This window comes from Marmota monax, unplaced genomic scaffold (genome assembly GCF_021218885.2).
Source record: "Marmota monax isolate L192 unplaced genomic scaffold, Marmota_monax_Labrador192_F-V1.1 WCK01_AAM20220418_F8-fsc00077, whole genome shotgun sequence".
In the NCBI taxonomy this organism is placed as follows: domain Eukaryota; kingdom Metazoa; phylum Chordata; class Mammalia; order Rodentia; family Sciuridae; genus Marmota; species Marmota monax.
In genome coordinates, this window is record NW_026694610.1 from 2,791,660 (window position 1) to 2,927,500 (window position 135,841).

At 38.8% G+C, this 135,841-nt stretch overlaps 2 protein-coding genes, 1 non-coding gene and 1 pseudogene across 8 annotated transcripts; 1 reads left to right on the top strand and 3 right to left on the bottom strand.

Annotated features, from left to right (window-relative positions):
* The first annotated feature begins 21,287 nt into the window (after nucleotides 1-21,287).
* Capsl (calcyphosine like) lies at nucleotides 21,288-48,436 on the top strand. 5 transcript variants are annotated; one of them, XM_058572074.1, is made up of 7 exons: nucleotides 21,354-21,372; nucleotides 32,153-32,401; nucleotides 38,348-38,484; nucleotides 42,305-42,482; nucleotides 42,756-42,965; nucleotides 46,539-46,782; nucleotides 48,214-48,436. In XM_058572074.1, the coding sequence occupies exons 3-6, from the start codon at nucleotides 38,348-38,350 to the stop codon at nucleotides 46,638-46,640; spliced, it is 627 nt and encodes a 208-aa protein (XP_058428057.1). In that variant the 5' UTR covers nucleotides 21,354-21,372; nucleotides 32,153-32,401; the 3' UTR covers nucleotides 46,641-46,782; nucleotides 48,214-48,436. The 5 variants fall into 5 exon arrangements, with proteins under 5 accessions (XP_058428058.1, XP_058428060.1, XP_058428061.1 ...); XM_058572075.1 differs by lacking the exon at nucleotides 32,153-32,401 and having other exon boundaries at nucleotides 21,288-21,372; XM_058572077.1 differs by lacking the exons at nucleotides 46,539-46,782; nucleotides 48,214-48,436 and adding an exon at nucleotides 46,107-46,519 and having other exon boundaries at nucleotides 21,320-21,372.
* A 23,635-nt stretch (nucleotides 48,437-72,071) lies between these two features.
* Nucleotides 72,072-96,560, bottom strand: Il7r (interleukin 7 receptor). 2 transcript variants are annotated; one of them, XM_046422316.2, is made up of 8 exons: nucleotides 96,364-96,554; nucleotides 92,261-92,411; nucleotides 83,961-84,118; nucleotides 79,882-80,039; nucleotides 78,008-78,176; nucleotides 77,066-77,159; nucleotides 75,946-76,021; nucleotides 72,072-75,573 (listed from the first exon to the last, which is right to left on the bottom strand). In XM_046422316.2, exons 1-8 carry the CDS (start codon nucleotides 96,443-96,445, stop codon nucleotides 75,070-75,072), a joined length of 1,392 nt encoding a protein of 463 aa, XP_046278272.1. In that variant the 5' UTR covers nucleotides 96,446-96,554; the 3' UTR covers nucleotides 72,072-75,069. The 2 variants fall into 2 exon arrangements, with proteins under 2 accessions (XP_046278272.1, XP_058428062.1); XM_058572079.1 differs by lacking the exons at nucleotides 72,072-75,573; nucleotides 77,066-77,159 and having other exon boundaries at nucleotides 75,942-76,021; nucleotides 96,364-96,560.
* Nucleotides 76,608-76,680, bottom strand: Trnaa-agc (transfer RNA alanine (anticodon AGC)). Its single transcript has one exon. It is a non-coding gene; the product is annotated as a tRNA-Ala (tRNA).
* Nucleotides 96,561-104,303: 7,743 nt separating the features above from the next.
* Nucleotides 104,304-120,110, bottom strand: LOC124077772 (interleukin-7 receptor subunit alpha-like; annotated as a pseudogene).
* Between the last annotated feature and the right edge of the window lie 15,731 nt (nucleotides 120,111-135,841).

Consider the following 135,841-nt stretch of genomic DNA (forward strand, 5'->3'; position numbering starts at 1 on the left):
TGTTCTTTGTGGACTGTGTGAAGAAAAGGAGAAGAAGGCTATTTCAGCTCCTGTAGATGTCATATAACACCAGCAACAACAAAAACAACAAAAAATTCAGGACATACAAGCTTACTTGATGACACGGAAAAATAAACAAAAGCAAGCAAAGCTCTACTATGTCCCTGGAAGAAGAGGAAGTTATTCAGTAAGAATTCTTGTGAACTATTCCAATTCCCAATTTTGTTCAAAAATAATCAAGTTTGTTTACATCCAGAAAGTTCCATGCTAACCTGAGAGGAATACAGAAAATGACAACCAAAAATTTTAAACTAATGGAAATTTTCCTGCACAACCCAATCATGGTTTGAAAGAAAATTATGAAAACATTCTAAACTGAATTAAAATGCCTAAGAACAAAGGGGCAGATATAAAAAACAAACAGAACTAAAAATTAAAAACTAAATAAAATTTTAAAAAATAAAATGAAAGTTGGTTTAAGTTAAGAAAGAAACAGAAGGAAAAGGAACATAAGTCTCAACAAGAAAGAGCACATTGCAAGATATGTAAGAGAAAATAAGATCCAACAATTTTTTTAGAAAATAACACCAGAAGAGGTAAAAACCATGCCCCCCCAAATACAATAAGACAAAGTAGTTTATATAGAAGGTAGGAAAACTTACAGATGATGCTTGCACATGCATAAAGCCCTGAGTTTGATCCCCAGCATTGAAAACAAAACAGCTTACGATGACATAAGGTCAAGTAAGAAGATATGACACTGGGAACCTTATAAAAAGGTGGTAAATTTAAAATAAAATACAGTAATAAGCAATAAAACAAATAATACTGCATCACTGAAGAAAAACAATAATTCTAATATGAAAAAGCTGAAAGCAAAAGATCAGTCATAAATAAATGTGAATGGGCTTAACCTGACTATTGGAATTAAAGAATTTTCAAAAAGCAAAATGCCTCTTTAACTTTTATGCAAGAGATAGGCGTCAAACAAGGAAATTCAGATAGATCAAAATAAATGGAAGGAGAAAGACAGGATATGCAAATGGAACAAAAAGAAAGAGGGTTTGGATTTAAACCCTAAACCCTTATATATGACTAGGAAATATACATTTATTGCTGAAAGCCACAGTTTACAATGGATATGTGATACCAAGTAGTAGTGTATCAAACAACAAAACAACCATCCTCGTGAATAGAAACCAATGATATAAGATACGGAGAGAAAAAGAGAATTAAAAGAAACATACTAGTAATCGAGGACATTAATAAATCATCTTTAGTATAAGAGAGGCCAAGAGAACAATAAAATAAGTAAAATGTAGATCCTCTTGTTGTGGTTTGGTTATGAAATGTTTCCCCAAAGCTCCTGTTCATGTGGGAATATTCAGGGGTAAAATGGTTGGATGGAGAGCGCTGACTATGCAGTCCAAGCTCATCTGCACAGACTGACTGGGGGGTGACTGTAAGCCGGTGGCATGACTGGAGCAGGTGGCTGACTGGAAGTGTGCTCTGGAAGGGAGCATCTTTCTGGTGTCCTTCCCCATCTCCTATGCTTCCTTGCTGCCACGAAAGAAACAGTTTCCCTCTGCCACACCCTTCTGCCATGATGTGCTGCCTCACCTTGGGCCCTGAGCAATGGAGTCAGCCATTTATATACTGAGACCTCTGAAACCATGAGCCAAAATGATTTTTTTTCTCCTCTAAGTTGTTCTTGTCAGCCATTTTGCTCACAGTGATGTCACTAAAGCACCTATATGTGATAGTCCACAGGACAGAGTTTATGAACACATATTAAATTATACAACCTGATACTGGAGAGTACATCTGTGATGATACCTTTAATGCACTGAAAGACTAAAACTGGCAACTAAGATGATGAAGACCAAGACGACTGATGGCAAAGCTGTTTCCTCCGACGTCACAGACAGACTTTCCCAGACAAACAAAAGCTGAGGGAGATTGTCACACTAGATCTGACTTACAAGAGATACTAAAAGAGTTCATCAAGCTGAAGTCAAAGAATGAAAACATACGAGAGTATAAATCTTATTGGTAGAAGTAAATACACAGATAAATTCATATTACTTTAATGCTGTGATGCAGAAATGATTTATATCTTTAGTATGAAAGTTAAAATGTAAAAATATGAAAATAATATTTGTTAAGGGACTCTTAATACCATAAGACATAAATCAAGAAACCAAAAACACCCAAAATGAAGGGAGTGGCTAAAAGTGTAGTTTCTTTTGTTTGTTCGTTCGTTCTGTCTTTCAGTGAATCAAGTTGTCACCAGCTTAAGAGAGCTTGTTATACGATGTTTTCTTCAATCCTATAGAGTATACAAAAAAATAAAAAGTAACTAATCAACATTTAACTGGAGAAAGGCACCTAGTCACAGAGGAAGTTATCAAGAGAGGAAGAAAGGAACAAAGAACCTACAAAACAATCAGAAAACAATTAACAAAATGGCAGTAGTAAGTCCTTAATCATGAAGGGATAGTCACTTTTGATCTATGGGGATATTCCATGCAAATGCAAACAAAGAGAGCAACAAAGAGAGCAACTTATATCAAATAAAAGAAATTTTAAGTCAAAAGTTATTCAACGAAATAAACAAGGTCATTATATAATGATAAAATAATTTCATCACTGAAAAGGTTTACGAAGCGTTTAAAGAACTAATCCTAGTCCTTCTCCAACTTTTCAAAAAAAAATTGAAGAGAAAATACTAAACCCATTTTTATAAGACCAGTATTGCACTGATACTAAAGCCAGAGAAGAATCCTACAAGACAAGGAAGATGGAGGCTAATATCCCTGACAAACAGAGGTGCCAAAACCCTTAATATAATACTAGCAAACCAAGTTCAATAATATAGTAGAAGGATCATTCAACATGATCAACTAGAATTTATTCCTGGAATACATGGTGGTTTGATGCAAGCACATCCGTAAATGTGATATATTTCATTGACAGAGTGAAGGACAAAACTACATGATCATTTCAGCATATGCAAGAGAATAACTTGAAAAAACTCAACATCCTTTTATAAATTAAAAAGCTCTCAATAAATTAGACACAAAAGAAACTACCTCAACATAAGGCCATATATGGCAATCCTACAGGTACCATTTTACTCAGTGGTGAAAAGTTCAACACTAAGAGTAGGAACCTCTAAGAGCAGGAACAAAACAAAGACACCCTCTTTCTATGTTTCAACAAACTGTGCACACCAAAATGTACAAATAATTCTGTGCATTCATGGAACTGTTCTGTCTTTGGATCCAAGTATTGATATTCCAGAGTTTCTTTCAATCTTCTCTGACTGGTGGACATTTCTGAGGTTGCAACAGAATATTCTTTCTTTTCTTCTGCAGTGGAACTTGGATAGAAGTCTGAAGTAGGGAAAACACATGATTGGGTTATTTTTTGCTGACCTGATACCCAATACAGTGCATTGAAATATTCAAAAGTTTGAACTACTTGTTTGGTTCACTTCCCTATATCAATAAATTATTTACAATTTAATAAATAAACGACTTCAGGGATACTGAAGGAACAAATATTTTTAGTGCTCACCGGCTATATTTTCCAATCTATAAATGAAAATTGCAAGTATAAGATAGTGTCCAGGGCAGTAAAATGTATGGCATCTTCCTCTGCTGCACAAGGTAAGCCAATTCCATTTGGTGGGTGGGGGGGGGTTATAGAACTTAATAAAATACAATTAATTTTCTTCCAAATATCAGAACCCACAGAGAGTCACAGGAGTCAAAAAGATAATGATCAAACTGTCAGTCACTTTTTTCAAGCCAATTGGAAAACTTATCTTGAGATATATTTAAATATTAAGAGTTGAATCAAAAAGGTAAAGGTGACCAGGTATGATGGTGCACAACTGTAATCCCAGTGTGTCGGAAGGCTGAGACAGAAGGATTGCAAGTTCAAAGCCAGCCTCAGCAACTTAGGGAGGCCCTAAGCAACTTAGCGAGGCCCTGTCTCAAAATGAATGAATGAATGAATGAAGGGCTGGGAATGTGGCTCAGTGGTTGAACACCCCTGGGTTCAATCCCTAATTAAAAAAAAAAAAAAAAGTCTTACACAGAGGCAATGCATGACCTCAAGGTATTGTTTAACCTGGTCATTTCTGGTGGTCACTGGGGAGCGTGCTAACATGTGGACTGATCAGTTCCCAGGAAGACTCTGACTGCAGGCTTTCTCCCATGTAGCACTCTCCTTTTTGACATTCTATTTTGTGAGCTGTAGCTGCCTTCATCTACCTGAAATCTGGATTCAGTCTCCTCTTCTCAGGAAGAATGCCTGACCAGATGTGAATACCTCCTCAGTGAGCTTTATTCTGAAAACTTTCTCCAGCCAGTAATAAATGGTGCTCAGTGATGTGCAAGGTCTAAAAGTATTTTTTCATAGATCAGAAATGGATTTAGACAAAGCAAACAGATATATGACAGGTCTTCAAATGATAGTGTGGCCCTTCCATGTCAGATATCATGTATAAAAGAGAACACTTATTGGTTATCTTGCTGGTAAACTTACGTAAACTTTCATTTTATAAACTTTTACATAACACTTAGATAAGGCTTATAGAGGGATGCAGTTCTCATATATATATATATATATATATATATATATATATATATATATATGTGTGTGTGTGTGTGTGTTTGTGTGTGTGTGTGTGGGTGTGTGTGTGTGTCAAGTCACGTATCTTTAGGGTGTCAACTATATTGTTATAACTTAAAATGGGTTGTTTATTTAACCAGTTACAAAATAATCACTTAAGACTTTAAAGCAGGTACAAACCCTAATCCATTTAAGACTTATTTTCCCTAAATAATAAAACCTAAAAAATAAAATAAAATTATCTTGATAGATAAGAGCATATCAGTGTTTCAGACTTTGCTTTATATCAGTACATTAAAGTTCAAATAGTTTTGACTGGCTGTGCCAATTATAGCCAAATTAATCACAAACACAAAATTTATATGAGATTTAGGTTCTGAAAACCTTCTGTGACTTACTTAAGACATTCGCAACTTGTTATGTCCTTAATTTTGTCCTCATTTTCATCTTGGACTTTAGCACAAGAATATTACTTTACCAAACTACTTTCTCATCCAGAAACATTTCTTTTACCTTCTAATTTTCCATACTAAAATATATTTCCATACTTATAACTTCCCTTTATTTATTTTTTAGTTTTAGATCCTTTCTTAAATTTAAATTCTAAAATAGTACTTATGAATGCTATGGGTTCTAAATTGTACTTAAAAGTTAAACTTAGTTAAATGTAAAGCTTAGGAGAGTACCCTACCAAGCTGGTGTTCTCTGTACTAAAATTATCTTTAGCAATAGTCTTGGATTTGTATAGAAATAACAAATTTGGTTGGTATTAATTCATGTAATTTGATGTTTTATATCTAGATAAAGTAATTTGTTATCAATAAGCTATATATAAAATTTTATGTTATTTTTCCAATCTATAAATGAAATCTGGAATAAGAATTTAAATGTATTTTTGGAAGGTAATAAGGAGAGTATGATCTGTTTAAAGGTGGTTGTAAAATATGAAAACATTTTGCCACTTTATCCACAAAAAGAAAGTTAAAATCCCTCTTGGCCTTTGTTTGATTCATGTTTTAGATGCTATGTTTTATTGTGTTATTTGTCAAGAGCCTCAACTTACCTAAGATAAGGCTCTGCCTCCCACCTTACTCCATGTTAGAATGGCTACAAAATAGTTATACTTGAGCTCATTTAGAGTTGTGTTCAAATGATTGAATTTTGTTGTAAACATTACTGTGATCTCAAACAGGGTATAAAACATAACTAAGCAAAGGTTTAAGTTTATAAAAATAATTTTACTTGGCTATAGCTGTTACAGAAACTGAATGTTTTGCTCTATTAATTTCATTTTGTATTTTCCTTTTAAACTTTGTAACTGTTGGCTATTAATGTTTTGCAGAGGTATTGCTTCTCATTAAAAAAAAAAACAAACCCTGAGTTAATTTGAGATAATAAATCATCACCTAATGGACAAATAGGATATAATGTTGACTTACAGTACTAATAGTGACCCCAGTTAAATGAAAGAGGTATCTGAAAATTATAGATATTGAGTTACAACCTGTTACTCCCACTTTAATATTGGTGAAACTGGCCTGCTTGTTGTTTAAAACCAAAAACTTTAACGCCAAAGTCAAGGAAGTAAAATGGCCAAGTAAAATGCAGCCAATATTTTGGCCCTTGCCCTCTAAGGTCAGCCAGGACCCAGAGAGTGATAGAACCACCCTTTGGGCCTTGCAACTCTGGTGAGTCACCCAATCTGCCAGTCAGAGAGATAGAGAGGACCCTAGAGAACAGAAAGCCAACCAGTGCACTTTCTGCAAAGAGGAGGGTCATTGGAGATGTAAATATTTCTGATGCTTCCAAGAGAAGTCATGTATAGTCTGTGAGACTGACCCATTCTGGCAGATGGCACAACTGTTAGAGGAAAGCTAAAAAAGCCAAGAGGTTTTACATATGTCCCCAAGAGTGAGCTCTGAGGAATCTCAGCTGACTCTTTTTTTAATTCTAATTTCTTATACACAACAGCAGAACACATTACAATTCATACTACATAAATAGTGCACAATTTTTCATATCTCTGGTTTTACACAAAGTAGAACCACATCATCTGTGTCTTCATACGTGTACTTAGGATAAGTCTTTTCTACTTCCATTTTCCCTCATTTCCCCTCCCACCCCTTTGCCCTATCTAGTGTTTGTCTAATCCTCCAATGCCTCCCCTCAAACCCCATCATGAATCAACATCCTTATATCAGAGAAACATTTGGCATTTGTTTTTTGGGGATTGGCTGATTTCACATAGCATTATATTCTCCAACTCCATCCATTTACCTGCAAATGCCATGATTTTATTCTTTTTTAATGCTGAGCAATATTCCACTGTGTATATATACCACATTTTCTTTATCCATTCATCTACTGAAGGGCATCTAGGTTAGTTCCACAGTTTAGCTATTGTGAATTATGCTGCTGCAAACATTGATGTGGCTGTGTCCCTGTAATATGCTATTTGAAAGTCCTTTGACTATAGACCAAGAAGTGGGATAGTTAGGTCAAATGATGGTTCCATTCTAAGTTTTCCAAGGATTCTCCATACTGCTTTCCGTATTGGCTGCACCAGTTTACAGTCCCCCGCAGTGTATGAGTGTACCTTTTTCCCCGCATCCGCTCCAACACTTGTTGTTGTTTTTATTCTTAATAGTTGCTATTCTGATAGGAGTGAAATGAAATCTTAGAATAGTTTTGATTTGAATTTCTCTACTTATGGAGATGTGTAACATGACAGCAGAACATATTACAATTGAACACTTTTTCATATATTTGTTAATTGATTATATACCATCTTCTGAGAAGTGTCTGTGCAGTTCCTTGGCCCATTTATTGATTAGTTATTTGTTTTTTTGGTATTAAGATTTCTGAGTTCTTTATTTATCCTAGACATTAGTACTCTATCTGATGTGCATGCAGTAAAAATTTTCTCCCAAAATGTAGGCTCTATATTCACCAAACCAATTGTTTCTTTTGCTGAGAAGAAGCTTTTTAGTTTGAATCCATCTCATTTATTGGTTTGTGATTTTAATTCTTGTGCTATATAGGAGTCTTATTAAGAAAGTTGGGCCTAATCTGACATGATGGAGATTTGGGCCTACTTTTTTTTCTATTAGATGCAGGGTCTCTGGTTTAATTCCTAGGTTTTTGATCCACTTTGAGTTGAGTTTGTGCATGGTGATAGATAGGGGTTAAATACAGGAAATAAGAGATTACTTCAATAGGGACTTAGAGGTTCTAAAAAAACCCAAACAAACAGAAATTCTTGAAATGAAAGAAACAATAAACCAAATTAAAAGTTCAATGGAAAGCAACACTGACAGATTAGACCACTTGGAAGACAGGACCTCAGACAATGAAGACAAAATATATAATCTTGAAAAGAATGTAGACCACATAGTGAAGATGGTAAGAAACCATGTGCAGAACTTTCAAGAAATATGGGAAAGCATAAAAAGATCAAATTTAAGAGTTATTGGGATCGAGGAAGGCATAGAGTTCCAAACCAAAGGAATGAACAATCTATTCAACAAAATAATATCAGAAAATTTCCCAAATATGAAGAATGAATTAGAAAACCAATACAAGAGGCTTACAAGACACCAAATGTACAAAATCACAACAGATTTCCACCAAGGCACATTATAATGAAAAAGCCTAGCATATAGAATAATGAAAGAATTTTAAAAGCCACAAGAGAGAGGAATCAGATTATATATGGGGGAAACTAATTAGGTTATGTGAGGAGATTTTTCAACCCAGACCCTGAAAACTAGAAGATCCTGGAACACCACAAACCAAGCTCTGAAAGAAAATGGATGCCAACCAAGAATCTTATATCCAGAAAAATTAAGCTTTAGATTTGATGATGAAATAAAAACCTTCCATGATAAACAAAATTAAAAGAATTTACAACTAGAAAGCCCTCACTACAGAACATTCTCAGCAAAATATTCCATGAAGAGGAAATGAAAAACAACAATGAAAATCAGCAGAGGGAGGTATTACACTAAAGAAAAAAACTAATCAAAGGAGAAACTAAGTCAAGTTAGATACCCAAAATAAACAAAAATGACTGGGAATACAAATTATGTCTCAATAATAACCCTGAATGTTAATGGCCTAAACTCACCAACCAAAAGACATAAACTAGCAGATTGGATAAAAAAACAACAGCCACAACAACAACAACAATAAAACCAACAATATGCTGCCTCCAAGAGACTCATCTCATAGGAAAAGACATCAACAGACTGAAAGTTACAGGTTGGAAAAAATCATGTCACTCACATGGACTGCAGAAGCAAGCAGGGGTTTCCATCCTCATATCAAATAAAGTAGACTTCAAGCTACAGTTAATCAAAATGGATAAAGAAGGTCATTTCATACTGTTCAACTAACTGTTACGAGTAGACAGGAACAAGGTAGCTTTTGACCAACTTGGTCTTAAATACCTGCAGGAAAGTATAGCCTAAGCACAGTCCTACCTGGACATTTAAAAGGAAAAACAATTTTTTTAAAACTGTAACTTAAAATGTACACTTGCATAAGTCCTACCAAAAGTAAGCAAAGCTGGAGACTATCAAGAAGGGTTGTTCTGTGGGAGTGCCCAGTAATCATGATCACAAAGGACTCTACAGTTATAAGTTTGTCCTAAGTTAATTTAGCCTGATCTCCTAGACCAACAAATCTTCCTAACGTCCAACATTGATAAACTCAATCTGTTTTTCACTGATATTATTATGAGTTACCATGTTCATAGTTGTCAGAGAGTGGCTGAAATACTAATTGCTTTTGTGATAATTGTTCACAAAAAGTAATGTTTTATATTGTTTATTGTTGTCTTAGCATAACCCCTGCCCTATGTATGCCTTGTCCAGGCACGTGCCATCTGCCACTGTGGACCTCTGGACTTTTCTGATACTGAATAATAGTAACTGTGCAAAAAGACAAAAAAAGAGTAGGGATAATAACCAAAGAATAATATGATAGATGATCTATAAGACTAGGGTGTGAGGGATAGAGATGTGAGTGACTGGTCTATGGTTTGTTTTTGCATGGTTTGAGTTTTGAAGATATATTAAAGTTGTATGTGACATCTATATGATTAAGTAAACAATCTTGGAAGAGAAACCATAAACTGGAATAGAGTTGAAGACTTATGACCTCCATTTTGTTCAAATGAAAATGTAACCACATGAACACAGTGCTGTGGCTATGTAGAGTTAATCTAAACACAAAAAGAACTCAAAATCAATATTGTAGTCTATTGAATAGGATTGTTCACAGTTGGCAGATTTGAATATTTTAACCTAATTTCTGTGCATAGTGTGATTGAACAAGTGAATAAATACATTGATAGTATTGAGAGTCAGGTTTCTTTTCTTTTTCTCCTTCTCTTCTCCTTTCCCCACCCCCCTTTCCCTTCTTCTTCTTCTTCTTCTTTTTTTTTTTTTGGTACCGGGGATTGAACTCAGGGGCACATGACCACTGAGCCACATCTCCAGCCCTATTTTGCATTTTATTTAGAGATATGGTCTTGCTGAGTTGCTTAGCATCTCGCTTTTGCTGAGGTTGGCTTTGAACTTGCAATCCTCCTGCCTCAGCTGCCTCAGCTGCTGGGATTATAGGCGTGAGCCATGGCGCCTTTCTTCTTTTTGTTCTGGGGATTGAACCTAGGGACACTTTACCACTGAGCTACATCCCCAGTTCTTTCCTTTTATGTTGTTTTTTATTTTGACACAGGGTCTTGATGATTTGCTGAGGATCTCCCTAAGGTCCTAAGGCTGACTTGAACTTGCAGTCTTACTGCCTAAGCCTCCCATGTTGCTGGGATTATAGGCATGCACCACCACCCTTGACTGAAGTTGAGTCAGTATTTTTATTTTTGGAAAAGAGAATTAGAAATATGGAAAATGAGAAGATTAGAATAACCCTTATGGCTTCATATTAAAATTAAATTTATCAGCAGTTATTCATAATTTTCTATAAAATAAATATAAATGCAGCTATACAATGAGAAACAGATATGTATTCTTTATATCCACATCCACCTATATATTTCCAAGCTCTGTTCTCTGAAGATATTACAAATGATGACCCTTCATTAGAAATGAACATTATGACAACTGTATCCTGATTTCTAAATACCATTCCTCACTAACAGTGTTCCTTGAGTAATTTTGTATTTTACAATAGGAACAGGAAGAGTACAAAATGAGCCTAGAATGTAATGTGAAAGGAAGAAAGAAAAAATTCCAGAATAAAGGGGCTTCCACAAGAGCAAAACCACAAATAATGGTCAACACAGATTCTGTGGGTTGTAGCTCAGTGGTAGAGCACTTGCCTAGCATGTGTGAGGCACTGGGTTTGATTCTCAATACCACATATAAATAAATAAAATAGAGGTCCAACAACAACCAAAAAAATTTTTAAAAAATTCTGTCTCACTGAGTAAGAATCCAGGCGTTAATGTTGACAATAAATAAATAGACATGACAAATAGGTAAGTTCATAGGGAGATGTGAAAATAGAATGTCATATGAAATGTAGGAAGAATATTAGAGTTAAAAATTAGAAATTTGTCTCCATCACAGTAATAATTGATTCAGACAAGAATCATAGATGTTGATAAGATGTGAGTAGAAGCTTGATAAGGAATAGGATACTTACACAGTTTCAAAATATCTCCACACCAATTATTTACTAATTATAGAGGAAATCTATCAACTTTAGAGTTGAGAATCATGGTGGATACAACTCTTGACCAACAGATCAAATTTAATATCACTAATAATGAGACAATCTTACATCATGTGTCTTCTATGTCATGATTCACTGACATAGAAATGACACCACTTTCATGATATTCCTGACACAACTCCACAAGTATAATGAAGAAAACAAATCCAAATTGACAAATTCACATCAAGAGCAATTCCATAAATTAAATGGACTGTGTACTTCAATCTCCAGCTGTTATGGTTTAGATGTGGTGTCCCCCAAAAGTTCACGTGTGAGACAATGCAAGAAGGTTTGGAGGAGAAACGATTGGATCATATCCTTAACCTGATCACTGAATTAATCCCTGATGGGATGAACTGGGTGGTGAGTGGAGGCAGGTGGGTGTGGCTGGAGGAAGTGGTTCATTGTGGGAGGGGCTACAGGGCATATATTTTGTATCTGGAGAATGGAGTCTCTCTCTCTCTCTGCTTGTTTGTTGATCATCAAATGAACTACTTCCCAATGCCACACTCTTCCACCATGATGTCCTGCCTCACCTCAAGCCCCAAGGAATGGAGCCCCAAGGAATGGAGCCTGCTGTCTATGGATAGAGACCTCTGAAACTATCAGCCCTCAAGTAAACGTTTCCTCCTCTGTAATTGTTCTGGTCGGGTCTTTAAGTCACAGCAGTGAAAAAACTGACTAAAACACCAGCCATTTCCCCCTCTTCTGAATGCTAGTAGTAATGAAGCAAAAGAGCTTCCTTATCTCATAAAAATAGACTGTTCCTCTGTCTCAGACTCTTAGAAGGAGCTGGTGTGGTTGCTGACGCGGTGGAATGCATCTGGCTCACCAAGACCCATTGTGCGTGCATGAGTGTGTGTGGCTGCCCCTTTCCCACCTACATAGGTAAAATGTGAGCCAGAGCAGGCAATCTAAAGTATAGAAAAAGGCTCACTTTTATATCCCTTGTTATCTCAGACCACACCAGAATGCGTGGTAAAAAAGTCACTCCCATAGATAGCCTCACCCTAAATCTAATTATTATCATAATTTCATTTTATAAATAACACCTCCTTCTAATTTTTGGTGATTGCCATCCCTTCTCTCCTGATCTGCCTTTCTGGTGCTGAGACTCTTAGATTTAAGAAAATGCCCCATGTTGGAATGCGGTTAAGGACAAGATGTTGGCCTTGTACCTATCCTGAGATCCAAGCTTCTCTTGCCCTTAGGGTACCAAGAATTTTCTAGGATGTGTGCTGTTCCAGTCTCTCAAGCAATTGGGATCCTACAGCCCACCTCCTCCATGTTGTCCCGAAAGTCTCAATTTAATCTTGTACAAGATTCAAGACTCTATTGAGGGCTTCTCAAAATCCTCTCTTCTAGATTTTGAAATATTGTTATCTATAACCACCCCATTGTGCTATAGCACACCAAACATTCTTTCTTCTATGTAACCATAATTTGGTACCCACTATTCCACATTTCCCCATCTCTCCTGCCTTCTTTTCTCCTCTGCTTTTAGTAACTACTAGTTAGTAATTCTAGTTCTAGTTCGAGTAGTTCTAGTCTCTATTTGTATGAGATTAACTTTTTTTTTTTCAGTTCCAGATATGAGTGAGATCATGCAGTACTTGTATTTCTGTGCCTGGCTTATTTCACTTGACAAAATTATATCCGGTTTCATCCTGTTGTTGGAAATGGCAGAATTTCATTCTTTTTATGGTTGAATAGTATACAATGGAATATGTGCGCATTTCCCTTATCCAGTCGTCAGTTGGTGGATGCTTAGATTGTTTCCACTGTTTGGCTGCTGGGAATAGTGCTGCCATGAACATGGGGGCATGTCTCTTCAACATCTGAGTTCATTTCCTTTGGATATATAGCCATAATGGGATGGATGGATCATGTGGTAATTTTACTTTAATTTTTTTTTTTTGAGGAAACTCTGCACTGTTTTCTATAATAGCGGTCCTAATTTACACATTCCCACCCACAACATGCAAGGGCTCCCTTTCCTCCACATCCTTGCCAGAACTTGGTAACCTCAGTCTTTTTGATAATAGCCATTCTTACTGGGGTGAGGCGATATCTCATGCCTTTGATTTGTGTTTCCCTGATGATTAGTGATTGGCATTTTTTTTTTTTTTGTATTCCTTTGCACCTTTTGTCTTTTTTCTTTTGAGAAATTTTCACTGTTGTGTTTTGGTTTTGGAATGTTTCCTGAAGGCTCATGTGTTAAAGCTTTGGTCTCCAATGTTCCCAGGTGGGGGTTTTGGGAGAAGTGATCATGAGGGCTCTGATCTCCTGGGTCAGTCCATTGCTGGATTCAAAATCTGATATGATTGGGAATGATGGAAACTGCAGGAGGTGGGCACTTGCTGAAGGGAGTGGGTCCTTGGGAGTGTGCCCTTGGGGATTTTATCTAATTCCTGGTTTCTCTGTCTCTCCCTTTCTTCCCAGGCTTCCTCGAGGTGAACAACATTGCTCTCCCATGCTTTTCCTCCACACTATTTCTTAACGGAGAGAGCTGACCATGGACTGAAACCTCTTAAACCATGAGCCAGAATAAACCTTCCTCCTGTAAGTCATTTTTCTCAGGAATTTTGTCACAGAAATGAAAAACTGGCTAACATCTATTTAGGCCTATAGAACATTTTAATTGTTTTTTTTTTCTATTGATTCTTTGGAGTTGATTATATATTTTTGAACTCAATCCTTGTTCAGATGTATAGTTTGCAAATATTCTTCCGTTCTGTATGTCATTTCTTCACTCTGTTGCTTCCTTTGCTGTGAAAAAGCTTTTTAGTTTGATGTAACCCCATTTACCTAGTTTTCTTATGCTTCCTGTGTGTTTTCCTGTGTATTACAACTTCCTGAAGTGTGTTTTCTATGTTTCCTTTCAGTAGTTTCATAGTATAAAGTCTTACTTTTTATTGTTTAATCCATTGTGAGTTAATTTTTTTGAAACTGGTGAGAGATAAAGGTTTAGTTTCATTCTTCTGCATGTGGATATCCGAATTCACCAGCACTACTTACCAAAGAATTTTTTCTCTCCATGTGTGTTCTTAGAACCTTTGTAGACAACCAGTTGGCTATAGATGCATGGGCTAGGAGGAATGTTTTGAATCTTGGGTATTATTTTTTTTGTTTACTAATTATTGAATTTTTCTATTCATACAAAGAATACTGTTTTGTATGACATTCATTATTGAACTTTTTTAAAGATCTAATTTATTGAAAGAATGATAAAAGTGTGTGTTAGTGTATGTGTTTGTGTGCGTGTGTGTTTATTGTATCTTTTATGGCATGGCTATAGGGGAGTGTTATGGTTTGGATGTGAGGTATCTCCCAAAAGCTCACATGTGAGACAATACCAGAGGGTTCAGAGAAGAAATGATTGGGCTGTGAGATTTTTAACCCAATCAGTGAATTAATCCCCTGATAGGGATTAACTAAGTGGTAACTGAAGTGATAGGGGGTGGTTGGAGGAGGTGGGAATTGGGGTGTGGCTTTGGGTATATATTTGTATCTGGCGAGTGGAGTCTCTCTGCTTCTTGATCACCATGATGTGAGCTGTTTTTCTCCACCACACACTTGGCCACGATGTTTAGCCTCATCTTGAGCCCTGAGAAATGGAGTCAGTCTTCTGTGGACTGAGACCTCTGAAACTGTGAGCCCTCAAATAAACCTTTCTCCTTTACAATTGTGCTGGTTGGGTCCTTTATGTCACAGCAGCGAGAAAGCTCACTAAAAGGAGATAAAAAAAGTCTCAGGAAAACATTTTATTAGAGTTGCAGGTCTGAGAGACAGAAAGTTTGCCATTCATGGCCACCATGGAATGTCACCAGAGTGATCCCAAGGCAGAACACAGGACTCAGGGAAAAGCATTAAATTAGAACCTTTATTGGTGTTCCTAAGGGAAAGGCAAGGTTGGGTGAGCAGTCCAGGATTGGCTGGTTTGAATACTTCAAGTGGACTTTGGGTTCTAGGGGAGGTCTCTGTCTGGTACCTGGCCCTGGGATGAGTAAAGCAAAGATATGTAGCTTTGGGGGGCACATGAACTAGAAAGAGGAGGCACACTTCTGGATTGTTCAGTGTGCATAGCCAAAAGTATGCTACCAACTGGGCCATTTGTCATTTATAAGAAGGAGGTATTCTGAATGGAGACAGTCTTTCTTCAGCCAGAAAGGCTGATGTCAAGATATTATAATGGAGAAAAAGATTTTTTAAAAATATACAAGATTGATTCTAGCGGCTTAGGAGGCTGAGGCAAGAGGATTGCGAGTTCAAAGCCAGCCTCAGCAAAAGCGAGGTGCTAAGCAACTCAGTGAGACCCTGTCTCTAAGTAAAATACAAAATAGGGCTGGGGATGTGACTCAGTGGTTGAGTGCCCCTAAGTTTAATCCCCAGTACCCCAACCCCTCAAAAAAACTACACAATTGTGTGGGCTTATGTGAACTGCTAAGTTCAGTAGACTCAGCTTCCACATGTCACACTGCCACCATATTTGACTCCCTTATCTAGTGTTACTCCATTCCAGGCAACATTCACCGTGTTATTATTGATTATTTGGAGAAACACTACTCTCTGTGTGGCTTAATTTTGTGTTGGACTGAAGCATCCATCCATATTTAAGACTTCTATTGTGACCTATGTATAGCTACTTCTCATATCTTGTAGGATCCTCCCTCATTTGGTTATGAGAGTTGGAAATTAAGGAAGATTTCCCAAGGAGCCCTGAACTTACGTACTAAGAATAGGATCCATAATTAAGATTGCCTCACATTCTTGAAAAATCAGTGGCTGCCCATCAGTTGTGTTTAGTGACTTCAGAAGTTCTCAACTGAGTCACTAGATTTTAAGAAATTTAGCTAAAATGGAGCTAATGAATTTTACAAATTTTCTTCAGACACAAGGGTTAAGAGGACAAGAGAACTTAAATTATATATTTTTTAATGAATGGATCTGAGACTTTAAGGTCTACATTGCTAAATCTAACATTTATTTACCAGTCTTGGCATGAACATATTTTGCATTTTAATCCAGCCACTCTCAGGATGGGACTCCAGGCTCGATTTTCTGAGACCGCATTCTTGTAATTACAGGAAATAAGTCCATTCTTTAGAGAAGACATAGAAGCTTTTAAATCATTTATATGGAGCTTATGCTTGAAATTTGTCCAGCACAATAAGGAGCAACCAGCCATTCTGAAACCTTTGGTTTGACTAAAATACTTAAAGACACCATGTTCACCCACTACCTGATCTTTTGTAGACATTTGATCAGGACTCCAGTGGTGATGCTTTTCATACTTATGTTACCTCATCACACTATGAACTGTAAGTCCTTTTTACCAGTGGAAGTAATCAATAATGACTGAAAATATAATCAATCATATCAGAAAACAAATACCAGAAACCCAGGTCCGGTCTTCTATATCGGATTTGGTAGAGAATTATCTGTGTGTGTGTGTAAACCTGCTCAGAATTAAATCAGCTGCTCATAACAAGTAAAAGCATGGCTTAACACTCCAGAGCTCTGGTTTTCTTGGGCAACGCTGGAGGCGACCATAGAAGGTGTTTTGGGTACTTCATCATGTTGTCCACAGCTTCTCTCCCTTGATTTTCTGTTTTGTGTCTATTGTTTTTACTTTTGATCTCCTTTCCTAAATTACTACACCAAACTGCCTATTTGGTAGGTGGTTTCCATGAAATATCGCACATTCAAATCATTGTACCCTTATGTTTGCTTTGGCATTCTTACAAGTAATTAAATTCCTTCTTAACAATTTCAAATGCAAGGTGTCTGATGGATTAAGCCATTGAAAAGAAAACATTAGAGACATGGGATCACCCTGAAAAAACTACAGTTTCCAATTGCTTAATTTTGGAGCTGTAAAACATAACTTGAAGCACATCTTTAAACAATACAAATGAAAATGTGAATATATATATCTGGACATCTGAAGACCTGGGTGCAAAATATCTACCCATTTCTGTGGGTTCTCATGCTACAAGGATGAAGCACACGGCTAGGATCGTGTCACATACAAAAGTGTGTGTGTGTGTGTGTGTGTGTGTGTGTGTGTGATAAAAGGTTTTATTTAAGCTGTTTTTATGCACCTTCTTGAAATAGTTTTGGCAATCATCCCTGAGGGATAGATGAGAAGCCCTCTTTGCAGAAGAAGAAGCTCATGTTTCATTCCCCTCATGATCTGGGATCCAGAGATGAGGGAACTTGAGGAGCTTGGCCAATAACTCCCTTTCTCCCACTCACAGGATTTTGTCCTCTACTGACACCTGGTGCATCTCTGTGCCAGCTGCATCCCAATCCCTGAAATCTGATCAGTATCAGCCGATGAGCCATGCAGATACCTCCAAGCCTTCTCCACGGGGCTGTGAGCATGATCTTGACCACCTGATTCTATCATTCTCCTGCTGAAATCCATTAGTGACTCCCACTGATTGCATGGAATACAAACCAGACACAAAAGAGTATGTCATAGATGATTCCATTTATGTGGAATTTGAAAAAATTTAAACTAATCTATGGTGATAAAAAGCAGACTAGTCCGGTATGGTGGTGCATGACTTTGATCCGGGTGACTCAGGAGGCTGAGACACGAGGATCACAAGTTCAAGGCCACATGGACAACTTAGACCTTGTCTCAAAATAAAAACAATTTTAAAAAAGAACTGGGAGTGTAGTTCAGTGGTAAAGCACCTCTGGGTTAAATCCCCAGCAACATACACATGTACACACACACACACACACACACACACACAGAGAGAGAGAGAGAGAGAGAGAGAGAGAGAGAAGTAGACTAACTGTTGCATGGGCTGTGGGTTGCTGGAAGGTGGTCTATAAATGGCATAATGTAAGTGTAATGTGTCTTGATTTTGATAGTGTTTTCATAAATGTACACATCTATCAAAACTCATATTGCATACTTTAAATGGATGTGGTTTGTTGTATACAAAATATACTTTAAAATTTATTTAAATATCTATAATGGGTGAGATGTGTTTGTTAATGTCTTTCTAGGTTGATATCTAAAGTTTAGTATTTGTGAGTTATTGTTGCATTTGAATATAACTGAAAATGTAAATGCATTTTAATAGTGTCCAAAATAGAGTTGGTGCAATTTGGAAGTGAGAAAAGGTACTTGTGTGTAAGAAAAAGAGCTATTTCCTGGGCACCAGAGGACACATGGGTAATAGGCTAAAATTAGGGACTAAGTTCATATACTGTATTAGTCAGCTTTTTGTCACTGTGACCAAAATGACTGACAAGAACAACTTAGAGGAGGAAAAGTTTACTTTGGTTAATTACTTCAGAGACTTAGCGCACGGTAGGCCAACTCCTTTGCTTTGGGTTCAAGATGAGGCATCATGGTGGAAGAGGGTGGTGAGGGAGCGCTGCTCCATTCCTGGTGGCCCAGAAGCTGAGAGAAGGCAAAGGGGTCACATGGAAGGTGAGCCCCTGGAGGATACTCCCCAGTGACCACCTCCTCCTGCCATGCCCCATCTGTCTATAGTTACCACCCAGTCTGCCCATCCAAACTAGGTTACAGCTCTCATGTCAACCCAGTCATTTCACCTCCAAACATTCCTGCACTGGGGACCTCTGACGGGTACCTCATCCAAACTATAACATATATTCAGACCTGATCTAAGTTTTTGTGAGTGAGACCTGGGGTCTTTCCATAACCACAAAAAATACATTTTGCTTTTGACTGATAAATTCTAAGTGAAGGTAAAATATTTAATTTGTTGGGTTTTAAATGGGTGCTTATGAAACATGACACAAATTTACATGTAAAAAAATAGATATGCTCTTCAGCATACAGTGGAGTTATGTCTTAACTAATCATAAATAGAAAACATTGTAAGTAAAGCATGCATTTAATAACCTGACCTTCCAAACGTGATGACTTAGCAGCACAGCCACTGTAGAGTATTTGTTGTTTTCCCTTGGGTTGGCTGATGGGGAGAGGCATGATGTTAGTTGTTTCTGAGTATCGTACTACATATCTCTAGCCTGGGAAGTGAACAAAATTCAAAACTTGAAGTGTGGTGTTTGTGGAATGCATATCACTTTTGCACCATTATAAAGTCAAAGAAATAATGTCCAACCATTGTAAGCTGTGGACCATCTATATTAAGTGGTATATTTTAAGATCCCCAAATGAAGTTCAAATACGTTATTTGTGTTTCCTTATGTATTTTTGCATCAAAACCACATAAGGGTTCTTTGTGTGCCCATCTGCATTAAATGTTCTGTGGATGGATTTCCCTCCATGTCAGTCTTTTTTTCTTTTGTCTCATTTATCACATCCTAGGTATAGCCTATTGTGAGATGGTTACATTTTTATTTGTCATCAACTGATCATGCAAAAGGATAACCTGAAGTCTTATAAAAAACTACTGGTTTTTATACCAATTAGTACCAAAAAGTGGACCTTTTATTGTCAAAGTCCTTAATAGGAATGCATTTTACTCAGTTCAACAATTTGATTCAACCAATGTTTATTGATTTCAAGGTTGTGCAAGATCCTGTGATGGGCACTTAGAAAGATGTCTTTCTTCCTCCTAGAGTATAAGTAAGCCCTCACTTGACTTTCGCTATCTTACTGGTTAATTAGGAAGCAGATTTATCTGTTGTCGATGGGCTTCCTAAATGGTTGCTCCTTAATAGCTAATTAGTTCAGCTTCATAATTTCACTTAGTGAAAGTGAAATGACACAGCTCAATACCACTAGGTGAGCTTTAGCGAGGAGGGGGACTTTTGGATAAAATGGCTCATGGTGTGTGAAGAAGACACTCAGAATACCCTGGGGTGGAGGTGGGAGACACATAGAATCTCTGCAGTGTCCACATCTTCTCATTGCTTTATATCATGTGCCAAAGGTAGGGGTTTCTGAAAATAGCATCCGACTTTTAAAGAGAGACAAAGAAGATAGTTTTACAAGTAGATTTTTCTTGCCCTCATATCATAACTCTGTCAGAAATACCCTCAACCAATGCCAGTGTGTTATCTCACCCCTTTGACCCCTAGGGCAATTCTGAGAAGTTGACAAGAAGATGTACTATTAATTTTAGAGATCTTAGAAATCAATTACCATGGTTCTGAGAATATGCATCAGGTAAGATGTAGAACAGGAAGTGGGATGCAGGTCTCCATATTCTGGTCCTGAATTCTTTGCATCACCCCACCATGGAAAGGAGCATAGGGGTGTGAAGGATGGGGGGCATGCATAGCAGAGATAGCTAGCAAAAGAGACTATTATTTAGATAATTTCCCCTACCCAAGACAATTAGGTGACATTTTGTCTGGCAAATGTATTGCCAAGGAACAGAGGTAAAGAGAGAAGAGAAGAGAAAACCAAATAACAGAGAGAAAAGAGAAGAAACCAAGAATGGAAACAGCAGAAAAGTCTTCTTATCAGTGCATAAATGTGGAGGAAAAAGGGAGGGCTCTTCATCACCTGTGATTACACCTGCCTGCTCCTGAGAGTTGTGGTTTAATGTTTTGTCTGGTAGTAGCCTAGCAGCGAGCCTCTGGAGACCACAGAAGGCTAGGAAGCGACTGCCTGGAAGAAGTAAGACAGCTTGCTGAACATTATCTTGTAAAACGTGGGAGGCAAGTTTTGATGCTGTTCTGGAAACCAAACAATTGCTAGCAAAACTTCCTGCTGGCTTCTCTCCCAGAGCAAAGCTTGGTTTTTCATAGTCATAGGGATTTCCCAGGCAACAGGAGTGTAAACTTGAGAAAAGGTAGGACCAGAATAGAGATTGACAATGAGCTAAGCCAATCAGGCTATGAGTCTGTAGCAGGGCTCCTAGGCCATCCAATTAGCACTAAGAGGCAGGACTGACACCTCGGAGGAAGACAGGTAAGAGGGAGGAGGCAAAGGGGATTGGGAGGGGACCAGATTTCCCAAATGGGGGAGACTGCATCCATAGTTTCAGTTGGAAGGAAGCAACTGGTGGCAACACTTTAACATTTAAGGTAACAATGTTTCACTTGTTCCATTGGTTTGGTAACTTTTGTTTCATTTAAACTAGGAACAGAAAATAGTAGAAAAGGTTTTCCTTTTAGAGAGTAAAAAGTTGATGTGAGTTCTTAGTCATTGTTAGGCTGTCAGTCCATGGAGGTTACAACTTGGCACTGGGAGAGCTTTGATACAATCATTGCAAAGAGATGCTCAAGTAAAAATGTACAAAAATACATTTCATGCAGAAAAGGGAAGGAAATAAATATGGAGTCATTCTGTACTGGGTGCCCAAGTGTGTGGTGTTTGGGTGGTTTATTATAACTATGGCCATTTATTACACTGAATTGTGGGAGAGGGAAGTTTCTACATTCCTAAATCTCAAAGCATTGCCAAGATTGTGCTTTCACAAACCTTATTTCATCTGATAAGTTTGTACTACTTCATCCATACCTTTCTGAATTGATGACAGAATCAGAATAAGAATCAGAATTCTCATTAAAGGCTACTGATATGACCTGTTTGGAATTTATATTAGAGAGTTGACTTGATTAATCATTATTTGGGAAGGATCTTGACAAATGGGGCGTCATTTGCTCAGGTGCACATTCCTTTTGCCTGCAGTCTGGAGCATAAGTAAACCATAAGTGAAAGTGAAATGCTTTCCTGTTTTAAAAGTTCTTATTTTTTTCCCCCCTCAAAATCCTACAACTGCAAAAGTTTCCTTATTTGGTTATTATAAATTTTATGAGATTTAAATTGCAGGCATTCATTTGTATTTGTATTCTGATGAAAATTATCTGATAACAATAGCAATGATCAATTCTAATACTCTTCTAAGAGCACCATGTGAAGTGCTGATGACAGGAAATGCAAATGACACAGCCCTTGCTCTTGGGGTCCTGAGAGTCTAGCAGGGCAGGAGGTTCTAAAAAATAAAGAATTACATTATGGTTCAGTTTGTGGATGCTATTTTTGGGTTTTGCACAAGGATACACAAAGATATTTCTGTCTGGGGAGTGATTGTGCCTTCACCACAGTGATTATCCAAAGATGGGCAGGACTTCTCCAAGGTGACAGCATGCCTATGTGCATAAAGACACAGAAATCTCAAATACTTTGATATTTTGGGGAATGTGAGGAAGTAGAGATTCAGGACCAATTTTGAAAGGGGTGAAAATTACTAGAAAGAAGGAATAAAACACCCAGAAGTTTGGGAGGCAGAGACAAGAGGATTGCGAGTTCAAAGCCAGCCTCAGCAATGGTGAAGCACTAAGCAACTCAGTGAGACCCTGTCTCTAAATAAAATACAAAATAGGCCTGGGGATGTGGCTCAGTAGTCGAGTGTTCCTGAGTTCAATCCCTGTACCAATTTAATCAATCAATCAATCAATCAAATAAAAAAAGAAAAAAGGTGGGATAAGACACAGGATTGTCCAATGCATGAATCCAGTGCTAAAATTTTTCACTTTACTTGTACATTATTTAGTCACCCAAGGGTTTTATATTTTTCTTTTTTAAAAACATTTCTCTTTTATTATTTTTATTTGTTCTAATTAGTTATACATGACAGTAAGAATGCATTTTGACACACTGTATACAAATGGATCACAACTTCTAATTCCTCTGGCTATACAAGGTGCAGTTACCCCAGTAGTGTAATCATAACATGTAATAGGGTAATAATGTCTGTCACATTCTACCATCTTTCCCATCCCCACAACTCCACCCCTTCCCTCACACCCCTCTACACAAACCAAAGTTCCTTTGTTCTTCTCTGTCCCCCTACCCTACTATGATCAGCATCCACTAATCAGAGAAAACATTCAGCTCTTTGTTTTTTGGGATTGGCTTTTTTCACTTAGCATGATATTTTTTTTGTTCTATCCATTTACCTGCAAAAGCTATAATTTCTTCTTTAAGGCTAAGTAATATTCCATCATGTACATATACCTCATTTCCTTTATCCATCATTTGTTGAAATGCGTCTAGTTTGGTTCCTGTGCTGCTATAAACATCGATGTGGCTGTGTCACTGTAGTATGCTGATTTTAAGTCTTTTGGGTATAAACTGAGGAGTGGGATAGCTGGGTCAAATGGTGGTTCCATTCCAAGTTTTCTGAGGTATCTCTATACTGCTTTCCATAGTGGTGGCATCAATTTGCAGTCCCACCAGCACAATATGAGTGTACCTTTTCCCCCACATCCTTGCCAACAATTATTATTGCTTGTATTCTTGATAATTGCCATTCTGACTAGAACCAAAGTGTTTTAAATAAGAGTGTGAAGCTCAGGCTTTCGAAGATTCCTCTGATAGTTGTCTGAAGGATGAATTGGAGGGGGCAAGGCTAGAGGCGGGAAGTCAGCTAGGAGACAGTTGCTTGCGAGATACCCAGGTCCAGGAGAGAGCAATGAGGGTGAGGGAACAGAGAGGTGGGCCGTGTCAAGGTAGTGAAGCAGGACTCAGCTGCTGAGTGGATGTAGAGGGTGAGGTGGAGTCTGAGACGACATTCAGTTAATGGTCTAGGTAAATGGTGTTGCTGTTCCTGAGGCAATGAGTAAAGAGAAGGTAGTTATTCTTTTGCTTACGTATTTTTGCATCACAACCACATAGGGTGAATTTCATTCTGGAACGTTGAAACCTGAAGTCTCTGTGAGTCATGCAAGTGCACACATTTTGTGGGGGAAATTAGAAATCTGTATCTCTGCAGCTCAGGAGGGTTAGGGTTAGAGTAAAGACTGAGGAGTCATTGTTGCCTCAGTGGCTCTGGCTGAGATTGCTACAGATAAGGGAGAAGGAGAAGAGCATACATAATTGAAGGCTGAGAAGCAAGAGTATTTAAGAAGCAGGCAGAAGAGAGGGAAGAAATGTAAAAGGATCCACTCAAGAGGACGGAGGAGAGACAGAGGAAGTTAGATTCATGGATATTGAGAAAAAAAGTTTCAAAATGCAAGAATGATTGATAGAGTCAACTGTTGGAAGAAGAGAAGTGGAGACTGAAAATGACGACTGAAGTTGGTGAGCAGACTTACTGAGGACCTGACTTACTGAGGACATGTTCACTGGAGTGACAGTGGGGACCACTCTGCAGTAGACTGTGGTATGGATGGGGCGTGAGGAAGTGGGGAAACGGGAGACTTTTTCAAGTCATTGGGTTTGAAGGATGATGGCCCAAGGAGATCCAGGACTGAGGGACCACATGGATTCATGGACTAAGACTCATGGTAGAAGGAGGGAAAGGGCATGACTCATGGAGGAGGGTCCAGGAGGGGCTGGGGTCTCTATTGAGGTGGGGAGGTAATCCTCAGGTGGAAGGTCAGCACTCCACCACGGGGAGGAGGAGTGCGGTCAGGGTGGTCTCAGGAATCTGAACTTTTATAGACTGGAAGAGAGCGCGAGTTTCCCTTCTGATGACATCATTTTTTTTTTCCCTGTCACTTTCAAGGCAAGTGTGCAGGAAAGCGGCAGAGATTTGAATTAGCCTCTGAGGAGAGTGGAGGAACAATGACCAGCATCATATAAACTCGGGGTCATTCATGAGCTTGTCCCTATTTTTACATAAGAACACACTATAGTGACTAGGGGCTCCTCATTTACAGAATGGATATTTTCTGAAATGTTGTGGGTGATTTACAAATGACCCTGTTCAGAATCTTGGTTTGCTACTTAGTTATGAACTGGCACAACACCTAAATCTCTCTGTAGCCCATTTTCCTATTTTGAAACAAAGGTTTAACCATGTTCCCATGCCAAAAAAAAAAAAAAAAAGTACATTGTAAACTATAACTGTTATTATTAAGACTTACTTTATATATATATATATATATATATATATATATATATATATATATATATATATATATATATTTAGTTGTAGATGGATACAATTTATTTTGTTTATTTTTATGTGGTGCTAGAATTGAACCCAGGGCCTCACACATGCTGGACAAGTGCTCTACCACTGAGCTATAACCCCAGCCTCACTTACCTTATGATAGTAGAATGAATCAGGCATTACTTTCTTATGTTCACATATAAATACGTGACCAAAGTAATTCCACATCATATATAATTAGAAGAATCAGAAGTTGAACTCCTTATGTGTATAATATGTCAAAATACATTTTTAAAAACTTACTTTACACCAGAGAGATATTCCATTCTAAACAAACCAATTGTGAAGAGTCTTCAAAACACAGGCCAGGATCCCAACTCAGAGTACATATTCAATAATGTTGCTATTGTTCTTATCTTTTTCATAGTTTCAGGGTTGGAAATTGTCCTGATATGCTGCCAGATGATAAATATTTTAGGTTTTGTGAGCTAGAAGGTCTTTGATGCAACCATTCAACTTTGCAGCGGTTGTATGAAAAAGTCCATTAGACAAAACATGAACAAATGTGGTTGTTTTTCAATAAAACATTATTTATGAAACTTTATTTATGGAGGGTCAAATGTGGCCCATTCGTTTGTTCGATGCTTCAAGTCTACATCATTTTAGGTAACGTTTTCCTGAACTCAGGGCCTCCTTCATACCCACGGGTGGAAAGTTGAACCTTATTTGCTTTGGAGGAACAGAGGTTGAGAAGTGAGAAGTCATTGATGGGCTAACTTCTGCTCCTTGGTCTTCCCCACCAGGGTGATCTGGCTGCTGTGTGTCAGCTCCAGGTAGAGACCTGGGTTAAGCTGTTGGGGGTGTGCTCAGATTCCTGCTTTTGGAAATGGCTCTTCTTTCTGCCAATCAGGGTGGAAACTGCAAGTTGCTAATTCAATAGCCAGTTTCCTCTTCTTTATAATAAGAACTTGGTGGGTGCAGGGTGCAAAGTACCTAGCCCCAAATTAGGATTCCCAGCCTCCTTTACAGGAGTGGCAAAAATGATATTTAAATCATTGAATGAAGTTTTTGGGAACCACTGAGTAGGGGGCGGATTGAAGTGGGAAGTGTATCCTTCCTGCTTTTTGTACCTTTTTCTCTTTTGCTATTTGGAGTGCAGATGTAATGGTTGGAGCTGCTTTGAGTATTATGTACCTTCAGGCAACTTTAAAGATAAAAATCATGGTAGGCACAGATACTAGCATCTTGGGACACTGATGACTACTTGGATAAGCAATTTAGTGACTCCCTTTCTCAAAATAAAAAAAAAATAAAAAGGGCTGAGGATGTGGCTCAGTGATTAAGTGCCCTGGGTTCAATCCATGTCTCCACCCCTGATTAATAAGTTTAATAAAAAATAAACAAATAAATTTAACAAAGCCCAGCTCAATAGTGCACATCTATAATTCCAGAGATTCAGGAGTGGACTGCCTCCAGATTTTTACAGGAGAGAAGATAAATATCACTTTCAGAGATGATGGTCTGTTTCTGTTGTGAGTGGCTGGTGTGCCAATGCTTCATAACTGGTATGGCAGACTACATTAGTGTTGGTACTATAACATTGCATTTCTATACACTTGCACTTCTTAGAGTCTTCTGGAAATACTGGTTAAGAGTACTTAGAATGCAAATAATCATCTGGGTTTCTAAGTGGCTATAAAATAGTCTATTTTATAAAATAGACATTAAATAGACAGATGACCCAAATGAAACATTCTAAGCGATGGCACAATAGTTACTAAGTAAGGGATTTTGGTGCTAACGGCTGCATTAGGGAAACTGTTGGCCAGAGATATGGCCTTGACCTTGTAAGGACAGGGTTTGGAATCACTGTCTGACTAAATCAAGTAAGGCACCCGAAAAACAGAAAATTTGGAAGTTACTTGGTTATTTCTACAAGCATAGTCATTGAAGCCAGGGACTTTGGAATTAAGTTTTATTTATCTTTTGTCTTGGTTTAATTAGTTAATTTATCTGGTGTTTTATACATAAATCCAGCCAAACCTTTGCTTACCTTTTGTGTAGTTGAGATATCTTTTTACTCTGTCTCTTTAAGATCTCTCATCTGGCAGGCTGACCTGACTCAGAATAGATTGCAAGTCATTTTCTGGTAAAAACCCCAGAGATTCAAGAGACAGCCCAGGGGAGAGTAAGTCAGAGAAGGAGCAAACAAGGAGAGGCTATCAAGACAACCTCTGCATGGCACAGTTCCAGTGGATGCTCATCATACAAGGACCCTGTAACCTTGGAGCCTCTGTGTTTTATTAAACCTAGATTTTCACCATATTGTGCTAGTTATATGAGCCCATGAGTATCATGCATACTAAGCACTTTCCTCATTTGATTTCATAGTCAAAAGCGGTAGGGAAGCTGATAATTCACAATAAAATCCTCTTGAAAGGAAAGGTATTAATGAAGATAATGCCTTTCTGTCTCCTGATTCATGGGAGAAGCCGAGTTTCTCCTCATATCATATTGCTAGCTATTTTTTCCAGGTAAGAGTCAATATTATGTTCAATCCAATTAAGATTACTGCAGGAATAAGCTTTTTTTTTTTTTTTTTTTTTAGCTCTATCAGTTAGGAATAGTTTTGGCTGCAAGTATCAGAAACCAGACTGACAACAGATTAAACCAATAATACAAAGGGATTACGTTTCTCACATGACAGGAGTGTGATCAGGCAGTTACTGGCATTGGTTTGGCTTCTCCTTGATGATGCTAGAGCTTTCATTGGATATGGTTGTGATTCTCTTGTCCCTTGCCTCATGGTGCAGAAAGTCTGTCACAGCTCCATACATCACATCCTATCTCAAATCAGGAGGAACAAATTAGGCAACAGAGATAGAAGAGCTGTTCCAGAGTTCTCAGCACTTGCATTTGATTCTTTTGGCCAGAACTTCTTCTCATAGCTAACCAGCTAAAGTGGAATACAGCAGAGAAAAAGGGAAGTGGAATGACCTTTGAATCAGTTTTCATTTTCTAAAAAATCAGCTACAGGGGCTAGGGTTGTGGCTAAGTGGTAGCACACTTGCCTGGCATGCATGAGGCACTGTTTTTGAATCTTGGCACCACATACAAATAAATAAAATAAAGGTAAAAAAATCAGCTACAATTCAAATTCAACACAGTTAAAACCATTGCTAAGAATGGAAATTTCTGAGAGTTGGAATATAGGTTGTCTTATCCATTTATATTATGTAACACATAGAAAGTGTTCAACAAACATGTTGAAGGTAGACCAAGACTAGGGTGAGGCTAGGTATGTGCTTAAGTACAAAGTTGAAGGAGATATTCATTCTCAGACATGGGCAAGGGTAGGGTTGACGTTTGCATGTCCTGAGATTGAGTACTTCCTTAAACATTGTATCCTAGGACCTAGTGCCCCTTAAACACTGCTTCCTTAGTAGTGGTCCCAACCCCTGTTTAAACGAATTAAAGGAAATGTCAAAAAAGATTAAGCTATGAAGCAAGCACTTGATAGCAATAACACTTACGAAATATTATTTTTAAAATGTGCCACTTTATATATATTAAGCTGAGGATTCAATTCACATCCTAATAATCATCAAAAAGAATAAAAGATTGTGATTTAGCAGAAGTGGATTCAAAGGAAACCTGCTTATTGACAGTACCTGCAACATGAATTCCAAAAATTTGAGAAAATGCATTGTGGAACAGAGAGAATTTGGTGCCAGGCTTAAATGATGTTTAATTTCCACAGTGTGAGGATGTCAGCCACTGAAGTGCAGATTGAATACTGCTGTTCTTTGAGCAGTACCCGAGAGTTGGTAATCCAAACAGAAAATGGATATTTCATGTATTCATGCATTGCAGAAATAATTTTAAAAGGAAGTTGTGGAAAAATAGTAAATGGTAAAGAGCATAGAAGATAATGCAGTGTAAAAAAATTCATGCATAACTTAAAAAAATGGTGCAAGAGGAAGAGACTCAGTAATATGGCTCACCTCAATCCTAAGTTTATATATAGCCTTAAAGTTTTGAAAGGCCAAGCCTGGACCTGATGTGTGTGGGGAGGAACCCATGCCTAGCTGCCCCCCACTCTCTGCTGGGGTGAAATGCTGTCACTGCTCCAAGGCAATCTGTTCCCTGAAGCTTGTCCTTCATCTTATTTCAAGGATCTACACTGAATTCCCAAAGCAATTCATCAGCATCTTGGCATAGCTGTTTTAGTCCTGGCTGCCACTCCCTAATGACACATTCTCAGGCAAGTGAACTGCATTTCTGGTCTCTGTTGACTTCCTGTAACGGGGGCAGTAATGTTTCATAGGACCCGTGACATTGGTAATGTGCTGATTGTAATGCACTTAGTCAAGGGCTAGGCCCATGTGCACTTGTAATTGTTATTGCTACCATTTCTCTTTATGTATTTTATCTTGCCCTGGGTTGTGTTTTAGCCTTTCCTCATAAGATCTTCTCCCTTTTACTAGAAGGCGACTTTGGATCTCCTATAGCTTGGGTTTTGAACTTAGGTATGCATTAAACCCATCTGAAAACATTAAGTATCTACATCTAGAGAGTCTAATTGACTGTGTTTGGTGAGGGGTGTGGGTGTGTTCGTTTTTTATCCTCACCCTGGGTATTTCCTGGCTTTCCCTATAGCAGAGCTTTTTAACTTCAGTGCTCTTGGGTTTTGGGACTAGACAATTAGAGTAGCATTCATCACTCAACCCACCAGCTGCCCATAACACTCTCTTCCACCTCCACTTAACACCCCCAAATATCTCCAAACATCTTTGAATATCTCCTAGGGGTAAAATCACAGTAGGGGGTGTGGGGAGCCACTGCACTATAACATCACCTGAAGAATTAGCAGTGTTTTGCATAACTAGTGGTGGCATTCAGGGCATGTTTAATTGCATCGAGCTCCAATGGGTTTGGAGAAGTGATTCTCACCCTATCAACCGCACTGACACACAGCTTTGCTGGGGTTTCTGAGTTGGGTCTTTAATTTTTTTCATAGTAATTATTCACTTCCTAGCTACTGGCTAGGCTGTTCTCAACATCTGGTGCTATGAATGTCTGTGTCCCTCCAAAATTCATGTGGAGACTTAATCCCTAATGAAACAGATTTAAGAAATGGAGCCTTTACAAGGTGATCAGATAGGTGATGAGGGCTCTTCCCTCAAGAATGAGATTAGGGCACCTATGACAGGGGCATCAACAGGGTTCAGCCCTTGTTGACCTTATGTCTCTCCCATTGCATGAGGACACATGGTCACATGAGGACACAGTATTTGTCCCTTTTGGAGGACACGACCTTCAAACACCATCCTGGCAGCAGAGAGAGAAGCTTTCAGACAGAAAATCTCCTAGTGCCTTGGTCTTGGATTTCCAGCCTCCGGCATGAGAGAAACAAGTTTCTCCTCTTTACAAGTTACCCAGAGTGTGTTATTTTGTTCTAGCAGCATGAATAGAATCCAATATGTGTTCTAGAGGGATACTTCCTAAAGGGACACTACTGGAGGAGCCACAGGTTTTTGCCACTTACTAAGTGTCAACAGCTAGCTTATTAATTAGACACGAGTTAGTGCAGAGTTTAATTTTTTTTTTTTTCTAGTCACTGCCTTCAAAAATGGTCTGTTGTATCTTTCTCCCATCTGTGGATGACATTTCCCTACAGTTTTACGTTCAGTTCCCGGAAACAGAAATAGTTAAAACCACATTATGTTCCTGCTTTAAGAGCCAAGTTTGGGTCTTTGTACCAGACCATGCAGGCCACTCTGCTCCAGTAGGAGATGAAGGGCGTCTGGACGTGGGTGTGCACAGCGTGCCTTTCATGGAATGCGTCCTTTACCTGGTGGATGGCCTGATGCCTGGTCGTCTGACGCACGACCAGGGGCTCTCTCACGTGGGAAACGTGTTTATAGTGGCAGATGTCCTTGGGTTCCTGTCTGACCTGTGTCCTGTTTATGTCTGCCTGGCCACCACTCTGCATTCTGGGAAAAGTCAAGCCTGGGTCAGAGCAGCCCCTGGTTCTTCACAGGGATGGAAGGTACCGACTCAACACATCACCACCACAGTAGGGAACGGGTTCAGCAGTCTATTTACAGATCCTGGGCAAGGAAGCATATGAGCCAGGAGAGCAATCTCCAGAGGGTCGTAAGAAGGAGAAATGAAGAATCAGGGAGCCGAGAGAGAGGCTGGGGTGGGGGAATAGAGCAAGTTGGCAATATATACAAGGCACTAAGGGAATAAGTGTGGGTCACCTTAAGTCTAACAGGCAGATGGCCCCCTTAAAGGAAGCAGCAGTGGAAGTGCAGTCTTCTAGAGGGACGATGCCTGCAAGTTCTTAACTCTGGGCACTGCTTGAGTCATTTGAGTGTGATATACAGCTGGACACCGTGTCAGGGGTGACCTAGCCTTAATTCTAGTATGAGAAAGTTAAACTTGCATTCTGAATAGGGGCTGAGGTAACGTCAAATGCTAAGAGTTCGTTGTCTTCCTCCATCCCCTTGGGGGTAGCCACAGTGCTCACCATCCAGCCTGAGCTAGCACAGATACGACTTGGAGGGGAAAGTGTTTTTTATCTCCTCAGAACTAGCTTGAAGCCCTCCTAGTTTCATCTACAGCTTCCTTCTATCCACACTGTCTTTCTCTTTTCTTCTTCTTCTTCTTTTTTTAACAGCAGAGTGTTTTAAAACCATAAGGGGCCATTATAACAACCCCTAGTTGTTGAAAGTGGCTACTGTCATGTCACAGGTATTATTAGCATTACAGATATGCCTGAAAATGTTCTGAAGGCAAAAATCATTGCACTTTCTGGCTCCAGGGAAAATGAAATGGGCTTGATGGCCTCAGGAGGTGGGATGGGCTTTTGGAAAAATCGCAGGGCTCTGCAGGTACTTGCAGTGCTCCTGGGGCAGGGCTTGGGTGGCTTTCTGAATAAGATTGTTTCTTCACAGTACATGCTGTTCCTGGGTCTCAGCAGCCCAAGCAGAGGGGGTGCAAAGACAAATGCAAAAACATGGACAGACAACCCCTGAACCTGGTCCAGCAAAGCTGTGTGTCAGTGCGGTTGATAGGGTGAGAATCACTTCTCCAGCTGGCCATGTTGCCCTCCTCCCTCAGCACAGCCCCCTCTGACCCCCACATGGCCTCTGCATCGCCTCCTGTTTGGCTGGTTCTGTCCTTCCTTCTCCACCTCATCTCAGGTGAGTTCTTTTCTCTGAAGTTTGTCTGAGTGGACTAAACTTGCTTTAGTTCCCTCAACTCTTTCAAGCGACTGTCCTTTTCCTGAAAGAGGAAAATCAGTCGTATAACCTCAGAGAAACCAAAGGGGCAGGGTTTTGAGACAAGGGGTGGGGGAAAAAATTCCTTAGAATTTTTCAATAAAGAGGATGTGGAAGATTTTGGTACTTCGGGGTATGTGGATCAGTGATTCCTAGGTGGCCTCTGTGGCAACAAGATTCACTTTTGTGTTCATAGGTTGTTGGCTGTAGAGTCTTACATGAGAAAGGGAGGGAGAAGAAGAGAGAGAAAGGGAGAGAAAGAGAGATAGAGATAGAGATAGATAAAAAGAGAAGAGAGTAGGGGGGTGTAATTCAACAGAGATGTAATTCATTTTTCTGCCATCAGGGGGCACCAAAGACAACCCAATAAAGTGCAGGCTGGGCTGACCAGTTCCCTTTTCTTCTCCTAAGGGTTTAAAAAAAAATCTGTCTCAGAACCCTCATGAGAACCATGAAGAGACAGACCTCCATAGATTTTCAGCTTGCTTCACATCCCCTTCCCCAAGGACACTTGAAATCCAGACAGAGAGCTTTGACAGTGGCAGTCAGCCGAGCACCAGGACCCTGGAAGGTCTGTCTCCTTTGCCTGTGCCGCTGGTGGCTCCACTCAGCCTCTGCCCCAAACCTCCAGGCCTCTGCGTTTTGTTGCTGCATGAATGTCACCCCCCACGTGCTATTGTGGGTGGGGATGGGGAGTCACAAGCAAGAGCCCAAGGTGCCAGCCCTCTCAGTGCACACCGTCCAGGCAGCATATTTGATACATCAGTTGTCTCCTAGCCAGCTGAGGGGGCTCTTACAATGCAAGCCATTCCTGTTTTTTAGAACCCTTTGTGCACCCAGCACCCCCACTCCACCCCCGCCCCACTCTGGTGATCTGGTTCCTGCTTCCTTGTTCACTTTCATCCTCCCCCACATTTCCCTGCCAACAGCCCCTCCCAGCCTCCACAACTCTCGTCTCCCTCCCCCACGACCCTCTTTCCAAACCATACTAAACCACATTTCTCAAGTTACACTATTTTCTCCTTCACTCTGACCTAAGCACGTGGTGTTCCTGCTGTGGTACCTGAGATACCCATATTAACCCTCACAGCTCCCATAACCATCCCCTCCCATAATGCTTAGGCATTATCCACTTTGAAATGTCTTCATAAAGCCCTGCTCCAAAGCTGGGTTAGCCACCTTCTTGTGATTTGTTATAGCTTAGATATGGAGTTGCACTGTGTATTCCCTTTTGCCCCCACATAGTGCACACAGTAGACATTTGTTGAAATAGACGGAAATCTGCTTCTGGTAGGGGAACTGCGCAGACCATGAGCCAACACGTGGTGGCGCTGTGGCTACGTGTACCTCCTTCTCCACTTTGCTGGGGCCTGGCTGGGGAACTCACCATGTGAGTCAGAAAGAGCCTCCTGGAGTCAGGAACACTTTGAGCAGCACTGTGAAATCAGGGACATCTTGATATTATGTTCGAGGACAGATTTTTGCCCTGTCACCTGGTGCGTTCATGCAAACTTTGAAAGTTGTTGAGTGTTGCCCAGGACCTTACCCGATCCTGCCTTCCTCTAAAGATCCACTTCTTACAAACTTTTTTTTTTTTTTTCTGTGTAAATATAAGGACTTCAGAATTCCAACTTATTAAGATTCCAAGCTATTTTGGAGCTTTGAGTAATTCCTTACCTCTTACCTTCTGGCCCCGTACTGTGCCTTGAAGAGAGTACACAATAAATATTAGCTGTTTGTTGATGGACTGGGTGGCTAAGTGATTAACCGGGATAGCTGATGTGGGTAGTTCAAGTACCATCAAGTACCAACGCAGTTTTTTCCCTGAGCTTGGCCAAATGGGATTCCAGAGGTGAAAGCTGTGTCATCACCGGGTAGGATCAGCCTCAGATGACAGGACAGTTTGGACTCTGAGAGGCTTGTGATCTTGGATGTTCTTGCTTTCCTCTGAGAGAGGGCCATCTGCTTGTACTCTGACCCTCATATATATTATTTCACAAACTTGGGGCAGTAGAAAGAGCACTGCTTGAGAATCAAGCTCTGTATTTTGATGTTGGCCAGGACTTTGGGGCAAGTCAATTTACCAATCCAATTCTTGGTTCCAATGTGGTTCCAACCTTGGTTTCAATGTGTCCCCCCAAATTCATATGTTGTTAATGGAATTTGCAGATGGGGCTGTTGATATATAAGATTAGATGAGGTCGTGGGGCGGGACCTCCATGATGGCAAGTGTGGCTTTATAAGAAGAGGAACTTGCTCTGTGGCTGCTCCTGATGCCCTCAGCTGATACAGCAGGAGGGCCCTCACTAGATGTCAGCAGTGCAGTCCCCTGAAATTCCCAGCCTCAGAACTGTGAGCCAAATAAACCTCAATTTTTTTTTTTTAAATAAATGATCTGGTTTCAGGTCTTTTGGAAAAGCAACAGAAAATGGTCTAACATACCTTCCAACTTTGTAAAATAAGGAGGTGGCCGTAGATAATCTGTAAAGTCTTACAATCCTGCCACTATATGATTCACTGTGATCCATAGTGCTGTCTGCCCTGGGCAAGTGCCTGATTTCTCTGGACCCCTATTTATTTGTGAAATACAAAAAATAGTACTAACTACTTCATTCCCCCCCCCCCCTTAGCTAACTCTTTTGCCAAGATGTGTATATACCAGGCACACTTTTTTATTTACTTACTTCTAAATTGACGGATGCAGCTGTATGTGTTTACCAGGTACAGCATCATGTATTGAAGTATGTATAGATTGTGAAATGACTAAATCTAGCTAATTAACAAATGATCATGGGTTTTTAAAGTTGATATGAAATTCACTTAACATAAAGTTAGCCATCTTAAAATATTCAGCACCATCCTAGTGTTGTGTAATCACCTACCTATATGAAGTTCCCAAACATTTGCTTCACCCCAAAGGAAATCCCATGCTTATTAAGGAGGCACTTCCCATTGCCTTCCCGGTATCAGCTCCTGGTAATCACTAATTTGCTTTCTGTCTTCTGAATTTGCCTTTTCTGGATATTTCACAAAAGTGGAATCATATAATATGTGACTCTTTTTTTGTACAGCTTTTTTCAGTTGGTGTAATGTAGTCAAGATTCATACACATTGTGGTATATATCAGGACCTCATTCCTTTTTAATGGCTGAATGATATTCCATTGTGTGGATATTCCACAGTTTGTCCATCCATAGGTGGACATTTGGGTTGTTTTTTCCTTCTGGCTCTTGTGAATAATGTTGCCATAGACTTGGGTATCCCTGTTTTCAGGTCAGTTCATGGGTTTTGTGTGAGGAATGAATACAGGCTTACCATCTAGTGGAGGCACAAGAACTGTTAGAATTTGATGCTTTTAATATTTTCCCAAAGGTTTGCAAGGAGCACTCCACTCTTAAAATCCCTTAAACATCAGATCTTCCAGTCTCCCCACTGTGGGCTTTTAGTTTAGGTCTCTCTTTGTTCCTGGCTTGCTGTCATGGACGGTGTGGAAGTAGGAAAGCAAGGAGAGTGGAGAAGGCGGAGGAGAGGTTGGAGGACAGGAGGATGGGAGTAGGGGGTGGGGCAGCCCGTGGGACAAGGTGAAGGGGCAGCAGGTGCTCCTGGAAGGAGCAAGCCTCTGAGGGGGTTCAGAGGATGAAGAGGGCGTGCTGCCCACCCACCGCAGGTCCTGCCTCTGCAGCCTGGAAGTTGGGAAGGCTGGAACAAGCTCCACGGACAGAATATGGCCAGGGCGAGGACATGGCGTCTGGAGGGTGGGTGGGGAGCAGGAAGCAGCGAGATGAGTGGGGGTGGGTCTTGCAGGGGAACCAGAATCTGGTGGTGGATGAGGAATTCTGTGGGCGTGGAGTTAGGATGGGAAGCCGGGGACAAGCTCTAGGGATGTCAGTCCGAGGTCAGGTGAAAAAATGGTGCGAGACAAAGCCAGCGTTGAGAAGGTTCATGCCACCAGTGGGGCGACTGCGAGGGCAGCAGATGTCCAGGTGGGACAGGAACGTTCACCTGCCGTGGATGGAGATGGGGTCTGTAGGGGCAGTGGGCGCCACCATCTGGAATTCCAGGGAATCTCTGCTTCGGTGCGGGACAAAGCAAAGGGAGACCCTGCATAGCTTTAGCCGAACAATTTCTTACAAATATGGAGTAAAGCAGCTGGAACTCCTGTGGGCTGGCCCAGAGTCCAAGAAAACTGAGTGAAGCACTCCCATCTTTAGCGACATGATGGAAATCAGGAGGGAGGGCAAGAAGAAGGGATCCTGTTCATTAGCTGGAAGGAGGCTACTGGACATGGGGTGAGTTCAGTGTGTGCTCCTCTGTATTGTCTAGTCGAGCCTCAGTTTTCGGTTTGAGATTCCCTTTCCTGAAAGTTAGATACCGACTACTTTATAGGGAGACCTTTCAGGTTGTGATAGGAAAACAGTTAGTACAGGGGAGGGCACAATTCCAAGGGCGGTCATCTTTGATAAAAACAATTCTGTCCTTATGCGGTCCTCAAGGGAAGTGCCAGAATTTGGACAGCGAGGGAGCCATTAAGTCAAGGGTAGAACCATTAGAGCACCATTTATTTTCTTGTGTGCACTGAATGCCATTCTTCCTACCCTCTTGATCCTTTTATTTGGAGCTCAAAGTAAAGTAGCTTCTAGAATCTTCCATCCACTGGATGAGTGGACTCATGGAGATTACTGGTTTTTGGAGCTGGAATGAAATTTAAAGATCATCTAAGCCAACTGAGAAGGAGACAGTGGAAGCTTTGAGATCGGCTCTGATGTCATGGGGTGGGTTGGGATGGCAGTGAAGAGGTGGGACTGGAACCTGAGTCCCCAGGCTCCCAGTGCCCAGTGCTCTTTCCACCACTGTGGAAGTTCTGAGAACTGAAAGGAGGAATCAGTTCACCCCACCATCCTCCTCTCCTGTTCTGAAAACTTAAATCACAAAAGCCAAGCTGGAGAGAACGATATCTTATTGTATGTGTGTCAGCTGAGAGATAGTAAATATAGATTTTTTTTTGTTGATAAACCTTTATTTATTTATTTATATGTGGTGCTGAGAATTGAACCCAGTGCCTCACACACGCCAGGCAAGTGCGCTACCACTGAGCCCCAGCCCCAGCCCCTGTTTAAAATTTTTCTGTCTTAAGAACCCTGTTGCTGGGTGTGGTGGTGCATGCCCATAATCCCAGCAGCTTGGGAGGCTGAGACAGGACGATCATGAGTTCAAAGTCACACTCAACAAAAGCAAGGTGCTAAGCAACTTAGTGAGACCCTGTCTCTAAATAAAATACAACATAGGGCTGGGGATGTGGCCCCGAGTTTACTCCCTGGGACCCCCTCCCCCCAAAAAAAGAACCTTGTTAATGGACACATACCTGCTAATCAAGGAGAACACACTGATTGCTGGTAAGAATCATCAGGGCCCTAGTGTTGAGAATCTCAATGAAGACAGAAGCAATGAAAACCAGCGTTTAGACCAAAGAGGAGACTCTTAATTAAACGTGGAGTGAGGGAATATGGAGAAGTCTAAATAAAATGACATAGGATACATCATTATTGTTTCTAAAAGAGGGTGTGGAGAACTTGGACTTTTTATGGAGGGAGGAGGGCTTCAGAATAAGAAAATGGCTTTGTATTCATTGTTGAGCTGGGGAAAGCAGATGGCCTCAGGACAAGGTCAGTAAGTAATAAATATGCCAGGCACACAGTCAGCTTGGTTAAAAATTGGAAATTCTGGGAGGAGGTTTGAGACTATTCCTGGGAGATCCGATGGCAAAGTGAGCTGTAAATTTCCTTCTCAGCAAGGCTGCTATCTCCTGTTCAGCCAGAGGCAGGTGGTGCGGCCAGAGCTCTGCTAATGTGCTGTGAACTCTCCTCTCAGATGGCAGGGACAGCACGCCATGACCGAGAGATGGCCATCCAGTCCAAGAAGAAACTCACCACGGCCACGGATCCCATTGAGAGACTCCGACTGCAGTGCCTGGCCAGGGGCTCTGCAGGTATCAAAGGACTTGGCAGGTAGGATGCAGGAGTAGAGAGGCTGGTGGTGGTGGGGTCCAGGTGAGGCTAGAAGTGGCTTCGTGATCTTGGGCCGAGTCATTCCCTTACTTGTGAAATGCAGAGTTTGGAAGAGTTGATCTCTCAGGTCTCTTGTGACCATTTTCAGTTCTTAATCCCAGATTCAGCAAGGCCCAGGTGTGGCTGAAAGAGGGCAGGGCTCCCGAGGTAAGGGGAGAGGCACAGCCAGGTAGCACAGACTCCTAGCAGGACAATGAGACAGGAGCTCCCAGAAGCTGAGATAGTACAGGCTGGGTCGGAAGAGGGAGAAAAGAATAGTGGTTTGGCAGTGATTATAGAATTTGGGGTTCTGTTCTCAGGCAGTCTTGTCTTTCTCATCTCTAGTGGCACTGGGATTGCCTGTGGGATAACTGACAGGTCACTGCCATGGGTGTCTCTGTCTTGATAGAGCCAATCCTCACACCCTCTGGTAGTGTGCCACCCTCAGGGCTGAGAAACCCAAGGGCAAAAGGAGACTGTGAGCCCCTAAGGGCAGACCCTGTGCATTATAACAAACGACACTGAGAGTCTGCTGTGGGCCAGACATTGAGCACACCTTGGAGGATTCCCAGAGAACTAGGCTTCTCCAGCTCCCATGGAGGGATGAGACTTTGAAGAGCGAGAGTCATGTAAATGGGGCCCTTGGTGGTAGGAGCAGTTGTGTGTTGGAGAAGTACAGAAAGTCAGTGGGAGAGACACCCGACTCTGCATCCAGAGGTTGTGGAAGGCTTTAGGTCCATCTGATATCACCTTAAACCATCCCAGGTATCAGACTTGGAGCTCTGTCAGAGGCTCAGGCTGCAGGTGTGTGAAGCCTGGTGACCACATGGTCACAGTCCAAAGGCAAGTCCTCTTCCTTCAGTACCATCTCTTCAACCTCTTCCTCTTTCAGCTGGCGTCTCCCTCTTTCTCAGAGCAGTCTCCTTAGGAACCCTGCTTTTCCCTCCACTTCCTGGTCCATTCAGTCCACTCCTTCCTGCTGATGGCGCCCTCTCCACTTGTTGGTGCCATTACACCCTGCACTTTCTTCAGCCCTTCACTGTGAATAGATGTTACCTCATCCCTGGCCTCTCTTACTGGCCTCTGCCTTCTCTAAGTCTCTCCTCAACTCAGTGGAGGCAGCTCCTTCCCTCCACCCTGCACTAGGGTCTATTGACAGGTAGACACTCTCCTTCACTCTGATCCCAGATCCCAGGAAATATTCCCTCCCTTGGCTCATTCCCCCCCTTACCCCCCCCCCCCCCGCCAGCCTGCCTTCAAGGGCACTCCCCTTGTCTTCTAAGACCAGAATGAGTCTGTCATGACTTCAGCACCTTTGCTTTTTTGACATCAAAGTCTGATGGTTTCCAACAGTTTTCCTTCTCAGTCATTCCCAATTATGGCACAAATGCAGACATTTCCCAAGATTCTTCTGCCAACATCTTTAATTCACTATACATCTCACCCACTCCGGAGTTGAGCTCATCTTTACTCTGGCTCTTTCCACACTCTCAGCATCAAGTCTTCTTCTGGGCTCCAAACTCATCACGTAATTTATATCTCCCCCCCCTTTCTTCTTCTTCAGGAACGATACCTGGTAACTTGTTAACTAGCCAGTTACCTAGTGAGTATCTTTGAAAGTTGTCTTACTGTCCAAAATAAAATAGAATTAATCATCCCTTCTTGCAAACAGAGCTTCCCCTGCAGCCCGGACCCTTTCAAGGCACTCTAACAGTTTCTTGGGTTGGAAACTCAGGAAGTACCTTCATTGACCACCACATTAATGACTCTACTTCTACAACATCTTGTGATCTCTTTTCTTATCTTTATCTCAATTGCTTATGTGCAGGCACTAAGCATCTTTCCTAAGATTTCCTTAATGGCTTTCTTTGCTCTCAGGCTTTTGTCTTCCAATCATTCAATCGCTATTGTTAGAGCTCTCTTAACTTTTATTTTTATGATGTCACTTCTCATGAAAACTACTGAATAATGACTGTTCTTCTGGTTTTTCTCTCTCTCAATAAGCTCCTTAAAAAGACAGAGATGGAGTCTCATTACCTTTGTATTCCTCCTCACAGGGCTTAGTGCAAAGTTTGGCACCTTATAAGTACCTAATCAATATTAAATTTTATTGAATAACATAAGATGCTTAAATGACAAATTATTTATTTTGAATTTACATATATTTTATAAATTTACATATATTTTACAAAGAAAATCCATTTCCTGTATCAGTGTGATTTGTTTGTAAATTTATCATTTGTTCATCCAGAAAGTGAATTTTGATAGAATGACCATAACATTGTAAACATGTAACAGCAAAACAAACAAACAAACAAACAAACAAATAAATAAAAATAGTCAGGTCTCCTCCCTCTGGAATCTATGTGATGCTCTCATGCAAAGTGTTCTTTTTGATTTTTACATAAAGTGTGAAATTCAGAGGAGTAAGAATCTATATTATTGTTACAAATAACTAACAGGCAAAAGCGTAAGTTGTGACTTGAAAATTGTACATTATTTTAGCATTCATGTGGAACCAAAGATTAACTGACAGTCTTTTACAGTAAAGTGAGACCCAGAAAAGTTACAACTTATGCCTGAAGTCACAAAGCCAGTTACCAGTAGAACTGAAAATTAAGCTCAGGTTTTTGAGATCCTAACGGAGAACTCTCTCTACCTGTCAGAATACTAGCAAGACAGAAAATGCCCAGAGCTGTTCTGAAGGTAGTGGCAGATGATAGAGGAGAAAGGGAATGTGTGAAGGAGGAAGATCATGTAATAGGGTGTGATGAGATGGATGGAAGAACCTGAAGCATCACAATTAAACAAAATTAGAAGCTATGTTATTTCTTTCATGAGAAGGACATGAGTACCTTGTGGGTGGAGGTGATCCAACATAGCTGGATATAATGAGGCATGTTTCTAAGTGCAGTCTTTCTGTAACTAACACAGTATTTATATGTTTTATATGGTCAGTGGATTATGTTAAAAAAATGAAAACCAACATTTATACTCTATGATAGGTTCTGGGGATCTTATCAAGAAACATAGCTTAAAATAGGATTTTTGATGTACTTATATTTTTTTTGCTTTCCTTTAATTAAAAGATGGAAAGGGTTTGGGTCTTTCTGAGTCAATAAGCAAAGTTTGGATGCCTAAAAAAATTTGTATATGGTATGAGTTCTCCATTACTGTAACAAAATACCTGGGAGAAACAAGTTACCAGGAAGGAAAGGTTTATCTTGGCTCATGATTTCCATGACCACTCTGTTGCTTTTGGGCCTATGGTGAGGTGTCACATCCTGGTGAGGAGTGCATGGTGGAGCAAAGCTAGTCACCTCATGGCAGCTGGGAAGCAAAGAGGGAAAAAAAAAAACTGGAAGAGGCTGTGGTCCCAATGTCCCCTTCAAGGGCACTCCCCTGATGAGCTAACTTCCTTCCAATGGGACATACCTCCTAGAAGTTCCTCCATCTCCCAATAGTTCCATAGGCTCTTGACCAAGCCTTTAACGTGGGCCTTTCCGGCACATGTCATATAATTAGAATCCCACAATGCAATTGTGTGTGTGTGTGTGTGAGAATGTGCATGTGTGTGGTTTAGGGTTTATTTTTCTTTTTGAGAGGCTGAGAAGAGGCTTTCCAATTTTGGCAGGGCACAGAGAAGAATCTCAGACTTCTGTATTTCACTTTGAAAAACCTTGAGTCATTTTCTTTCTTAAATCTTTACACTTATACCTTGTTCTTTGTGGGGATTTTTTGCTTTTGTTTTTTACTTTGTGTGTGCGTGTGTTTTCTTCAGAGTGTTTCGAATTATGGATGACAATAACAACCGAACCCTTGATTTCAAAGAATTTGTAAAGGGGTTAAATGATTATGCTGTGGTCATGGAAAAGGAAGAGGCTGAAGAGCTTTTCCGGAGATTTGATAAAGATGGAAATGGAACAATAGACTTCAATGAATTTCTTCTCACTTTAAGAGTAAGTAGGCTGTGAATCAGGGTGATCTGCCAGGTTTGGCTTTTACGTGGTTTGGTTCGGCTACTTTGAGGTTTGGTTTTCGCAAGTTGTTTGTACACTGTGGGCAGGAGACTGCAAATGGGCTGAGAGCCTGTTGTGGGCAATCATAGTCCCATCCCATGTAGTGGTACACAAGCTGGTCCACGTTACGGAGGGTGTAAGATATTTCATCATGTGTAATACAGGAAAGGCTCATTGGCATATGTGTGTATGTGTATGTGTCTGTTCATCTAGCCTCCCATGTCCAGAGCCAGAAAAGAGGTAATTATGCAAGCTTTCAGAAAGTTAGACAAGACTGGAGATGGTGTCATCACAATCGAAGATCTTCGCGAGTTGTACAATGCAAAACACCATCCAAAGTACCAAAATGGAGAGTGGACAGAGGAACAGGTCTTCCGGAAATTTCTGGATAACTTTGACTCACCCTATGACAAAGACGGACTGGTAAGTAAAAAAGGTTTGATCTAAATGAAATTTCTCCTATTTGGTTTGAAAGTTTTTAATAGGAAATAGGTCCAAAGCCTTAGAAATTTTAACACATTGGTACTGTATGTATAGAGGTCATCTAGAAAGTTGAAAAACAAAGTAATAAAATAGATCTCTCTCTCTCTCTCTCTCTCTCTCTCTCTCTCTCTCTCTCACACACACACACACACACACACACACACACACACACACCAGTAGGGGATCCTGCTGTACTCTTCATATGCAGCTAGACACATTCCTATGAGATAGACTTCAATAAAACATATATAACTTCAAAATGAGACCACGATTCAGTTTTCTGCAACAAATTCACAAGGCTTTTCATGATGTTTTGGTGGCTTTTGCATTTATCCGTATGGGCATCGTTAGTCATCATCCTTTGCTACGTGGAAATGGCTTATCAAAAAGCAACTTTTGATAAAGGGAATTTCAGATAAGAGAATTTCCCCTGGTTCTTCTCTTTAGCATGCTTTGAGATTTACTTGCATTTCTAAGTTAAAATGAACTTGAAAACAAAGCAACCACCTCGTCTCCATTAGCTGTTATCTTCAAGTTATAAAAGCACAGAATACTAGGGTAAGGAATTATATTCCCATCATTGTATCTAAGATGAGAGGAAGATGTCATCTGTGTTTTATCAATAGCCATAAATAGATTGATTATTTATTTATCTATTTGCACTGGGGATTGAACCCAGAATGCTTAACCACTGAGCCACATCCCCAGCCCTTTTGTACTTTTTATTTAGTGACAGGGTCTCACTAAGTTGCTTAGGGCCTCGCTGAGTTGATGAGGTTGGCTTTGAACTTGTGGTCCTTCTGCCTCAGCCTCCTTAGCTGCAGGACTACAGGTGTGTGCCCAGCAAATGAATTTGAAAGCAACAACAATGGTAAAACCCAAAGCCAGTTTTCTTGGGTGACCTAAGGGTCATGGTTGTGGAAAGGGGATTCTCTCATCGGCCTCAGTCAACAGCGGTAGAACCTAAGGCATGTTGCCTCTTAACCCCTTGCAACACCAGAAAAGGTAAGTGGGGCACTGGACAGGAAGAAGAGGTGGTGTTTACGGGAGGAAAGAAATAAGCCTTGCCCTCTGAAGGGAATTTCCCCAAGCTTTTCCCATGAAACTTTATTGTGAGTTGTAGTGTCAAGGGGTGGGGGACAGGAAATACTGATGTTTTCTTGTCAAGGATAGAGAAGTTCCCTCTATTCTAGGTCAAGGGATTGTAGAGGTACATAAAAAAAAAAGGGGTCTAGATTTTGTAGAGCAGCCCGATGCTTAGGACAGAAACAACGGAACCGTGCATTTTCTTCCAGTACGACTGGCTTTTGATCTCGGAGATGTCAGTGGAAAAATAGCCAACTGCCATTTCCCCTCATTGGCCCAACTCCGGGCAGACCCCGGGTGTCTCTTGCCTCCTTCTGCAGGTGGTTCCTCCTCACTGCCAAGGGAAACCTCAGCTGCCCTTTTCTCTAACTCACACAGAAGAGCCAGTTGTTGTGATTCAGATGATTTAAAGTCCTTCCTCCTGCCCCTTTTGACATTTATCTTAATCAGCCACATTAATCTCTCAAATACTCTCAAAGGTTATTGGTTTTTTTTTTTTTTTTTGCAGTTACAGCATTTGATGCCACCTGAATATCACAGACTTTGTAGTCATACCCAACCCAGAGTTCACGATCATCACTGGGGGATGTTTTATTAAGAATGAATGTTGCTGGCTGCCCTGCAGAACAACAGAGCCCAACTTTTTTCTTTTTTTTTGGTGAAGCCCTAGGATTTACATATTTAATAAATGTGCCAGTTGTCTCCTATGTACATTCAAATTTGAGATCCTTAGCTCTCACAAATCAGACATTCCTGGTTTTAATTAGTAAATGCCCATCAATATGCACATGAACCTCAGTTAGCATAATGATAACTCTGGGCAACATTTATTGAGCACTTGTTAACTGGGCATTATGCTTACAGGGGCTTAACCCCTGAAGGGCTTACAGGGGTTTCTCATTTAATAGGCATGATAAAAATGTTCAGGAGAAATGATTCAAACTTTTGTACTTTGAATCATATTTTAAATGCATAGGAATTGTTGATACAGAGAAACTTTATAGTAAATTTTTTTAAGAAAGAAAATAAGTTGCTTTTGTGCATATACTACTTATTTGTATTTGTAGACCACAGTTCCACTATTGGCTCAGCTAAAGGCCTTTCGTCCTAAGCCCTTTTTTTTTGTTTTTGTGGGATTAGGGGTGAGGGTAGAGGGTAAGACAAGGAAGAAAAACTGTGGGTTCTGTGACTTTTTTTTTTCTTTTCTGTTTACTTAGAATTTTGGCAAAAAAAGGAAAAAAAAAGGCAAGTGGGTCAATGAACTCCTATGACCCTTGGAAGAGATAGACATGCTACCAAAAATGTGGTGTGGGAAGAGCGTGCTGTTATGGACAGAGGTTTTGGTTCTTTATGGATTTCCCTCTTTGTGATGTTTTCAGTTCCTAATGAGTGCTGAAAATTGTGGGTTAATTAGAGAACAATGAATTTCCCAATCAGCCATCAATATTGTGCCTGCATCTGGCATATATGAAGATCTGTGTTTTGGGATAAATGAGCACCTTCGAGGTCCAGCAGGACACGTCTTTCCTGACTCAGCACATCATATCAGCCAACACAGTTGGAGTGCACACATTACCCACTCCCATGAGCACAAAACACTGACAGGTGTTTTTCCTTCTTTCCAAAAGGAAAGTACTATAAAATCCTAGTATGGAGAAATACACTATGACATTATCTTAATCAGCCACATTAATCTCTCAAATACTCTCAAAGGTTATTGGTTTTTTTTTTTTTTTTTTTTTTGCAGTTTCAGCATTTGATGCCACCTGAATATCACAGACCTTGTAGTCATACCCAACCCAGAGTTCACAATCATCACTGGGGGATTCCAGAGAGACAGTCCTAGGCTTAGAATGGAGAGAGAACCTGGTAGGGTGGGAGGTGGGGACAGGAAGCAATGGTCTTGCTCACTCTGTGCCTTGGATGAGTAGTTTTTATCTTGGAAATGCATGAAAGCCAGGCCAGTTGACTAGATATCTGTTTCTTTACCCACAGGACGACTCTAGGTTCTGAAAGATGAAACTTGCCTTATCTTGACACAGGACCTGGCATGTTTTGGATGGGCCACAGGAAGACAGTATTAAAGACCACTTGTTTCTTATTCGGAATTTCAGTCTTATGTATTCGGACCCCTGGGCTGCTGCTCATAAAGAAAAGATGACGCCATGTCTTACTTTCCACTTAGGCTGATCTGGACATTTTCTAGACTTCCTTCCTCACCTGCCCTGAGCCTCTCTTGCGGCCACCCCCAGCTTGGCTTTGCCTTCGCTTTTGCTTTAGATCTGTTACTTGGTGGTGATCACACACACACACAACACACAGCCTCCTTGACTGAAGTTTTCCTTCTTTTTGCAGGGACGGAAGATGGATTTCCATTAAAAGGGACTGAAACAAAGTTTGTTTTGGTGTTTAACTTTTTCACTACAGGTGACCCCAGAGGAGTTCATGAATTATTATGCAGGTGTGAGCGCATCCATTGACACTGATGTGTACTTCATCGTCATGATGAGAACCGCCTGGAAGCTCTAAATGCATGATTTGGGGACCAGGCCTTGGGGACAGCCATGTGACTCTAAATGATTAAACCTCAGCTCAAAAATCTGGATCATATTTGACTTCATGTTCATTCCAGTGTTTCTTCCTTGTCAACATACTGCATTTTTTTCTAGGGGTAAGAAAAGGGCAGAAATAAAGACTCTCAGTAGTTAACTGTGAGCTTGCCTCCTCTGAATCTGTTAGCTCTAAAATAGGGATCGAATAGAATCACAACTGTGTAGTTCCTAGTGCTACAGCCAACGTGTGCAAATAATTAACATTGCTTTTCTTCCTTGGCTATTAATGAAAGTTTGAAGACTTTAACTATAACCACACCTCCTACCCACTCTCTTTCTTCACCTCCTTTTAGATGGTCCACTTCTAGGTGGGGAAATACTTCTATTTTTATGACCTGTAAATCTTTAGTGCTTCAGTCTCAATTGGGGACCAGAAAGAGACCACATGTTAGCCTCAAGTTCTGCAACTGAATCTTGAGTTTCCTACTCAGGGCTTAGAGGAGACTTGGTTTGTCAAATAGATTGAAACAGCTTTTTTCCCCATCATTTTAAAGACTTTTGTGAGAGCAGAGAGGCCATTTCTTTGAGCAATAGGCCCACAATGACTGTTCAACATACTCTTGTGGTTGTTTTTCTTTTTTCTTTTTTTTTTTTTTTTGTAATCAGGGTTTAAACCCAGGGGTGCTTAACCACTGGACCACATCTCCAGTCCTTTTTTATTTTTTATATTGAACTTGCTAAATTGCTGAGGCTGGCTTTGAACTTGTTATCCTCCTGCCTCAGCCTCCCAAATTACTGGGACTACAGGTGTGCGTGAGTGCATCCGGCTCTATGATTGTTTTAAGGCTGGGCTGTGCTCTCAGATTTTATGTGGAACATCTTGCCTTGATATACCAGTTGACCTTCACCTGGTGGAATCTTTATCTTTCCCCTCCCTGCTCTTGGCCCTTAGTGTTGAAGCTCCCATAAACACTAAGAGGTTGGGTGTGGCATGGTCCGGGATCATTGGCATAATCCAGAGCAGATTTTTCATCACGGCACTTCTTTGCTCAGAGCCTCCTCCTCCCAGCTCTGAGCTTTAGTTTCATAGTGTGGATGTGTGAGATCTCCCCATGAAGGGCAGTGCCAGCTGCTGGAAAATACAATGGAAATCACAGCTCTTTCTCTGCATGTTCTGTGTCTGGGGATAAAACAGCAAGTGACCTCAGGTCATGGTCCTGGAGGTAATGACCCCTTACCTTTTTTTTGCTCAGGAGAGCCTCTCAACTTGCCACCTCTGTGCCTGGCTGTACTCATCTCCTGGTCTGGGGACATAGATTGGGTTAATGGTCTCTTTTAAGATCTTATATATTTTCGAGCTAGGGATATAGCTCAGTGGCAGAGTGCTTGCCTCGCATATGTGAGGCACTGGGTTGGATCCTCAGCACCACGTAATAAATAAATAAAATAAAATAAAATAAAATAAAGATTTTATGTATTTTAGTGGCTCTGGGTTGAGGGTCTGGACACTTTCCATGTTCTAATTCATATATTTACTTTTTATTTCACAGACTTGGAAGCTGAGCTCAGGATACACATTGATTTGAGAATTGTGAAAACAAGTGCTGCTAGATGAGAACCATAGCAGTCATTTAATAGGGCACCTTTGTTTCTTGTTGGAAAGCTCAACTTTGTTCTATTGGCAGACCAGAAGAAGAACCTTTGTGTTGAGGTTGGGTAAAATGTCTCCTTATTGTAGGAAGCTATCTTTATTAATTAAATACACAAGTCTGACTTTTCGATGGATTTATTTATCTAGATTTATTTAGAGGTAGGTGGCCAAAAGATACCAAGTGTTATGAAGAGATATGTAGAAATCATGTAGAAATCCAAAAGAAATTGTGAAGACATGTACAGAAAAAATATATCCATGTTTTTTGTAGCCTGTACCTGCAGATGTGGCTAAGGAGAGGTCCCCTGTTTCCTGGGCATGATGGGTTTCAAGTCTACTGCTCTAGATAGATTTGTGTTTTGATTCTGGGTATGAGTCACATCAGGTTTAACTGGGGCTCTGGAGTGAGCAGGGCTTGGGTCGTAGTATCAGCTTCGTCTCCAACAGTGGTATTTTGCTTCCTGTCTAATGGGGGCACAGGACATAGCTATCTGATTTCAGATAACCTGTGCCTCACAGTGTATTTGGTCATATTCAGTTGCCTTTCTTCTAGTCATTTGGATTCTGGGGCCACCAAGTCTCTCTTTCCCTCTGGAAGCAACATCTCCTAAGAACCTGACGGCCAGTGATCACTCCATTCTGTGATTTCCGGCATAGGCAGGGATAGTGCATTATTTACCTGTACTCATTCCAGTAGCCCCTACTCTATTCCATTCATGGACTAGAGAAGAGTTATTTAAAAAATATTTATTAACATTTTTTCTGAATATATTTTCTGTTTAACTTCCACATTTGAAAACTTCTTTCATTTGCAATTGAAAAGTAACTGCTTGAGTGAGAAGATTAAACACCATAAAATGTCTCTAAAACATCCCTCAGAAGCACCTCACTTTTTGGGCCAGGACCCCCTCATAGGAAATTAAACAAATAAGCAAAGACTAGAAGATGGGGTAAGCAGATTTTTATGACACAGGATTGAGATATGTAATCATTCTTCAAATCTGGATTTCTCAGAATAAGCCACCCAGCATAAAACCGCATCTGGGAATTCAACTTCTCCAGAGGCTGATCTATGTAAGCAGAGCAAGAGGCCCAGCCCTTCACAAGAGTTGGGGTACATTATATCAAGTGTAGATGAGAAACCCAAGATGTGTTGAATTTCAGACTGAGGCAGGACTCTGGGGGGCTGGTTTTCACCACCATCTTAACTTTGACAGGGTCTTCCAGGCCTGATGGCACTCTACAGGATGATGTGCTTGCTGTGTGTGGTTTTGAAGAGGCATGGAGTCATATTTCATACCCTAAGAGTTGGGTGCTTTCCACGTAGGTTGCAGATTGACTTGGCATGTATCCTGATTTAAGGGCGGAAATATATTCCATCAATAAATATTTTATGGTACCACATGATCATTCCTAGGTTGTGAGAACAGAGCAGTGGACTACAGTAAACACAAGCAAAACCAATGGTTCCAAACCAAACCAACAACCTACTGTTGCTAAGAGATTAAAGAAAGGAGAGAGAAGATGAAACATGGGCCCTGAAGTGCACCAGCCTCTAAAACCAGGAAAGTTGGGGCTCTTCACATGGTACTGGGTTGGGGAACTAAGTAGTAAGTTTGATGAGCATAGTTTATCAAGATGATGCAGGCATAAACCCCTCCTATTCTTGGAGGCAGATAATTGTCTAATCCCCTTAATTCTCTTGGCCAATATAGATTGCCTCACAGAACCAAGACAGTACAGGTAAGCAGGAGTTCCACGCTCACGAAGCTGCCCTACAGAGGCAGTTTGATATGCTGATTTTTAATCAAGTGGGGAGTTTAATCAAATGTATTCTTGGATGGTGTTTATGAGTGCCCTTCTACTCCTGCTTTATGAAATTCTGCTAATCCTCTGAGTAGTATACATTCTGGATTCATATATATTGCTTTGGGTGTAGAATGCAAAATCTTACATCTTCCAATTTTCCAGATTGGTCAATAAACTTGTTGATTGTTATTTTGAATTAAGAACTGGTTGAATGAAGCAACAAAATTTTAAATCTTAGAAATGCTTGACTCAAAGTAGAAACAAAGTTGTCAAGGGTCAGAGAGATTGTCACATCATGTGATTGATTTTCATATAATTGATTCTTTAGACAGTCAATGTTTCTCAGCCTGGTTTTACTCCTCCAACTTACTTATATGAAAACTACATACTCTTGATAGAAATAGTTATTTTATTCTAATAGAAAAAAGCCCACTATTAAGGTCTAAAAGTATTTCTTCTAAAACTGATGATGGGTAAAATCTGTTAGAAGAAATATAAACAAATGATTGATAGTGCTTCTGAGAATACTGCTGTGTGAAAAGAATTCTTTTTGCTGTCTCGGTTGGTGTGGTGAGGCTGTGGTAAAACAGCCGTTCCTCTCTGAGAATAGCATGACCTTCTTGTTCAATTCTCACACCTACTTCACCAAAGTCAGGTTTGTTTATATTTTTTCCCCCATTTATAAAAGGTAGTGGAAGATGTTCCTTAGGAGTGAGACCCACAAAAAATACAAGTCACTGACCTCTAGCTGGGGTTTTCCTAGGAACCTTGCAACTCTCAGAAAGGTATAGGGTATCAGGGGAAAATTTCTGAAAAATGTAATGGCCCTTTTTCTTTTGTATTAGATTCTTTTCCTGATTCTTCATAATGGAATTCACTGCCTTAATGTTTGGCACTCTGAGACTGGTATTGATTTAGGAACATCTTGATCTTGGCTGGAAAGTTTTCAGACTCCTGGTCTCCTGGAAATGCTCAGGCCATGTGTGGAAAGGAAGACAATCAGCACCCCGAGAGAGTCTTATAATAGAATGGGGACATGAAATAAAGAAAATGACAGAGGGTAGAGTGACATTCTCCTGCCGGGGCTCTGAGTCTCAGTGCTTCCCCTTGGTGGGCAATGATGCTCCACGAACACAGGGCATTATCAAATGCCAAGCATTACCCTATTAAACTCAGATCATACCTCTCACTTCCCAGGGAACTGGGAAATAAGGTCCAGTCCACAAGTTTCATCCTTAGTCATGTCTAAAATCTCATTTAGCATTAGTGTTCAAAGTTTGTTTACTTAATATTATTATTGAAGCAGCAGAGTGTGTAATAACTCACCAAAAATTCAAGCTCCACTCATTGAAGTAATTTAGAAATGGGTTGAGTGAAAATGTGCTTTTATTTCATCTAAATTAAAAACAAAAAGGAAGATTGTTAAGTAAGTCAATAATGTAAAGATGATTAAAAAGACTGTTCCTGTCTATATTTGTATAATATGTGTTTTACAGATCCTGGGAGACCTGTATGCTATTTGCATATAAATGTAATTAGTATGCCAGCTCCCCCAAAATTCATGCATATCTTTTGAAACAGTCTCAGGTCAATAGTCAACCATACTTTATTGTATAACATTGCTTAAGCTGAACTATTTTCTACAAAGAGAGGTGTTCCTATATGTAAATCCTATATTGATAGTGTGTGTGTGTGTGTGTGTGTGTGTGTATTTTTTGGCACCAGGGATTGAACTCAGGGGCACTTGCTCACTGAGCCACATCCCCAGCCCTATTTTGTATTTTATTTAGAGACGGAGTCTCACTGAGTTGCTTAGTGCCTTGCTTTTGTGAGGCTGCTTTGAACTCACAATCCTCCTGCCTCAGCTTCCCGAGTCACTGGGATTACAGGTGTGCTCCACTGTACCTGGCTCTTGATAGTATTTTAAAATAGAAATTGAAGAGAAATCAATTTCTAAATAACATTCTGCTTGATAAAAAACAATCTCCACAATAGATATGATCTCAAAGTTAGTATTTTATTTCAAAAGTTATCTGTATGTCTAGTGGTAGCTATGGAGGCATGGAAAGCAAGAACTTGTCTTAATGGAAGAGTTGGGGCATCATTTTTAGGAATCAGAAACTGAGAAGTTTTGGAGCCATCAAATTAGATATGGTTTAACTTATAACACCAACCTTGTCATTTTGTCACATTCTCAGACTGTGCTTTGCCATCAGCATGGTTCTGGTTTAATAGAATTTCTTCAATTTAAGGTTCCAAAGAGCAACTCTTATAATAAAAGAGTATATATAGCTTTTGCATTTCTTTTTATTAACTATCATGTTACAGATCTTGCTTCTTTGAAAGTTTCCTTCCCTAGTGGTGCTTTTGGATCATCTAAAAATGTTATTGGTGTGATGTTTCAGTTATAGGTGGAGAATTTCTACTTTGAAAATGATAAAGCCCTGTTCACATTGCTCACATACTTTCAAACGGACACAGTATAATTACTATTATTTTGATAGCTAAGAACAAGAGCTTGAAAATGTGATACTAATATTCCTTTTCCTGCAGGGATGAACTACCTCCACCTACCAGGTCAGCCAAGATTCCAGTGTGCCGATCTCCAAATGGTGTTTCTAGGACCACGGGGAGGGGGGTAGTATAACTAATGTTGCTGACATTAAGAATTAGGGGAGTTTAATAGGGAGGAGAGAGAAACCTAGGGGCTGATGATTCCTGCTCTTTGCATCTTTGCTCTTGACTTCATTGCTTAGCACAGCAAGCTTAGGTCTAACCATGATATAGTACCCCCACCACCCCACGTGGCTAGAATCTCTACACTCTGCCATTGAATATCAGGCATCATGTATTCCTAGAAAGCTAAGGATCCTGGGAAGTGTTCCCTTCTCTAGTTCTATCTCTACCTTTGGGTTTGATCTGGGCTCTTTTTACCTAAAGTTCTGTTCATTTATGCTATGATTTCTTTACTCTGAAGTATAGTTCTCCCTTTTTATCCACAGAGGATTGGTTCGAGGATGCCAAAGAAAATTCATGAAATTCTCTAATTCTCAAGTCCTTTGTATAAAGTGGCATAGTTTTTGTGTATAATCTATGCATATCCTCCCATATATTTTAATCATCTCTAGAATACATATAGTACTTGAAAAATGTAAAGGCTGTGTAAATACTTTTTATTCTATATTATTTAGGGAATAATGACAAGAGAATCATCTGTGCATGTTCATTACACACAGTTTTGTTTTTCTGAATATCTTTGATTGGAGGTTAGATGCACAGATGCGGAAACCATGGATACAGAAGGATGGCTGAATTAGTAGCCTCAGGGTGTTATACAGTGTAAGCTCTAGGGAATTGCTGTCCAGAAGAACTTGCTGTGATGATGGAAATGTTCTCTATCTGTGCTTTCCAGAATGGCAGCAACTAGCCCCAGGTGGCTAATGAGCAGTTACAGTTAGTACAAACAAGGAAAAATTTTTTTATTATACTTAATTTTAATTAGTATTAATTTAAATCTAAGGGCTACTTGATTGGATAGTATTGTAGGGATCTAGAGGTCCTAGTTTACCACAAAAAATGATGGCTATGGGGAACCATAGCTGGGCTGGGTGTAAGTGAGCCTCTGGCTGCCCTTGTAAATGCTTCAGTTCAGATAAACCACCTCAGAGGGGAAGGCAAGCCAAGCCCTGCTGGCCCCCATTCTGCCTGGTGACTAGTGGCAAGTCACACACAGTAGGAAGAATGTGACATGCTCTACTGTAGCTTGTGTGTTTCGATACAATTTCCTTCCTTTTCCACCTTGCATTCTTCTCCCTTCAGGTTTCAAAAGAAGAATTTCTGAACTATTATGCAGGGGTTAGTGCTTCTATTGACACTGATGCCTATTTCATTTTGATGATGACAAAATCCTGGAGATTATGACTTTGCTCTACTAACTCTTTTGGAAACCTGGGACTTTCATAGAGAGGATTGAGTTTGAAAGAAGTCCAAATCTATGGATTTTGATGGGATGCAAACTAAGTCTGAAAGATCTGAGATTTTAGAGGCAATAAATCTTCAGTAATCTTAATTACCTGGAATGTGTTCATTTCCATAAATACATGAGGATATATATGATTAAATTAGAAACAAAGGAAGGAAGGAAGGAGGGAGGGAAAGAAGGAGACCACAAACCGAGATGGGGAAGTGGTTCCTAGATAAAAACGATGTATTTTTTATAGTTGTTCCTCCTGTAAGGAAAATTGTGGACATTTCTCCAGACCTTCACTTCATTTCCTTTCTTGGGACTCTGTAGCAGAGGGGCATAATAAAAGAATAGGAGGAACATATAAGTGTGTAACATTTCCTGAACTTATTTTGATGTTTCTCTTCATAAAGACAAATAAAAGAAAATTCACTTTTTTTTCTGAAATGTGTGATTTTATTTTCTCTTTTCAGATTTCAACACAGGGATGTAAACTCAGCAAACTCCCACACTTGCATGAGCAGGGGACATAAGTTCTTCTGGTGAGGACAAGAAGGCGGCCTCACTGGGTTGAAGGCTGGGCTTTCGGGGAGAGAGCTACTTATTGGGTCAGCCTATTAGGGTGAAGGAGAGGGCAAGGGAGAGAGGAAATGAGGATTGTTAGCCATGGAGGCTTTCTGGAGCTTTGGGGTGAACTGGAGACATAGGTTTTGGACCTAGTAGTAAGGGATTTTTTGAAGGTACTTTCAAGCTCCTTTATATTACATGTGCTGTCAGATTCCTGAGTGATTTCTCTTTCTCTAATAACTGCTGATATCAGACCTCTAGAACAGCTGTAAGTCGATTGCACATATCCCTAGGCACTTCACCTTGGAGAAGAGGTATAAGTGAAGGTGGGAGAGGAGATAGAAGACTGCAGCTGGCTTCTCAAACTTTACTGAGCACACAGGTCACCTGGGGACGCAGTTAACATACTCGTTCTGATCTAGATGTCAACGATGGAGATAGTTTTAGTCAGATTTTTCACTGTTGTGACTAAAGATCTGACCAGAACAATCATAGAGGAAGAAAAGTTTATTTGAGGGATTATAGTTGCAGAGTCTTGGTCCACAGAAGGCTGGCTCCATTCCTCAGGGCTCAAGGGGAGGCAGAACATCATGGTGGAAGAGTGTGTCAGAGGAAAGCAACTCACATGATGATAGGAATGTAGAGAGAGAAGTCTCCACCTGCCAGATACAAATATATACCCCAAAGTCGTGTCCCCAAATTTCCATCTCCTCCAGTCACACCCTACCATTCAATTACCACCCATTTAATCCCTATCAGGGAATTAATTCACCAATTGGGTTAAGACCCAATCATTTCTTCTCCAAGCCTTCTTGCATTGTCTCACGTGAGCTTTTGGGAGACACCTCAGACCCAAACCATAACATTCTGCCCCTGGCCCTCAAAGCTCACACAATGCAAAATACACTTAGTCCATTCCCTAAAGTCCCCATAGTCTCAACAGTTTTGAGATTGCTCAGAGTTCAACTCCAAAGTCTTCTCTGAAGCTCAAGGCAATCTCGCATTGTGAGATCTTGTAAAATTAAAAGCAATTTACAAGTATCCAATATATAATGGTACAGAGTAAGTATTTCCATTCACAAAGCTAGAGGCATAGAAAGACCAAAGCAAGACTGAAGTCCAGCTGGGCAAACAAGTCCTGGAGCTCTATGTCTGGTGTCTGGGGCCCATGGCATCATGATGTTCTCACCAAAGGGCTTGTGTCACTGTTTCCCTGTGGCGTTGTTGGGTGTAGCCCAAGTGGCCTTCCTGTTGGCTTGATTCTGCTCCATTGCTGCAGCTTCCCTAGGATGCTGTCCCAGGTTACTGGAATTTCTTAATCTTAGAGGTCTCCACTGCAACTTCAACTTCCTCCTCAAATTTCCACACTTTGCCTTCTCAGGGGGTGACAGCAGGGACTCTGACCCCGCTGCACATTGCCTGGCCTCAAAGGCCTTCATCTCGGTGGAAGTCTCCATAAGCCCCCTCACTTCAGCATCCTGCATTCCTGTAAAACCAGCAGCATGTGGTTGATGCTGAGGTCTGCTGCCATCTTGAACAGTAGCCAAGCCTCCAGGGACCTTGGGTTGCAGCACCCTCTGAGTGCTTGGGTAGTTGACCATGTAGAAAAACTTCCCAGGCCCCCTTGTGCAAGAAGGGTGCCCCACTGGTCTCCTCTCAAGAGAATTTTCATTTTTACTCCCTTGAGCTTGAGATGGGTGTGGTCTTGCCAGCTCCTAAGATGCTCTCAAGTCATCTTTCTTATTATCTCTTGGCAAAGTCTTTAATATGTCTTTAGTGGAGATAATGTCTTTAACAACTGCAACTTTCTTAGTCCAGTTTTACTCCCAACTTTCAAGTCCAAGCTTTTCAAATCTTTCTGCTCTGCTTTCTACTCCTTATTATCACAATAAATCTGTCTAAAAGTCACAAAAATATCCATGCCACTACCTGAATGCTATGCCGCCTAGACATTTCTTTCATCAGATTAAGAAGTCCATTGCTTTTAAAGTTAGCCTCACAGAAAGTCTCAGGACACGGGCAGAATGCAGACAACATCTCAGCCAGAACATAATCTGAATGGGCTCCACTCCAAATTCCAATACAGTCCTCCTTTTCTGAACCCTCTTGAGCCCCTTTTTGATCGTCCACAGTCCTATTGGCATTCTGGTCTTCTGAGCTCCCACCAGAATCTGCCATTAATCTCTGCTTACAACAATCTAAAGCACTTCCAGCCTGCCCTGTTGTATATCTCAAAATTCCTCCAACCAATCCCAAAAGCTCCAAAAATATTCTGAACCCCATGGTCAAATTAGTTATAGCAATGACCCCACTGCTCAATACCAACTTCTGTTTTAGTTAGCTTTTGCGCTGCTGTGACTAAAAGATCTGACCAGAACAATTGTAGAAGAAGAAAAGTTTATTTGAAGGCTCACAGTTTCAGAGGTCTTGGTCCATAGAAAGCTGGCTCCATCCCTTGGGGCTCAAGGTAAGGCAGAACATCATGGTGGAAGAGTGTGTCAGAGGAAAGCAACTCACCTAGTGATCAGAAGGGAGAGAGAGAGAGAGAGAGAGAGAGAGAGAGAGAGAGAGAGAGAGAGAGAGAGAGAGAGAGGTCTCTACTTGCCTGATACAAATATATACCCTAAAGCCACACTCCCAGTTCCTATCTCCCATACCCTACCACTTCAGTTACTACTCTTAATCCCTATCAGGAAATTAATTCTCTAATTGGGTTAAGACTATAACCTAATTAGTGAATTTGATTTTTCCACAAACTTCGCTATGATGTTGATGTCTCTGGTTTTCAGTTAAAACTTTGTGTATTGAAGGATAAAAGATTCCAGCTGTGGATTTCCAGTATGTTTGGCTTATTATTGGGTTGGTCATAACAGTTTGTGAATTTTGACTGCTTGTCTTCAAAGTCATAAAAGTATGAAGTTAATATTGTACATATATTATATATAAATATTATATATGTATATATCTATATCTGTATCTATATATATCTTCCAGGCATGCGTAGGAGAGAAATAACTTTCTAGCTGGAGAATTTCTCATAGTCTAGAACTTAGTCCTGCAGACTCCTAGTCTCAAAGATGTCAATCTGTTAGCCCACTGGGTCGATTTCTCAAAAGAGACTTATGAGCAATCTCAAAGAAAGTGATGCTAAAACTAGAATGTCAATACACTGATCTACTGTGATATATACAATTCTTGTGTTTCCTCACCTGAGGAAAGAACCACACCTAAGAGTGAGGAATTGAGAGAAAAGCATGAATGCCTTTAATAATTTACTCTCAATACTAAACTGTACGAAGGATATACACATGGTATATTAGGGTAATGTCAGTTGTTAGAATAAGTTAACACAGAAATTTATAAAAGTACAAACAAAATATTATATATATATATATATATATATATATATATATATATATATATATACTGTCCATTCATGAAACAGACTATGTGTGTGTGTATGTGTGTGAATGTTTGTGTGTGTGTGTATATATATATATCATATATTCATGGTCAGTGAACACCTTTCCTTTATGTAGTGATCTTTGGTCCTACACTGTTTTTATTTTGTGGCTCTGTGTTTCTCTAGGATGTCATAGTCAGTGATATCTGTGAGAAAGAGAGTATTGACAAGGATGAAAAGCTCTCTGAAAAGGTCTGGAAGTGACATATGCCTCTTATGTTTGAGTTCCATTTGGTGATAACTAGTCATATGAGTATATCTAAATGCAAGGGAGGCTCAGGAAGGTAGTTTTTTCAGGAAAGTTTCTTGTCAGTGAAAATCTATTCCATGGGGGAAAAGTACAATTTTGGTGGACAACTAGTTGTCCCTGCTTCTTGAACTCCGGGTCTCCATTGGCTTCCACTTTATTATGCAAACATGCTTGGTGGTCTCAGTAGCCCACCCAGAGTGAGATATCTGCCAGATTGAAGAAGTGTAGATCTGAGGTCTCTATCCTTAGCAACCAAGAAAAGAACTTAAACCATCAGAGAGCATAATGATTTTTCCACTCAACAAGCCTTCACCTAGGACTCATGACATTATTCTAGGCCTTGGAATGTGTGCTACAATGATGTGGGGGCAACTCATCCTTTATCTGTGCTTTTGACAGAAGCTAGGAAATTCTCATCCATAAATGCTTAGGGCTTTTATGTGGAAGCAATGTCTTATCACTGCTTCTTCATACTGGAACCATGTTATTTATTCATGTTGGAATATAAGAAAAATTTTTCTCTTGAAGGCAGATCTCTCAATGAAGACTAATTATAATTATGAAGTTATTTGGTCCCTTGAATTGAAATTAAAGGTCATGAAGATTAAAACACTGAGTGAAATTAGGCTGACAGTTTAATGTATTTTTTTTTTTTGCCAGTGAGATCAAAATACTCATTTGCAAAGTCTCTAGAGGGTACTAACACAGATATCCTTTCTGATCTTTGTTTTCCAGTATTTAATAGTTGAATGACTACCTGTTTGGCATGGGGAACACAGTCTTCACTTTAGGTTTGTTCATTATACATGCTAATTAAATCACTTAGGATCTGGTCTTGTCTCCCTGGGCTGGGGGTCTGTTTGCCTCTTTAAGGTGCCATAGAAATGGGCCCACCAGAGTTTGTTCTTTGCCTCCTTGGGTCACACAGCAAGATGAGGCAACTAGGAAACAGACCCTTGATCTGGCCTGAGAAAAACAGATTAAACTGTCAGCCTAATTTAATCGTCAAGATGACCCAGTACTTTGATCTTGGATTCCATTCTCCAGAACTGTAATACATTTGTGTTATTTATAAGTTACTCCAGTCTATGATATTTTGTTATAGAAGGCTGAATGGACTAAGATGCCTCTATTTTAACATTGTGTAAAAATTATCACAGCAACTTTTTCTGAACTTTGTCTTATTTCCATGTCATTTGTAATGACTCAGTGTAGCCCCAATGAGCTGACTACAGAAATAGGATGCTTTTTCATTGTTATGTTAGAGGGAAAACTCAATCAAAAGAGAATAATTTTATCTGGAGATTATTAATTGGAATAACTAATCAAGAGGATTTAATCAGTCATGAAAAGGAGACTTATGGGTTTGCAAACCTAGTAAACTGAAATTAAAGTTGAATATGAATAAAGAGGGAAATTGTAGAGGGAAATTTAGAAAAATCATATCATCATTAAGATATTAGATCTTAGACATATTGTCAATTACTAACAAAGGTGGGATGGAGGATCTTACTTTCTTTGGTGATAAGAGCCCAGATCTTAGACATCTGTATATGTCGCCTATTTTTATTTCAACATCAGCACATCCAAAATAGAATTCACTGTTCCTTCCCTGCCCTTTGCTGACCCTTCCCAATCTTCCACTTATACCAAATGTGCATCTAGGTCTCTGTCCTCTGTCCTATTCTTCCAACTGCCTGGACTAGAAACCCAAGGATTAGAAACCTAAGGATCTTTGTTCTCTCTAGTGCTCTATCTGACATGCATGTGGCAAAACTTTGCTCCAAAAATGTAGGCTCTTTCTTCACCTCATTGTTTTGCTGAGAAGAAGTTTTTTTAGTTTGAATCTATCCCATTTATTGATTCTTAATTTTATTTCTTGTGCTTTAGGAGTCTTTTTAAGAAAGTCAGGTCCTAAGCCAACATGATGAAGATTTGGGCCTGCTTTTTCTTCTATTAGGCACAGGGTCTCTGGTTTAATTCCTAAGTCCTGATCCACTTTGAGTTGAGTTTTGTGTAGGGTGAGAGATAGGGGTTTAATTTCATTTTGTTGCATATGGATTTACAGTTTTCCCAGCATCATTTGTTGAAGAGGCTATCTTTTCTCCAATGTATGTTTTTGGTGACTTTGTCTAGTATAAGATAACTGTAATTATGTGGGTTTGTCTCTGTGTCCTCTATTCTGTACCATTGGTCTACATGTCTATTTTTGTGCCAATACCATGCCAGATTTGTTACTATTGCTCTGTAGTGTAGTTTAAGCTATGGTATCTTGATGCCTCCTCTCTTACTCTTGCTAAGGATTTTTTTGGGTCTCTTATTTTTCCAAATGAATTTCATGATTGCTTTTTCTATAAGGAATGATGTTGGGATTTTAATTGGAATCACATTGAATCTGAATAGCACTTTGGGTAGCATGACCATTTTGACAATATTAATTCTGCCTATCCATGAGCATGGGAGATCTTTCCATCTTCTAAGGTCTTATTCATTTCTTTCTTTAGTGTTCTGTAGTTTTCACTGTAGAGGTCTTCACTCTTTTGTTAAATTGATTCCTGAATATTTTATTTTTGGGGGCTATTGTGAATGGGGTAGTTTTCTTAATTTCTCTTTCAGAAGATTCATCACTGATGTACAGAAATGCATTTGATTTATGGGTATTGATTTTATATCCTGATACTTTTCTGAATTCATTTATTAATTCTAGAACATTTTCTGGTGTAATATTTTTGATCCTGTAAGTATATAATCATATTCTGGGCAAATAATGATAGTTTGAGTTTTTCTTTTCTTACTTGTATCCCTTTAATTTCTTTCATCTGTCTAACTGCTCTGGCTAGAGTTTCAAGAATATCACCTCTATTTTGACCAGGTACCTATCTCTCATCCCAGAGTAAGTCATTTCAAGCTCATCAGTACATGACATTATCCTGGTGCATGCTTCAGTTGGATCAGTCATGTTAAAGAGAGAAAAAAAAATCTACTTCATGATTAGGAGAGGAGTAGCTGGGTTTTTAACTTCAGGGTTTCTATAATAAATGATTTATACTTTTACTATTAAAGACTCATGAATATTAAAATCCTTCCATAGCTCAACTATTATTTTTTTCCATCACAAGTAGAGGAAAAAGTCATCCCATTAAGTAATGTAAAGAAGGTGGTTTGGTCTGCGGTAGTGTGGATGAGACAGGAATGAGCTTCCTCTAATAGGGGCAGTGCTTGTGTTCTCCTGTAAACCTGGCCTAAGCTGTTCTTTAGTCTTCCTGTAGGTGGTTGCATAATGGCTCAACTCTTCCCCCTTCCCCTATCCACCTGCCTTGCCAGTGATTCAGAATGTCCTCACAAGAGGGAGTACATTTGTTTTTCATCCCTTAATTCTAACTTGGTCTATATGACTTGCTTGGCCAAGAAAATGAGGTAGAAATGATGGGTAAGCCACTCTTGTGTTTTTCTTCTTGCCTTCTTGTGCCTTTGCTATGAAAAAAAAACTCCTAAGTCAAATAGGCCTGATATTTTCAGAAGAAAGAAAACTCATGCAGCAGAAGCATTCCCAGCTGAACCCACATGAGCTCAGCTGACTTTCCTACAGTTGGAGATACCTGGTCATCTTAGCAGATGACCACCTAGTAGAGACCAAACTAGATCATTCAACTCTCATGCAACAATTTATGAGAATAAATGTTTCTTAAAGCTACTGGATTTTGATTCATTATTGAACATCAGTGTAGCCATAACTAATGGATACACTGCCCATTCTGGTATTTTCTCTTCATGAAAATGATAGAGACGGAGTAATAAAGAGATACTTTGGAAACTTTCATTTTAGTAGAAGCTTTAAAAAATGGCACAGACACTTTTCTTTATAAGTATATATTGTATGTAAATACCAAAGCTCTTTTAATGGTTTGTTAGTATTGCATAGTATGGTTATACTACAATCTATTTAGAATTTACATTTTTTTTAATGTAAGTGTGTTAGTCAGATTTACATCTCTGTGACAACATACCTGAGAGAATCAATTTAAAAGGAGGAAAAATGTATTTTTGCTTATAGTTTCAGTCCATGGTTGACTGACCCCATTGCTTCTAGGCCTGTGGTGAGGCAGAACATCATGGCAGGGAGTGCATAGTAGAGCAAAACTTCTTGACTCATGGTTGCCAGAAAGCAAAGAGAAAGACTGAGAGGGATGAACTGGAATCCTAATAACTCCTCCAAGGGCATGTCTCCAATGACACAACCTTCTTCCACTGAGCCCCACCTCCTAATGTTTAAAACACTTCTTCATTGCATTACCAAGCTGGTAGCCAAGCTTTTTACACATGAGATTTTGGGAGAACTACAAATCTGAATGATGACAATAAACAATGCTATATAAATATTTTTATGCATATATATTTTATTAGATTGTTTCTATGCAAAAATTCTTAAAAATAGAATTTTTGGGTGTACACGTTTAAACTTTTATGGTATATTTTCAAATTACCCTTTTATAAATTTTATTAATTTATACTTTTACTAGTATATATGAGAAATTCTACTTTCTCATACCCTTCCCAGCGCTGAAGTTTACTCTTGTTTTTAATCTTCACAATTTGAAAGGCAAAACTGTTATCCCATTTATGTCTTTTGCATTTTGTTATTTTGAATGAGATTGATGGTATTTTTGTATTTTTATAGCCAGTTTTAATTTTTCCTGTAAGAAAAATGCTTTTATCAGTTTCCTCTTGGACTCTTCATCTTTTAAGACTCTTTGAGTTTTAAAAATATTAGCATTTTATTTTCTATTATAACTTTACTATATTTTTCAGTTTATTTTAATCTCTTCCTTTTTGTTATGTGTTATAAAAACTTAAGAAACTACCAGCACTCTAAACTTTGTAAAATATTAATCTTTTTCTCTATGACTTCTGTGTTTCATGTCTTATTTAGAAATGCTTTACACATCCTAAAAGTACGATTTGCTCACATCTTCTAGTATATTTGTTTCTGTTTTAAAAATTATTTCCATCTTTGATCCATGTGGAATTTATTTTGTAACAAGAAGTCATATATTTTATTCTTTATTTTGTGAATGGCTAGTGTATTGTTCCACTCTTATTGGTTAAATAGTCTACTCCTCCCTGTGATAATCAGAAATAGGTGAATTTTTTGTAGTTGCTTGAATCTGGATTCATAGATTCTCTATTCTATGCCATTGCTATTTTATCAAATTTTCAAACCATTTGTATAGTTACTTTTTTCTGTATTCTTTTTACCTCTGAAATTATACAGAGTATTCTTGAACATTTATTTTTCCAAATTATATTTAGGATAACAATATATGTATAGAAAAGCATCTGGAAGATTAGATATCAATTATTAAATATGATTATTTCTGAGGAGTGAAATTAGAGACATCTTGTACTTGCTACAGTATACATACCTATGTTTCTTGAAATTGGGGTACAATCAAATATTAGTTTAATATTAAAAATATAGTAAGGACTTAAATAAATAAACAACTATAACTACTGTGATCAAAGACCGTAATGAAATCTTTCATTTATTTTTTAATTTGATCCCCCTGATTTTTTCAATTTACAATAATTTAATCTGCCAAAAATGATAATTTGGTTTTCTTTTCTCAATATTTATGCTTTTACTTTGTCTTCTAATCTAATTGTATTTTCCAGCATTTCTAGAACAATATTAGCTGTTGTTTTAAAATTTATTTTGTCTTAAACTTAATGGAGTATTTTTTCCCACTTTTTTTTTATTGGTGAATTATAGTTGTACATATTAATGGAGTTTGTTACATATCTGTGCATGCATGCGTGCAGTATGCAATATAACAATATAATTTGACCAATATCACTCTCTAGCACCTCCCTCTTCCATCCTTACCTCCCACCCCTTTTTCCCTTTCTTCTACTGATCTCCCTGTGATTTTCAGGAGATCCACGCCCGCCTTTTTCCTTTTTTTCTGTCTAGCTTCTGCATGTGAGCGACAACACATGAACATTAAGCTATCTTGCTTAACATAATGGTCTCTAGTTCCATCCTCAATGGAGTACTTTTAACAGTACCCCATTGAACACAATGGTGGCTACATTCCATTATTATTTTACCAAGGTTTATGCTTAAAAAATAAAATCATTCAAATCTACATTGATTACTGTTGAATTCATGAAAGTTTATTATTGTATAAAAATGGATTTTATAAAATGTTTATCAGTTTCATGCTATAAGGTTTTGATATTAGATTTTTGTGTAACTAAGCTGATAATTCCTTAAGCTCTAAAAGTCACATTTGGTTCTATCAGTGGATAAACTTAACATTAAAATGCTTTTTGATTATTCTGTATTTTTTTCAACCTAATGCTTACTGCAGTTAACACTTTGCAGGACAAAAAGCATAAAATGTCCTTGTTAGCCCCTAAGAATTCTTCTGCTCTTCTTGATGAGGAATCTTTACCTAGAATAGAAGAAAATTAGCTCAAATAATTTATAGTTGAGGAGTCCTCTAGATCAATTCAAGGGTTTCAGCAGAATCCAGCATTTAAACTTTATTTTTCAATATATTAGACTGTATTTTCCAGGGGCTTTGCTTCTTGTTGACTTTCCATTTGGTTTTTAACAGTGTCTTAAGGAGTTTTGATGTGTTCCCTGGACCCACCAAGTCTAACACAATACACTTTCTTGGTATGAACAGCTGTGCCATTTCAAGCTATACACAATGCCCATACAAATGCCACTTGTCATTAAAATTCAGAAGTTGAGGTGGACTTCAATGTGGACCTAACATAAACTAAATATATGAACAAACAAAATTTTAAATACAGATATTCATCAGAGAAAAGAAGCTTTGGAAAATTCTCACCTGACCCACCCCACTCTATAATTTCCCCACTTTTGTGGTTACGGTGGTTGAGAATGCAGCTGGGGAGGGAACTGTGGATAGGGAAGGCAACCGACTCCTTGCACGTGGCTGCCCAGATGTGCTACTCTCTCAGGGATGTGGTGCCTGCCACCGTCTGATCAGCTTCGCTTGGTTTTGTTCTCTCTTGCAAGGTAATGAAGAAACAATTTGGCTATTAAGTATTATTTGATAGTGTGTTTATTCATTTTAAAAATTTATTCCATGTTATGATTGAATGCCTACTAGATTTTAGGTACTGTGTTTAGCAAGAGACCCAGCAATCATAGTCCTCTATGCCAGAATTCTTAAGAGTCCATAGAGGAGTCAGATGAATTAAGTAATTACTAATCAGTGTGGTGACTTAGAGGTAGGTGCAAGGTACTGTAGGAATACACAGCTGAGCCATCCTGGCTTGTCAAGGGATGCCTTTCCAGAAGAGGCAATGTCTGTGAGTAGTCTTGAGAGATATACCATGCTGGAAATGGGAATAATAAGTGTCAAGGTCAGTGACTGAGAGAGACCTGAGCTAAATGTAAACATGGCAAGAGGTGAAGGAAGAAGTGTAGGTAGGAACTAGATTGGGTAGGGTGGACAATGCCCCCTCCCAAGAAGTTTATGCCCTAATCTAGGAAACATATACATATGCTACTTTACATGGCCAAAGGGACTTTGCAGATAGGATATGGTAAGGGTTTCAATATAGAGAGACTATCCTTGATTATTAGGGTGAACCCCCAAAAATGTAATCACAAGAGTAATGCAATAGGGTTTCAGTTAGACACGTCACTGTGATGATGACAGTTATTCATTTTGAAGATGGGGGAAGGGGCCATGAGCTAGGGAATACAGGTGGCTTCTAGTAATGAACAAAACCAAGAAATGCATTCTCCCCGGAGCCTCCAGGACTAATACAGTCCTGTTGACATTTGAGTTTTAACTCCCTAAAACTCATTTGGAACATTTGGCTCCCTGATCTGTGGAGAATACATTTGTGTTGTTTTAAGCCATTAAGTTGGTGATAATTTGTAACAACAGCCATAAGAAATTAATATGCAAGGTTGCCCAGAGGCTTCATTGCCATTTTGGGAAGCCACTGGAAGGTTTTCGCTAGGGGAGTGACTTTATCAGATTTCTTCTTTAGAATGACTCCACGCTTCCCCGTGGACAGGAGTGTAGATTTCAGGAGAGTTAGGAACTTTTGCAAACTCTCTACCCACTTTTTGGATGAGACAATCAAGTCCAAGGTGAGCCTAAGACCAAGACAAAGTAAGTCCTTGTGTCAACTTTCTCTTGTCAGAGAAGGAATTCCTTTGCTTTCTTGCTTCCATCTACTCATATTTACTAAACACCCATTTTATTCTAAGAATAAAAGATGGCAGAGCTTGCCTAGAACTTGGAGTTTATATATGAAGAAAGTCAATGACAACAATCAACAAAAAATAAGGTAATTAATATCGTGAAAGAGGTTTTAGAAGTAATAAACAGGGTCTCATGGTAGAGAATAACAGGAGGAGGGTCTTGTTTTTGACAGGATGACCCCTTCTGTGAGAAGGTCACATGGAAGCAAGGACCTGGAGGATAAGGAGGAGGCAGTCATTGTACAGTGAATGCAGAAGCCTTGTGTTTGGAAACCCTCTTTTTTTAAAAAAAATATTTATTTTTCAGTTGTAGTTGGACACAATACCTTTATTTCACTTATGTATGTATGTATGTATGTATGTATGTATGTATGTATGTATTTACTTATTTATTTATTTTATGTGGTGCTGAGGATTGAACCCAGGTCTTGCACTTGCAAGGCGATCCCTCTACCGTTGAGCCACAATGCCAGTCCTGGAAACCCTCTTAATATTTGAAGAATAGGAGGTGGACTTTTATGTGGGCCAGAGTTCTGGCAGTCATTAATTTAGACATTATCATTTTTTGTTAGTGAAATGAAAATGCTGGTACTAGTTTTAATATTTTGTCAATTGATGAATCATGAATTGTGCATGATGTAGGTTCTGTGTTTATTTTCCATTAATATTCAACATCTGAATGAAGAACTATGTTCCAGGTATCACCACAAACTTGATGGCTGCCACTAAAATTTCAGATATATGCTCAAATTGCAGGAAATTCCCAGTCTTTGTAAAAGTGGTTTTCTGGTTTGGTTGCATATTTGAATCACTTGGAGGACTTTTGAAATTAATATGGGCACCCGCTATTCACACCAGATGAATTAAATCTCACCCTTAGGCATGATGCCCTGAGATCTCCTTAAGAAAAAAAAGTAGGGAGGGCATTAAGGAAGGGCAGGTGGCCAAGAAACATATGGTGGAGTCTATTGGACAATCCTTCTAATATACATACACATACACATACCAACATACCACACCACACATACATGTCCAACTAGTGTTTAATTTTAGGAACAAAAATTGTACTGATGGCCAATTAGTATTAGAGAAGCAATGACAATCAGTAAACTAAATAAATACATTGTTTAGTCTTCTAATTCCTAGTCCAGGAGGATCTAGACCAAACAAGGGGGAAGAGGAAAAGGAGGAGAATGAGAGAGAAGAGAAAGAGAAGGAAGGAGGGAGGGAGGAGGAAAAGGCTTCAATTTAAGGAGAAACTTCTCAATGAGCATTGGCCATGGGATAAGGCAGCAATGGTCAAGGAATGGACTTGGGTATTCTCAGAGATTAATGGATACCCCTAAGTGACGCAAGGAGTAGTCAAATCCTTCCATGCTTCAAGGGGTAGAGATGATTGGAGGATTAAAAAAGGCCTTGTGGACAACACATGGAGACACATTAATAGTGTGCAGATCATGCAAGTCAGAAGGACAATATGTCTCCTCATACTTCATTCAGCATTAGGTGCAATAAAAATGACAATATCCAAAGACAAGGAATCCAGAGCTTGGGGGAGCCCAGAGATATCACGTGACTACAGATGCCTCTCCCTCAGTACTACTTATATTTGTTTTCTAAGGCTCTATTAACAAATTGGATGGTTTCAGCAAGACAAATTTACTGTTGCACAGTTCTGAAGGCTGAAAGCTTGAGATGGAGGTGCTGGTGGGTTTGGCTTCTCTGAGAGGTATGAAAAAGAGCCTATTTCATTCCTCTTTCTTAGCCACGGGTGATTTACTGGCAATCTTTATCATTCTTGGTCTTGCAGAAATGTCACCCCTGATCTTTGCCTTCATCTTCACATAGTTTTATCCTTTTATGCATATGTGTCCCCGGAATCTTTCTTTTTTATAAGGACATCAATCATATTGGACTAGGGCCCACCTTATTACACTCATTTTCACTGGATTACCTCTGTAAAGAACCAATCTCCAAATAAGGCCACATTCTGAGTTATTGGGTGTTAGGATTTCAACACGTGAATTTCGGGGGCGTCAAAATCCAACCCATAACACTGTATATATAAAGCCCTCAGGAGAATGGGAGGAGAAGGAATCTGAATTTGACTGAAAAGTTAACAAAGAGGCTGGGTGAAAAATGGCATGATGAGTTGCCTGTGTCTTAATAGTCTTCACAGTGGCTCCCATGTCTCCCAATTTCTGGTAAACATGCACCGGGGAACGTTGTGAGAACTTTGACTTAGTTTCATCCACTAGAATATGGAAAGGTGATGGGATGCCTTTCCTGTGATTGCATTGCTTGTCTAAGGCTTCGTCTTGCTAGTAGACTCACCCTATCTTGCTGGCTTTGAAGAAGCTAGCAGCCATGTGGTAAGAGAACTTGTGGAGACCCACATGGTAAGGATCTTTAGGAGCTGAGAGTGACAGCCAGCAAGAGTCCAGCAAGGAGTTCTCAGTTTTACAACCACAAGGAAATGAATTCTGCCAATAACCTGAGTAAGCTCGGAAGTGAACCTTTCACCAGTGGAGCCTCCAGAAGAGAATCAACCCTTGAGCAACATCTTACTTGTGGACTCATCTAAACCACGTAAGACTCACAGAGACTGTGAGATAAGAAATGTGTGGTATTTTAAGATGCTAAAAAAAATTTAAGGAGGAGGAGGTTCCAAAGGGGAAGCAGAGGAAGGAAGAAAAAAAAGGTGGAGGAAAAGGGTGAGGAGTGGAGAAACAGAAGCTATTTTCTCGCTTTCTTTCTAAGTCTCTCTTATCATAAGCCTATGATAGAGATGTGTATGAAACTGACATAAATGTGAGACTACATTGTCAAATAAAATTGAATTAGGATTTGGTCAATGAAAGTAATCTCATTCAGAAAGGAGGATTCAATAGAACACCTTTGAGAAGAGTGACTAGGGAGACATCAAACCTGTTTCATGTTTATATTTACTGAATCTAAGATTTCTCCATAAACATGATTCCCCCATAAAATCTGATATTCACATGACATTTATTATGCCACACTCCTGATTAAACTTCTTCCAAGTACTCCCAGGCTCTTCCAACTAAATAACAGTTTCTTAGATTGTCACAACTTACATATAATTGTGGGCCCCAACTCGGCCAAGCCTTATCTCCAGCCACAACTCTGCAGACTCTCTGGATTAGGAATGTTGAGTTGGGTAGAGACCCATGGAATATTTCACTGAACCATCTGATGAATTGGCACTGTTCATTGTCTGTTTAAATATTTTAACACTTGCCTTGAGACTCGGCTGCCAGCACACTGTCCTTAAATGTACCCCTGCCCCCACCAACTGAAATGTGAACTCACCAACTCAGTGATGTCTGTCCCCAAATTTGTTTGAGTCATTAGAACTTGTTTTGTGATTGTATTATACAAGTTGATGAAATATGATTATGCAAGGAAAGACAGCTATTGATTTATGAGAACTACTTTGAAAGATTTGAAAAGACTTGATAATGGCATATTGAAAGAATATTGCTGACAAATATGTGGAAAAATGATAATAGATGATCTAGAGGTAGATAATCTTTAAAAACATAGGTGTCTGGCTTTGTGAGTTCCTAAAATTCTTTCCAATTTTAAAGAAGGGCAAACTAGAAATAGTAGATGATGTGTTATTGGTTCGTGTTACCTAAGAAAGGTAAAGGGGAAATGTAATCAATGACCTTGTAATATGTTATGGCCTAATATTTGTGTTCCCTCAGAATTAATATTTAGAAATTCCAGCTCCTGAGTTGTTGGTATTAAGAGGTGGGACCTCATGAAATAAGCCAAGGAAACTTACCCTTCCACTCTTCCCACGACTTAAGGACTCCGTGAGAAGTTAGTAGTCTGCAATCTGAATGAGAGTCCTCTTCAGAACCAGACCATGCTGACACCCTGATCTTGGACTCCCAGCCTCTAAAATTTCTATGGGAAATAAATTTCTGTTTGTAAGTTACTCAGACTGTGGTATGTTGGGACAGCAGCCTAAGTGGATTAAGACAGAACAAGTAAATGGTTAATGAATATACAAGCATATGTTTTAAATTAGAGTGAAAGTTCAAGTTGAATATCCATTTTTTTAATTGAAAGCACTCTTTTTTTTGACATTCTAGAGAATCCACCAATGAGACAGCTAAGGAGGAATCAGCTGCTGTGCTTGTAATTCCCAAATGTTCCTTTCTCACAGCTCCATGAGGCTGAACCTCTGTCAGGAAAGACCCCCCTGCTCACCCCAGCTTATCCTTGCACAGCAGGCTGCCTGGCATCTGGCTTCTCCTACAACATCATGTCAGTGTGACCTCTCCTGTGTTGTCCCTTCTTGGCACTTCTTCCCTAAAGCATCCTTCACCTGTTTGTGTCCTCCCCCCACCCCCTCACCCAGAGCACAACCTCCTTTGTATATTTAGGGAATGTCCATCTCCAAAGAAGTGCTTGCCTCCTCCTGTAGAAGTTACAAATGCCAGTGGCTCTCTTCTCTGCTCCCATTGCTAGGGCCCAGCACAGGGGCGAGGCTTTGTTGAGGTCCACACAGGCCCCAGCTCTGCCTTCACCCCCCAGACAGTGGTGTAAAACTGCTGGATGCTGCGACACTCAGAGGTGGGGCGGCAGCCGCAGAAGTGGCTCTTTTCAGTTTCTGGAGGTTCTAGTGTCAGAGATGCAGGGTGTCTGTGTGGCTTCCAAGACTGGCTTTTAGATATTTCATAAGCTCTCTAATAACCCTTAAAAATAACTTCTTTTTTTCCCCTCAAAATTAGCCCAGATTGGTTTCTATTGCTGAAAGCTAAGAATTCTGACAGATATTTTGTGTTAAAGCAGTGGTATGACATTGTAACCAGTCCTATGTATCTTTTGTTCCCTGTAATTGTGAGAGATGAAGTGGGACACAATTGCATTTACATATAAAAATATCAGATGTAATTGTAAATTTGCATGTAGATGTAATTGTGTCCCATTTCATCTCTCTAACCTCAGGATCCAGCAGTATGTAGAACAGTCCAGTGTGAGTCCTCAACAAATTGCTATTAATTGTGAGTTGACAATTAATTGGTGTAAAAAATATTTCTCTGGAAATCCAAACCTGTAAAATGACAGTAAATGACAGGATGTTTCCAGTGTCTTTGAGACCTGTGGTCCTTTCTGCGCAGTCCGGCTGCAGCAAAATAACCGGAGGGTGACAAACAACTTGTGTAGATTGATACAGCAGGAGTGGGAGTTATTGTAGGACCGGAGGGGTATATATACATTCCACACAGCTTATCTTAATTAACATAAACTAGATACAGCAGTCAACCAATAAGGAATTTCCACACTTAATGGCTCGCTGGCGTTATTTCACAAACCACTCCCTCTGCAAAATGCCAGGCACCATTCTTGACTTGTTTACAGACTCTAACATTCCTCTATCTACAGTCTTCACAGAACACAGTACAGTCAGGAAGAGTTCCATAGCATTTAATTAAATATGAGATGGTAACACACATCTTACATCATCTTACATTTATAGACGTAGCAGTTCTACAAAATGTTAGTAATGCCTGTGAAAATAAACTGTCTAATCAGAGACCTTTGCTGTAGTGAATAATGGATATTTTTAATAACCCTAAAGAAACACCACTAAGCTGATAAAAATGCCATCTCACGGGTATCATTTCCAGGCTCCCCATTATATATTCTCACCATTTTCTTGACTAGTTCCAAGTCTTGCATCACTTTCAGAAGAGCTAAGAAAACACAAGTACACACAACACATCTGAAATAGCCCATACTTGGATTTTTCTGAAGCCAATTCCCATGGAAACTATACTGAACAGAGAGAAACAAAAGCTAGAAAATAGATTGAACAATCCAGGGCATCCTGGATCTGTGCTTGATCAAATCAGTTGGCTATTTCCCAATTGTCTTTTCCTTTTATGCTATATGGAACTGGCAGTTGACTTTCTGATTTATACATTGTCTCTGACTTGCTTTTCTTTCTTAATGAAAGACGGCATTAGGGAAAACCAATCAGCAATCTAGCATTATATAGTCCTGAATATATAATCAAGCATTAGCAGCAGTTGTGATTATATCATACGTGGATTTTCAATACCTTCAATTACAGAGAGGCACATTAAATGCAAGTTATAACAAAATACCAAACAACATGGAAACAGAGGGTTTTAAAGCTGGAGAAGGACTTTGATGATTTTCTACAGTTATCTTTTCCTTTCTGAAAAAGACTGTCTATTTACATCAGGGATACAAGATTATGATTCCTAGTCCTAGCTCATCATGCAAGTTTGAGAGATTTACCAGTCCTCTCTGTCTTGTGTCCCAATTTTCTCATAAGCCAAAGATAATAATAAATCCTTCAAAGAACCTTTGTGGATATTAGAGATCAAGGTTGGCATAACTTTGTGTGACCTCCTCTTTGAGGCTCAGCTTCCATGTTTACAAAATGTACATATCACCCGTCCACCTGTTGTAAACGTCTTTTGCTATTTATATACCAGGCAGATTCTACTTTTCCTCTATGCAAATTTATGTCATTTTGGTAGCATTTTTCCCTGTCTTCAAAAGAGTGCTTCCAACCTGCCTCTGTTCTAGAATTTTGCAAATAAGCATTTGCTTACAAGCTGTAACCTTTGTTAAATTTTGCATCCTAGGAGGCAGGGACCCATTCTTATGTGTCCTCAGAGCTCCTGTTCCTAACACTCTGGTTAGCACATAGAAGGCTTTCTATAAATGCTTGTCAAGGAGATGAAAGTGAATGATTGTAGAAGTATTTTTAACATCACAGAAACACTGCACAAAATTAAATGGTCATGGTATTTATGATACTGTAGTCATTCCTACTAATGTGGAGGAAAGAAGGGAAAAACAGTTATCAGAAGAATAAAATGGTTTGATATATTAGTAGGCCAATAGTCAGGCCAGTTAATGAGCCAATAGATAGGATTCATTAGTCCACAACTTAAAACCCCCTTCACAGACAGCATGGAACAAACACAAAAATTAAAAAAAAAATAACTCTTAGTTTTCCTAAACAAAATACAAACAGAACAAAAAAGAAAATTCAAAACACAAACAACTATAAACCCTAAACAAAACCCTGAACCCATGTCCTTCACTTCCCTGGGCCACCTCTGCCTTGTGTGATTCCATAGACAGGGTCAGGGGCATGTGGGAGAGGGGTTTGCTGACGTTGTTCAGCTTCCTTGATTTGGTTTGATCTGGTTGTGAGAAATTTATCCAGACCAAGAAAGGAAATGGAACGGATGTCAAATGTTCACATTCTATTCTTCTCCATCCTCAGCGGGGGGCCTCGTCTCCCTAAAGTTCTTGGCAACATCCAGAGCTGTAGAACTGGGAACAATCTGGGCAGGGTCTACACACAGAGAAGGGGGCCATTCCCCAACTCATTGGTAAAATGTCCTACTGTCCAGGGCCAGCAATAGGTTCTTCTGCCATCCTGGATAGTTGGAGTTGGGTGGGGCGGAAAGAGGCTCATGGTCTTGACAATGAACAATAGAAATTCTGGGTTTCAAGTCTATTCCTTCCTGAGCTCATTTTCAGGAAAACAAAATCCAATGGGCGTGGCAGCTTTTTTTCTTGCCTTCTTCCCCTTGTTTTGACAGGAATGACAGCCATGATAGTTCACATTGTTCCCCACTCTCTTCCTCAGAGCCATTTACATGAAGGTGATCATGGGTCTAAGTTTGTCTGGATGGTCCCAGTTTATGCTTATTGTTCTGGAGTGATTATTTAATAATTTCCCCTTTCCCTTTCGAAAGTGACCCATGTTGGATAATAAATCATTTAACCCCCCAGTTATTAGTGAGGTTTGCACTCAAGAACAGGGTAATCCCTAGTTAAGAGAAAGGATTGTGGCTCAGGGAGATCGCATCAGACCTTGGCTCCCTCCCCCGACCAAGTGGGCAACTTAGACAAGTTACTTAAACCCTTCATTCTCAATTGTACCATTTATAAAAAAGAGGATAATAAAAAAAATAATTGTACCCACCTCAGGATTATTGTGAGGATGAAGTGAGACAAGATGTGCAGGGCACATAGTGCAGCATTGGATATATAGTAGCATAATAATCAACAATAATATAATATCCTTCCCTTCCTTCCTTCATGCCTCCTTCCCTTCTCCATCCTTTCCTTCATTCTTATTTTTTTCTTTCCTGTTTTTTTCCCCTTAAATAGTTAATTCATTGGGTCATTGAAAACCTAATGTCCAAATCAACATGTTAGAAGAAGAATGTTGTTGCCTCATGTTGAATGTTATGAATCATCTGGTCAAAGTGATGTCTCAAAATTCTGTGGATGATGTAGTGGGGTTAAATTAACTTTGTTCTCTCTGTGCTATGAGGAGGAGTAGAAACTCTTGACTCTCCCTCCGAGAAACCATTGTTAGGTGTAATGGGACAGACTTGGAGTTTTTACTCTTCATTGGTTTCGGTAAAAACTGGACATGGTGACATAGGCTTCTTCTTGATTTGGTCCTAGGGAAGTGAGGATGTGCTGCGCCTGAGCAATTGGGTTCAATGTCAGAATTTCTGATTGGAGAGGAAACGGTGGAGGCAGGGTGCTGTTTGTAGTTCCAGGGCTAAGAAGCAAGCCCTGGTATACAGGAGGCTCATTCTTGCCACCCTCCCTGCAGTCTGGGGACCTGGAGGAGGGGAGTAATGGGGTGGCACATGCACCGACATTCCCAGCCAGGCATCTGAGGGATGAATCTCCTCTGAAAGTTTCTGGGGTAATGGCTGCAATCCTGGAGGGCTGGTTGGGACCATGCACATCCCCACCAAGGTCCTGCTGCTCAGACTCCTCTAGCTGTGGAGGAAGAGTATTCTGCAGAAAGCCTTCCACTTCATCTCTAGATTGAATTCCATCCACTTCGTGAATCTGACAATCCAAAAAGTTTTCGGGATTGAAACTCACATTCAAATTCTGCACAGAAAAAGAGAGAGGCATTAGAATGGCACAGAGCGATGTGCCACCAAATGATTGGTTCAGAGAAATAAATGTCTAAAGGACTTTTTGAAGAGTTTGCCAAATGTTCTTCAGTTGATCCTTTTATTCTGGAGATGCTGGGACACTTCAGGAATTGAAGTGACCACTTGTGGTGCCCCCTAGCTTGAGAACCTTACAAATTCTGAGACATGTAGTTCATTTTGGTTTTCTACCTCCTGGGAGATACACCTAGGATCTTAGAAGGAATCTTATGGGATGTGTTAAAGACCAAAAGTAGAGGTTCAGATATTATTTTCCCTAGAAAATCATTCTTGACAGAGTGCTTCTTTGAGCACCAAAAGCACTTACCTTTTTTGGTTTCTTACACAGTTGTTCCAGAGTCTTCTTATGATCAGGGAGAGTGGGCCATACAATAGGCTTAATCCTGCAATCAGAGGACACTGATATATGAAATGAATGGCAGAGGGAGAAGACACAATAGGCCTTTCTACTTATTCTGAGCCAGGAATCAGAAGAGTAGTTTTATAATTATGCTGTACTTATTGAGTACCATGGACAGAGTATTAAACTCTGTGAACAGGACATGACCATGAAAGACCTCTGGAAAAGAGCCCTAGAAGGGAGGAATCATGAGGCTAACAATGAGGTGGTAGTTTCAATGTAGTTATAGGAATGAAATTTGACCTGATCATTTATTCCCAATATAGATGTTGCCATCTTATTCCATTTCTTTACTAGCAGTAATTTCTTTTCCCTAAATTTTGTGGAAGTGGGGATATATTCTCAGTTACTTTGGGAAATTGCTTTAAAGTACTGCTTTTCAAATCAGAATATTTGTAATGCCAGGATATGTGCTCCTAAATTGAAAATGTCTTCCTAGAACATTAAGTAAGAACTCAAGCATATTTTAAAAAATCATTTTTATGAAGAAACAACCATGGCTCTTTCTTTTTTTAAAATATTTTTTTTAGTTGTAGATGGACACAATATATTTATTTATTTTTGTTTTTATGTGGTGCTGGGGATTGAACCCAGTGCCTCCCGCATGCTAGGCAAGCGCTCTACCACTGAGCCACAACCCCAGCCCCCATACCATGACTCTTTCATAGGGTAGAATATAAAAATCTCGTGAATTTGAGTGTGGAAAGTAAGGGCCACAAATATTCTGCATTGCCAGGGTTGATGGCTTCAATGCTCCTTAGGAAACCTTGGAGGAAAAGGTTGGGAAACACTGGTTAAAGAATTCTTATTGGGAAGAGAGTTTGCCTTATGATTATTTATGTATTTTTGCCTTTTAGGAAATCAACTGGAAATTTACTATCACCTATAGATGGGAGAGGATACTGGGTGTTATGGTTTCTGAAGTTTCTGCTTCCCCTCTGCTGTTTTCTCAATAATAAGTGGCACTCAAGCTCTGATTGTTTAGGATCCCACATAATCACCCTCTTGATTAGTTAAAGAAAGTTACCTTTTCTCCCATAACACACAGGCTAAGATGACCAACAGAACCACCGAGATAAAACTGACAATGCTGATAATCAGTAAAACAGGATTCATTTCCCCTGAAACACAAGGATAGACAAGGGTTAGTATTCAGTAAGCATACATTGGGATAGATTTTTCAGGATGGTTTGAGTTTATTTAGTAGTGCAGGATTATTTATTATTTTTTGGTAAGTGGTTCTTTAGTAAATAAATTGATGTGCCAGGTTTATGTGGCACAGACTTGGATGACCAGGGCAAGAACATGAGTCACTCGAAATATAAAAGTGATTGAGCATCAAAGATACCACCACTCTTTGCCTGATGCCCACCATCAAGAGGAAGAAGACAAAGCAGAGAGTGATAAGATGAATGTTCATCCTGCAGGTGCAACAAGTTCCAGAGTGAGGATGAGGGCTGGTTTAGTAGAATACCTCCCCTAACCTCCTAAATGGAAGGTCTATGTTGGTGCTTCAAGCACCTTCCTGAGTCATGTTCTCTGGTTCTTCTGGTCATTATTATCTCCTACATGCCAAGGACATTCTGAAAAGGAGAAGTGAGACAGCTTAACTATCCTGCCTACCTGCCTTAGAGAAAGTTTTCCCTAGAGGGATCTTAGAGACCAGCCATTGGAATCCTAGCCAAAAGTGATAAATGGGAGGTGCTAAGTAGGGATTTTGTTGAGAAATATCAGGAGCTCTCACAAACACCTGAGGCAGTAGCATCAACACAAGCTGTCTCAGTTCTGAGCTACTAAAGACACAGTTCCCCTGTTCCCTTATTCTTCATAGAAGGGGCAAAAAAGGGGAAGGACACCCTCCAGGGGGAGTCCTAAGGTGTTATGTGCAGCAAGTCCATCTCACTTTCTCTCCCACACTTTGACACACAAAGCATTGTAGGGGACAAGGACTTCCTATAGCCATCCTCACCTGCATGGTTGACTTCTGGAGTTCTGAAGTGGGAACTTGGACTCCATTCACTCCAGAAGCCTTCATAATATTCACCATACGGGATGGATCGGACTTTAATCTCATACATTGCATCAGGTTGCAGTTTTCTCTGCAGGAGAGTCAGCTTTGTGTTGGATAAATTCACGTGCTAAGGAGAAAAATGTGCCAATATATTTTTAGGATAGAAAATGAAGTGTTGCCTAGATCTTTCAAATTACTTCAAGTTCAACTCCTTGAGTCACACAGGCACCCTCTTGAAGTTCTCTCATATTTTTCAGACTAAGGAGCTTAAATACATAGAGGGCTCAGCAGCAGAATTAGGGACAGAGATTGTGAGCTCATAAATGATGCATGAGCAGCCAAAGAGAACAGTGATAGAATGGGTCTTTATACAGGTGGTGATGTCTCCAAGCTTGGGAAGAGGTAGGTCTGTCCCAGGCTCCCAGTTCCTCCTCACAATTCAGTATCTTCTTTTTCTTTCTTTCCCCTTTCATGTGGCAAGGGGAGAGTGAGCAAGACAATATCCTTCCAGAAAGATGATTTTACATCTTGAATAGCAAAACAGAGGCAATTGTCTCCCCAAACACTGTGTATTATCCTTAAGCAAGGAAAAATAAAGGAAAGGAAAAATTTGATTGAAAATCTTATTTCATTGTTATTTACATTTACATATGTTGGATTAGTTTTTGTATATTTACTAAATTTACATATTTCTTATATAGGGAATTTTTTCAAATTTTTTATTCATTGTTCTATGGTGATATTTGTCTCTTAATGATTTATAAGAGCTCTTTATATAGATTTTAGTGATCCATCAGCTGTAGATGTGGCAATATAATCCTAAGTTTTAAATTGCCTTGTAATTTTTATTATTGTGTGTTTACATAGATAAGTGTATGATGGAGGGTAGACTTCTGATTTATTTTTTTTTCCCCAGACAGCAAACTGATAGTCTTGGAAGCATTATTCAAAATTCTTCCTTTCCCCCAATATTTGTTTTCCATTTGTACGATTTTTAGATGAATAATGGAAAACAGTAGGATTAATGTCATTCAGTCTCTCTCCATGTGTGTATGGGGTGAATAAAAGAAGGGAGCCAGTGTTTGGGGCAGGGAGTATGTTTGTGCAATGTTATTTGCATACTGCAAACAAACAAGGGTGATCCTGGCCTGAGCAAGGAGGGCAGTGGCAGTAAGTAGGCATTCTTTCAGTCCCCAGAAAGGGAAGGCATCCTTAGGTAGTGCTTTAAGATGAACCTAATACCTGGAATCTTCTACACTTCTTCCACTTCCTTACAATACACCCAGATAGTCCAACCTCAGAAAACCATGAAGAAAGAGGCTAAATAACCATCCAGATAATAAAGAATGAATACTAAGTTCAATGACTAAGACCTCAGACTTGAAAATAAAAAGAAAACAGAGATGAATCTGCCCTTCTTCTCCTTACCTCATCATGCTCCCCCAAATTCTCAAATCAAATGGTGGTCACATCTTCTTGCTAACTATTCAAAGAGTGTTTTGCTTAAGAGTGTGGTACTAGGCATGGCACTTTTTGAGGCCTTTGCATTGTGAGGATCCGTTTGGTCTCCATTTATGTGACTATCTAACTGAATTAGAAACATTATAAAGACAAAAATAGAGTAAGGGGGAAAATCAGAGCAAGACAAGGACAGGCTAGGAAAGGTGCATGCATATGGGGCCCAAAGCTGACCCAATATTGGGAGCTTCTTTTGGTAAAGGGTATATTCTGAAAAGAAAATTATTAAGACTTTCTGGAGCAAATGTACTTCTACGACAATAACTTATATAACATTTAAAATTTTTACTATGAAACATGATTGATCTACATACCATCCAATCCTTTTTATCTTTTTCCTGGCGGTAGGCTATGTCATGCATTAATTGCTTTACATACTTCTTTTTCAAGTGTGATGTATGAAAAGTCACCACAAAGTCATTGGCTTCCTCACGATAGATGACTTTTATGTCAAAAGGAGCCTCAGGTTTAACTGAGTAGGGAAAAAGAAATGAAGTTTGTCTATAAAGTCATCAAGGAAAGAAGGATTTTATATATATATATATATATATATATATATATATATATATATATATATATATATATATATATATATAATGTATGTATATAAAACCAGGGATTGATCCCAGGAGAACTATACCATGGAGCCACATCCCCAGCAATTTTTATTTTTTATTTTGAGACAGAGTCTCACTAAGTTGCTTAGGGCCTCTTTGTGTTGCTGAGACTGGCCTTGAACTTCCATCAACCTGCCTTAGCCTCCTCAGATGCTGTTTTTCAAGTGTGCACCATCACATCCAGCCATGATCGTATGAAATATCCACCTACACTGAAAATCATTCTGACCATATGTGGCTCAGTAAGCAGTTAACAAATTAAAGCCATCACTTCTTTTTCCTGGGCTCAAGTCCAGAATCTATCTCCCAGCTACCCTTGTAGCAGGGAGTGACCTGAATGATGAGTGAAAGTGACTGCACCAGCTCCAACCCTGGTAAAGAAACACTCTCACCCTCCCCTGTGTGATTCCTGAGTGCACTCCTGTTCCTTCATTTGCATGTGTATATTCAATGATGTAGCTACAGGATGTGGGAAGCCCTAATTATTGCTTAAAGGAACACTCTTCACAAGTTAGGAATATAATTTTGCCTTTGATGTGAGTAAGCAATAGACTTAGGGTGTCAAATATCATAAGTTTAGGGTCTTATTTGTTACATCTAGTGCAAATTTCATAACAAAATGTATTCTCTTTACCTTTGGAATATCGGAGAAGGTGTTACTAAATATCCTCAAGCAAGAAGTCTCAAAACTCTGGGTTTTCATTCTTCCAGTAAGACTAGGAGATGGCTGGGACCTTGCACCTCATCTTGGCTACACAGAGTGAAGTATCTGCTTGCTGGGCCTTGCTGGTAACTTCAGAGTGGCCTCAAAGCTCTTCTTTGTCAACCTCAGCTGCATTAACTCTGAGCTCCTCTTGGGCCTCTTCCTTTGGCCTGCCTGCCTCACACAGTTGTTCTTAAGATCAAATGTGCTATGTAAGTGTAGCTGCTGGAGGCCGCTAGGGATGATTTCAGGCAGAACAGGTCCAGAGAAAAGTATTGGTTTCCCAGGAAAGCATCAGCATTGGACCTCCTCCTCATCTTTGATGTGAGACTGCTGTGTCTTGGTTTCTCCTTTATTAGAGTCAGGGAATTCAGCTTTCTGAGGATGGGGCCACTACTCCTGCATGAATGACCTGATCCTCTTGTTAATGAGAGGGTGTGTGGACCACTGTGGAGCTCTCTGAGCCAGTCTTGATAAGCCAGGCTCCTGGGCCAATCAAGTAAACACTTGTGGTGGAGTTTGCCCAGATATTCTATTAACTTGTGGTACTGGGGTGACATTGCCTTAGAGGGACTGAAAAACAGATGGCTTCTTCTTTACCCTGGGACTTTGTAGAAGGGGTACTTTATATTTAACCCTCATCTACACTGTGTAAAGCAAAGACGACCTAGAGAGGTTCAGGAGGAAAGAAAGTGTGTGCAGAGAAAAGCCCCACAGAGGATCCCTGTGACCCCCTTACACCTGCCTTCATTCACATTCTCAGCAAATGCTTCTGAGACTAAGGCCCTGCTGGTCACTGTCCCCCAAGGACTCTCCAGACAGCTTTGCCTTTAGCCAAAATGGATCTATGGCCAAAGGAGGAAAAGGTGTTCATTCCCGAAGCAATATCTAAAAAATTAAGTTATTCTTATACAACCTGAACATGTCAATCTATGCTGCCAAGCACAGCGGGAGGCAGAATGCTGTCACTTATTCAGTGTGGGACACCTAAAGGGAAGGATGTAAGAGAGGCAGCTGGTGGTTACAGAGGTGCTTTGGCTCTGGGGCATAATTAGGAGCATTCATTTTAAATTCAGTTAAACTGAAATGTCACAGTAGGAGCTAGGAGAAGATGTAAGTCTTCACCATTTTTCCCTCCTGCTTGCCCAGGAGCACTTTCCAAAGCCCCAAGAAAGACACATCACCCCTTTCTCAGGATCCTGTGTTATCAGCTGTGTACCCACCATACTTCCCATTCCTCCTCAGATGAGAATTGTCAGGTGTGCAGTCTGCTGTTGGGGCTGTGCTAAATGTGGCACTCTTTGGCATTGAGCACATGAGATTTGGATCTGAATGTGGGTGTGCTGTGAGCCTTTATGTGCATGCAGGGACTTGGGTGCTGACATGGCTTTGTATAAGAATGAGCTCTCCCCTGGTGTTGAGCCCTGTGTTAGAAGACCAAGAATCTCTGTCTTTTCTGTCTTTCAAAGATGGCAATTCACATTTGGGATGTAAATGGTGAGCCTTTAAATATGGCGCCATTGTGCACTGCACCAAGTGAATATCCATCCATTTGAGTCTGGTCTCCAAATGACCAAAACCCAGCTGGCTTATGCCTAACTCAGAGATATCCTCTTGGTATCCTCACCTTAGAGAGTGCTCTCACTGATGTGGCCAATGTTACTGTCTGGACAACGGCACAACCATCTACTAATGTTTCCTTTTCACTATATTTACTCCCACCCCCAAGATAATTGCTCACACATGGAACTTCTGCTTTTAATCTTTATTTTTCCACCTGACTGAAACAAATCTGAGCTAGGCTTGTCACTCTTTCTTATCTCTAATGAGCACTGCTTTCTTACCATTGATTTGCCTTTTGCTGGTGAAAGGTGTCTGAGGAGAGGGAAATAAAGACCTATAGCATTTAAATTCTCTTTCTCTTCAATAATTTTAAACATTTTTATCCATATACATGTTTTTAGCCAATATAAATGTGTGTGTATCTATATATATATATAGATACACACACATTTTTGTGTGTATATATATATATATATACACACACACATTTATATATATATCAGTTAATTTTCCACTGTACCAATTCAAATTGCAACTTTACTCAAATCATTCATTTTTAGCAAAATGTAATATATATATTCTATGTCAAATCAGATTTCCCTTGCTTCCCTCCTCATTAAGTCTTTTATGAAGTTGTGGTATTTCTCACATCACTTTGGCTAGGTGATCAAATACCAAGTAAAACTGTCTTTTAAAAGACCTGATTTGAGTGATGCAGCTTACCTTCCATAATGTGATAGGGATCATTCAATCAGTAGAAGGCCTTAAGAACAAACAACGAGGTTTCTTGAAAAAGGAGCAAGTTTGTTTCAAGAAAACAATATAGAAGAAAATCTGCTTGAGTTTTATGCCCTGTAGAATTTTTACTCAATTCTGTAATATCTGCCCTTTATGTGATTTCCCAGTCTTCTGGTTTAGCCTTCAGATTTTCAAACTTATCACCTTCCACAATCACATACGCCTACTTCTTAAAATTAATCTGTCTCCTATCATCCAATCCTCTACTATCTATCTATCAATCCATCCATCTATTTATCTATCTCCTTATTTATTCTCTTCCACTGGAGAACTATACTAATATTTAATATATATTTACTTTTAAAAATACATGTATAATTAACAAAACACACTAAGAATATGAAGTGAATATAGGGATAATAAGAGAAGGAAGTCAGGAGAAAAGAAGATGAAGAAGGGAAGGACATATGTGGATGAAAAACAGGAGGCTCAGCTACAGTTAGATGCAACATATTGATTTACTCTTCCCTCAGTCTTCGGGAGTTAAACACCATTTCATGGCTCAGCTTGAAGATCCACAGAATTCTCAAATAGAAGTAATTTGTATAAGTGTCAAATTTTTCATTTATTTAAAAAATTGTCTTAAATAATTTGCTATTGTCTATTATAAATTGTCTCCACAATTACCCTACTTTAAACACACAGGAAGATCAAACCAGTCTCTACAGGTATCCCACAAAGGACAACCATATTCCCTTATACAGCTGCTTACCTATTTTGACTATATTCACTTCTTGGCAAGTTAAATTCTTCCCTCCAAGCTTCACACATATACTGCTGTTTCCGATAAGTAAAAACTTTTTTGTCTTGATAAAGTATATGTCTTGTAGTTTATTCAAATTGAGGCACTTTATCCCCAGAAGAGAATCACTGTGGAAACAAAAAGGCAATCTGTGTTAATTTAGCTAGGAATTGTGTATCAAAGAGAATAATATTATAGGTATGTTTCAGCTTCCCTCTTCATAGAGATGTGGGTGGGTGAGTGCACACTCAAGAGAGAAAAAGAATAAACTAAATTGAAGTGGATTTCCTGCAGCCCTTATTCTCAATGCTTTACTTAGACATTAGATGAGGATGTACCTGAAATACTTCAATCAGGCTCATGGAAGGTAAAGGAAATTCCTATATTTTTTGAAAAACACATACTTTGTTGAGGCAGGAATGAAAATACTTTTTTTTTTGATGTCCTCCAAAAATAATAGAAGTAATGGCTGAGAAACTTTTGACCAAGTGAGCAAACACAGGGGAAGTTAAAGGAAATGCTACAACAGCCTCAAGAGTTATATACGTAAAACCACATACACTTAATGGTTAACTGAAGTGATTTTTGTATGTAATTTTGGTTGATAAACCCCTAAACAAAACAGATCAAGAACAAAAAACAAAGGTATAAATGACCAATATCTGGAATGAACCTGAACTATCACAACAGGCTATGAATTATAAAAAGGAAATTTTAAAATTTATGTCAATACCTGTAATAACTTTGGCATAGTAAAAATTCTTATAAATCCAAGCTAGCAAAACTGATCCACATAGAAACTAATCTGAATGGTTCTAGTTTTTAAATAAATTATGCTCATTATCAATAAACTTCCCTACTAAAAAAACCGCCTATGCTTTGTTTGTAGACAGATCAAGTATATGAGAAAGAAATAGTGCCAGTGTTTCAAATATTTTTCCAGGAAATAGAGATGTTCTTCTTGTCTGTTAAAAGTAGGCAAATTGTGGAAACAATTTACAACAGACAATAGAAAATTGTCTAAGGCAATTTTAAAAAATTCTTTTTTTTAGTTGCCAATGGACCTTTATTTAATTAATTTATTTATAGGTAATTTATTTATAGGTATGTTTCAGCTTCAGTTTATAGGTATATCATGCTGAGAATCAAACTCAGGGCCTCACACATGCTAAGTGCTCTACCACTGAGCTACAACCCCAGTCGTGTTTAAGGCAATTTTTTAAAAAAAACAACTTATTTTATAAAGATAGCTTAACCATGGTATCAAAACCTGTCAAAAATATTAAACAAAAAAAGAAATCTATAGAGAAATATACCTTAAAAATGTATATGCAAAATTCCTCAAGAAAATATTAACATATTGATGTTAACAAATTATGGCCAAGTAAGGGTGAGTCCCAGGAAACCAAAATAGGTTCAATATTCACAGAGAATCAATAATATAGCTTGCCATATTAACAGAGCAAAAGACATAAATAGTCTATTCATCTTCAATAGATGAAGAAAGTATACTTGAAAAAATTATACATCCATTCATAACAAAACTCTCAGCCACCAAGGAATTGAAGGTCACTTCCTCAATTGTAAGGGCATTTACAAAAAAAAAAATCTATAGTTTGAAGATCTCTTCCTCAAAAAAAAAAAAAAAAAAACTATAGTTCAGAGCGCATTTACAAAAAAAAAAAAAATCTACTGTTCATAGCATGGTGAAATTGTGAACATTAATTATCCTTATATCAGGACCAGAGATAGGGAAACTCTTTCTTTCTTTCTTGGTTTTTTTTTTTTTGGTACTTGGAATAGAACTTTGGACTCAGGGGCACTCTACCACTGAGCCATATCCCCAGCTCTATTTTGTAATTTATTTAGATATAGGGTCTCACTGAGTTGTTTAGTTCCTCACTTTTGCTGAGGCTGGCTTTGAACTCTCAATCCTCCTGCCACAGCCTCCCTAGCCACTGGGATTACAGGCATGTGCCACCATGACTGGCCCTTTCTACATTTCTATTTAATAGTAGAACTTATGAACTGGGTTTGAGCCGGTTCATAAGACAAGAGAACCAAACAAAAAGAATCCTGATTAAAAAGAAAAAAAAAATCTTTAATTTGCAAAAAGCATATTTGTTCACATTTAAAACTATAAACAACCTCCAATATACCTATAGGAACTAATAAATTCATCAAGGCCATTAGACAAAAATTGATTCTATTTCTGTAGGTTAGAATGAAATATTGGAAAATGAAGTTTAAAGTGACAGTTCCATTTATAATAGCAATGAAAACATAAAATACTTAGAAAAAAATTTATAAAAGTTGTTCAAGGTTTTGCATGGGAATACAAAACATGGCTGAGAAATATTACAGGAAACATAATAAATGGAGAGGTATGCTGATGGGTTAGAAAATTCAAAATTGATAAAATAGAATTTTCCCTAAATTGGTCTAAATGGTAGTAATGAAAATCTTAGAAAGAATTTTAAAATATTAATAAGTTGATTCTAAAACTTATGTGGAAATACCAGAATCTAGAATAGCCAGAGTAAAACTGAAAACAAAATAGAACAAATATGGATGATTCAGAGCACTTCATTCAAACTTTCTAAAAAAATCTGTGGTAATCAGAAAAATGTACTACTGACACAAAGGCAGATAAATTGATAAATAGAAAGAACAGAGAGTTTAAAATAGAATCCTACGCTCAAGTATAAGGTTTACTGATGTTAAATACAGAAACCCAACAAATTCAGTGGGAGAAGGGAAAATCTTTTCAGAAAATTGCCCTGAAATAACCAAGTAAATTTATGGAAAATATGGACCTTACTTCCACACAATTATATAAAAATGATACATCTACAGGTGAAGGCTAGAACTGAGAAATATTTAGAAGAAAACCAAAGAAAATAACTTTCCAATTTTGGGAGTAGTGAGGACAGAAAAAGCATTAAACAGAAAAGAGAAAGATATTATAAACTTCATCAAAATAAAGAGCTTTTGCTTACTAAAATACACAATTGAAAAGAATCAGGGTGGGGTGGAGAACACCTGTAATCATAGTGACATAGGAGGCTGACAGATGGGTCACATGGTTCAGGTCAGCCTGGTAACAGAGTGAGATCCTGTCTCAAAAAAAAAAAAATATATAAGGAAAGAAAAGGTCTGAGGATGTAGTTAAGTGATAAAGAATTCCTGGGTTCAATTGCCAGTAACCACACACACAAGAAAGAAAAAAAAAATGAAACAACAAGCTTCAAGCTAGCAGAAAATAGTTGCAATTCATCTATCTGACAAAAGAATTATACCCAGAATATACATATAAAAGAAAAGAACGGTAATATATCTATAATATATATATATATTAATTAGCTTAATAGTGGTGATTATTTCACAATAGATATATGTACCAAAAATCAACTTATATACTTCAATATCCTAAATCTGTAGCAGGTTTCTGGAATTTTTAGAATTTAGGAAGAATCCAAAATCGTATTCTTAGCTCACTGCCACTTTTCAGAGAATAAGATCCATGGGCAATGGGCAACAAAGGACAACCATATGACTGTCTTGTGAAGCCGAGCAAACTTTTAGTGGGTCTGAACTCCTGAAGCTGGAAGTTGCCCCATAGAGATGTTAAAAGTAGGCAAATTGTGGAAACAATTTACGCAGACAACAGAAAATTGTCTAAGGCAATTTTGAAAATTTCTTTTTTTTTAGTTGCCAATGGACCTTTATTTATTTATTTATTTATTTATTTGTCATGCTGAGAGTTAAACCCAGGGCCTAATGAGTTATTTATTTATTTATTTATTTATTTATTTATTTATCATGCTGAGAATCAAACCCAGGGCCTTACTGGTAAAGTAAATGAGAGAAGGACCTTATACTAGTGCGTAGGATTCTATTTTAAACTCTCTGTTCTTCCTCTTGATCAATTTATCTGTCTTTGTGTCAGTAGCACATTGTTCTGATTACCACAGATATTTTTTAGTAAGTTTGAATGATGTGCTCTGAATCATCCATATTTGTTCTATTTTTGTTTTCAGTTTTACTTTGGAAGGAAAGTCCTGCTGAGAGGTAAAATAAACCCAGCAGATTAGAAGAGGCAGTGTGTTTAGTGATGTTGACCTTCAATTCAGGTGATTGAGGGAAATAATTTCTCTGTGAGTAGTCCTCCTCAATGCAATCCAGTCTAACTCAATAGAAACAATTTACTTGGCAAATTTTGGGGGGAGGTACTGGGGATTGAGCCCAGGGAACTATACTACTGAGTTAATCCCCAGCCCTTTCATTTTCTAATTTAAGACAGGGTCTTGCTAAATTGCCTGAGTCTCGCTAAATTGCTGAGGCTGGTCTTGAACTTGTGATCCTCCTGCTTCAGTCTCCTGTGTCTCTCAGATTACAGGCATACACCACCATGTCCAGCCTTAAAACAATTTACTTGATTGTTAAAGCAATTTATTTGATGTGTTGCTTGAGTTATGATCTAGAGTGATCTGACTGTGAAAATTATGCACACAGGAAAGAGTGGGGGTCCAAAGAAAAATGATTATAGAGTCTAATCTGGTAAAGTAACTGAGAGAAGGACTCCTACTTCAGGACTGAACTATGTTCTAATTCATCACAATAACCACTGCTCCATATGTGGCTCTTCAACACTTGAAGTATGGTTAGTTCAAATTACAATGAGATCTGAGTATAAACTATATACCAGATTTTGAATATTGAGTTTAAAAGAGAACGTAGAATATCTCACTAATATTTGTTCATATTGATTATATGTTGAAACCACAGCATTTCAAATATACTGAGCTCAATAAAACATATTGTTAAAATTAATATTTTACCTATTTCCTTTTCCTTTTTATAAATGTGGTTACAAAAATGTTAAATTATTGATGTGGCTCACAGATTTCCACAGTGCATTATATTTCTGTTGAACAGAACTATTCTAGGGTATTTGGGGTAGGGTTGGAGGAAGAAAGAATATAACAAATGCCAAAGTAGCCCTACAGACTGGTGAAATTGATCCTCTAGGGCCTTCTGAGGGAACATCAACCCTAATCCACTAGCACAAATTTTCTTGTTCTGAAAGCAAGGAGAGACTTCTGGAGATCATGTGATCTGATTTTTTTTCACCTCACCGTCATAATTCTATAACTCCTTCAAAATTGCATAGTTCAGTACAGGTGATGCATTTCTTCTGTTGATACTAACAGATATTTGCATGCAAATATTGAAAAAAGCAAATTAAAACCAAACCCAAACAAAACCTGTAGCTTTCATTCCTCAAATGGCGCTAAAAGACAGAATCTAGCTCAAAAACATTAAGCAATTTTGAGAGTTAGTATAACTTATTTTGCAGATGTCTAAATTAACAATCCTTGACAGATATCAATAGTTAAACTTTAGATGATCAGGGTGCAGCCTGCCACTGTGACAGTAATTGATGAGAACAAACAGTGACATATTTGAAGTGGTATTTGTAGGTGGTGTTTTGAAGTGATTATTGTGCCCTGAGAATCTGGAAATAAAGAAAAGTAAAATCACTTTGGGAGGGCAGACTGTGAAAATTATGCACACAGGAAAGTGTGGGGGTCCAAAGAAAAACTATTATGGAGTTTGGTCTGGTAATGTCAATGAGAGAAGGGCTCCTACTTCAGGACTGAGATTAAATCCCCCATTAAAAAATACAAAGAATTGCAAGGAGACATAAACCAAATACAGCTAGTCCTAAATCAATAAATTCTATATCTATTTATATGTGAACACCTTTTAATTATACCTTCACTAAAAATAGAACCACACTCAAAGAATTAAGCACCACTTACAGAGACCTGCCATGTAGCAGACACTCAGTCCTTATCCCTATGCAAGAAAATATTCATGAGAGAGCCTAAGTGACTCCTGTCACACAGCTAGTTCAGTGTTGGTGTTGGGATTCTGTCCTAGGCACTGCTATGTAGAGCCTCTGCTTTTCCATTCAGTCATCAGAGATCAGGCTAGAGTTTTGGTGACTGAAAACCTTTTCAGGATCTACCTGCTTCTTCATGCCAGTAAAAGTAGATATATATTGATATACCACCTACTGGGCCTCTTAGTCCTTTAACCTTTACCTCAATACCAACTCCTATAGGTTCTGAGTCCTGTATGAATCTTTAGATCTTTATGAGAGTTGCATCTGTCAATGTGAACTAGTCCATTTTCATGCTGGTACTGAGGCACTGTGAGCTTGGTTAATCCAAGCCCATGCCTGAGATCAGATCACTGAACAGTAAGTCAATCAGTTTCTCAGTCTAGGAAAGTAGTGGCCACACCCAGGGCAGGTGGTAGACCCATTGCCTTCTGAAAGATGGCACCTGGCATCTACCAACAATTCCACAGGTATAAGAACATCAGCATGTACCATTGTCAGTAAATACCAATTTCTTTTTAATAAATTATATTAACTGAAAAAAATGCTGCAAAAATAGTTTAATTGTGGAACATAAACTTAGCTTGACCCGTAATACACCACTCTGTTTTCCTGATTCTCAATGCCTGCACTTAGCTTTAGAGGTGCACTAATCTATAGCTTCAGGTGTAGATACTTGTTAAAAAATTGGCTGCTCACTTAGCACTACTTTATTTACTTAGGAGTTTGTATTATTTACTGTTTCCCATTCATGTCTTAAGATAATCCCTTCCCAACTTCAATACCTGAGTTCAACTGGAAAAGCCAAATGCAGGCTGTGGACAGGCAAAATCAAGAGACTTATTGAGGGCAGTGGTCAGGTTTGCTTAAGTGGGCAAGGAAGTGTTCAGACACTGAGTGAAAGTGGATAGGATGGTCAGCCTGGAGTGGTTAAGAGAAATCAAGGTGTTCACAGCAGCCCACCAAGTAACTGGTTGGAGCACTGAAAGTTAAACCTCTGTGGTAGAGTTTTGCCCATAAAAATGAGCATATCATTTGAATAAACAGTTTGGCTGTTTTAGCATAGTCTAATTGTGGCACAGATTCTGGACTTTGTAGGTTCTTTCTCTCTCTGTAGAGTGTTTTAGCAGTGAACTAATAAGAGCATACTGAGAATACTGCAAGGTTTTCTAAGTCTGTGACCATATTTATCCAATGACTTCTTAAATAGATTCAGGAAGTACCCATAAATTAAAGTAAGATAAATTTCAGAGTTTATCTTGACTGTATACATGGTAAGAGACTGCCTCAAGTATGTATTTTTTTTATGCTGGGGGGCTTTTTTTTAAACAAAAGTATTTTTTAATTAATGCAACATAATAATGCATAATAGTGTAGTTTGTCATTACAGATTTATATATGTACACAATATAATAATGTAATTTGGTCATTTGAGTCTATACATTTAAAAACTCTCCTTTACTACTGATGAATCTTGAATTACTTTCCTCACTAGGAAGCTAAAAATTAGGTCATGTGATATGAATTTGGAGGTAGCCACAAGTCAGAATTTCTCATTAGAGTTTTGTTTTGTTTTGTTTTCAAGTCACAGAGATAGTAACACTCAATCTTAGGAGATGACTTTTTGGGGAGGAAGAAGATTAAGTTCCCTGGGCTCCTTTCCTACTTTCAAACTGAAGCCTTTTGAATCCAAAAGCCAAAGTTATTCCTGTGGATTTTGGCAAAATTTACATTGAGTAAACCATCTGATGTCAAACTGTGTCAAGAGGATGAAAGTGTACATTCACAGAATTATGATTTAATTTCTAATCCATCACTCATACTGGGTGATCACTCTGAAGGCTTTATGTGTTTTAGACTGTTTAATCACCCCCAACTTCCTATGAGATTGGTTACCTTAATTTTTTTGGTGAGGAAACTGAGGCTTACATAAGTTATATAACTTGTTCCAGGTCAAAAAGTTAGTAAGCACTGGTATTGGGATTAGGAAGCAGGCAATTTCACTGCAGAAAGCAACTTGAAGATAGTAGACTGCTTCACATTGGGCAAAGAGATTTTTTTTGAAAGCAATATTCTAGAGGAAGCAGGATTTAAGTTCTGGTGTGGAGTTTGGAGGAATAACAATCTGCAAGATCCACAGCATTATTTCCTGTTTTCTTGGAACCTGACACATGAACAGTAAGCACTGCTTTGCTTCATTCTATCAGGAAAGGAAGGCATTTGAGGAGGCTTTTGGAAATTCCTTAGACTTTAATATTTGATGATAAATGGTGAGACATTCTTTGTTTTTCAAGGAATGAAAAGAACTCATGGAAAGAGAGAGGGCTTTTCTTCTAAGCACTACAGAAACCAGGTTTCTCACCATATTTCAAAGTTCAAATTGGTGCTGTTGATGTCTGGGTTGTCAAAAGCACAGGTTAGCGAGTGCAGGGGTCCATCCACTTCCAACTGACTATAGCATGAGAATGACAATAAGCGTGAGTTGTCATCTGGCTCTGCATCTTCCACATCTCCTGGGGAGGGACAATTATGCAGCTGTTAATGAGGCCAATAGATGCATCCTCTTAATATATGGCATGACCTTAGTAAAATGACAGACTTTTGTGGGAGACATGAAGGAGTGATAGGATTTTTTTCTAAAGAAGGAAATTCCAAAGGCAAAAACAAGATAAAAATTTGAAACAGAAACGAAAATCCAATATACAGAGTTTTCTATGAAAAAAAAATTCCTTACAGTTAATGACTTCCAAATATTTCTAAATATTTTAATCATGGAATCAGTATATCATAAAACTATGATGCAGTAAACAGACTATTTCTTTTATTTTAACTTATAGTTAAAGTATAAGAATATTTTATATCTTATATTTGTTACATTGAAAAAGTTCTCAAAATGAGATACTATACTACCACCATTCATGTGTTTCTTAATCTAACCTTTGACTTTATTACTATCTTCATTTATTTCCTCCCAAGAATTTTTTTTTTCAAATGAAAAGATGAAGGCTATCTTATGGTTAGAAGTTCACTCTTTTAAAGGGTTTCTTTTTCTTTCACCAAAAGGCATCCCAACTAAAGGTAGTATTGGCATCTGCATTGTGAGACAATTTAAGGCAATTTGTCTTAACCCACTGAACAAGGCAAACGTGACTAGAAAATTAGATCCTGTAACTGCTATGCCTATTGCCTTTTTTCTTACAGATTATTTTCTTATTCATAGTGTTTCTTAGAGATATTTGCAAAATTCTGGAAGAGAGTTGGGAACCAAAAGATTTTTTTTGTAGTTCCTTTTGGAAAGCACAATCTGACAGACAGTTGATGTCCTAAGCTAGCTCTTGGACCCTAGGACTCAATAGATACTTTGTATGCATATTTCACCATATTTAATAGAAAAGTGAGGCTAGAGAACTCTACCACAAAATATACTTGCGCTAAGACCTGGGGAAATCCAGTTACCAGAGCCATTCCCAGAGTGACCAAGTGTGAGTGTACGACTCAGTTATTTTACTTAATTGTGCTAGAAATTTGATGCCTCTATGGCTTTAAAATCCATTCAGACTCTACCAAAATTGAGCCTTGGTAGAGTGTGAGAGGTCACGAGCTGATCAAACTGTACCCTCTCTACTTAAATAACCCAGTAGCTCTGTGGGGAAAATTAACCATCTGGCTAGGAATGGACCAATCAGGTGAGTGACAGGTCTGTTCAGGCCAAGAGACCAGTCGCCAACAGCCAGCTAGACAAGAGCTGTGGGTACTGCTCACCACCCCAGGCATATACCTTTCTGACCATCCCCAGAGTCTGCCCAGTTCACAATTCTAACAACAGCAAGGGTCCTACGTCATTTCATCAGACCATAGTCCTCCTCCTGATGACAATGCTAAGCAGTGATGTGGTTCACCATTTAGGGCTTGCACTCCAGACCACGATTATTTCTAATTTCACAGATGTCGATCTCCTTCCCTGAGAGCTGGCCCCTTTCTACATGAAATGGCTCTGGGTGGTTTGAACCTACTTTTATAGGCAGTTTTCACACTGTCTTGATCTTTTCTCTTTGGTCCTTCCACTATTTCTATACAACAGAACATATGTCACTGTTTGGATTCAGACATCCTGGGGTCAGGTTTGTTTCTAATTTTTCAATATAGAAGATAAGCCAGAGAGAGCATACACTAGTAACTGACAGGCACCAGTCAGGACTTCCACTGACCTCACACATCCAGTCTGGCTAAGGGAGGTTTATTGTATAGTAAACACACAATATACAAATCACTGCACTTACAGTTTACAGTTTTTCCTTCACTTAAAGTGACTATGTTTTAAGACAGAACTCATTGGCTATTTAATTGAGTGGGATTGCTTTGTAACCACCACCACCACCACAACAAAACATCTCCTTCAATGACTTGTAAAATTGCATGGTATTTGGCAGAGAGAATGTTCTTGATAGGAATTTTAAAATTTTTAGGTTAAAGCAGTGTACGTAAAAGCTAAAACTTTTGATGTCATTGATGCACAGATGTGATTTTAACTCTGTCTAGTCTGTGTAGCTGTGGTCTCTGTCAGGTCACACAATCTCCCTGAGCCTTCCTGTACTGATATGTGGGCTTATGTTGTAGGAGTCACTGAATGGATCAGAACACTGTAATCACTCATTAAGAGTTAATTGTGCCAGTGTCATATTTTTGGAGAACAGTAATTAGAATTCTGATTCTGAAAATATACATAAAACTTTTGGAAAATCCTTTTGAAAAAACATGTAGAGGTGTTATCATTATGGTTTTGAAATTACACAGAACTTTAATAGAAGGAATTAATCTAATTTTCCTTTAATGCTCAAATATTAATATTATTAATACTTAAATATTTAAGTATCTAAGGATATATATTAAAGTTTTCTAAGCATTAAAAGTGAACTTTTTTGGATTATGTATTATAGGCAAGGTAGTGAAACTTGAAGACTTCTTTCTACTAAGTGGAAGTAGCTGATTAACAATTTAAATGGTTTGGACTTTTAAAAGTATCCTTTTGTATCTTGATCACCCTTGAGGTTGTCAGAAAACTAACTTGTCTTTCAAGAAAGAACAGCTCATTATTTTGTGAATTCTTTACATTTCAAAATGGCAAATATTTTGATATGATCATGTAGTTGGATGGTTATAGATCTAAAAAAAATCTGAAATTAAGAAGTTGAAGTGAAAATTCAGCTTTAAGTTAGAGTTTTTATTTCTTTGTGAAAACAGATGGCCACCAAGAAGAGATTTAAGGCTTGCACTTTAGACCACAATCATTTCTAATTTCATAGATATAGATGTAATAGTGGAATATATTGCATCAAAGTCCTCATGTAAATTCTTCATGTTTTCCACAGTGTTCCTTGGACCTTGTGCAAACTCAAGGGAACATCCTGTGTAGGCTAATGATCATCCCTCATAACTGGTCACGCTGTGAAAATGTCACCCCTGTGACTCTACCCTTAATGAGAAAATGCAAGGGTTTTCCATCCTTGGCAATTACTAAGTAAATTGACTCAAAATAGCTAAACCAAGGAAGCATGACTAAGGAAACATGACCAGAAACATCTGAGTCATTAGGTTGATATATTGATATTGTCTTTAAGGAAAATACTTTTCCTTACAGAACATACTTTTTAAGTGAAAGAATTTAATTGGGAAAAAAAAAATTGGTGGCCCAAGTTCCTGGGTGTTCCCTGCTGTTGGTAGACAATTCCATCTATAGTTTTGTTGTCATTACAATGTATTTATTAAGAAGCCAGAATCTGTTTGTAGGTGTTGAGCACTTTTGGCATTCCAAAGAAAATTATTCCATATGATTAAATTATTGAACATGGAGGCAATTATGTGTATTTCAATGAGCCAACACACTCAGATCTGTATGTTATTCACTAAGAATCTAAATGAATCTGTCAAGCCAAAGTATTTTGAGGAAATGTTCCCATGTTTTTGGTTGACTACTATGTTCTAGACACTGAGGTGTTGTTGATATAGCACTAGTCAATGCAGACAAAGCTATTGTCTCTGTATATTATATTTCAGGAAACTTTATGCTTTGGGAAACTCTTAAAAAATAAAACCAAACAAATTCAGCTCAATATCCTGACAAATTAAAATCATCTAAGTGATATTTTAATGCTGCCAGCATTTTAACAAGCCTACTTGTAGTATCTACAGCAGTGTTCTAGGAACAGAGGCATGGCATCAATCAACATTTAAGATATGTGTTTTGAGATTCAACACATTCCTTCTTAACAATTCTGAAGCCTTTTATGCCACCCACAGTATCATCCCCACACTGGTGGGAGAGCATACAACAAGTTCTTGAGCGCCATACCAACCCAGTGCCCAGTTCAGGTTTGTCAGGGAACTGAGTAACCTGAAGCATACTCTAGAGATAATGAGAAATCCTTAAAAAAAAAAAAGAAAAAAGAAAAGTAAGAAATGACTCACCATTCTGTGCATAGCCACTTTCTCCAGAAACGGCTTGAAGTAAATAGAAAACCGTACCAAGAGCTGTACTTAGAATTGTCATTCTGAGAGACAGGAGAGGAGAGAGCTGAAGTGTGAGGCTGTGTGTACAAATGAATGAGAGAGAAAGAGGTTGAAGAGGTCCACAGCTCTATACTTACTTAACCACAGACAGGGGGAAGTATAAACACAGCATAAAAGAAGTCCAATGCTAGGAACAGGAAGTCTGAGTAAAAGTAGAGCTGCTGATAGCAGAGACAGAGGAAACAGAGAAAGAGGGAGGGCATTTCAAGTAACTGCACCTCTCTGGATTCCTTGCAGGCCCAGGCTCACTGTGTTTAGTTTGGAATAAGGTGGTAGGTTTCACAGCTACACTCAAGAGATCTAGACCTAAGTGATCCTCAGTTAAAAGAATCACAATCCAAAAATCTAAACCCACAAATCTAATCAATCGATTATTTGAGGTGAGTTTTGATTTAAAGAATGATTCTGCACTTTATAATTTGTTGTGGTTTTATTTTGAAAGCCAACCTCTAGGTTTCCCAAGAATATGATTTTCTGTTTTGTTCTCCGTGTATCCCTAGTACTTATCCATATTTTGCCCCTTATACTAAGCATTCAATAATTATTAATTTAATGCAAATGTTGGTGAATTATGGCCTAACACCTGTTTTTGGCCCAACACCAAATCTGGCCCAATGTCTGTGTTCATGAATAACATACCAAGATGGTACAACACATTTGTGCAATGTCTATAGCTGATTTTCTGCCACAGGGGCTGAGTTGAGGAGACAAGACAGAGACTCTATGATATAGTAAAATCTTTTCCATATGACTGTTTATGGAAAGTCTGCCAGTCTCATTAAAAAGACAAAATTGTTACTTTCTTAGTGTATTTAAATGGGGTTCTATTTGGAAAAATCTGATTTCCACACTACATCTCAGGAATGTAGAGTACATACAGACCATGCCAGTACCTATGTATACAGGGCAGCAGCCTAAGACAATGAGATAGCTAGCTCAGATTCTCCCAAAACTTGTATGTCAATCAAAATCATTCCCAGTTTGGCCTCATGGTTAAGGTGGTGGTATTTGTAAAGTCTGGCTCACTCCTGTAATTGTTGAATAGTTTTTTTTAATCCAATTATCAGGATTACTACCAGGCTGATAGTAGTCCTCTCTGTAAAGCACAGACTGTGACTCCTGGAAGACATACTTCTGCTCATATCTTCATAGGAATCATGGAACCTGCATTCACTCATAAAGCAACTGGGCTTCACAGTTTTAGAAAGAAACTATAAGGCTGTCAGATGGTGAGTCTAGAGAAGCTGAGTTATAAACTTCTGTCTTGATTCCCTGTTGTTGGTAGATTGGTTCCATTGGCCTGTAAAAATGGCTAAGTTAATAGAGATTAAAAACATCTCCCAGGGTGGGAAGCCAATTAGAGTTTATGAAAACTGAATGACTTAGTCAGTTTCATCATTGTAGTTATCGTGACAATCTAATAAAATGAGAAAAGAGGCAGTGGGGTGTTTGTATCAGTCTAGAGTCTCCTCTTCAGTTTTGAGGCAGACTCAGAGACACATGGTCTGCATCAGTTTTAGTGCATGCTCCAGACACCACACCCAGGGGGGATTTCAGAGCAAGAATCCAGCTGAAGGGGACATAGCCCATCTCTCCCATCTGTTTGGGCCTTCTTTTGGTGTTTCAAAATACTTCCCTAAAACAAATAAAGAGTGATAATGCTTTTTATAATCATTTGTGTCCTCATGTCTAATCTTATTTAGAATATTTGGTTAGAAGAATTTTAAGTAAGCTTTATTCATAAATATTGGTAGATGTTATGTACTCAGCTGAATACCCTCTTTAGAAAGCTCTAGTTGCGAATTCTCATGAACTAAGCAAATGTTCAAGGATACATCACAAACTCTGTCTGCTCACCAATCCAGATGTCATAAATTGTTCCTAGATTGTCACTTAGTGGATGAATAATTGGGTGATGTCTCTTTAAATTCTCTTGTTTATCATTTAAGTGGACTATCATTTTGATTGTATCTCTTTCCTTTAGTTGTGAAGATGTAAAAGAACAAAGTGAAGACACAATATTTTGGTACAGCATGTGCTAGTTTGCTCAGGGGATTTCCACTGGTGTGCTCACCCACTTTGGGTGGGGCGGGAGATGGTGAACGGGCCTCAGAGAGAAACCTAAATTCAGCATGTGGCGCTCCACGGACAATGAGAAGGGTCACCAATCCTTCTAGAATCAGAATGTGGGGGATGGCAGACAAGAATGGTGCCTTCTTTCTTTCCTCACTCATCTTTTTGGTCCTTTGAAACGTGGAAAAGCTGAGGAAGACCTTGCTCCACCTATTCCTCAGATGAGGGACATTTCATATATGGCATTGTCATTATTGTTTTTCGGACAAGAACAAACAGAGAGAAGAAAGGAAAGTTAGGAAGAGTCTGCAGAGCACCTAAGCATCCCAGCCTGAGGTCAGGAGGCGCGTATCTGACCATGAGTGAAGCAAGTCTCCGCATGGCAGTTTCTGGAACCATCTGACTTCACCCGGGTTGTGCTCTTCTCTCAAGACTTCCTTTTATCTCTACCTTTCCTCTTCCTTCTGTTGTACATTGTCTTCTTCACTCTCATGAGTTCCTACGATGTGGTGAATCATTGAAAAACACTCAATTTTCTTGTTTCTCATCTGCAAGCAGAACACCCTGATTTCGAGCTGAGACCCCTATTGCTCCAAGTCTCCCCTGCCTTCTTCCCCGCTCACCCCAGTGATTATCCAGGCCATTTGTGAAATAGACAAAGCACATAAAAAAGATTTTCTTTTATTTTCATATTGTAAAAGACTACATGATGCTCCTGTATAGCTGGTAGAGACCAAAAGAGTTTGAAAATCTAACCTATTAGTGAGATTTCAGATCCTGTAGTGTTAAAATGAGAAGACTGTGTGAATTCTTTATTTGATTGTGGTTTGTTTTAACTCTATTAAAGCCCAGTCCAGAAAGATACAAGCCTTCCATCTTTTTGCCAAACAGAAAGGGCAGAAGTTTTCCTGGGTAAATTCAGGCTGAATGTCTTAACTTCTTACTTACTTACTCATTTTTACTACTTGGACACATCTCTTAGGAACAGAAATTTCATTTCTATCCTTTACAGAAATTATAAATCGAGTAAGATAGATACCAGAGCATTCTCTCTTTCAGCACTCATGGGAAACAAACTATTTCCAGAGCAAAAGAAGTTCTGAGTCAGTTTTTAAATGAAGTTTATTACATAGCCCTTACACATTTAGTAGTTGGTCCAGAACAAGAGTATTGAAAAGCCACTCGCCCTGTGCTTGTGTATTGAAGGACAGAACAGTGACACACAGCAGCAGCCTATTGCAATAGGAATATTCTGGAAAAAAACTGATATTTGAAAAATACACAAGAATACCCAGTCTTCAGAATCTGTCTTGACTACTCCTTGCTGCAGTCAACTTACCTTCTTTAATTAAGCAATTGTATTCTTAAGATGAAAAACAATTTTTGGCCTCCATCTTCCTGGAGGTTGGGAGGCCTGCTCACTGCAGTGAATGGTGTCACTCCAGAGCTAAGGAAAAAGAGAAGAGCACCCCAGACACTGAGTAGGTGAGGATGGTTGTAGGGAAACCTCCTGCAGTTCTGGTCCTACATTAATGTCTTCAGCATTTTATCAATAGGTGCTGAGTCAGTCTCTAGGGCTCAAGGGGGAGTCCCAGCATTGTGATGTTTCATCTCCAGGAGCACAATATGTTCCTTGTTGTGGCTCTTCTTTCATTTCCCTTTCCTCCTCACCCCAACTCTTCAGTCCTATGTCTTGGTGTAGTCTGTGTTCTTTCTGGGCAGATTTTGAAATGTCACAGTTGTTTTGCTTTTACAAGATTTCAGCCTCAATCTCTGATGCAACAAGAATGGAATGTTTGAGCACCAACCTTGTCCTCTTTGATGTGCTATGAGAAAGTGAGTGCTTTGATTTCAGAACATGCCCAACTTTTGATAAAGGTTTGAACAACACACACTGATCCTTGGGGAAAGTGATATGCCTGTTGGCAAAGCTGACTCTGGGTGCTTCTGTGATTCTGAGCTTCTCCCAGCTCAGACTCAAGCCCTGGAATATGCCTGGTGTCAGGCCCCCAGGCCCCCAGGCCCCCAGGCCCCCAGTGGTTTGGGGGAAGTCTGGACAAAGTGACTACCTGCTATGCCCAGGCCTATTCCTCTCCTCAGAGTCTCTTACCTGTCTTTACAGTCTGTTCTGAGAGACTGCAGCTGAAATCCACACTCTACCAGCCATATCCCAGCCCAGACCCCTGGGAACATCAGCACTTCAGCTTCAAACCTCCTCTTGTCCTTTTGGAACCCAAGACCTATGTGCCACTGAAGGTCCCATCAATAAGCTCTACTGTTCTATATTTTCCTGAACAAACTATGCAAAGTCAAGATTTGAAGCGACCCTGAGTGATACTCTTCATGAAATTGCCACAGAGATTCAGCATATGACTCTAAAACAGAAAGAGCAAGGGGTCTGTCTGATGTTACAATATATCCACCTTTGTTATGTTGTTATATACAATTGTCACTGTGAGAACTGTTCCAAGAAAATGGTAGAGTATCGTTGACTTTTGTTTTCCTCATGTGAACCTTTATGATTTTATTTTATTGTCAGCCTTAGGAACCTTTGGGGTTCAATGCAGCCTTTTGTTGCCGTTGCATGTACTACCTGGGCTCTGCTGTTGAAACAAGGAGACACAGAACAGTGGCTTTCAAAAAGATGCAAATGTATTGGTTTTTCATAGTATATGATCCAGGGAAGAAAGACAGCTCTAAGGTAGTGCCCTCATTCAGAAACCCAGTGTCTTTCATTTCCTGGGCAACTGCTCATGTCTTGAGTTTGATTTAGGAGCACCATGATCCTATTCCAGTCAGTGGGAAGTATGTCAAGGGAGAAACTGGGGAGAAGCCAACTTTTCTTTTATGGAGATGATTGGGAGTTACTTCTGGCTCATGACCTAATGGACAGAAACCCCATGGCCACTTTAGCTTCAAGGTAGGAAGGTAAATGCCATCGAAGAGGAGTTGCTATGTGCCCAACTAAGGCTGAGTTCTATTACTTAGAGGAAGGAGGGGAGAGTGTGTGTTGGGAGAACAACCTATGCAAGAACTGTACTCTCAGGGGTGATGTACGTATGAATTTTGTGGACACCACAGGCAGCAGTAGCTGCCTTCAATTGTGGAAGGAGGGAGGAGACATTTGACCTTGGGATTTAGGGATGAGTGAACCTAGATCTGGTTAGGATGGAGCTTGCACTTGGCCAGTGAGGAGGTAAGATTATTCATATTTATATTATAGCCATTTTTCCTGATCTCAGATCTCTGATCCCAGGATGTTTTCAAGATCATCAAAACTCTAAAACCAATATCCCAAATTGGGTAATCTGTGAGTCTCCTGAAACTCTAAGTAATATGTAAGGGGAAAAGATTGTTTTATTTTTTTATACTCTCAAAAGTATAAGTACGCAATCTTTCAATATGACTCCTCCCCCAACAAAGTTTCAGGTAATTTCTAAGTCCCAGAGAAGAAAGGGGCAGCCTTGGACATTCAGATGCTGCTGGGAATGAAGAAGAGAAATGTGGAGAGCGGTGACTGCAACCCTGCCCTCTGATTCCCTTGTGGCTGTTTTTGCCCCGGGGGCTGCCTTTCTGAGGGTACTTGTCAAGATGCTGCAGTTGCTATGACAATACCAGCCAAGAGTTACTATTGAGGAAGGCTCATAGTCAGAACCTTGGATTCAGGAACCAACTCCAGGGATAGGGTATTCTGGGGACAACAAGATGTCTCAAGGTTATCTTTCACTGCATCTTTCAGTTGGCCTGCTTTGCTAAAACTTTCTCACAAACAACTCTTTTTTTTTTTTTAAAAAAAATAGCTATTATTTTTCTTTCTTTCTTTCTTTTTAAATATATTTTAGTTGTAGGTGGACACAATACCTTTATTTATTTGTTTATTTGTATGTGGTCCTGGGGATCAAACCCAGGGCCTCACGCATGCTCAGCAAGCGCTTTGCCACTGAGCACAGCCTCAGCCCTCTCACAAACAACTTTCTGGTGAAAAACCTGTATAATTAATGGGCTGATCTAGCTCTGGAGTCAGTTAAGCTTCACCAGGGCTTGGCTACCCACCTGGCTCCACTTTTTCTCTACGTGTGTCTGCTTGTCTTCTCTTCACCCCCCTTCACCCCTATGGTTCCTGATTTAGTGATCCAGGAATGAGGCCTTGGCAGAGGAAACCCTCCCTTGTCCTTATCTCCACCATGGATCTGCACTTGAGGGACTGAGGAAATCAGCATGGAAGTACTCTGAGCCAGGAGGATGGTCAGTTCTTAAATTTGTTATTTGTCATAGTAATCTATGTAGGATCTTGTGTGGAAAATAAGTAAGTTCTAAATGCTTTGAATTTTAAGGAATGAGGCATGGTCCTGGAATCATATCATACATACATGGAGTATATCTTCCCATTCTTGTGCTTGTACATAATGTGGAGTTACATAGGTAGTGTATTCATATATGAATATAGGAGAGTTATTCCCAATTCACTCGACTGTCTTTTCTATTTCCAATCCCCTTGCTGCTCCCCACTCCTTCCTGCCCAATCCAGTGAACCTCCACCCTCCACCCTCTCAATCTATTGTGAATTAGCATCCAGAAATCAGAGAGAACATTACCTCTTTGGATTTTTGGGATTGCCAGTGCCTCTTATCTGCGTTTTTTTGGTCTGCAAAAGGGGAGTGGGTGGGGAATATTTAATTTGGCTGGATATTCTGCAATTAAAGTACATGGCTCAGTGTCCATTACACAGGGATTTAGTGCATGTAAGTTTCTTTACTGTCTGATTTTTCATCAAGAGCATAACAAATATGACAAGTGACATTATAAGATATTGTACCATGTGTTCCCCTCTTCGCATTAACTTTTACACCCTGGTCTTCTCCAACCAGGTATCCACAGCTTTCTAATATGTTCATATTAGAAAGCAATTTAAATTCATGGATTTCAAGTTCAGAAGCCACACACTCTAAAAAAAGAAAGTTTAGAACTTTCAATATTACCTCCTACACCCCAAGGGCAACTGTGTTTGAGGCAAGACATCCCGTGCAAGTGCATGTGTGTATTCCTGAACTGAGGAGGGAGAGGGGAAAAGGGGTCACAGAGAACAGCCTTGAATGTTGACAAGCACTTATAAGATGGAGCCCTCATCTTGCTGCACAGCGAGAGGAGAGGGAGCAAGTCCCAAGGTAGGCTTGGGGGATGCTAGAATACCAGGCTTCACTTATTACCTGCATGCTGGGATGTGGCCGTCCCCATGGTGTTCCTAGAGCATCAGGGTCCTGGATGACAAGAGATGGCACTTAGGGTGCGGTATAGGAAGGATCAAGCTAGACTAATTGAGTTCCAGTGTGCCTAAGAGTGTTTTAGTAGCATAGCTTCCCCAATCTCCCAAATGAAAGGTCTACATAGGTGCTTTGAGCACATTCCCAAGTCATGTTCTCTGACTCTTCTGATCCATATTACCTCCTACACCCCAAGGACAACTGTGTTATTCTGGGAAAGGAGACCTGAGACAACTTAACTGTCCTTCCTACCTACCTTAGAGAAAGTTTTCCCTAGAGGGGTCTTAGAGAGACCAGGCATTGAAATCCCAGTCAAAAATGGTAAATGGGAGGTGGTAAGTAGGTATTTTGTTGAGAAATATCAGGAGCTAGCAGAAACGCCCAAGGCAGTAGCATTAAGACAAGCTGTACCATTTCTGAGCTACTAAAGACCCAGTTTCCCCTGTTCCCTTATTCTTCATAGAAGGGACAAAGAAAGTGGAAACACACCCTCTGGGGGGAGTCTTAACCTGTGGTTATCTGCAGCAACTCCATCTCACTTTCTCTCCCACACTTTGACACACAAAGCATTGTAGGGGACAAGGACTTCCTATATCCATCCTCACCTGCATGGTTGACTTCTGGAGTTCTGAAGTGGGAACTTGGACTCCATTCACTCCAGAAGCCTTCATAATATTCACCATACGGGATGGATCGGACTTTAATCTCATACATTGCATCAGGTTGCGGTTTTCTCTGCAGGAGAGTCAGCTTTGTGTTGGATAAATTCACGTGCTAAGGAGAAAAATGTGCCAATTTATATTTTTAGGATGGAAAATGAAGTGTTGCCTAGATCTTTCAAATCACTTCAAGTTCAGTTCCTTGAGTCACACAGGCACCCTCTTGAAGTTCTCTCATATTTGTCAGACTAAGGAGCTTAAATACATAGAGGGCTCAGCAGCAGAATTGGGGACAGAGATTGTGAGCTCATAAATGATGCATGAGCAGCCAAAGAGAACAGTGATAGAATGGGTCTTTATACAGGTGGTGATGTCTCCAAGCTTGGGAAGAGGTAGGTCTTTCCCAGGCTCCCAGTTCCTCCTCACAATTCAGTATCTTCATCTACTTTTTCTTTCTTTCCCCTTTCATGTGGCAAGGGGAGATGACAGCATAGTTTAGTGAGCAAGATAATTTCCTTCTAGAAAGGTAAGATTTTACATCTTGAATAGCAATACAGAGGCAATAGTATTCCCAACACTGTGTACTATCCTTAAGGAAGGAAAAAATAAAGGAAAGGAAAAATTTGATTGAAAGTCATATTGCATTGTTATTTACATTTATATATGTTGGATTAATTTTCTTATATTTACTAAATTTATATATTTCTTATATATGCAATTTGCCAGTTTTTTAATTCATTTGTCTATGGTGATATTTGTCTCTTTCTTAATGATTTATAAGAGCTCTTTATATAGATTTTAGTGATCCATCAGCTGTATACATGGCAATATAATCCTAAGTTTTAAATTGCCTTACAATTTTTATTATTGTGTGTTTACATAGATAAGTGCATGACAGAGGGTAGACTTTTGACTTGTTTTTTTTCCCCCAGACAGGAAGCTGATTGTCTTGGAGGCATTTATCCAAAATTCTTCCTTTCTCCACAATATTTGTTTTCCATTTGTACGATTTTTAGATGAATAATGGAAAACAGTAGGATTAATGTCATTCAGTCTCTCTCCATGTGTGTATGGGGTGAATAAAAGAAGGGAGCCAGTGTTTAGGGCAGGGAGTATGTTTGTGCAATGTTATTTGCATACTGCAAACAAACAAGGGTGATCCTGGCCTGAGCAAGGAGGGCAGTGGCAGTAAGTAGGCATTCTTTCAGTCCCCAGAAAGAGAAGGCATCCTTAGGTAGTGCTTTAAGATGAACCTGATACCTGGAATCTTCTACACTTCTTCCACTTCCTTTCAACTACAGCCAGATAGTCCAACCTCAGAAAACCATGAAGAAAGAGACTAAATAACCATCCAGATAATAAAGAATGAATACTAAGTTCAATGACTAAGACCTCAGACTTGAAAATAAAAAGAAAACAGAGATGAATCTGCCCTTCTTCTCCTTACCTCATCATGCTCCCCCAAATTCTCAAATCAAATGGTGGTCACATCTTCTTGCTAACTATTCAAAGAGTGTTTTGCTTAAGAGTGTGGTACTAGGCATGGCACTTTTTGAGGCCTTTGCATTGTGAAGATCCGTCTGGTCTCCATTTATGTGGCTACCTAACTGAGTTAGAAATGTTATAAAGACAAAAAATAGAGTAAGGGGGAAAATCAGAGCAAGAGAAGGACAGGCTAGGAAAGGTGCATGCATATGGGGCCCAAAGCTGGCACAATATTGGGAGCTTCTTTCAGTAAAGGGTATATTCTGAAAACAAAATTATTAAGACTTTCTGGAGCAAATGTACTTCTGCAACAATGACATATATAACATTTAGAAGTTTTTATTGTACAAACATGATTGATCTACATATCATCCAATCCTTTTTATCTTTTTCCTGGCAGTTGGCTATGTATTGTTTTACATACTTCTTCTTCAAGTGTGACATATGAAAAGTCACCACAAAGTCATTGGCTTCCTCACGATAGATGACTTTTATGTCAAAAGGAGCTTCTGGTTTAACTGGGAAGGGACAAAAGAAATGAAGTATGTTTATAGAGTCATCAAAGAAATAAAAATCATATATATGGGTGTGAGTGTGTGTGTGTGTGAGACAGACAGAGAGAGAGACACACAGAGAGAGAGACAGAGAGACTCTGTGTGTGTGTGTGTGTGTGTATGAACCAGGAATGGATTCCACGGGAATTAAATCATTGAGGCACATCCCCAGCCCTTTTTATATTTATATTTATATTTTATTTATTTACTTATTTATTTTGAGACAGAGTCTTACTAAGTTGCTTAAGACCTCATTCAGTTCCTGAGACTGGCCTTGAACTTATAATCCTTCTGCCTTGGCCTCCCCAGTTGCTGGAATTGTGCACCATGACAACCAGCCCAATAATGACCATTTCAAAAATCCATCTATACTGAATATCATTCTGACCATTTGCAGGTAAGAAACTAGTTAACCAGTCAAAGCTATTTCTTATTTTTCCTGGGTTCAAATCCAGACTATATTTCCCAGCTACCCTTGTGACAGGGTATGAACTGAGTAATGTGTGGAAGTGGCCATACCAGCTCCAGTCCTGGCCCAGAACACCCTCTCCCTCCCCCGTGTGATTCCTGTGTGGCATCCCCCTTCAGTCATTTGGACCTATATGTTCAAGATGGTGTAGCTACAGGATGGCTTTGTATAAGAATGAGCTCTCCCCTGGTGTTGAGCCCTGTGTCAGAAGACCAAGAATCTCTGTCTTTTCTGTCTTTCAAAGATGGCAATTCACATTTGGGATGTAAATGGTGAGCCTTTAAATATGGCACCATTGTGCACTGCACCAAGTGAATATCCATCCATTTGAGTCTGGTCTCCAAATGACCAAAACCCAGCTGGCTTATGCCTAACTCAGAGATGTCCTCTTGGTATCTTCACCTTAGAGAGTGCTCTCACTGATGTGGCCAATGTTACTGTCTGGACAATGGCACAACCATCTACTAATGTTTCCTTTTCACTATATTTACTCCCACCCCCAAGATAATTGCTCACACATGAAACTTCTGCTTTTAATCTTTATTTTTCCACCTGACTGAAACAAATCTGAGCTAGGCTTGTCACTCTTTCTTATCTCTAATGAGCACTGCTTTCTTACCATTGATTTGCCTTTTGCTGGTGAAAGGTGTCTGAGGAGAGGGAAATAAAGACCTATAGCATTTAAGTTTAGCAAAAGAGTGTATGTGTTCAATAATTTTGAACATTTAACCACATATATATGTATTTTATCAATATATATGTTTTTATATATTCATACATAGAAAGAGTTTCACTTATAAGTCCCCAGAGGTCGAAATAATACAGTTAATTTTCCACTGCACCAATTCAAATTGCAACTTTACTAAAATCATTCATTTTTAGCAAAATGTAATATATCTATTCTGTGTCAAATCAGATTTTCCATGCTTCCCTCCTCATTAAGCCTCTTATGAAGTTGTGATACTTCTTACATCATTTTGGCTGGGCAATGTTGCTCAATTGTTTGATCAAATACCAAGTAAAATTGTCTTTTAAAAGATCTGATTCGATTACCTTCCACAATGTGATAGGGATCAGTCAATCAGTAGAAGGCCATAAGAACAAACAATGAGGTTTCTTGAAAAAGAAGTAAGTCTGTTTCAATAATACAATATAGAAGAAAATCTGCTTGAGATTTGTGCCCTGCAGAATTTGGACTCACGACTATAACATCTGCCCTTTATGTGATTTCCCAGCCTTCTGGTTTAGCCTGCAGATTTTAAACTTACCAGCCTCCACAATCACATTAGCCAACTTCTTCCTTTTTTTGTGGTTCCAGGGATTGAACCCCAGGACTCATGCATGCTAGGCAAGTACTCTACCAGAGAGCCACATCCCCAGGCACATGTAATCCAACTTCTTAAAAGAAACCTGTCTCCTGTCATCCAAACACTTGCCGGTCTGTCCGTCTGTCTGTCTATCTATCTACCTACCTACCTACTTATTGGTTCTCTTTCCATTGGAGAACTGTGGCTATTATGGAAGGCATATTTACTTTTTCAAATAGATGGATAATTGAGCAAAACACATCAAGAAGGAGAAGACAAGGAGAAAAAGGAAAGGGCATATATGGGTGGAAAACAGGAGCCTTAGCCACAGTTGGACACTACATACTGAATTACTCTTCCCTCAGAAACTGAACACCCTTTCATAGCTCATCTTGAAGATCTACAGAATTCTCAAATAGAAAAAAATCATATAAGTGTCAAGTTTACATTTATTTAAAAAATTGCCTTAAAGAATTTGCTATTGTCTATTATGAATTGTCTCCACAATTGCCCTACTTTAAACACACAGGAAGATCAAACCAGTGTCTACAGGTATCCCACAAAGGACAACCATATTCCCTTATATAGCTGCTTACCTATTTTGGCTATATTCACTTCTTGGCAAGTTAAATTCTTTTCTGCAAGCTTCACACATATATTGTTATTTCCGATAAGTAAAAACTGCTTTTTCTTGATAAAGTATATGTCTTGTAGTTTATTCAAATTAGGCAATTTACCCCCAGAAGAGAACCACTGTGGAAACAAAAAGGCAATCTGTGTTAATTTAGCTAGGAATTGTGTATCAAAGAGAATAATATTATAGGTATGTTTCAGCTTCCCTGTTCATAGGGACGTGGGTGGGTGAGTGCACACTCAAGAGAGAAAAAGAATAAACTAAATTGAGGTGGATTCCTGTCACTATTATTCTCAATGATTTACTTAGACATTAGATGCAGATGTACCTGAAATAGTCCAATCATGCCCCCAAATTCCTATATTTTTATAATAGATTATTGAAAAATAAACACTTTGTTTAGGCAAATATGAAGATGCTTTTGTGATGTCCTCCAGAAATACTAGCTAGATGTAAGGGCTGAGAATCATTAACCAAGAGAATGAACAAAGGGGAAGTTAAAGGAAATGCTACAATAGTCTAAGAGTTCTGTACATAAAAGAACATACACTTAATGGGTAACTGATGGGATTTTTGTAGGTAATTTTGGATGATGAACCCTAAACAAAACAGATCAAGAAAAAAAAACAAAGATATAAATGACCAATATCTGGAAATAACAGGCGATATTACTATAGTTCATGAAGCATAATAAGAAAATTTTAAAAATTTATGCCTATTGGGACTGGGTTTGCGGCACAGTGGTGAGTGCTTGCCTAGTACAGGTGAGACACAGGGGATGATCCTCAGCACCACACATAAATAAATAAAAATAAAGGTATTATGTCCATCTACAACTAAAAATATAAATATATGCATACATATATAATTTATGCCAATACATGTAAAACTTCGACATAATAAAAATTCTTATAAATACAAGTTAGTAAAACTGACCTACATACAATTGATCTGAATAGTTCTATTTCTTTAAAATAAATTATACTTTTTATCAACAAACTTCCCTAGGAAGTAAACTCTGAGCTTGTTGATTATAAGCTGGTGAATTCTATCAGGTGTATAAGAAAGAAATAGTGCCAATGTTACAAAAATTCTTCCAGAAAATAAAGGTGTTCATTCTGTGTGTTAAAAGTAGGCAAATTTGGAAACAATTTACAGTAGACAATAGCAAAGTTGTCTAAGGCAATTTTTAAAAATCAACTTACTTTTTGAAGGTAGCTTAAACATGGAATCAAAACCTGTCAAAAATATTATACAAAAGGAAATCTGTAGACAAATGTATGCAAAAATTATTTTAAATTATTAAAATTAAAAATGTATGCAAAATTCCTCAAGAAAATATTAACATATTGATGTTAACAAATTATAATCAAGTAGGGGTGAGTCCCAGGAAACCAAAATATGTTCAATATTCACAGATTAATCAATACAACACCATTTCAATAGAGTAAAAGACATAAATAATCTGTTCATCTTCAGCTGATGAAGAAAATGTACTTGAAAAAAATCAAACATCCATTCATGACAAAAACTCTCAGCTACCAAGGAACTGAAGGTTACTTACTCAATAGTAAAGGGCATTTAAAAAATATATATATATAGTTCATCGAATATATAATAGTGAAATTGTGAACATTACATATTCTCCTAAGATCAGGATAAGCAATAGAGATCCCCTTTCTACATTTCTTTATTTTTTTAAAAAAATTTTTTTGGGGGGTACCAGGAATTGAACTCAGGGGCACTTGACCACTGAGCCACATACCTAGCTCTATTTTGTAGTTTATTAGAGACAGGGTCTCACTGTCTCAATTTAGCGCCTCACTAAATTGCTGAGGCTGACTTTGAACTCAGGATCCTCCTGCCTCCACCTCCTGAGCTGCTGGGATTGCAGGTGTCTACATTTCAATTTATAGTATATCAGAAGTTCTAGCCAGTTCCTAAGACAAGACAATCAAACAAAATGTATTCTGATTAGAAAGGGAAAAATGTACTTCTTTTATTTGCACAGGGCATATTTATTCCCATAAATCTATAAAGAACATCCAATACAACTGTAGGAACTAATAAATTCATCAAGGCCATTAGACAAAAGTTAATTCTATTTCTATAAGTTAATATCAAACAATTAGAAAAGGAGTTTAAAAATGACAGTTCCATTTATAATAACAATGAAAACATAAAACACTTAAAAATTTATAAAAGTTGTTCAAGGCTTTTGCATAGGAAATTACAAAACATTGCTGAGAGCTATTACAGGAAAACTAATAAATGGAGAGATGCTGATGGGTTGGCAAATTCAAAATCAATAAAATGGAATGATCCCTAAATTGGACCATATAATACTAATAAAAATCTTAGAAGAAACTTAAAATATTAATAAGTTGATTCTGAATCTTATGTGGAAACACCAGAAACTAGAATAGCCAAAGTAAAACTGAAACAAAATAAAACAAATATGGATGACTCAGAGCACTTGATTCAAACTTACTAAAACAAACTGTGATTATCAGAACAATGTACTATCGACATAAGGACAGATAAACTGATGAATAGAAAGGGGAGTTTAAAATAGACCTACATGCTCAAGTATGAGGTTAAATGATTTTGAATACAGAGACCCAATAAATTCAATGAGAGAAGGGAAAGTCTTTTTGGCAAATTTCCCTGAAAAAACTAAGTAAATGTGTGGACAATAGAAAACTCAGTTCTTCACAATTACATGAATGATACACCTACATGTAAAGGCTAAAATTATGAAACATTTAGAAAAAAAATAAAACAAAATATATTTCCAATTTTGGGAGTTGTGAGGACACAAAAAGAATTAAACATAAAAGAGATATTGGACTTCATTAAAATAAAAAGGTCTTGCTTATTAAAATACACCAGTAAGAAAATGAAAAGATGTAGGGTGGGGTGGCAAACCCCTGTACTCATAGGGAGGCTGACAGATGTAGTGCATGCTCTAGGTCAGCCTTGGCAACAGAGTGAGATCCTGTCTCAAAATTTAAAAAATAAATTAAAAAAAATAAAAAAAATAAAGAAAGAAAAAGAAAAAGAAAAAAATGAAATGATTCTAACTATCGGAAAATAGTGGCAATTCATCTATTTGACAAAAGCTTTTACCCAAAATGTACATATAAAAGAAAAGAACGGTAACAATGAGACATTATAGATATATTAATTAGCTTAACAGTGGTGATTATTTCACAATAGATATATGTAACAAAAACCAACTTATACACCTCAAGATCCTAAATCTACAGCAGGTTTCTGGTATTTTCAGAATTTAGGAAGAATCCAAAATGGTATTCTTAGCTCATTGCAACTTTTCAGAGAATAAGATCCATGGGCAATGGGCAACAAAGGACAACCATATGACTGTCTTGTGAGGCTGAGCAAACTTTTAGTGGGTCTCAACTCCTGAAGCTGGAAGTTGCCCCATGTGGAAGGAAAGTCCTGCTGAGAGGTTAAATAAATCCAGCAGATTAGAAGAGGCAGTGTGTTTAGTGATGTTGACCTTCAATTCAGGTGATTGAAGGAAATAGTTTCTCTGTGAGTAGTCCTCCTCAATGCAATCCAGTCTAACTCAATAGAAACAATTTACTTGGCAAATTTTTTTGGGGGGGGGGCGGGTGGTACTGGGGATTGAGCTGGGGAGCTATACCATTGAGTTACATCTCCAGCCCTTTCATTTTCTAATTTAAGAAAGGGTCTTGCTAAGTTGCCTAGAGTCTCGCTAAGTTACTGAAGCTGGTCTTGAACTTGTGATCCTCCTGCTTCAGTCTCCTGTGTCTCTCAGATTACAGGCATACACCACCATGTCCAGCCTTAAAACAATTTACTTGATTGTTAAAACAATTTACTTGATGTGTTGCTTGAGTTAGGAATGATAGAGCTATGTTCTAGTTCAGCATAATAACCACTGCCCCACAGGGACTCTTCAACATTTGAAGTATGGTTAGTTCAAATTACAATGAGATCTGAGTATAAACTATATACCAGATTTTGAATATTGAGTTTAAAGGAGAATTAGAATATCTCTATTTTGTTCATATTGATTAAATGTTGAAACCACAGCATTTCGAATATACTGAGCTCAATAAAACATATTGTTAAAATTAATATTTTACCTATTTCCTTTTCCTTTTTTATAAATGTGGTTACAAAAATGTTAAATTACTGATGTGGCTCACAGATTTCCACAGTGCATTATATTTCGGTTGAACAGAACTATTCTAGGGTATTTGGGGGTAGGGTTGGGGGAAGAAAGAATATAACAGATACCAAAGTAGCCCTACAGACTGGTGAAATTGATCCTCTAGGGCCTTCTGAGGGAACATCAACCCTAATCCACTAGCACAAATTTTCTTATTCTGAAAGTAAGGAGAGACTGCTGGAGATTATGTGATCTGATTTTTTTCACCCAAATCCATAATCCTACAACTCTTACATAATCCTACAAATCTTTCATATAGTTCAGTATAGGTGATGCATATCTCCTGCTGAGGCCAAGAGATATTTACATGCAAAATATTGAAAAAAGCAAATTAAAACCCAAACAAAACCTGTTGCTTTCATTCCTCACGTGGCCCTGAAAGAAAAAATCTATCTCTAAGTCATTAAGCAATTTTAAGGGTTAGTATAGCTTATTTTACAGAGGGCTAAATTCACAAGCCTTGGCAGATATCGATAGTTAAACTTAGATGATCAGGGTGCAGCCTGCCACTGTGACAGTAATTGATGAGAACAAACAGTGACATATTTGAGGTAGTATTTGTAGGTGGTATGTGGCAGTGATTGTGTTGCTCCAAGAATTTGGAAATAAAGGAAGTAAGATCACTTTGGGAGAGCTGACTGTGAAAATTATGCACACAGGAAAGTGTAGGGGTCCAAAAAAATGATTATGGAGTCTTATCTGATAAAGTCAATGAGAGAAGGACTCCTACTTCAGGACTGAGATTAAATCCCCCATTAAAAAAAAAAAAAAGAATTGCATGGAGACATAAACCAAATACCTCGAGTCCTAAAATCAACAAATTCTATATCTATTTCTATGTGAACAACCCTTTGATCATATCTTTATGAAAATAGAACCATACTCTAAGATTAAGCACCACTTACAGACACCTGCCATGTAGCAGACACTCAGTCCTTATCCCCATGCAAGAAAATATTCATGATGAGACAGCCTAAGTGACTCCTGTCACACAGCTAGTTCAGTGTTGGTGTTGGGATTCTGTCCTAGGCACTGCTATGTAGAGCCTCTGCTTTTCCATTCAGTCATCAGAGATCAGGCTAGAGTTTTGGTGACTGAAAACCTTTTCAGGATCTACCTGCTTCTTCATGCCAGTAAAAGTAGATATATATTGATATACCACCTACTGGGCCTCTTAGTCCTTTAACCTTTACCTCAATACCAACTCCTATAGGTTCTGAGTCCTGTATGAATCTTTAGATCTTTATGAGAGTTGCATTTGTCAATGTGAACTAGTCCATTTTCATGCTGGTACTGAGGCACTGTGAGCTTGGTTAATCCAAGCCCATGCCTGAGATCAGATCACTGAACAGTAAGTCAATCAGTTTCTCAGTCTAGGAAAGTAGTGGCCACACCCAGGGCAGGTGGTAGACCCATTGCCTTCTGAAAGATGGCACCTGGCATCTACCAACAATTCCACAGGTATAAGAACATCAGCATGTACCATTGTCAGTAAATACCAATTTCTTTTTAATAAATTATATTAACTGAAAAAAATGCTGCAAAAATAGTTTAATTGTGGAACATAAACTTAGCTTGACCCGTAATACACCACTCTGTTTACCTGATTCTCAATGTCTTCACTTAGCTTTAGAGGTGCACAAATCTATAGCTTCAGGTGTAGATACTTGTTAAAAAATTGGCTGCTCACTTAGCACTACTTTATTTACTTAGGAGTTTGTATTATTTACTGTTTCCCATTCATGTCTTAAGATAATCCCTTCCCAACTTCAATACCTGAGTTCAACTGGAAAAGCCAAATGCAGGCTGTGGACAGGCAAAATCAAGAGACTTACTGAGGGCAGTGGTCAGGTTTGCTTAAGTGGGCAAGGAAGTGTTCAGACACTGAGTGAAAGTGGATAGGATGGTCAGCCTGGAGTGGTTAAGAGAAATCAAGGTGTTCACAGCAGCCCACCAAGTAACTGGTTGGAGCATTGAAAGTTAAACCTCTGTGGTAGAGTTTTTGCCCATAAAAATGAGCATATCATTTGAATAAACAGTTTGGCTGTTTTAGCACAGTCTAGTTGTGGCACAGATTTTGGAATTTGTAGATTCTTATTCTCTCTGGAGAGTGTTATAGAAGTGAACTAATAAGGGCAGACTGAGAATACTCCACGTTTTTCCAAATCTGTGACCGCATTCATCCAATGACTGCTTAAATAGATTCAGAAGGTACTCATAAATTAAAGTAAGATGAATTTCAGAGTTTATCCTGACTGTATACATGGTAAGAGGTGGCCTCAAGTCTTTACTTTTTATATTGGGGGAGATTTTTTTAAACAAAAGTATTTTTTAATTGATGCATCATAATAATACATAATTGTGGGATTTGTCATTACATATTCATATATGTACACAATATAATAATGTAATTTGGTCAGGTGAGTGAATCTTGAATTACTTTCCTCAGTAGGGATCCAAAAATTAGGCGATGTGATTTGAATTTGGAGTTAGCCACAAGTCAGAGTTTCACATTAGAGTGTTTTTTGTTGTTGTTGTTGTTGTTTTTTCAAGTCACTAGAGATAGTAACACTCAATCTTAGATGATTTTTGGTGGAAGGAGAACATTAAGTTCCCTGGGCTCCTTTCCTACTTTCAAACTGAAGCCTTTTGAACCCAAAAGCCAAAGTTATTCCTGTGGATTTTGGCAAAATTTACAGAGTAAACCATCTAAAGTCAAACTGTGTCAAGAGAATGAAAGTTTTAAGCGTACATTCACAGAATTATGATTTAATTTCTAATCCATCACTCATACTGGGTGATCACTCTGAAGGCTTTATGTGTTTTAGACTGTTTAATCACCCCCAACTTCCTATGAGATTGGTTACCTTAATTTTTTTGGTGAGGAAACTGAGGCTTACATAAGTTATATAACTTGTTCCAGGTCAAAAAGTTAGTAAGCACTGGTATTGGGATTAGGAAGCAGGCAATTTCACTGCAGAAAGCAACTTGAAGATAGTAGACTGCTTCATATTGGGCAAAGAGATTTTTTTTTTGAAGGCAATATTCTAGAGGAAGCAGGATTTAAGTTCTGGTGTGGAGTTTGGAGGAATAAGGAATCTGCAAGATCCACAGCATCATTTCCTGTTTTCTTGGAACCTGACACATGAACAGTAAGCATTGCTTTGCTTCATTCTATCAGGAAAGGAAGGCATTTGAGAAGGCTTTTGGAAATTCCTTAGACTTTAATATTTGATGATAAATGGTGAGACATTCTTTGTTTTTCAATGAATGAAGAGAACCCATGGAAAGAGAGAGGGCTTTTTTTCTAAGCACTACAGAAACCAGGTTTCTCACCATATTTCAAAGTTCAAATTGGTGCTGTTGATGTCTGGGTTGTCAAAAGCACAGGTTAGCGAGTGCAGGGGTCCATTCACTTCCAACTGACTATACAGCGTGAGAATGACAATAAGAGTGAGCTGTCATCTGGCTCTGCATCTGGCTCTGCATCTTCCACATCTCCTGGGGAGGGACAATTATGCAGCTGTTAATGAGGCCAATAGATGCATCCTCTTAATATATGGCATGACCTTAGTAAAATGACAGACTTTTGTGGGAGACATGCTCTAAGTATTACTTTTTCCCTTACAGATAATTTTTTTATTCATAGTGTTTCTTGGAGATATTTGCAAAATTCTGCAAGAAATTTGGGAACCAAAGGATTGTTTTTTTTAATGTAGCTCCTTTTGGAAAGCACAGTGTGTCAGAGAGCTGATATCCTAAGCTAGCTCTTGGACCCTAGGACTCAATAGATACTTTGTATGCATATTTCACAATATTTAATAGAAAAGTGAGGCTAGAGAACTCTACCACAAAATATGCTTACGCTAAGACCTGAGGAAATCCAGAATTATCAGAGCCATTCCCAGAGTGACCAAGTGTGAGTCTATGACTGAGATATTTTACTTTAATTGTGCTAGAAATTTGATGCCTCTATGGCTTTAAAATCTGTACAGAGTCTACCAAATTCGAGCCTCGGTAGAGAGTGAGAAGTCATGGGCTGATCAAACTGTACCCTCTCTACTTAAATAACCCAGTAGCTCTGTGGGGAAAATTAACCATCTGGCTAGGAATGGACCAATCAGGTGAGTGACAGGTCTGTTCAGGCCAAGAGACCAGTCGCCAACAGCCAGCTAGACAAGAGCTGTGGGTACTGCTCACCACCCCAGGCATATACCTTTCTGACCATCCCCAGAGTCTGCCCAGTTCACAATTCTAACAACAGCAAGGGTCCTACGTCATTTCATCAGACCATAGTCCTCCTCCTGATGACAATGCTAAGCAGTGATGTGGTTCACCATTTAGGGCTTGCACTCCAGACCACGATTATTTCTAATTTCACAGATGTCGATCTCCTTCCCTGAGAGCTGGCCCCTTTCTACATGAAATGGCTCTGGGTGGTTTGAACCTACTTTTATAGGCAGTTTTCACACTGTCTTGATCTTTTCTCTTTGGTCCTTCCACTATTTCTATACAACAGAACATATGTCACTGTTTGGATTCAGACATCCTGGGGTCAGGTTTGTTTCTAATTTTTCAATATAGAAGATAAGCCAGAGAGAGCATACACTAGTAACTGACAGGCACCAGTCAGGACTTCCACTGACCTCACACATCCAGTCTGGCTAAGGGAGGTTTATTGTATAGTAAACACACAATATACAAATCACTGCACTTACAGTTTACAGTTTTTCCTTCACTTAAAGTGACTATGTTTTAAGACAGAACTCTTTAATTGAATGGGATTGCTTTGTAACCACCACCACCACCACAACAAAACATCCCTTCAATGACTTGTAAAATTGCATGGCATTTGGGAGAGAGAGTGTTCTTGATAGGAATTTTTCAATTCTTAGGTAAAAGCAATGTACATAAAAGCTAAAACTTTTGGTGTCATTGATGCACAGATGTGATTTTAACCCTGTCTAGTCTGTGTAGCTGTGGTCTCTGTCAGGTCACACAACCTCCCTGAGCCTCACTCTTCTGATATGTGGGCTTATGTTGTAGGAGTCACCGAATGGATCTATCCACACTTAGAACTCTGTAATCACTCATCAAGGGTTAATTGTGACCAGTGTCATATTTTTGAAGAAAGAAGTAATGAAAAGGTAAAATTGGAATTCTGATTCTGAAAATATACATGAAAAAGTTGGAATTCTTTTAAAAAAGTTAGCAGTTTTATCACTATGGTTTTGAAATTCCACAGAACTTGTGAGTACAGAGTTATCTAACATTCTTTTAAATATTTATATCATTAATATTTAAATAAGTACCTAAGGATATACATTGACATTTTCTAAGCATAGAAAGGTAATTGAATATGTATTATAGGCAAGGTAGTGAGACTTAGAGACCTCTTCCTACTGAGTGGAATTAGCTGATTAGTGGTTTAAATAGTTTGGACCTTTAAAAATATTCTTTTCTATCATGATCATCCTTGTGGTTATCAAAGGATCAAGCTGACCTTCAATAAGGAACAGCTCCTTATTATGTGAATTCTTTATATTTCAAACTGGCACATATTTTCATATGATCATGTCGCTGGATGGTTACATATCTCAAAAAACCTGAAATTTAAAAAGTTGAAGTGAAAATTCAGCTTTATAAGTTAGAGTTCTTATTTCTTTGTGAAAACAGATGGCCGTCACGAAGGGATAGTGGGGTATTTTGTATCCATGGACAATAAAGTGTTCCTCTGTCCCTGTGCAAACCCAAGGGAATATTCTTCATAGGAAAAGGTCATGGGCTGATCAAACTGATAATGATCATCCCTCATAACTGGTCACGCTGTGAAAATGTCACCCCTGTGACTCTTCCCTTAATGAGAAAATGCAAGGGTTTTCCATCCTTGGCAATTACTAAGTAAATTGACTCAAGCTAAACCAAGGAAGCATGACTAAGGAAACATGACCAGAAACATCTGAGTCATTAGGTTGATGTGTTGATACTGTCTTTAAGGAAAATACTTTTCCTTACAGAACATACTTTTTAAGTCTTAAAGTGAAAGAATTTAATTGGGAAAAAAATTTGGTGGCCCAAGTTCCTGGGTGTTCCCTGTGATTGCTAGACAATTTCATCTATAGTTTGGTTGTCATTACAATGTATTTATTAAGAAGCCAGAATCTGTTTGTAGGTGTTGAGCACTTTTGGAATTCCAAAGAAAATTATTCCATATGATTAAATTATTGAACATGGAGGCAATTATGTGTATTTCAATGAGCCAACACACTCAGATCTGTATGTTACTCACTAAGAATCTAAATGAATCTGTCAAGCCAAAGTATTTTGAGGAAATGTTCCCATGTTTTTGGTTGACTACTATGTTCTAGACACTGAGGTGTTGTTGATATAGCACTGGTCAATGCAGACAAAGCTATTGTCTCTGCATATTATATTTCAGGAAAGTTTATGCTTTGGGAAACTCTTACAAAATCAAATGAAATAAATTCAGCTCAATATCCTGACAAACTAAAATCATCTGAGAGATATTTTAACAAGCCTCTTGTATCATCTACAGCAGTGTTCCAAGAACAGAGGCATCATACTAGTCAATGTGATTTGACCTGCAATTTTGAGGTCTGAATTTTGAGATTCAAGGCATTCCTTCTTGACAATTCTGAAGCCTTATATGCCACCCACAGTATCGTTCCCAATCTGGTGGTTAGAACATACAAAATGACCGATGACATGTTAAGTTCTTGAGCTCCATACCAACCCAGTGCCCAGTTCAGGTTTGTCAGGGAACTGAGTAACCTGAAGCTTATGCTAGAGATAATCCAAAATCCTTAAAAAAAAAAATAAGAAATGACTCACCATTCTGTGCACAGCCACTTTCTCCGGAAATGGCTTGAAGTAAAAAGAAAACCGTACCAAGAGCTGTACTTAGAATTGTCATTCTGAGAGACAGGAGAGGAGAGAGCTGAAGTGTGAGGCTGTGTGTAAAAATGAATGAGAGAGAGAGAGAGAGAGAGAGAGAGAGAGAGAGAGAGAGTCAGTCCACAACTCTATACTTACTTAACCACAGATGGGGAAGTATAATCACAGCATAAAAGAAGTTTAATGCTAGGAACAGGAAGTCTGAGTAAAAGTAGAGCTGCTGAAAGCAGAGACAGAGGAAACAGAGAACATTTCAAGTAACTGCATCTGTAAGGAATAATAAGAAGGAGACAGAGACAAGATGCAGAGATAGAAAAAGAAGTGGCCCCTTGTCCAAGCGGCCACCTTTATTTATATCCATAGGTTATATTAGGTCATTAGTACCATAACTACATTATTGTTTACAGTATCAGTAAAGTTGCTTATTCTGAACTTACATTTCCCAATTACAATATGCAATGTCAGGTGCTTTGTGCAGCTCTTAAGAAAGTCCATTAATTATCTAAAGTTACTGTTAAGCAGGCAGATCAGGAGCACTAGAGCTTGGTGAAGCATTTTAGTTAACTAGGAATCAAGTTCCTTATTCCCAGGAGTTATGTGCCTAAGATCAAGGTGGAAACTGATAAAACTCTTAACACAGAGCTTCTTGGTGAAAAACATTGCTACAGAGGCCAGGCATCCTTGTCTTTTACATGGAAGTTTCTCAGCAGCCAGGCATTCTGTACCTTTGCACAGTAACTTGCTAGCCACCATGCAGGCCATAATCATGAAGTTCATCAGAGACCCCAATCCCAAACACAGAATCCCTGCATGCATCTCTCTGGTATTCCTTGCAGACCCAGACTCACTGTGTCTGCTTTGGAATAAGGTGTTAGATTTCATATCTAGACTCAAGTGATCTACAGACCTAAGTGATCCTTAGTTAAAAGGATCACAATATAAACGTATAAACTTACAAATCTAATCAATTGATTATTTGAGGTGAGTTTTGATTTAAACAACGATTCTGCACTTTATAATTTGAAAGCTGAATGAGTTAACCTGTCTCATCATTGTAGTTATTGGGATGATCTAATAAAATGAGAAAGAGGCGGTGGGGTGTTTGTACTAGTCTGGAGACTCCTCTTCAGTTTTGAGGCAGACTCAGAGACACATGGTCTGTATCAGTTTTAGTGCATGCCCCAGACACTACACCCAGGGGGGATTTCAGAGCAAGAATCCAAGTGATGGGGACATAGCCAATCTCCCCCATCTGTTTGGGCCTTCTTTTGGCATTTCAAAACACTTCCCTAAAACAAATAAAGGGTGATGATGTTTTTTTTTTTTTATCAGATAATCATTTGTGTCCTCATGTCTAATCTTGTTTAGAATACTTGGTTAGAAAAATTTTAAGTAAACTTTATTCACAAATATTGGTAGATTTTATGCATGCAGCTGAATACCCTTTTTAGAAAGCTCTAGTTGCAATTCCCATGAACTAAGCAAATGTTTAAGGATACATCACAAACTCTATCTTCCCACTAATCCAGATGTCATAAAATGTTCCTAGATTCTCAGTTGGTGGATGAATAATTGGGTGATGTCTCTTTAAATTCTCTTGTTTATCACTTAAGTGGGCTGTCATTTTGATAGTATATCTTTTATTTAGTTGTAAAGATGTAAAAGAACAAAATGAAGACACAATATTTTGGTACAGCATGTGCTAGTTTGCTCAGGGGATTTCCACTGGTGTGCTCACCCATTTTGAAAAGGGTGGGAGATGCCAAAGGGCCTCAGAGAGCATCCCACGATCAATTAATACTCCTAGAATCGAGGTATGAGGGAAGGTGGACAACACGGGTGCTTCGCCCTTCAGGGCCATCTTTTCAGATATTTGGTGAGAGGCAATGGTTGTTTAGAAAAGACAAACAGACACACAAAAGAAATCTGAGACCAGGTAATTCTTCAAACCTTGATGGAGATGTAATGACCTTACTCTGCACGCTTATTATATAGGTTTTAACATCAGAAAGATTTTATGTGAAAAACTTTCTTCAAAGTACACAGGACCAAGGTTGACTTGCTGTGAAACCAATTGCTATTATCTTTTTGTGCTCATAATTCTCCACCCAGCAGCTAGTGTCCAAAATCAGGGACAAGACTGATAGTTCTCTGGGAAACACAGAACTTCCTTTGAACTGGGTATCACCATAGCAACTGAGCATTCTCAACTGTGCCTTTGCATCGGGAATTCCCAGCTCAGGCATACTCCTGTTGCAGGAGAATCAGAGATGGTAATTTAAATCACCACTTCTGACATCTCCCCCTTTTTTATTTTTTAAATGCAAGCGAAGAGCTATTATTTAGAGTTGTCATAATTCTCCCTAGAAAATGTGGCATCCTATTGTTATAACACAAAAGAGAATTAGTAGCAAACACATAATTCCAAAAATTGTACCATATTGTGTGTTTTAACATATTTGAAGTATTAAAACCATTTAAATCATTAAGTATTTTTTCAGCAAGCCATGTGGGACTCATAATTTCTTATTTGCTCTCCTGAATATCCTGGATGTGATGATGTAACTCCATAAGGTCTAGACTTTCATTATTTTTCTGTCAAATATTCATTAAATGATTTTTAACTTTCTCTCGATCCCATTGAGAAGCATTATATCCTGCTTCTGTAACAAACAAATTTGTAGCCAGCATGGCGCCGAAGCTGCTGTCTGCACTTAAGAGCAGCAAGCTCATTTCCTATATTTATGACCATAGCTTCCAGTGCATGTACTTTACTTTCTATCTTGTCATCAATATTTACCTGATTCTGTAGAGCTTTGGGAGTATTCTGAGCCAAATTGTTAAGAAAACAAGCATTTAAATGATTTTGGGTAATGCTATGGCAGATGTCTCAGCAGAGACCAAAACAGATATCAAAGTAACTACTCCAAATGCAATAAGGCCATGAGTACACCAGTGTCTATTTAGCAGGACATGACTCTGTAGTAGTCACATTCACACTTGAACTCTAGCATCAGAATGCCAGGGCTGTGAAATATTACCTTGGATTAAAACAAAGGAGAGTTGGAGTAACACAAGTACTCCTTTATTAAACCTGGTAATGCAATTAGTCAGATTGCATCTTTGACAAGTTATGTGGTACTTTTCTCCAGTTCTATTTACTTTTATATTTACAAAAATTAAAACATAAGGAGATTGTACACCAGCCCTTAGGCCATAGCAGGGAACCACTTTAGAGCTCCTTTCCCAAGATCAGATAGAGAGCTGCTGGTATAATTGATGAAATCTAGGGCAGCGGTCAAACCTGATAGTTCTTTTTCTATGCCACCACCAATGAAAGTCAGAATATTACTAACAAATCCGCCAGGAGCCATAAATTTCTGATGTAGGTGTCTCTTATTAATTCTGTGAGACCAATTCAGAATATATCCACTATTGCCAGAGACATCATGTCACACTGGCAAAATATTAGCACACTCCAGTATGTTTAGGGCAGTAAGGCATTGGTGGATGTTCCATGGGAAACATGGTCAGGTCACTGGGGAGTTCAATTTTTGTAACTGTTTGGACATACAATTTCAAATCCCAGGTCCAGTGATATTGGCTCCCCTGGCTCCCCAATATGTTGTCTTTTTTTTTTTTTTTTTTTAATCTGGGGCCACTTTTAAACAGCCAGCATTTTCATTGTGAGACCAACATGTAGGTAAACTTCCATTATATCCAGTATTATTAAATCCAATTATATGAACAGGTGTAATATGTTTATCTGAAAAACCTCCCATCATGTGTGAATCATTAGTAAATACTGGAATAGATTCTCCAGCCCACACAACTGGGTGCACTAAAGATGGATCTGGGAAATAAGCCCAATAAGTTTCCCCATGAACCCTATTTACCTAACAGTTCAATAAAGCCAGCATAGCCACAAACATGATGGCTGGAGACTTAGCCTTCCTGCTGTTTGACTCTCTGTTCAGCCTGATGTGTCAGGTTCTTCAGTTGTTTGAACTGGGATCCTCCATGGTGATGACAAACAGCACACTCAGGTACCCAGACAGAGTGAGCTGCATCTTCTGGAAAGACATAAGCATGGCCTCTGCTCCACAATTTCCTGTTCATAAGTCTCTCCACTGGTCTAGGCCTGATGGGCCTACTGCGGTGGGAGCCTTGTGTTGCTCAGCATCAGAAAAATTCTAAAAATTTAAAACAAACAACAACACAAAAATCATGATTCAACAATTCTGTGGGGTTCTACCTCCCCCTTTTTGTTTTTCTAATTGTGATTTAAGGGACAAGTGAGCCCTCTCTACAATGGCCTGGCCTTGGGGATTATAAGGGATACCAGATGAGTGATCAATAGGATATGATCATAAAACTGTCAAAAAGAACTGGTATAAGCTGGAGCATTGTCAGTTTTAATTTGTAGAGGATGGCCTGGCACTGCAAAAGTCGTTAAGCAGTGGGAAATGACTTGATGAGTATTTTTTATTGGGCCTGAAAAATGAGCAAAAATCACCTGCCAAACATATGATTGTCAAAGCCAATGTTGTTGTTGAATCGAAAATGATACCACAGTGAAGAAGGCTCAGCACCCACCAATTGTATGGCTTCACTTTTGTTTTTAATAATAATCTGATCAAAAAGATAATGAAATGGGGTCAGTGTAAGTACTGGAAGTCAGCCTTACATCTTGTTTGTCCTATAGATAATGGCCTATTATCTCAAATTAACTTAGGTTGTTATATTAGAAGTTGTACTTTTGTAAGGCATTAACCTACGATAATCATGAAGTTTACCAGGAAAATGGAAAATGAAATTAGCAAGAGTAAAAACATATTTAGTTTGTACAACAGCTGTGAACCAAGAAACATAATTTTTTATAATCCCAAATTTTACTTAGCTCTATTTTCTGTTTAAGATTACAGTAATCCTTATAACAAAAATCTATCTTTTGAACTTAACTTCAAATGAACTTGAATGATTATCCTAACATGGAACAAGGTGAGAAGCAGAGTCTTAGCTCAGGTGAGGTGGCCTCTTGACAAATCTTATCTAAGGTATTTTACTTCTGAAACTGATCTTTACTTCTTTCTCAAATATTATTTTATAAAGTTTTTATTTATCATTTTTTGAGTCTATATAAATAATAATTTAACATAATTTAACATTACCTGTGAAACATGAATCAAATGAGAGTTTTCAACCCCCTTTTGTGGGAAAATGGCAAATGTCTTTGTATCCCATATCATCAACCTTTAAATAAACCAGGCTTTCCTTATTGTCTTTTAAAATGTACTTAAAAGGGATGTGGGCATAGGAAGGATAGTAGAATGAAACAAGCGTTATTACTATATATAGTAATGTCCGATATATATATATATATATATATATATATATATGACTGTAAGACCAATGTGATTCTACAACATGTACAATCAGAAAAAATGAGAAATTATACCCCATCTATGTATGATTTATAAAAGTGAATAAATGCATTCTACTGTCATGTATAACTAATTAAAGCAAATAAAAATTATATTAAAAAATCAAGTAAAAGTGTATTTAAGTTCCCATCCTGGTGTAAACAGTAACAAAATTTTATAACTTATGACAGATTAATATTATCTAATTATAAAATATTAAATAACATAGATTTTCAACTAAATTTGTTATTTTTATATAAGTTTGTAAGAGATCACTCTTACAGAGAACTTTAGTTTGGGGAACACCAGCTTGGTAAAATGTTCTTTTAAATCTTATACTTTAAAGACTTGTATACTTAGACTATATGTCTACATCCAGTATACAAAGAGGGTAGTAACAGCATCACTATCACACTGATGTTCTTGTATAAACAAAGTTTAGCTTTTAAAGAAAAATTTTGAATTAGTAATGTAGTATGATACTCTAAAATAACAATTGTTATTTAATCAAAAATGTACAAACCCCAATTCCTTTAAGATTAGTTTCTCTAAATAACAAAACTTAACAGACATGTATCTTGTTTGATAAGAGAAGATTAATGTTTTAAGACATCCTTATTACTTAACACATAGAGGGTTAAACTTTGGTTTATATCAGTATGTTAATATTTGACTTATGTCTGAGGAAAGGGCCAGTTTTTCTTCCCTTTTTCAACCTTTTGTGGGAAGCCTAATTTGCTTCTTGAAATGTAACAGATGCCTGTGAAAAGAACTACATTTTCTTATGTGTTTCTGTAAGTATACTCTAAGCCAGACACTCTGTACAAGGCTTTTAGTCTCATAGATTAGAAACTTTCTTTTTTTAAAAATATTTATTTATTTATTTTTAGTTTTCGGTGGACACAACATCTTTATTTTTATGTGGTGCTGAGGATCGAACCCAGCGCTCCGCGCATGCCAGGTGAGCATGCTACCGCTTAAGCCACCCCCCCAGCCCAGAAACTTTCTTTTTAAAAGAGAAAGCCTTAAATAACTTTAACTGATTGTATTAATCAGATGTAACCAATTTAGTTATACACAAACTTTTTGAAATTTACTCTCCACAAACCTTTTGTAACTTACTTAGACATTTTACAACTTTTTACTTTATCAGACAAAAGACCTTTTTATCCCAAAACATTTTCTATAACTTTTATATCAAAATATATTTTTGTTATGTGCAGGGCAGGCTGAACTAAGTTGTCTGCAGGACAGGCTGAATGAATGCTAGCTGCAGGATAACCCGGGCACTCAAACCCCCCTCTGTCTGGTCCTTTTCACCTGTTGGTGTCAAGTCTGAACACTCAACTCCACTCAAGGCTGAACACTCGACCCCCACCCATCTGGTGCAATGGAAACCCACATCTGACCCCTGTCCCATCTGCCTGAAGGCAGAAGATGACAACCTTAGCAATTGCTGTATGATCCAATCACTGTATGCCAATAAGGCAGCTTGCAGACCCAAGACCCCATTCGATTTTGGCTATAAAAACTCCCTTCTATTGGGCCCCTCTCTCTTGCTCTCTCGTTCTTCTCTCTCTCTCTCTCACTGATGCAATAAAGATCTCTTGGTCGCTCCAAGTGTTGTGGTCACTTTCCTTTCAATTTTCATATCTAAAACCTTCTTATCTCTTTTTAAGCTGTTGATCTCCTTTTAAATTTACATTTTGAAACAATCCTTGTGAAACTTTTGAATTTAAACAAATTATTCCACTTGAAGAAGATGAACTACTTTTGTTTTTATAGTACTTTAATTGGAACTCAACAAAAACCTCTTACACTCTTTGTAAATAAATCACACCTGAGAGAATCTTAACTCTTAACCTTGTTTTTTGTGAAGCTTAAGAAACAAAGTAATCTCAAAACTTTTTTTCATTTAACAATTTATGAAAACACATATAATGTTTAAATATATTCCTTAGGGAATTTAAGAAGTTAAGAGTGCTTGATTTTATATTTAGTAGTTGATATTTTAACACTTTAATTTTGTAAATGTTATCAGGTAGCTCCTTAACAAACACATTTGTGATTAATCCCATTTATGTTAAATCTAATTTACTCATTTTTAACTGAGCAAAAACCAAGATATCAGGCAAATGTAGCCAAGTCAAGGGCTCCGGTTGGGCGCATGCCCTGGGTAGAGGACTTATTATTAACTGTTCACGAACTCCAGTGGTGGTTTAAAAGTCTGAAGTTGTGTCAAAAAAGGGACCATTTTACACTTTCATGAGATGATTAGAGCCAATCTCTAACAAAAGACCATAAAGTGAAAGCAGCCACAGGTGTCTTACCTGGGACCTGAAATGCATATTGGGCACACAGCTCTTTACCAAGTCTCTCCTTTGTCTCCATATTTACCGCTCACTCTTTAGGGAACCAGGGCAAGTTTCAGTAACAAATTCTAAAACTGTAATAACTGTACCTTTCTTGATTCAAGTATAGTCTTAAGCAAAGCAACATAGCGATCCCTTACTTTGGATCCTGTATGTCTCATGTTTTATACCCTGCTATACTGCATTCCTCACCCTTATATAATGATGGTGTCCTCTAGGAGGAAACCTCATCTAATCATTGAAGAAGTTCCCTTGTGTCCAGACCTGGCTAGGCCCAAATGCCACGACCTTCATGGCTGTTAATTCAGAAACCCTGCAAGGGGTGATGGATGATTAGAAAAGACAAACAGATGAGCACAGAGAAAAAGCTGAGAACAGGTGATTCTTTACAACCTGATTGAGATGCAATGACCCAGAGTTAGCTCAGCACATTTAATATAGGTTTTTAATATGAAAAGAATTTTTCTGTGATAAAGTTTGCTCGAAGTACAAAGTAGAAGTTCTGGGAAGCCGATTGTTATTATCTTTCTTAAAATCATAATTCTCTATGTCCAGCAGTTGGATCTCTGAATTAAGGGCCAAGACTGATAGTCCCATGGGAAGCAACGAACCTCCTTTGAACAGGGCATCACCATAGCAACTAGATAATTCAACTGTGTCTTTGCATTCAGGAGTTCCCAGATCAGGTGTTGAGAGCCACAGCTGAAGGGGCCCCAGCAAACTTCCAGCTGCCAGCCGATGATTGGCTCACAGCGGCCCCAGCAACTTCTAGCTGCCAACTGATTGGCTCCTCTGTGGTGATGCTCATTGGGCTGTTTCCCCGCCCCTTTCAGACCATGGAGCTGCTCACTGGGGGACTTTTCTTGGCTCCGCCCATGCGACCCAGCCAATCGGCCTCAAGAGCAGGAGGAGTGGGGGAGGTTGAGAGGCTTGTGGGAAGCCTGTGGTGGCAGTTGGGCTCTGAAGGTTTTCCTGAGGAGCTGTTTTGTTTGGGTACTAAAAATGTAAAAGTTTGATCAGGTGTAACTATTGCTGCTGTACCATTATTTGACACATCAGTGAATATATTTAGAGCATTAATGATAGGTGTTTTTCTTGTCATTTTTGGAAAAATTACAGGATGCAATGACCAAAAAGACAATAAAGGATTAGATGGTAAGTGGTTATCAAATGAAACATTAGATTTGCACATGATTATTGCCCAAGTATTTAACTCATTAGCTAACTCATCAATTTGATTCATAGTATATGGAGTAATAATTTTATTGGGAGAAATTCCAAACACTCCCTTTGCTGCTTTTATTCCTTTGAGTATTAATTGTCCTACAGCCTCAGGATACCTAGTAAGAATAGTGTTGGGAGAATAAGATAAATGTATCTATAATAATGGACCTTCTTGCCAAAATACTCCTGTAGGAATATTTTTTGTTGGTAGTACAATAAATAATAAAGGCAAACTTATATCAATTCTATCCAAATGCATATTTTCCATATATGTTTCAATGAATTTTAATGCCTTTCTTGCTTCAGGCGTTAACATTCAGGGTGAATTTGGATCTGATGGACCTTTTAGGATATCAAATAAAGGTCCCAACTCTCCTGTTGGTATATTTAGATAAGGCCTTATCCAATTTATGTCTCCTAATAACTTTTGAAAGTCATTAAGTGATTTGAGTTGATCTACTCGTATTTGAATTTTTGGTGGACGGACCATGGTTGAGGATAATAGAACTCCTAAATAATTAATTGGAAAATTTAATTGTACTTTATCTATTGCTATCTCTAGATTATAATTTTTTAATAAGTTTGTAAGTGTGGCATAACATTCTAGCAATGTGTTTTTATCTTTGTGTGCTAATAATACATCATCCATATAGTGAAATATTTGTAGTTCAGGATTTTGATTTCTAAGTGGCTGGATTACTTTGTTAACATAAATTTGACACATAGTTGGGCTGTTAGCCATCCCTTGAGGGAGTACTTTCCATTCATATCTCTGATCAGGACCTTCATGATTCAGTGCAGGGATAGTAAATGCAAAAAGTGGACTATCCTCAGGATGAATTGGAATTGAAAAAAAATCTTTAATATCTATAACTAAAACATATCAAGTTTTTGGCAAAGCAGACAATTGAGGAATCCCCGATTGAGCAGGTCCCATAATAACCATCTCATTATTAATGGCTCTTAAATCTTGCAATAATCTCCATTTACCAGATTTCTTTTTGATGACAAAAATGGGAGTATTATAGGGAGATACAGAAAGTTGTATATGTCCTTCCGCTAATTGTTGTTTTACCAGGTCATGGGCTGCTTGTATCTTTTCTTTAGTCAGGGGCCACTGAGGAACCCATACTGGTCTTTCTGATTTCCAAGTAATTTTTATTGTCTCAGTGGCCCTTTCTGAAAATCCAACCCATGTCTGTCTGTTCCTTGATCTATTTGTATTGGTGCTGCTATACCTTGTTCTTGTTTTTCTAATCTTTTTCCTTTTCTAAAACCATGTCTAGTCATAAAAGTGGGTGCATTTTGGTTGATGTTATTTGTTAATGTCAAACCTAATTGATCTAGGACATCTCGTCCCCATAAATTTACGGGAAGATGATCCAATACACATGGCTGTATAGTTCCTTCACATCCTTCAGGATCCTTCCAATCTAATACCATTGCACTTCTATGGGGATTAGTCGCCACTCCTAGGCCTTGAAGCGTTTGAGTGGTTTGTTGTAATGGCCAATGTTTTGGCCATTCTTGACGAGAGATGATGCTAAGGTCTGTACCTGTATCCAGTAGCCCATTAAATTCATGTCCTTGAATATTTAGTTTTAGCATGGGGTGAGAATCTAAATTTAAAGAAAGCATAGCCCAATCTACACCTGTGGAGCCTAATCCCTTGGAACCTCTTTCTACAGCACAACTGGAAAATTTATCATGTAGGCTGGGTATTGTTAGTAACTGTGCTATTCTATCTCCTGGTGAAATTACTGATATACCCTTTGGAGAACTGGCTATAATTTTTATTTCACCTTCATAATTGGGATCAATTACTCCAGGACTTATCATAAGAGCTTGGTGCTGATAACGCACGTTATCAGCACCAAGCTCTTATGATAAAAGAAAACAATTTTCTTAACAATTTACATTGTCTTCACCAGCACTGGGATGAAGATAGGAATTCTGGCAATAATGGCTAAAGAAAAAATTAGGTAACATTCCAGAAGGCACTAAAAGAAAACAATTTTCTTAACAATTTACATTGTCTTGAAGAGAATTATTAAATATAATGAAAAGGAAAGGTGAAAGTAAACAAACAGATCTGTTAACCTCCTTTTTTGTTCACATATTAAAACAATCCTCAACAGTTGTTTACCCAATTTAAATTAAACCATTTAAATCACGTGAATAAAAAAAATATTTGGATCCATTTTTTCATGAGCGCTCATCATATATGATATATGGACATACGTACATTCAAACATATAACACAAAGCACAAGTGTGCACACATAATATAATACATACAACACATAACATAATAGTAAAGGCTTATAACTTTTTACAGGTGAAATCTCCATTGCAATGTTTAAAAACTCTGTAGTCACAAAAAAAAAAAAGAACTGATCAGCAAAACATTAACCTAGGTCTGTATGAGCTCAAAAAACAAAATAGAACTTCATGATGTGGGAAAGGGCAATAATAAAATAGATATTGAAAAAAGCATCCTGGTTCTGTCGCAGATGTAAGGGTAGCCAAACTGGAGTTCTGGATATCAGCTGTTATGGATTTGAGCCAAATCATCTTCTTTTTGGTCTGTAGAAATCGCTTTAGTTAATCTCTCTGGAATCCAAATCGGCTGCTGTTCTCCCTGTGGAAACACATAAACAGACCTCTGACTCCAGGCAATCACTGGGTCAGGACCTTAGTTAATCTTTCTGGAATCCAAATCGGCTGCTGTTCTCCCTGTGGAAACACACAAACAGACCCCCGACTCCAGACAATTACTGGGTCAGGACCTTTCCATTGTCCTGTTAGAATATCCTTCCAAAGTACCTTGGGCTTATGTACATTTTTTGGACACATATGCCTTTCTGCAGCACTAATCCCTGATGAATCCAAATTTAAAAAGTTTAGAGTAAAAAGGGTTATTTTAAGTTTATCTTTGGGGAATATATACCCCTTCCCAATTCCTTCTTTTTGCTTTAATAAGTACATTTTAATAGTTTGATGAGCTCTTTCAACTATGCCTTGTCCCTGTGGATTGTATGGGATTCCTGTTATATGAGTAATGCCAAATGATGATCAAAATTGTTTAAAAGAGGTAGAAGTATAACCAGGGGCATTATCTGTTTTTAACTGTTTTGGAATGCCCACAGTGGCAAAATTTTGTAAGCAATGAGCTATAACATCTTTAGTTTTTTTCTGGTAAATAGTAATCTCCATTTACCACTAGAAGAAGCTACAAATTTTCATAAAAAGTTCCATGTCAATGCTAGTACTTTACAAAAGCATTTTAAAATAACTAAAGAACAAGCTAGACAAATAATAAAACAATGTCAAAATTGTGTGACCTTTTTACCACAAGTTAATCTTGGAGTCAATCCTAGAGGATTGATACCTAACCATATTTGGCAGATGGACATCACACACTTGCCAGAATTTGGAAAATTAAAATATCTGCATGTTACAGTTGATACTTCTTCTGGATTTTTGATGGGCTCCCTTCATGCCGGAGAAAAGCAGAAGTTTTCCTGGGTAAATTCAGGCTGAACATCTTAACTTTTTACTCATTTTTACTACTTGGACACATCTCTTAGGAACAGAAATTTCATTTCTATCCTTTACAGAAATTATAAATCGAGTAAAGACAGTTACCAGAGCATTATCTCTTTCAGCACTCATGGGAAACAAACTATTTCCAGAGCAAAAGAAGTTCTGAGTCAGTTTTTAGATGACGTTTATTACATAGCTCTTACACATTTAGTACCTGGTCCAGAACAAGAGTATTGAAAAGACACTCGCCCTGTGCTTGTGTATTGAAGGACAGAACAGTGACACACACCAGCAGCCTATGGCAATAGGAATATTCTGGGAAAAACCTGATACTTTAAAAATACACAAAAATTTCCAATACCCAGTCTTCAGAATCTGTCTTGACTACTCCTTGCTGCAGACAACTTACCTTCTTTAATTAAGCAATTGTATTCTTTTTTTTAAGAGAAAGAGAGAGAGAGAGAGAGAGAGAGAGAGAGAGAGAGAGAGAGAATTTTTTAATATTTATTTTTCAGTTTTTGGCGGACACAACATCTTTATTTTATTTTATGTGGTGCCCCATGCATGCCAGGTGAGTGCGTTACTGCTTGAGTCACATCCCCAGCCCCTAAGCAATTGTATTCTTAAGATGAAAAACAATTTTTGGCCTCCATCTTCCTGGGGGTTGGGAGGCCTGCTCACTGCAGTGAATGGTGTCAATCCAGAGCTAAGGAAAAAGAGAAAACACCCCAGGCACTGAGTAGGTGAGGATGGTTGTAGGGAACCTCCTGCAGTTCTGGTCCTATACTAATGTCTTTGGCATTTTATCAATAGGTGCTGAGTCAGTCTCTAGGGCTCAAGGGGGAGTCCCAGCATTGTGATGTTTCACCTCCAGGAGCACAATATGTTCCTTGTTGTGGCTCTTCTTTCATTTCCCTTTCTTCCTCACCCCAACTCTTCAGTCCTATGTCTTGGTGTAGTCTGTGTTCTTTCTGGGCAGATTTTGAAATGTCACAGTTGTTTTGCTTTTACAAGATTTCAGCCTCAATCTCGGATGCAACAAGAATGGAATGTTTGAGCACCAACCTTGTCCTCTTTGATGTGCTATGAGAAAGTGAGTGCTTTGATTTCAGAACATGCCCAACTTTTAATAAAGGTTTGAACAACACACACTGATCCTTGGGGAGAGTGATGTGCCTGTTGGCAAAGCTGACTCTGGGTGCTTCTGTGATTCTGAGCTTCTCCCAGCACAGACTCAAGCCCTGGAATATGCCTGGTGTCAGGCCCCCAGTGGTTTGGGGGAAATCTGGACAAAGTGACCATATGCTTTGCCCAGGCCTATTCCTCTCCTCAGGGTCTCTTATTTATTGTACAGTCTGTTCTGAGAGACTACAGCTGAAATCCACACTCTACCAGCCATATCCCAGCCCAGACCCCTGGGAGCATCAGCAGAGGCCTCACTTCAACTTCAAACCTCCTCTTGTCCTTTTGGAACCCAAGACCTATGTGCTATTGAAGGTCCCATCAATAAGCTCTACTGTTCTATATTTTCCTGAGCAAACCATGCAAAGTCAAGATTTTTTTTTAAATCTTTGATCTATCTATCTATCTATCTATCTTTTGCAAAGTCAAGATTTGAAGCGACCCTGAGTGATACTCTTCATGAAATTGCCACAGAGATTCAGCATGTGACTCTAAAACAGAAAGAGCAAGGGGTCTGTCTGATGTTACAATATATCCACCTTTGTTATGTTGTTATATACAATTGTCACTGTGAGAACTGTTCCATGAAAATGGTAGTATCGCTGACTTTTGTTTCCCTCATGTGAACCTTTATGGTTTTATTTTATTGTCAGCCTTAGGAATCTTTGGGGTTCAATGCAGCCTTTTATTGCCGTTGCAAATACTACCTGGGCTCGGCTGTTGAAACAAGGAGACACAGAACAGTGGTTTTCAAAAAGATGCAAATGTATTGGTTTTTTCATAGTATATGATCCAGGGAAGAAAGACAGCTCTAAGGTAGTGCCTTCATTCAGAAACCCAGTCTCTTTCATTTCCTGGGCAACTGCTCATGTCTTGAGTTTGATTTAGGAGCACCATGATCCTATTCCAGTCAGTGGGAAGTATGTCAAGGGAGAAACTGGGGAGAAGCCAACTTTTCTTTTATGGAGATGATTGGGAGTTACTTCTGGCTCATGACCTAATGGACAGAAACCCCATGGCCACTTTAGCTTCAAGGGAGGAAGGTAAATGCTATCTGAAGAGGAGTTGCTATGTGCCCAACTAAGGCTGAGTTCTATTAGTTAGAGGAAGGAGGGGAGAGTGTGTATTGGGAGAACAGCCTGTGCAAGAACTGTACTCTCAGGGGTGATGTACGTGTGAGTTTTGTGGACATCACAGGCAGCAGTAGCTGCCTTCAATTGTGGAAGGAGGGAGGAGACATTTGACCTTGGGATTTAGGGATGAGTGAGCCTAGATCTGGTTAGGCTGGAGCTTGAGGCTCTACTTACATTTAGGAGGTGAGGCTCTATTTACATTATAGCCATTTTTCCTGATCTCAGATCTCTGATCCTTAGAGGATCAAGATCATCAAAACTCTAATGCCAAGGTCCCAAATTGGGTAACCTATGAATCTCCTGAAAATCTAAGTAATATGTAAGGGTAAAAGATTGTTTTATTTTGTTATACTCTCAAAAGGGAGTGTGACCCAAGATTTCAAATGCCATTGCATTGACTAAGAGGTAACATCACACAAAGAAGTTGTCACATGAGGCCACTGACAATGAGAAATCTAGGTAGCTGGGTCTGAGATTCAGTTTGAGTTTCTGTGCTTTGGGATACTGCAGGATCCTGTTCAGTGCTGTCAATTTTTGCTGTAGTAAGGTAAGGAATGTCTAGTAGCCACACCTCGAGCCTATGTATGGGTGCTGGTTTGTTCCTTCCCTACTCAGAAGCAAGTGGGAAGAAGCTGTACCTGCTAACTTGATCTCCATTGTCTAGAAGGAGGTTGATTTTGCTCTTGGGCAGGGCTTCCTTCTCTGTAAGTACTGCCTGTTCCCTTTCCAAACCAACTCTCATGTTTAGAAACAACATAATGTGTCTGCTGCCCCACCAGAATCTTCTGCTTTCTTAGCCGATCTCCCTTCCACTGCTGGAAGCCAAAGAAAGGGATTCAAATTTGCCAAATGCAGAATTCATCAAAGTTGATGGGGACAGGCAGGGAGCCTGAGATTTTGACTAGTAATGGACTCTAA

Coding starts and splice junctions, on each gene's coding strand:
- Capsl (XM_058572075.1), top strand. CDS start 38,348: ATGGCAGGGACAGCACGCCATGACCGAGAGATGGCCATCCAGTCCAAG. Junction 42,483..42,755: donor AATTTCTTCTCACTTTAAGA/GTAAGTAGGCTG, acceptor CTGTTCATCTAG/CCTCCCATGTCCAGAGCCAG. Junction 42,966..46,538: donor CCTATGACAAAGACGGACTG/GTAAGTAAAAAA, acceptor TTTTCACTACAG/GTGACCCCAGAGGAGTTCAT.
- Il7r (XM_046422316.2), bottom strand. CDS start 96,445: ATGACAATTCTAAGTACAGCTCTTGGTACGGTTTTCTATTTACTTCAA. Junction 76,022..77,065: donor TGTGTGTTATGGGAGAAAAG/GTAACTTTCTTT, acceptor CTCTGATTGCAG/GATTAAGCCTATTGTATGGC. Junction 75,574..75,945: donor TGTGTAAGAAACCAAAAAAG/GTAAGTGCTTTT, acceptor TTTTCTGTGCAG/AATTTGAATGTGAGTTTCAA.